The sequence below is a fragment of the Notolepis coatsorum genome (assembly GCF_963971535.1).
Source record: "Notolepis coatsorum genome assembly, chromosome: 6".
NCBI lineage: Eukaryota > Metazoa > Chordata > Actinopteri > Aulopiformes > Paralepididae > Notolepis > Notolepis coatsorum.
This window is the reverse complement of record NC_140170.1, coordinates 168,977,376-169,121,554: the sequence shown is the minus strand read 5'-3', so window position 1 is coordinate 169,121,554 and position 144,179 is coordinate 168,977,376. Positions and strand designations below refer to the sequence as shown.

General features: G+C 43.3%; 3 protein-coding genes across 6 annotated transcripts in view; all 3 read right to left on the bottom strand.

Annotated features, from left to right (window-relative positions):
• LOC311230115 (golgin subfamily A member 7-like) overlaps positions 1 to 9,574 on the bottom strand; it is a 22,654-nt gene extending 13,080 nt beyond the window's left edge. Inside the window, exons 1-4 of the mRNA XM_084316283.1 lie at positions 9,507 to 9,574; positions 6,049 to 6,171; positions 5,761 to 5,913; positions 3,445 to 3,546 (exon numbers count right to left, since the gene is read on the bottom strand). Coding sequence (XP_084172409.1) covers positions 3,445 to 3,546; positions 5,761 to 5,913; positions 6,049 to 6,171; positions 9,507 to 9,515 — 387 coding nt within the window. The 5' untranslated portion in view covers positions 9,516 to 9,574. The remainder of the gene's footprint in view (positions 1 to 3,444; positions 3,547 to 5,760; positions 5,914 to 6,048; positions 6,172 to 9,506) is intronic.
• Positions 9,575 to 10,703: 1,129 nt separating this feature from the next.
• On the bottom strand, positions 10,704 to 17,805 carry rplp0 (ribosomal protein, large, P0). The gene is made up of 8 exons (XM_084316137.1): positions 17,777 to 17,805; positions 15,956 to 16,062; positions 15,169 to 15,344; positions 14,267 to 14,354; positions 13,067 to 13,213; positions 12,304 to 12,489; positions 11,673 to 11,813; positions 10,704 to 10,930 (listed from the first exon to the last, which is right to left on the bottom strand). The coding sequence occupies exons 2-8, from the start codon at positions 16,007 to 16,009 to the stop codon at positions 10,772 to 10,774; spliced, it is 951 nt and encodes a 316-aa protein (XP_084172263.1). The 5' UTR covers positions 16,010 to 16,062; positions 17,777 to 17,805; the 3' UTR covers positions 10,704 to 10,771.
• Positions 17,806 to 25,333: 7,528 nt separating this feature from the next.
• Positions 25,334 to 143,781, bottom strand: LOC311231077 (paxillin-like). 4 transcript variants are annotated; one of them, XM_084317555.1, is made up of 11 exons: positions 143,596 to 143,781; positions 66,922 to 67,103; positions 63,102 to 63,187; positions 61,689 to 61,822; positions 55,267 to 55,462; positions 54,310 to 54,445; positions 46,852 to 46,998; positions 43,135 to 43,308; positions 33,086 to 33,167; positions 30,421 to 30,569; positions 25,334 to 29,298 (listed from the first exon to the last, which is right to left on the bottom strand). In XM_084317555.1, exons 1-11 carry the CDS (start codon positions 143,606 to 143,608, stop codon positions 29,032 to 29,034), a joined length of 1,566 nt encoding a protein of 521 aa, XP_084173681.1. In that variant the 5' UTR covers positions 143,609 to 143,781; the 3' UTR covers positions 25,334 to 29,031. The 4 variants fall into 4 exon arrangements, with proteins under 4 accessions (XP_084173681.1, XP_084173680.1, XP_084173682.1 ...); XM_084317554.1 differs by having other exon boundaries at positions 25,335 to 29,298; positions 46,852 to 47,004; XM_084317556.1 differs by lacking the exon at positions 143,596 to 143,781 and adding an exon at positions 73,438 to 73,534 and having other exon boundaries at positions 25,335 to 29,298; positions 46,852 to 47,004.
• Positions 143,782 to 144,179: the final 398 nt, after the last annotated feature.

The window sequence follows — 144,179 nt, the reverse complement described above, 5'->3', positions numbered from 1 at the left end:
AACAAAACAAAAAAATCATTCTGCAATCTGCTGATTCGCTCACTGGCACAAGCCGAACTCTGACTCCCCCCTTTATTCCTCCCATTTGCGCCTCATAATAATCCAACCATAACCAAATAAACATCATCGTTGTACAGATGCGCTCTAAGCTCCTCCAATGAACACTCATTTTCTAGAAGATGCCGCCCATCTAGGGGAAGTGGACAGATCACTGCGCGCGGACCTACAGACTCCTGCCACCGGCTTGACAATGTAGACAAACTTAGACAAAAACACATCAGTGGATGAAAATAATTGCATGTAGAGTCGTCGCTTTCGGATATCAGTGCGGTCTGACATGGGGGCGAACAACAGCATGCGACGCGTCTCCTTCGAGTCGGATGAGAATGACAAGTCAACCAGCATTAGCCGGCTAGCTACCTAGCATGTAACAAGCTACCATAACGCGCGTTCATCATAGTGGACTATACTGAGCGGCTTTGCTTAAAGGATAACTCCACTATTTTGGGAAATTCGCTTATTTAACATCTTCCCTGGAGTTAGACAAGAAGATGCATACCTTTTTTGTCTCTGTGCGTGCATTTTAGCTTTGGGAATAGATGCTCCGTTAGCATAGCTTAGCTTCATCACTGGAAGTGAGGCAGGACAGTAGCCTTACAGTGCCTTACAGTGTATTGCAAGGTCTGACATTGACCAAACTTGATATGCATGACCTTGGTGGGCTCTAGGTCAACTCCTGAAAAGGGGGTCAATGTCAGACTTTGCAATCAAAAGTTAGGGGGCTAATAACCCTTGCCATAATTTCAGTGCGCCCCTAACTTTTGATTGCAAGGTCTGACATTGACCCCCTTTTCAGGAGTTGACCTAGAGCCCACCAAGGTCATGCATATCAAGTTTGGTCAATGTCAGACCTTGCAATACACTGTAAGGCACTGTAAGGCTACTGTCCTGCCTCACTTCCAGTGATGAAGCTAAGCTATGCTAACGGAGCATCTATTCCCAAAGCTAAAATGCACGCACAGAGACAAAAAAGGTATGCATCTTCTTGTCTAACTCCAGGGAAGATGTTAAATAAGCTAATTTCCCAAAATAGTGGAGTTATCCTTTAAATGCAGCCGAGTGACATTTTATTATTACCGGGTTTCCCCCCATATCACCACTCGCCCATATGCCCTTCACAACGGTGATGTTGTCATACTTGGCATTCAGAATACACCTGCTGAACCCCTAGCGTTGTCGATTCGGTTCCAATGTATTGTCATCTTACAGCACAAGTACAGTACAACCAGAATACATTTGGCATACAACCAGAGTGCAAATGTAACAAGTCAAGTTGTTTTATTTAGCTATTACATTACAGTGAAATGCTTGGTTCTTTCACTGCCCAACTCAGTCCAACCTAGACCAGCCCAACCCAGTCCAACCTAGTCCAGCCCAGCATCTTTCACTGCCTAGTTCAGCCCAACCCAGTCCAGAATAGTTCCCTCTTTCATGTTAATATGTGATATCCTAATATTTTGAAGAGTAGAGACAGTGTGATTAATACATGTTGTATGCTAATATTGTGAAGAGTAGAGACTGTTATTAATGTTTTATGCTAATAAATATTTTAAAGAGTAGAGACACGGTGTGATTTTTACTATGATTGAAAATCAATTTAGACGAAGACATACAAAGAAGTAATTATCACAATTAGCGATTTTTTTTGGCTGGTAAAAAATCAGTTTGTCTGGTAAAAAAAATCAGATACTCGCCAGTTGGCTGGTAAGCCAAAAAGTTAGTTTCCTCCCCTGCTTACAGACTACACTGTATATTATACATACATATTAGGGCTGGGACTTTATCGCGTTCATTTCGTTTAATTAACTACAGAAAAAATGTTACGTAAAAAAAGATTACGTATTTTATCGCACGTTGCGGCACTTTGCTTTCGTCTGCGTTTTCGCCGATCAACCAATACATTGTTGGAAAGTTGAATTTGCCGCCTTTCGATCGTCAGTGACAATTCGTCACCACACTCAACCTATTGCGTGCTTCGGGTCTCGAGTTAGGTGACGAAACATCCGGCAAGCGTCATTTGACAAGCCGTTCGGACGAGGAAGTCCTTTGTTTTGACTCGAGAGGCGAAATAAAGGCAGTGGACGGCCATTTTGGATAATCACGCTGAATTATTGCGGTTTAAACCTTTGTGAAATACACAACTTTTACTTCAGTGTGTTCAAACCTCTGTTACTCTATTTCATTAGCACTCAAAGTGATTTTTCTTTATTGTGTAAGAAACTTCGGAATCTTACCTTTCAAAAGAGAAAAGGTCCTTTGCGCTATATATATATTATTCCTCAAATTGCTGCACTTTGTTAAAAATTGCATTGATCTGACTGTTGGTCTGTGCTAATAAACAAGATGTTGCTGCTTAAACGTATGTATAATGTATATTCATTGATTCACTCGTATACCAAAATCAAAAAAAAAAAAAAAAAAAAAAAGCTTTTCACATCAAATATTGATATGCGTTTAAAATGCTATACATTTTGATTAATGAACTATAAAGTCTCAAATTAATTCGATTAAATGTTTTAATCGAGTCCCACCACTAACACCGTAATTTTCAGATTATAAGGCGCTCCTGAATATAAGCCGCAGCAGCCAAATTGAATGATGTGTACATATATAAGCCGCACTGGACTATAAACCGCAGGTGTTTTAATGTTTAATTACCATATGTAAGGGTTCGTGCACAGAGGGGATTGTCGGGTTCTTCCCGCTGGCGTATCCAACGTCTCACCAACGTTAACGTTAGTAGCAAGCTGAGAGCATCAGAAGTGGCTAGCAGCACCATTAGCCAGCTAGTAAGTTAGCAATAGCCAGCATGCTAGCCAGCTAAAAGCCATGGTAAAGTGCTTATTTGCCTTAGTTGCATGAGAGAAAACGTTTAAACGGGAAAGAGATGGCTGTTTGAGGAAGCTCCCATGGGGCAATGCGCCAGCAGTGTGTGTGTGCGTGTGTCAACAAGGAGAGAAGCTGTAGGAGAGAAAACTGCGAGAACGCCAGCTGGTATCACCAAATCCATAGATTAGCCGCACCGTTATATAAGCTGCAGGGTCGAAAAATGGGGGGAAAAGGCGCAGCTTATAGTCCGAAAATTACGGTACATATATATATATATATATATATATATATATATATATATATATATATATATATATATATATATATATATATATATATATATATAATATATAAAGTATTCAACCCATTTGACTTTAAATAAATGTGTGCATGTATTTATTTAAACCTTGGATCAAAGTTCCATATTATATCAAAATGTAATATTACCGGTATAATATATATTATGTGAATTCAAACAAAATAAAAATGTAACCGACAAAGTAGCACATCACCAGAAGAAAAAAACATTTCCAGAGGTAACACAGTGAAGGATACGACCCGGAGTCCTCTCTCTATGGGGTCAGTCAGCAGCAGTCCCCGAGGAGCGTACGTCTTCTCATTCTGGTCGGCAATATAGAGAGCGATCTTCTTCAGCACCTACACACAGGACAACACAAAGACAATATACTGAGAGATATTCTACACACAAGACAACACAGACAATATACTGAGAGATCTTCTACACACAAGACAACACACAGACAATATACTGAGATATTCTACACACAGGACAACACAGACAATATACTGAGAGATATTCTACACACAAGACAACACAGACAATATACTGAGAGATCTTCTACACACAAGACAACACACAGACAATATACTGAGATATTCTACACACAGGACAACACAGACAATATACTGAGAGATATTCTACACACAAGACAACACAGACAATATACTGAGAGATCTTCTACACACAAGACAACACATAGACAATATACTGAGAGATATTCTACACACAAGACAACACACAAACAATATACTGAGAGATCTTCTACACACAAGACAACACATAGACAATATACTGAGAGATATTCTACACACAAGACAACACACAAACAATATACTGAGAGATCTTCTACACACAAGACAACACATAGACAATATACTGAGAGATCTTCTACACACAAGACAACACACAGACAATATACTGAGAGATATTCTACACACAAGACAACAGACAATATACTGAGAGATCTTCTACACACAGGACAACACATAGACAATATACTGAGAGATCTTCTACACACAGGACAACACATAGACAATATACTGAGAGATCTTCTACACACAGGACAACACATAGACAATATACTGAGATATTCTACACACAGGACAACACACAGACAATATACTGAGAGATATTCTACACACAAGACAACACACAAACAATATACTGAGAGATCTTCTACACACAAGACAACACATAGACAATATACTGAGAGATCTTCTACACACAGGACAACACAGACAATATACTGAGAGATATTCTACACACAAGACAACACAGACAATATACTGAGAGATCTTCTACACACAAGACAACACACAAACAATATACTGAGAGATCTTCTACACACAAGACAACACATAGACAATATACTGAGAGATATTCTACACACAGGACTAGGGCTGACCTTCGATTTTTTTTTTTGGAATTCGAAGCTTCGGGCCGAGATTCGATTTTAATTCGAAGCTTCGAGATAAAAAGAAAATTATAATAATTTTTTTTTATGTTGTGTGACTTGTACAGCACTTTGTTCAACTTTGTCAGTGCTGTAAAGTTTAAACCTTTTTAAATCTTAGACAAACAAAACACTTTGCTTTCATGAAATATTGTAAGCCGTCATTTGAGGCTTTATAAAAGCAGCACAATGAACACAAATCTGTCAGTGCCGAGTCCGACCTCATCTTTAAATAACAAACAGCATTGCTTGTTGTAGTTAACAAAGAGAGGCAGAGTTGATTTTGCTAAAAAAAAAAAAAAAAAATCATATATATATATTTTTTTAATAATCAAATTTTATTTTCATATTCGAATCCCATGCCCATCGAACGAGGCAAGACCCCCCGCATTTCATTGTATACTTGTATGCCGTGACAAATAAAACTCTTGACTTGACTTGATCCAGCCTGATGTTATCATTGGGAATGGGTCTGAGCTTGCAAAAGGGCAAATACCGCCGCCTACGCCTTCCAGACGGTATTGCACTCTATTAGAAATAGTGTAATTTCTTTTCAGGGCCGATCTGAGGGCGAGCGCCGCGCTACGAGGGCCATGTCATGTATGCATGAGGAAGGATAATAATGATAATCTAGCGTTGATTTCTGGAAGATTCGATAATCAGGCGAAAAATTACTGTGTTTAGTGTATTCCAATAAAGGGCTATTATCGCGTCTTTTCCTGGGATTACTAAGAATCACCAAAACTATACTCATATTCAAAACGGTATAAAACGAAAATGTACGGATGAAAAATCTGTTTTGTGCATGTTGACTGGAAGCAACTCACTGACAATCGACGGGTGTATTAGACCCATAGCTATAATATAAGATATATTTTTAAGCGCTCGCAGTCTCCCCATTGATTAAAGCGATGGCGTACTAGTGCCCTCTGGCGCATTAAGCGATGGCGCAGAATGAGTTAACAACCAATGGCTGCTAAGTCAGATTTATATAAAACATATGCAACTGCCTTATGATCTGAACTGAGAACTAGTTCTACGTTGCAGAGACCATAGGTCAGTGACGGAGGAAGCAGCTCTCTATAGATCCTTTGAGGCCCTGCATCAACACTGGTACCTTCTCATAGTGCGTCTCCATACAAAGGAAGATGGTGTAGGCTGTCACACAGGCCAGGCAGCCCTCCAGGTAAGACTTGCCCCCCAGTTTCTCTGCCTCTGCGTACAGGTTATTCAGAGTCTGAATGGTCTCCTCAAACTGCTGCTTGTCGACCTGAAACCACACAACAACAACAACAACAACAACAACAACAACAACAACAACAACAACAACAACAACAACAACGTAAGCAATCGACCTGTGCAGTCAAGTGGCAGTCAACGGTCATAAGTCTCCATGGAAACGTACCCTGGACTCCAGCTCGGAGGGGAACTTGGCCTGGAACTTGCAGATGGTCCCTGAGGTGTAGTCTCTCTGGACAAACACCTTAGAGGAGACAGCGGGCTGCTGGAGGTCCTGCAAGCTATGGGTCTGGAAGAGGGTGTATGTCAGAGTAGCTATACATGGGAGGCTCTCTCTCTCTCTCAGAGTAGCTATACATGGGAGGCTCTCTCTCTCTCTCTCTCTCTCTCTCTGAGTAGCTATACATGGGAGGCTCTCTCTCTCTCTGAGTAGCTATACATGGGAGGCTCTCTCTCTCTCTCTCTCTCTCTCTCAGAGTAGCTATACATGGGAGGCTCTCTCTCTCTCTCTCTCTCAGAGTAGCTATACATGGGAGGCTCTCTCTCTCTCTCTCTCAGAGTAGCTATACATGGGAGGCTCTCTCTCTCTCTCTCAGAGTAGCTATACATGGGAGGCTCTCTCTCTCTCTCAGAGTAGCTATACATGGGAGGCTCTCTCTCTCTCTCTGAGTAGCTATACATGGGAGGCTCTCTCTCTCTCTCTCTCTCTCTGAGTAGCTATACATGGGAGGCTCTCTCTCTCTCTCAGAGTAGCTATACATGGGATGCTCTCTCTCTCTCTCTCTCAGAGTAGCTATACATGGGAGGCTCTCTCTCTCTCTCTCTCAGAGTAGCTATACATGGGAGGCTCTCTCTCTCTCTCTCTCTCTCAGAGTAGCTATACATGGGAGGCTCTCTCTCTCTCTCTCAGAGTAGCTATACATGGGAGGCTCTCTCTCTCTCTCTCTGAGTAGCTATACATGGGAGGCTCTCTCTCTCTCTCTCAGAGTAGCTATACATGGGAGGCTCTCTCTCTCTCTCTCTCAGAGTAGCTATACATGGGAGGCTCTCTCTCTCTCTCTCAGAGTAGCTATACATGGGAGGCTCTCTCTCTCTCTCTCTCTCAGAGTAGCTATACATGGGAGGCTCTCTCTCTCTCTCTCTCTCTCTCAGAGTAGCTATACATGGGAGGCTCTCTCTCTCTCTCTCTCTCTCTCAGAGTAGCTATACATGGGAGGCTCTCTCTCTCTCTCTCTCTCAGAGTAGCTATACATGGGAGGCTCTCTCTCTCTCTCTCTCTCTCTCAGAGTAGCTATACATGGGAGGCTCTCTCTCTCTCTCTCTCTCTCTCTCTCAGAGTAGCTATACGTGGGAGGCTCTCTCTCTCTCTCTCTCAGAGTAGCTATACATGGGAGGCTCTCTCTCTCTCTCTCAGAGTAGCTATACATGGGAGGCTCTCTCTCTCTCTCTCTCTCTCAGAGTAGCTATACATGGGAGGCTCTCTCTCTCTCTCTCTCTCTCTCTCAGAGTAGCTATACATGGGAGGCTCTCTCTCTCTCTCAGAGTAGCTATACATGGGAGGCTCTCTCTCTCTCTCTCTCTGAGTAGCTATACATGGGAGGCTCTCTCTCTCTCTCTCTCAGAGTAGCTATACATGGGAGGCTCTCTCTCTCTCTCTCTGAGTAGCTATACATGGGAGGCTCTCTCTCTCTCTCTCTCTCAGAGTAGCTATACATGGGAGGCTCTCTCTCTCTCTCTCAGAGTAGCTATACATGGGAGGCTCTCTCTCTCTCAGAGTAGCTATACATGGGAGGCTCTCTCTCTCTCTCTCTCAGAGTAGCTATACATGGGAGGCTCTCTCTCTCTCTCTCAGAGTAGCTATACATGGGAGGCTCTCTCTCTCTCTCTCAGAGTAGCTATACATGGGAGGCTGTCTCTCTCTCTCAGAGTAGCTATACATGGGAGGCTCTCTCTCTCTCTCTCAGAGTAGCTATACATGGGAGGCTCTCTCTCTCTCTCTCAGAGTAGCTATACATGGGAGGCTCTCTCTCTCTCTCAGAGTAGCTATACATGGGAGGCTCTCTCTCTCTCTCTCTCTCTGAGTAGCTATACATGGGAGGCTCTCTCTCTCTCTCTCAGAGTAGCTATACATGGGAGGCTCTCTCTCTCTCTCTCTCTCTCAGAGTAGCTATACATGGGAGGCTCTCTCTCTCTCTCTCAGAGTAGCTATACATGGGAGGCTCTCTCTCTCTCTCAGAGTAGCTATACATGGGAGGCTCTCTCTCTCTCAGAGTAGCTATACATGGGAGGCTCTCTCTCTCTCTCTCTCTCTCTCTCAGAGTAGCTATACATGGGAGGCCCTCTCTCTCTCTCTCTCAGAGTAGCTATACATGGGAGGCTCTCTCTCTCTCTCTCAGAGTAGCTATACATGGGAGGCTCTCTCTCTCTCTTTTATCTCCACACTAGTTGACTAAACCATATCCATCTCTCCTCAGATGAATCCCTGAGATAGAACCTCATCAAATAAGCATCCATGGCATGTAACAGGTTGAGAACCACTAATGTAGGAACATTAGCTAACGGCCAAATAGTAGCCTTATGATACTAGTCATTTTAGAGACAAGCGAGTCTTTGGAAGAAGCAGAAACCATTTAGCAAACACTGTCAATATTAGCTGTAACATCACTACATACTAATTAGGTTCAATATTAAAGGAATATTTTAAAGTTTAACTTCAAAAGTCAGCAGTCATACCTCTATCTAAACTAAAGTAATCTACAAATAAGCTAGTGACCACTGCTGTCACACCACCATTCCTCCCAGGTGTCAGGCTCCGCATTCACTTTTCATTCATCAAGTCTAAATAAATATCATACTTAAGTATAAACAAACGGTACAGTAATATTAATTATGTGTAATATATTATCAAAGGTTCTTGTTTATTTAGCTAATGTTGCCATTTTCAAATGATGCAACAATCCATGCAAGACAAATAACAGCACACATTGACTGGATCTACTTCTAAAGGCTATATTTTTCAAACGTAATACACCTGTAAACACATACATTTGACTAAGAAATATGCTTTATTGAATTCTACACAGCAGTTTATAATTCAGAAGTATGACATTTAGACTTAAGTCTTCGAAATGAAAGTAAGTGAATGAGGAGCCTGAAACCTGGGAGTAATGGGTGTTGACAGCAGTGGTCACTAGTCTACTATACTAAGTTAGTTGATTACATTATAGGTCAGACTGATGAAACATGACAAGTTCTAAAGTGTAATAAGCCTTTAATGTTTAGTGCAAACTCGACAGATAACTTAACACTAACAGTTGGTTCGCTAATGCCTGTAAAGATGACACTGGCGACGTGAATGTCTAATATTATAGTACGTTAGCCCTTTACTGCAACGATCATTGGTTCCCCTCATTTTCCTGTTGCGATACACTATCGCCACCTTTAAACCATGAAAGATGCTGACCAACACGTTAGCTAACGCCTAACGTTACTTGTCTTTAACCATTAGCTGCTTACTGGCAACGAATATCACAACGAAAGCATCCATTGACAAAACATAACAAATCTAACAGTTATGCACATTAGGTCATATTAACCATGTCGATACAAGATAAAAACCCAAACCTCCGCCATAGTGGACGTTTCTCCCTAGTTCCTGCAGCAGCCGTTTTGCTCACAATTTCCTACTAACGTCACGTCCGGGTGATGACGTGCATGCCTTCACTCAAAAAGGAAACTGGTAAATGCCAATGGCTGCATTTATTTAAAGCTTTTATCCAAAGCGCTTTACAATTGGTTCCTCACATTTTACCCAGTCATTTCACACACACCCATGGCAGAGGCAACCATGCAAGGTGCCAACCTGCACATCAGGATAAATTAGGAGTTAAGCGCCTTGCTCAACAACACCCCCATGGCAGAGGCAACCATGCAAGGTGCCAACCTGCACATCAGGATAAATTAGGATTTAAGCACCTTGCTCAACAACACTTCGACATGCTGACTGGGAATCGAACAGGAACCTCCAGATTACCAGACAACTGCGCTACCTCCTGAGCCACTGTCACCCCGAAAAGGATCAAGTCAGAATACTAGCATTCTGGGGGCGGCTGGGTGGCGCAGCGGACTAAACGCTCGTCACCACCGCAAGACACTGGTATCGAATCCGGCTGTCAGCGGTGTCTCGGGCTTGGCCGGCCGTCATACTGACACAATTGGCAGTGTCAGCGGGAGGGAAGCCGGTGGGTGGTATTCTGGTCGTTGTCAGGTGAAAAGAGGCTGCTGGCTGTCTTATGTATCGGAGGAAGCATGCGATAGACTTCAGGGCTCCCTAGACTGACCAGTGGGGGCACATGAGCGCAATGACCAGGAGGGGGAGGGGGGAATTGGCATAACCACTAAATGGGATGAGGAAAAACTGAAAAAGGAGAAGTGGATAAAAAAAATACCGTAAGATATATATGGGTGCCATTCTATTGAAGCATGCATTAAAATCTAAATATACAAGCAGTGTATGAGGAGCTAATGAGTTGTTAGCTAGTTGACAATGACACCAATTGGAGATGATTCAGACATAACCCGTTTAAATGACTGTCAAAACGAAATGGCTGCCAAACTGAAGGTTCACACTTTGCACAAATATAAATCCACTCATGAAGCCATTACATCCTTCCTAGTTTCCTTCTCAGTAGAGTCCAAACTGACTAGAAACTAAGAATAATGGCTTATAATACTTTTAGCTTTACTTGGGCAATACATTTGTCAGCTCTGAAATAACCATATTAGGAATCAAGTGAAACACAAACGGTGAACAGAGGCAAATTGACGTTTGGATGTCGTTTATTGAAAGCAGATGATACAGCATTAACAGTCGTGTTCGCCTAGGCGTGTTAGTCGAAGAGGCCGAAGCCCATGTCATCATCTGACCCCTCCTCGGCTGACTCTTCCTTGACCTCCTCCTTAGCGGCTGGAGCCGCAACGGTCTCTGCTACGGCAGCGGGAGCAGCCACGGCCGCGAAGGCAGAGGGGTCAGCCAGGATGGCCTTAACCTGGGGAGGAGATTTAGCATTAATTTATACATTCTAAGCATTCTGTCATTTTTATATCTCTGGATTGCATGACTGATGTGTCCCGTCCGCCTATATTCGAATACCAACCGTTGTGCGTTTTGCTAATTTGATTGGCCACTGACGTTTCTGGTCATGTGACATGTGCACCAATCGTGTGACGGCAAGTTCTTTCGCCGGTTAAACTTAGGCACTCTTTCGAAGTTGGTTAAGGTTAGTTTGCCTTAGAGCATGGCGATAGAACGCCAGCCCCGATTCCAAACTCTAACCAACTTCAAAAGAGTCGCCTAAGCTTAAACAGTGATAAACTAGGCGTTAGGTAGTTTGCTGCTGGTCGGGGCGGAAATGGGCGAGTCACGCGATTGGGCGCACATGTCACATGACCAGAAACAGTGGCCAATCAGATTAGCAAAACGGTTGGTATTCGAATAGACGCGTCCCGTCCCAAGAGGAATAGACCCCGCCTGTCTAAGCTAGATTATCACCGCCTAGAAGTACAATAGTGACCGGTGTGTCGTGTTTGAGACCTGCGTCCCTGCCTGTCGTGGGATGCAGGCAGACAGGGATAGAAGGAAACAGGTTTGTTGTTTGCAGGGGGAACGACAGCACAGCACCGAACAAAGCTGCTCTGTAACTTGTCCTGCACTCTGAGGCAAACTCTTGACAAGTCTCACAATAGTTACTCAGATTCTAAATATACCACAATATAAATGTCAGGTCATACCTTGTCTGCCAGGGGGAAGGAGTAGTCAGTCTCCAGGGCGATAGCCAGGACTCGCTTATACCCATTGATGATGGAGTGTGGGATGGAGGCCAGAGTAGGGTAGCCGATCTCCAGACACACACTGGCAATGTTCCTCACACCCTGCAGGGACAAAGACAGGTCAGACACGGATCTCCACATCCTGATCACATCTTCAATAATAAAAACACTGGTCTGCACATCCTAGTGGATCACATCTTCAATAACAAACGCCTAGTTAGTTTGCAAGCTACCATTATCAATAGGCACATTAACCTGTTGGTAAGTGAAACTTGCTCTTTACGTACAGATTCAAATCTATAGCAATACGTGGGCCATTTATGGGCAAGGGTTCCAAAAATTAGAACCATCCCTTTAAATGGGTAATCTACAATGTGAGCCAATTACCAGAACAGATGTGCACATATTCTTTTAAGCCCGTGTAGTAGTGTTTGAGACCTGCGTCCCTGCCTGCCGTGGGATGCAGGCAGACAGGGATAGAAGGAAACAAGTTTGTTGTTTGCAGGGGGAACGACAGCACAGCACCACACAAGCTGCCCTGTAACTATCCTGCACTGTACTGGGGGGGGGGGGGGGGGGGTGACAGACTCACCTCGAGGAACCTGGCGTGCAGGGCAGACTCTGTAATGTCGAGCACCTCAGGGCTGTAGACACTACCGTTGTCATACACCTGCTGTATGTTCAGGCCGAAGGAGAAGGGCGAGATGTTGAGCATGTTGAGGAGCGTGGCCTCGCTGGCGCCCACCTTATCCCCCGTCCTGATCAATGCCACGTCGCTCTGGGGGAGGGGAAGGCGAGAAAGACATGAGTTATACCACCCAGATACTCAATTGCATCCTACAGAAAATTTTACCTAGTTTGTGTCACACGTTACCTTCAGACAAGTGACCCCATTTTAGGGGGGCTAAACATTTCTAAAAGGATCTGCATTTAATCAACCATTTTCCTGGCACATGTGGTCTATAGAGGGAAGCTAGATTAGCTCCATAACCGTCTAGAAAGCGTGACTGATTGTCGTGTTTGAGACCTGCGTCCCTGCCTGTCGTGGGATGCAGGCAGACAGGGATAGAAGGAAACAGGTTTGTTGTTTGCAGGGGGAACGACAGCACAGCACCGAACAAAGCTGCTCTGTAACTTATCCTGCTGGTTCAAGACTAAAAGGGGCTGGAGTTCACATCAGCAAGCATTTTACATTCATGAAAGCTGTTAAAACAAATATGCACATCCAGAGTGCAAAGAGAAACACTGACGTACATAGGCACATGTAGCACTTTCATGACAAATGGTATCTTAAACGAGGTATATCCCCTTGCAGGAAGGCAGGTACACCCAAGCCTGAGGCATTTCGAACTCACCAAGATTTCAATGGTTCCTCTGGATATCTTGGTGGTGATGCCCAGAGCCTGGAAGAAAGAAGTCTTCTCAGGACCCAGACCAGTGTTCTGGGCGGGCACAACCACCCCACAGGGGGCCATCGCTCCGGCACGGGCAGCAGCAGGCACCTGGAAAACGGAGACAGAGGAGCAGGTTCACTAGGAAGAATAAAACCAGGGATAAACCTTACATAATAGTGAACATATTACCTGTGCATAAACAATGTTTCATTCAAAGTAGTGTTGGAACTGGTACTTGTTACACGGTTCGTATTAGAATTTCCAACGTTGGGTACTTTGAATAGCTCCACGTGTGCATGAGGAAACGGGAAGCTATCCAGATACAAGCTAGCCTAGATTAGCACAAATTAAGCGGATACAGACCACTAACCTTGCAGTTTGCAATTTCTTTTGTAAGATATTTAAGCTAGGTTAGTGGTCCGTATCCACTTCCATTGATTGTGCCAAGCTAGCTGGCCGGCCTTCTACAGACAGAAGAAACTGTATCCATCTTCTTGTCTGACTATGGAGAAGACGGTAAGCACAAGTACCAGACCAACAGATTTGTGCACGCTCTTTTCAAGCAACACTTTATTCCTCCAATTGTGCAGTGAAACCTGTATAGTAGTGTTTGAGACCTGCGTCCCTGCCTGTCGTGAGATGCAGGCAGACAGGGATAGAAGGAAACAGGTTTGTTGTTTGCAGGGGGAACGACAGCACAGCACCGAACAAAGCTGCTCTGTAACTTGTCCTGCACTCTGAGGCAAACTCTTGACATGTCATTGGTTGAAAAGCAGTTATGGCATCAATTCTAAGTGCAAATGTCTCCAAGCCATGTCATTGGTCTCACCAAAGGGACTATATAATAAGTGAAGATACTAGGGTTTTAGTTCAGAACAGTTAGTGGAAGTACCCTTTTTTGTTGTGTTCGCACTGCAGGAACTGTGACCATGTTTTTCTGAAATGTCAGCCCTCATCGGAGGGCAGGGCCGATCCCAGCACAGACACGAGTGATGCAAGTGTATGGCGATTGGTCAAGACGTCAGGTTCATGGTCTCAGACTGTGTGGGGCTGGAGAGAAAAGATGCCATAAATGCCAGTGAACCTTGAATTGTAGTTGAAATACCAACTCTTTGTGCAGCTTATACAGGCAGCGAGGACTTGGCGAGTCTCTGGACTCACCTTGTTGGCCAGCAGCAGATCTCGAACCTCAGCCAGATCCTCCTTGGTGAAGACAAAGCCCACGTTTCCTTTGATGTGGGGCAGAAGCCTGGGAACACACAACAGATATTCAGCCACAGGCAACATTCAACATTATAATTCTAGCATAGAGTGACCACGTGAAGCTGTCTGAAACTAGCGTCCCTGCCTGCTGTGGGATGCAGGTAGACAGGGATAGTAAGTAACAGTTTGTTGTTTGCAGGGGGAACGACAGCACAGTACTGATCAAGCTGCTCTGTAACTTGTCCTGCTACATAAACTACTTGAACATTTTATGAACGAGGAAAGCACCAATAATGATATTTGATATGGGGTGAAAATACTTATTCAGCTTATAAACTCATTTTGACTATCGGTTCATTTAAAACGGCATATCGCTATACTATTTACGTCACAAATACGGTTTCACAACTTGTTGCCGAGCACAAGGTGCATTCGTGTTTTGTTCCAAATGATCAGACAATGAAGACTGACTAGGTCTACGAGTGAAGACCACGACGGTCTGGGATCCGTTCAGCTCTCCACAGCATCAGCTGATAGTTTGGCCACTAAAGTCCAAGATTAACAAGCAGAATCTAACACCGCAGTCTCACATTGCTAGATCCATCTCCACACTACAGCACTGTGCCAATGGAGTGAACAGGAGTGGAATTTAATTCTGAAAATAGTGACTCCGTTTTAAATATGCTACAAACAGGATTATGGTGCGTTTTGTTTCTAGAGTAAGTTCTGACATGTTGCAAAACAGGTTACTTTTCTGTAATGAGTCAGGTGCCATGGGGAGTTAGGGTGCCTTGGTCAATAAAAAGTTGAGACCCAATGGCCTTGAGGACACAACCACTGAGGAAAAGGCCACAACTCACTTCTCCAGGGCAGGGTTGTTCTCCAGGTGACCACGGATGGCTTTGCGCATCATGGTGTTCTTGCCCATCAGCACCACAGCCCGGCCACGCAGGGACAGGCGGATGGTCTGCATCTGCTTGGAGCCCACATTGTCGGCTCCCACAATGAAGCATTTTGGATAATCATCCAGAAGTTGCTGTAAACAGAACAGGAAGAGATATCAGCACATTCAAAGACGTTTAAGACAAGCATATTAAAATTATTTGAATACCAAAAAACATTTTTAGCTAGCTATTTGAGGAGTCGATTGAATCATTATCATTTTTAAATTAAGACAAGCTACAATTCAAGAGGTGCATGAGACTTCTAAAACTAAGGCGTCTCTAAATAGTGTCAAACAGATGGCCAGCAAAATGGCACACCCACTGAAAATGTAGCTCCGAATGAGAAAACGTAACCTTTGTAGACATTAGGTTGACGTATGATCAGTTTAAAGTATGGTTTCTGTTACGCTCGAGTGTGCACTCAGTACATTAAAGTGTTTGAGACCTGCGTCCCTGCCTGTCGTGAGATGCAGGCAGACAGGGATAGAAGGAAACAGGTTTGTTGTTTGCAGGGGGAACGACAGCACAGCACCGAACAAGCTGCTCTGTAACTTATCCTGCACTCTGAGGCAAACTCTTGACAAGCAATTGAAGGTCGTGAAAAAGGTTTGTTTCGAGTTAGTTGTCAAAGCAGGTATGGCATAAATTCTAAGTGCAAATTTCCCCTCAAAAGTCAGTGGGCACGTGTGTAAATTATACTTACGATAATTTTCATAAAATAGTTAGACTTCCACGTGACCCTGTCTTCCCTGGGCATCTTTGCAGTGCTTCCAAGGATCGCTTAAGTAGCTGGTTTAAAGACAAGGTTATCTGCAAGAAAGTAACACCATGACATTATAAGATTACAAAATGCACTACACAACTGACACGTCGCTTGTGATTCTACCGTAGAGACCATGTGAAGCTGTCTGAAACTAGCGTCCCTGCCTGCTGTGGGATGCAGGTAGACAGGGATAGTAAGTAACAGTTTGTTGTTTGCAGGGGGAACGACAGCACAGCACTTAACAAGCTGCTCTGTAACTTGTCCTGCTACAAGTTATTTATGAACGAGGGATATACTGGTTTTGGATATGCAACCAAACTAAACGAGGGAAGCACCAATACAGATTGCACCTCACCACTACAAGGTGGCACCACAAGCTAAGCTATACCTCAACCATTTTTGTATCAGCTGTATATATAGATACACTGAACAATTGTGTTGTTTACACTAGTCTTTTCTATTTTATTCTTATTAGGGATGTCCGATATTATCTGCATTAAAATGCGATATCGGAAAATATCGGTATCGGTTTAAAAAATAACCTTTATTTACCGAGGCAAGCAAGTAATAACAAAATTCTGATTTTATTTATTGTCAAGAGTATACATAATGTTGGGTTAATTTCACAAGAGATATGTAATGTTAATTTCCTGAAATTATTCAATTTTTTTGGGGGGGAAACTCTGCATATATCGGAAATTAAGAGTTAGACAATATCGGTATAGGTAAAACAGCCAATATCGAGCATCCCTACTTATTATATTGTTTTATACTATGAATGAAAACTTTATTTAACAGATTGCAGAATGGGTACAATACAGTACAGCTCAATACACAATTGTTAAGGGGATGCAGACCAGAGAAAGACGTTTGTCTTGTTTACATCAGGGTCCCCCATTTTAAATTCATATTGACATTTATGACAGACTCAACATAGGGACACACAGGTATTTAGTACTCAAGTAGTAAGGGTAAGGTCAAGTAGTAGTCCGACTAGTTTGTTTTGTGATGTTTGTAATCTTGTTTTTAGCGCGAGCTGCTTTGGTACCATGAGGTGCAAGCATAGTCGTAGTACCCTTGAATGAGTGCTCCTACCAGTGTTCAGTATCTTATTATCTAGCATTTAGGAGCAACAGAAACATTTAATGCAAAGTATTCTGTATGACATGACAACTAATAAAGAAACTTGAAACTTGAGATATGGGATGCCCCACGTTCATAACATAAATATCGTGAAACGAGTGTTCCATTACTACATCACATTAACCAAATACTAATTACTGCTCGGTCTTAGACGTATTCTGCCTTGCCTCCCAAGCTTTGTCAAATAAAATGCACTACAGTTCCCTTCCTGAGTGAAGCACGTTTATAAAAAAAATAACACATGGGAGATTTGACTAAACCGTACGCCTTAAGTGTATGAATCGTGACTAGTAAACGTGCAGCTCATACAATATTATAGTTAATACGTCCAACTGATAGGGTTAGTGGTAGCATGACGTGAATAGCATGCGGTCAACGTCACATGCAGAGCCACGTTAAGATGCTCCCATGGTAAGCTAACAGTAGGTAGCATGAATTCATTAGGCCGCAGTGGATATATATACACATTACACACCAACGGACATAGAAATAACAGAAAAGATCTAGCCTCTCTGTACTTTTGTAGTTCCATTACATACATACACAACACGGCATCGTAATATTGTTATAAATGTGTTTTTTTAAGAAATAGATAACAGAGCTCGAACATCCGCTTACCACGAAGTAGGGTCGCGTGAAAGAAAGAGACCGAGGAGGAAGTGAGAACTCCTTATATACCAACGCGAGTAACCAATCACAGTAGATTAAAGGGCGGTAACCCCTCGGTGATTGGAAAATGTTTCTGTCGATCATTTGCGAACGAACATCCGGCTGGAAGAGAGGAACTTCACCCAAAGTATAAGAGCTATTATTATTAGATTATATTATTATTACTATTATAATCATAAGTAAACAATCACATTTGCATGTGTAAAATAACGTTGTTTATCCTATAGAATAGATAGTTGCTTTTAATTTGAAAACATCCGAGCGGAAGTCTTGCTCTTGCTACGGTGACACTCAGCGGCGTGCCAGTGTAGAAACAGGCGTCGGCCAATCAGTGAGCGTCTCCGAGAAATGCGGCTTGGTTTCGTAATCACGCCACTCAGCGACATAACTGGGATCAAAACATAGGTTTTGAAGGTACTATAGCTCCAAGGTACAAGAAAGGGGCAAGTGTTCTCGCTAGTCGAACAGACTAATTAGTAATTAACGCATGAATGAGTTTTAATAGCTTGATACTGTAAACTATCAGTGATACTAACGTGGTATTATCACCAGTGAACGTCAGCCTCAACTTTGCAAATGGCACTGCTGTCACCTCGACTCCCCTCGGAGCTCTGGGTCCACGTCTTTGGATATCTGTCAACGGCAGACAAGTTAAACATCCGTACCTGCTGCAAGTATTTCAAGAAACTCGTTGACCACGGATCTCTTTGGAAAGACTATACAGTGGCGCTGAGTTTCGTAAATGGAAACACTTACAATCCCCAGTTCTGGGCCACTCTTCGCCGCAGGAGAATCCAAAGTGTGCGTATTGTGCAGCAGTATGTCAGAGAGAAAGCCTGGGAGCAGCTCGCCCTGTCGCTTCCAACTCTCGCCACATTAGCACTGTTCCTGGATAACGTCTCCGACAAGGGCCTCAACTTCTTAAAGAAATTCCCTAACTTAAAGCGCTTGGCTGTACAACTTGTCAGGGGGGGGCACTCTGTCACGATGAACTTTGATTCCAGTGTGTCTCTACCTCAACAACTAACTCACTTGAGTTTGTGTGGCATTTGCTTCCTCGATAAGACAAACGTGCCGTTGATCAGTGCCATCTCGCAGTTGACCAATCTGACATCTCTTGCGTATCATCCGGATGGAAAAAACTACATCCCGGTTAAGACGTTTCACTCCACGATCGCCCGCCTCCCCAAGCTGAAGCACCTTTCCTGGTTAATGCACCCCGCGCATCTGGCTGTGAGCCAGGGAGGAGGGAAGGGCTTCCAGCTCGACGGTCTGGCCTTATCCAGCTTGGAGCTTATCGACTACGGTGACCCTTCACTGTCAAAAGACGCGATGAGGAGCCTGTCCGGCCTTCAGAGTCTCACTCTGTTCTACAAGCTATCACACACGGAGGAGGATTCGGTGTTGGCTCCCCTGTGTCACCTGAAAACATGGCTGAGCGACCTCAGTTGTCTGTCGGCCCTCGTCATTGTCAAGGGCCCCCCGCTTCATATGTACGCAGACTCCATCCCGGCCACAGTGACCCGTCTGACCCTGTGTATGGAACACCGGCTGGAGGACTTGGCGGTCGTGGCGAAGCGCGTCCCGGGCCTCCTCCACCTTCACTTGGACCCGTGGCTGTGGTATGCAGGCTGGGGCAACGCGCAGATCCCCCAGTTGGTCCCTCGACTCCGGAGCCTCACGATCCGCCACCAGGGCGTCCCGGAGAAAGACTTTCTGGGTCTTCAGTCGTTGCCACACCTGGAGCGCTTGGAGATCCTGGACGTTCACCCCGAGCCCGGTCCTCGCCTGTACGAGCTGATCCGCAAGCTGCACGCTCTGACGAACCAGAGGATCCACATCGTCACCTCGGCGCGCAAGAGAGACCCCTTGGCGTGCTATTGTACTGGCAGACTGTGCTGTGTGTTTTCGTAAAGCCACCCGTGGTCACCTGGAGAACAACCCTACCCTGATGTAAACAAGACGAAAGTCTTTCTCTGGTCTGCATCCCCTTAACAATTGTATGTATTGAGCTGTACTGTACTGTACCCATTCTGCAATCTGTTAATAAACTTTTCAATCAATCAATCCCTGGAGAAGTGAGTTGTGGCCTTTTCCTCAGTGGTTGTGTCCTCCAGGCCATTGGGTCTCAAACTTTTTATTGACAGAGGCACCCTGTAACTCCCCACGGCACCCGACTCATTACAGAAAAATAACCTGTTTTGCAACATGTCAGAACTTAATCTATTAACGAAACGCACCATAATCCTGTTTGTAGCATATTTAAAAACTGATACATGAGTCACTATTTTCAGAATTAAATTCCACTCCTGTTAACTGCATTGGCACAGTGCTGTAGCGTGGATATGGGTCTAGCAATGTGAGACTGCTGTCTGCTGTGTGTTTAGCTGTCCATTTGTAGATTCTGCTTGTTAATCTTGGGCTAAACTTACAAAATTATCTCTTCCACTCTTCGACCCTGCCTCTCCTCAGCTTTCATCTGGCCCTTTCTCCCCACTGGCTGAGCGTTCTGGTGGGACTGCTTCGCCCTTATCCTCTATGCCTGTGTTCCCCCGGGCCGTGGCAGTGCCTGGGAGACGTCGCCAGGCTGGCTATGTTGCTCCACTGGGTGATTTCCCAGGACTACATTCATCCATTGACAGTGCCTGCTCTGCCTCGTGGCAGCCTGATGGGAACGGCTGCCAGGTGCCCCGCAGCAGGAAGCGGGCTCCCTCCCGGAGTCCTGCTCTCTCGCCCCACTCGCTACACTGCAGCATCCTCCTGGCTCTTGCTCTCCGGTGGCCAAGCGTGGTCGCCTGCAGGATCCTGTGCCGGAGTCTCCTACTCTGAATGGATCGGATGCAGAGTCTATGGACACACCTGCTAGCACAGGACTGCTAGCGTTGGATGGCATAGCCAACGTTAGCCTTTCCCTCCTCTCTGGTGCTGATGCTACAAGCTTAGCTATCCCTACCCCCTCCGTGGTTAATGCTGCTAGCATAGCTACTCTTTCCCCTGGTGCTAGCAACTTAGCTAAGGCTAGCACAGCTGGCCCCAGGCCCACTAGCTTTCACATCCCCCCTCCAGAGTATATCGTCCTGGGTGACTATTGTCAGATATGTTAACATCCCAAATGCTATCTCATACTCTTACTCCGGGGCTAAAATTCTGGATTTAATTCAATTCCTCCCAGGTATTGTTGAACGCAACAAGTCAGCACACACAGTGATTGTCCATGTTGGCACAAATGACATCCGAGGTAAGGGGGGGTCAATCAAGCTAGGCAATGATTACAAGACACTGGGAATGATTATAGAATGCCTGGGAAAAAACGGTATATTCTCTGGTTTACTCCCCACTCTTGACCGAGGCTCCGAAAATTTTAGCCGGACATACAGTGCTGATAGATGGTTATCTGGCATTTGCGATGCTCGTGGTTTTGGTTACGTCAGCAACTTTGATGCATTTTGGAAAAAACCTAGCCTGTACTGTGACAGATTACATCCCAACACCAAAGGAAGAAAAGTCCTAGGCTCCTAGCTAGCCATTTCCACTGCTATGTCAGGTCTGCCTCAAAGTGATGTCAGGACTATAGGTCTTCTCAGCACCACTCCCTCCACCATGACATGTCACAAGTGCAGCCCCTCCAAGCTGTAACTTACGAAGAGCCTATTACGCGGCTACCTGTAGGCCTACATACATTTCAAAGAGACAATTTGATGTACATTAATTATCATTGTGCCCTCTCCTCCCCGCCTCCCGCTCCCATTCCAACAATTGTGGGCTACAGGCCAAGTAAACTGCTGGTGGGCAGGCGATGTAGAGGGGGTCACCTGCACGCACTATCCATAGGTACTCCAGCTAACCCAGAGAATAGCTCCACTATTAAAATGGCCCTCCTCAATCCTCGATCCATAACCAACAAGTATTTTATTATAAATGACCTTTTTGTCCGGGAAGAGTTAAGCTGTCTATTTCTTGTAGAGACCTGGCAAAGAGATCTGGAACAGACTCATCTCAATGAACTCTGTCCGCCGAACTGTAGCTCCATTAACACTCCACGGCTATCTGGTTGTGGTGGTGGCCTTGCGTTCGTCCATAAAACTTGTATTGCATGTCGGACAGTGAACTCTGAGTCCTTTCAATCCTTTGAACTACAAATCACCATAGTTGGCAGAGCGCATTTATTTTTTTGCATTTTAATTTATCGCCCTCCTGGCTCCACTAGTCTTTTTTTAACCGAGTTTACTGAGTTACTTGCATCAGTGATTAAGCTGGACAACGTGCTGGTCACCGGTGATTTTAATTTTCATGTTGATGACGTCACATCAAAGGCTGCATCAGATTTTCTCGCGATTACTGACTCTTTTAATTTTGTTCAGCATATTTCGGGTCCTACTCATGTAGCCTGGCATACTTTAGATTTAGTTTTCTCACATGGGTTAAACATTAAGAATGTCAACCTCCAGGATTTCCATCTGAGTGACCATAAGTAGTGTATACTTTTTGATGTTTGTTTTAACTCTGATGTGCTCCCTCATAATCAGATGACGCATTAAGCAAAACTCTGCAGATACATTTTCAACATTATTTGACTCTGATGTTCTGTCCAATTGCAATGAGTTAGAGTCCCTTGTGTTGTTATGTTATGCCTATGCTTACTATGCCTGTGCTTACGATGTGTCAGAATTGTTTTATGTGTAGTGCGTTCATCTCTATGTAACTGTTGCTATGTTTTACTTCTGTGAAGCACTTTGTGATTTTATCTGTGAAAGGTGCTATACAAATAAAGTTGACTTACTTACTTAGTTACAACGCATTGTATATATAGACAATAAGTCTATAGCAGAGGTTCAGTAAGTACCTATAGCAGAAGATCAGTAAGTAGTCTATAGCAGAGGTTCAGTAAGTAGTCTATAGCAGAGGTTCAATAAATGGAGGTTCAGTAAGTAGTCTAAACTTTAAAGCACATCTAGATTGTTCCATTTCAAAACCATTGTGGTGTAGACAAAATTATTAGAGAAACTGCTTCATATATATTTGTGAGAGACCACTTCATGTATGTTTGTGAGACCACTTCATGTATGTTTGTGAGACCACTTCATGTATGTTTGTGAGACCACTTCATGTATGTTTGTGAGAGACCACTTCATGTATGTTTGTGAGAGAGACCACTTCATGTATGTTTGGGACAGAGAGGCCACTTCATGCATGTTTGAGAGAGAGAGAGAGAGAGAGAGAAAGAAACCACTTCATGGACAGGAAATTCAGAAATAAAGTAATTTCTTTATTTGCAGCAGTCATAGTAATCAAATGCATCAGCAATCAGGACCCACATAGGCTCACACCCTGCCTGGAGAAAGAACCTCTAACATACATGGCACATGAGAAGATTAAAGGGTAACATATAATCTCACGGGGGGGGGGGTTCTCCATTTATAGGCTACAGGAACTCACTTAAAATGTAATTAAAACATTCCAATAAAAATTGCTTAGATTTTCCAAGACATCTTGAACAGAAGCAGAAATTATAAGGCAAAGTACTGTGAATAACATAAATAAATGTAAGATGAGAGAATCACCACAACCCCCATTCACGTTCAGGGGTATACACAGTTGAACTGATGGTGCCATCGTTGAATTCCAAATGCTCACATCACCAGCCCCAAGTTACTTGAGCTCTGCAGACCTGACTAGACCCAGTTGAAGGTGCATGTCGTAGTCAAGGTTACTTAAAAATGTTTACGTATTCGACCGAGATTACTGTACCTGCCGAGAAATGTACAGTAATCGAAAACCTAATCCACTAGATTGCGGCAATTAGTGTTGTGGTCAGATTATTTTTCCACAAATAATACATAGAATACGAAGCGAAATCAGACCGTTTATTTTTATTCTTCTACGTCGACTGTAAACATTGCCTTCATCGAACGAAACCATGATATTTCAAACTATATAAAATTATATTTAGGTCTTTAATCTCACAATGAAAATGTATTTTTACTTCGTTGAATGTTTTAGTAATCGTTTTTATTTAATTTAATTTATTTTTTAATGTAATACGATTACATTTTTTTTAAAGTATCTGTAGCAGATTACAGTTACCAATTTTGGTATTACAGTTAGTTACCAATTGGATTACAGTAATCAGTTTCCTTGGATTTATTTTAGCCAGGTCTACTGGGGTCTAGGTGAAGTCTCCTCCGCGATGCTGAACTCAGGTCTGTTACAGTGTAACGTGTACCGAGGTCTAGCAGGTGAAGTCTCCTCCGCAATGCTGAACTCAGGTCTGTTACAGTGTTACTGGGGTCTAGCAGGTGAAGTTCCACAGTGTACTTAGACATCATTGCATCAAGCTGAAAAAATTGGCACAAGCACAAATATCACCTTTTCAAAGTGAAAACAAAAATAACCCAATGACTGAAGTGTGTTTACTGTATGAGCTCCGATCCCAACACACCAAGTGATCATAGTTAAAGGTGTGGATGGAAGTCTCTGAAAATAATAATATAGCACAAGATAAAACAATAAAGAAAAGTAAATCACACAATTCAGATATGTGATATTACAAAATCACACAATTCAGATATGTGACATTACATAATCACTAGTAAAATAAAACGTATGTGATGAAGATTATTATCACTTGGCTCGTCCCTGGTCTTGTGTGTATTCTGATTCCTGACCAGCTAAACATGGGAAAAGGCTAATCTCTGGTCTTGTGATATTCTGATTCCTGACCAGCTAAACATGGGGAAAAGGCTCATCTCTGGTCGTGTGATATTCTGATTCCTGACCAGCTAAACAGACATCCAAGCAGTCATCAACTGGGACCATCCTCCGTTCCACGATGCCACTAAAATAGGGACAGTAGGACCAGGGTTCATTGCTCATAATAAAAAGATAAGAGTTGGGTGTCCTTAGAATGGTCGTCAAGACACTGAAAAACCAGGCTGGCGCACAAGTTTGTGTTACGCCTCAGTTAGTTTTCCTATATGCCCATAGAGCCAGCTCTTTGCATATCAGTGGGAGCTTGAAAGAGCTCAAAAACATCTTTAAAAAACAGTGACAAAACTCAGTGATGTCACAATGCCTGGGATATTAGAATATTATAAAGTCCATATTCTGATTGTTACAGCGACAAAAACCCAGATAGGTACAACCCTGCTCCAGATAATAAGCATCATCATAATAATAATAAATGTTGTCTGCACATATCATAGTCTATTTAATTATACCAAACCAGCCTTAAAGGAACACTCCAACATTTTGGGAAATTAGCTTACAGTCTTCTCCAGAGAGAGACAAGAAGATAGATACCAGTTTCCTCTCTGTGCGTTCAGTAGAAAGCTATCTGGCTGCACGTTAGCCTAGCTTAGCACAATGAATGGAAGCGGACATGGCCGGTTAGCCTAGGCAGTGTCCAACTAACACCTCTCCCGAAGGCTAACCGGCCATGTGCGGTTCCATTTATTGTGCTAAGCTAGGCTAACGTGCAGCCAGATAGCTTTCTACTGAACGCACAGAGAGGAAACTGCTATCGATCTTCTTGTCTCTCTCTGGAGAAGACTAAGCTAATTTCCCAAAATGTTTGAGTGTTCCTTTAAGCAGTGAGGCTTTAAGCAGTGAGGCTGTGATAATGTTTAACCTACAATATACTTATTGCAGTGAAAAAACAGAAAGGGGAACAAACCAAATTAGGAATTCCATTATTGTTATTTCCATGAGCTACTCTCCCCAAACGCCAGAGGAGCAGAGGAACGGGATTCAAACGTGTGATGTCATCAGGTATAAAGTCTGGAGCCGCTCCAAAGACTATGAACGGGAGACGGATTCTGCGGACCCACAGATTGTTTTTCTTTATACCCGAATGAGCTTTATTCTATAGTAGTGGCGTCAGTAGTTCTGAAACTGTACCTGAAGCCTGGGTGCTCTGTGTCATCTTTACCATCTTTCCCAATTCATCATCTATGGAGCAGCTTCTGACTTTATATTTATTAAATGTTTTTTTCTCAGGGACACAGAATACTGAATATAAATAAGCATTACTGTAAATTACTGCCGGAATTAGCCAGGTGGTTAGTTTCTGGTTTCCTTCCGTAGTCAGAGTTGTTCATTTTCACTAATACTTTTAGACGGTCATAGACCATACGAATAACATCTTTGAATTCTTAAATTGGGCGTGGTCCCCCTCTTAACAGTAGTCAAAGGTAAACGTGCACCCAGATTCTGAACCAACTTCCTGTTTATTCTGAACCAACTTCCTGTTTATTCTGAATTCACGATTTTTTTTAAGACTTTGGCAAATGTGTGGTTAGATACAGCAGTAAAATCCAATCTAGAAACTGGAGCCAGGAACATCATTCCTGGATTTTGGCCTGTATTTCTCAAGAATTGCACCAAAAAGGTAAACACTTATAAACCATTATGCATATATAAATTTCACTCCGACTGACCCTACGCCTTGTCATTATCAATCACAAGTCAACCATTTCAATATCTGAACATGTATATAATGTAAAGAAAGTAACAGAGGGCAGTAAAGAAGGAGACAAGCTAAAGGTTGCTAAAGGAACAAGGTTCAGTCTGGGTTTGAGCCCCCCCTTCCCTGCCACTTCAAAGACAAGACTGTGGTAAAAAATATGACTAATAGTACTGTGGTATAAAATATGACTAATAGTACTGCCCAGCTGTGTGAATATTACAAATGAAACAAGAAAGAGAATCGGGTGTTTGTTTAGATAAAGCACTTTCCCAAAAGGAACAGTAGACTGTATACAGTATATGTGTACTGTAAATACATGCATCACTGTGTACTGTTTTGTTGTGAGAAAAGCATGATAACATACGGCAACAACTGAAAATGAGAATTCATCCATCTGGGTTTATAGAAAAACTGTAGAAAATTCACCTTCATATCTGGTAAATAACCTGACAATAACCTGGATAAGATCACCATGGTTACAATAACCTGGATAAGATCACCATGGTTACAATAACCTGGATAAGATCACCATGGTTACCATAACCTGGATAACATCTCAACATGGTTACCATAACCTGGATAACATCTCAACATGGTTACCATAACCTGGATAACATCTCAACATGGTTACCATAACCTGGATAACATCTCACCATGGTTAAAATAACCTGGATAACATCTCAACATGGTTACAATAACCTGGATAACATCTCAACATGGTTACAATAACCTGGATAGCATCTCAACATGGTTACCATAACCTGGATAACATCTCAACATGGTTACAATAACCTGGATAACATCTCAACATGGTTACCATAACCTGGATAACATCTCAACATGGTTACCATAACCTGGATAACATCTCAACATGGTTACAATAACCTGGATAACATCTCAACATGGTTACAATAACCCGGATAACATCTCAACATGGTTACTATAACCTGGATAACATCTCAACATGGTTACAATAACCCGGATAACATCTCAACATGGTTACCATAACCTGGATAAGATCAACATGGTTACAATAACCTGGATAACATCTCAACATGGTTACCATAACCTGGATAAGATCAACATGGTTACAATAACCTGGATAACATCTCAACATGGTTACCATAACCTGGATAACATCTCAACATGGTTACAATAACCCGGATAACATCTCAACATGGTTACTATAACCTGGATAACATCTCAACATGGTTACAATAACCTGGATAACATCTCAACATGGTTACCATAACCTGGATAACATCTCAACATGGTTACAATAACCCGGATAACATCTCAACATGATTACCATAACCTGGATAAGATCACCATGGTTAACTTACCACACACGTGGTTAAGATATCTGGTATAATGAGGCATCTAAGCACCGTTGGGTTTTGCCATCTGTTGCTCCTCGTCTGTGGGGATATAGGTGATCACAGAATATGAATCTGCATGTGAACACTTTACCACATCTAAGACCCTGACCTTGAGAACAGCAAGTATCTGAACCACAGTGTGCATGTAAACCTAACAGAGATATACGATTAGAGGCACCAGGAGTTGGAGCTGGTTTTTACAGGGAACTGAAGACAAAGAGGGAACAAAAGAAAATGGCGTTCACGTGAGTTCAAAGAGTGTGAGTGTGTGTATGTATGTGTCTTCACATATGTATGGCACCTCAGTACATATCAAAACTAGAAAAATAACATATTTTTTCCCCCCCACAGATTATTTCAACACACCTAGTCACACATGTCGTCGTATATTTTACGGTTTTCATAGTTATTTTTTTTTCTTTTCTTTTTAATGCATTTGTTTTTCTTGTCAACTCTCCGTGGTCCATGCAACTGACAGCGTGGAGCAGCTGTCTCAAACACCCCCCCCCCACCCTGTGACCTAGGTTGGTCACATGATCAAAGATCACACTTTGCGATAGGAGGGAAAAACATACCCCCCCTTCTACATAGTGTCGTCTCAGAGCCCAAAACACTGCTCACATTCAGTATGTACTGTACACGCAAACACACAGGAAGTTCTCGTCTCGTCTTCGCTGCACATCAGGGAGAAAATGATCTTTAAGTTGTAGTTCTCTTTCTGGAGGCTTTTTTTCCTTTTATTTTGTAGTTTTTTTTAAGCACATAATATAATCACTTTTGAGGTACTAACACACCACCAGGCCCCCGGCCTCCGTTTCACATCATCGTGCTCCTCGCACTCCCTCCAGTAGAACCACGAGACGACGTAGCGTGAATGGACAAGCTACTCTGGCTCTACAGTACGTACAGCAGGGCCACACAGCGCTGGGCAGCAGACAAGCTACTCTGGCTCTACGGTACGTACAGCAAGGCCACACAGCGCTGGGCAGCAGAGACGTGTCTCTGTACCCTCTTAAAAAACCCCACCATGTCCAGCGAAGACGAGAGGAGAGTTGAAAAATAACCCAAGTGAACTCTTTTAACCGCTTAAAAGGCATTTTTTTTAAAAGCTCCTGCCTGTAGAGGGGTTCAGTAGCACAGATAGAGTCAGTGTGTAGGAATCTGATCCAACCGCTCATCATCCAAAACCACCTCACCCCAATCACATGCATGTACCCACACGCTATGTGATGGCAAACAGACACACGCACACGCACACACACACACACACACTATGTATGTGCATAAACACATGCATGTGTGCACATACACACACAGACACATGCCTACACACACACACACACACAAACGCGCGGACCCGTCTAGCTGAAGAGCTTGACGAAGCAGCCCTGGCAGTAGGGCTTGTCGTTCTGCTCCTTGAAGGTGCCCTTGTTGAGCTGCTTGAGGCAGAAGGCGCAGACAAAGTGCTCCGGGTGGAACTTCTTGCCCATGGCGGTGATGCAGCGGCCGGTGATGGGCTTCTGGCAGCCGGAGCAGAGGGAGCCGCGGCGCTCGTGGTAGTGGGCCTCGCAGAACGGCGTGCCCTCGTGCTCGAAGAAGCTGCCGTTGACGAACGGCGTGAAGCACTCCTGGGAGGGGGGTGGGGTGGGGTGACACACACAGGAGGAAGGATGAGGAGGATGCAATGGGGCGTTATTTTTTTTCCTAGACGCATTTCTCAGAGACGCTCTCTGATTGGCTGACGCCTGTTTCTACACTGGTTAAGCTTAGGCACTCTTTCGAAGTTGGTTAAGGTTAGAGTTTGTCTTAGAGCATGGCGATAGAACGCCAAGTAGTTTGCAGGCTGTTCGACGCGGAAATGGGCAAAGACACAGCTCGTCACGCGATTGGGCAAACATGTCAGTGGCCAATCAGAGAGCGTCAGTCAGTGGCCAATCAGAGAGCGTCTCCGAGAAATGCGGCTAGGAAAAAAAATAACGCTGCAATGGGTAGGGGCAATCCTGAACTCACATTTCTCCTTAGTTTTGTTTTATTTGTCACGTCACGTGTAAGGTACCTGTACATTACAGTGAAATGCTTGGTTCTGTATGAGCCCCTGTATGAGGTTACGAGTAACATTCATGAGATTTATCTTAAAACTTTACGTGATTTAATTGTGTAGAAAGGCATCGTTCTCCGAAATAAAACACTTAAAAACTAAATAAAAGGTTTATCTGACAGGGCTACATTTAAAACATCAAAACTAAACAAAAAAACAGCAGTGATTCCCAACTTTCACAGAGACATTGATATTTCTCCACTATTTCATTACTTTTTGATGCAGGTCTACTCTATTCACATGAACGGACAGAGGTCAGAGGTCGTCACCCAGTCGAGGTGCCCCACGTTGAACCGGATGGTGATGTAAAAAGTGTGAAATCAATACAAAACTGATGTCCCCTAGAAAGATTTCAGATCTAATATGATGAGAACGTGTATATTATACATATGTGCTTGTTATCATTCATTTTAGATGACATTATTGTGTAGCACAATATCATAAATAAACTGCACGGACTACAGCGTATGACGTAGATCATGCCATGTATACTGTATACTTTACTTACTCATAGTATATATTCCGATTCCAAGTGTTATTGACCATATTTATTGTAACGTATAATATAACGGATAGGGCATACAGACCCTCATCTGCGCACCTTGATCACACTGCCTACTTGCCCCCCCCACACACACAGAAGGTAGCTCACCCTGCAGACAAAGCACTCCGGGTGCCACAGACAGTTGAGGGCTGAGATGTAGTTGTCTAGGATGGCACGGGCACAGCCGCCACATTTAGGGGCGAACATGTCGAAGTAGTCCTTCCTGCAGTACGCCTTCCCGTCCTTCTCGTGGAAACCTGCAGAGGGCAGCAAAAAACACGGCGGGCGTCGACTTGTTACATGCGTTCAGTTTGGCTGCGTCCAGATTCTCCATGCAGTTTTCACACAGTATGGAATTGTATTTACAAATCCGGATTGGGCCTTTAAAATTTTGAGTAATGAATAAACATTACATTTAACTTAAAAAGCGTATATTTCAGTTAGACTGCGTCATTGATAACCATTGAATTAAATCTCCTTTTTTGGTCAACTTGGCCTTCATTCCAAGACAACCCTCTGAAACCCATGATTAGCTGGTGGATCATCCGACATTAACATCACTGGTTTGGGCGGCTGTAGCGGGATCAGTCTTTAACCCTTTCACCACCACACTACAGAACGGTTAACCCTTTCACTACCACACTACAGAACGGTTAACCCTTTCACTGCGACGCCACAGAAGGTTAACCCTTTCACTGCCACAGGACAAAGGGTTAACCCTTTCACTGCCACACTACAGAAGGTTAACCCTTTCACTTAGTGTGGTAGTGAAAGGGTTAACCTTCTGTAGTGTGATAGTGAAAGGGTTAAGCTAGCGCAAAGCCAGAGATATCATAATGTATGAACCTTGAGATTGCAAAGGTTTCGTTGATACCAAACAGGTCCTATACCTTAGAAAGGGGCTAAATATTGCTCCAAAGCTGAACCTTCTTTACAGAGATACCTCCAAATCTCTGCAAATATAAGACAACCTCACTTTTTCAGGTGCAATTTTCTGCGAAGAGCATTGTCTTAATGTTTAACAATATGGCATATTTTCCTTCTGTAAAAAGATGGACATGTTTCCAATTCCTGTTCAATAAGGCGGGTTTGTTGAAGTTGGCTATGCTGTTTGGGGGCTATTATAGGCCATGTAATACAGTGTATAATTCCATAGACGTATAAGTATTTATAGGCATGTTAAGACTTTCTCTTGGCAGTGGGTTTCTTCATTGACTGCTTATCCTTATCATTAGGACACATGTATTTAAGCATTACATCACGTGCAGGAGTGTGTTATAGGAATTAGATCATGCCTAGGGGTCGTTAGACCCCCCTAGGCATGATCTAATTCCTATAACACACAACTACAAGTGGTGTAATGTCTTTTATACAATGGCCGAATTCACCCAACCTTATTGCTATAGAATAAACACACAGTAATTGAAGCATAATGGAGATTTATTCACAAAACCATCCACAGAAAAAGTAGATCCAATAGTAGATCCACTAGTAGACACCAGAGGGAGCTCCACAAACCATGTTAAACCCAGATAGACAGTACTGCTACATCTATACATTTATGACAGATTTACAAATACAGTACTGTTTTTGTAGGGTGATTATGGTTTATTTACATTGAGGTTCTGGGGTCACGTGGAGTGTGTTATACGAAATACCCCCCCCCCCCCTCCACCCCACCTACCAATCTCCTACCTACCAACCTCCTCCAATGTAGTTTCTTCGTCAAATGTATATACTCTCTTTTTTAGACTCTTCTTGTATCACAAACAGTACTGTATTTGTAAATCTGGTATGTCATAAATGTATAGATGTATGTCATATTATATGTATGTTATGATGAATTGAAAATGGGGGACCCTGATGTAAACAAGACGAAAGTCTTTCTCTGGTCTGCATCCCCTTAACAAGTGTGTGTATTGAGCCGTACTGTATTGTACCCATTCTGCAATCTGGTAATACAAATTTTAATCAATCAATCAATCAAAGCTGAAAAAAAAGTCAGCAATTTTTTTTTTTTTTTTATCGCCACGATTTTTCTTTTGTTTCACAATGAGTCATGATGACAAATTAATTACATAATCCATGTGTATGTAACGAACTAACATATTCCAGTTGAGTATCTTTTTTGGAGGATTCGTTCAAAAGCTATTCATACTTCCATTTTTCTATCTATGGCGGATTGATTCAGACAGAAAAAATTAAGTAATTCGGTTGTGGGAGGGATATGGGGTCACGTGGAGTGTGTTATACTAAATAACAACCGGCAACTTCACTGTTTCAGCCATTGCATGCCATTGTATAACTTGTTTTTCATTGTAATTTGGGACAATATGGTGCATTCTCTTTCTGTAAAAAGATGGACATGTCTCCAGTTCCTGTTCCATGACACTTGATGTTTGAGTGTATTATCCCAGACGCACGATCCCACTATGTTTCATCAACCTTCCAATCAAATCCACAGTTGAGAATGATTCCTATATCATCAGAAAATGAGTGCACTTTCTTTTCATTTACTGTGAACCAATGGAACTAACAGAGAACTGACCCCGCGGTCCATTCAGCTGCACTGTGACGTATTTGAGAGGTGTTTTGTTTGGTACCTTCAGGTCCAAAAGAGGCTCCACAGTGTAGTGTTTGAGAGGTGTTTGTTTGGTACCTTCAGGTCCAAAGAAGGCTCCACACTGTAGTGTTTGAGAGGTGTTTTGTTTGGTACCTTCAGGTCCAAAAGAGGCTCCACAGTGTAGTGTTTGAGAGGTGTTTTGTTTGGTACCTTCCGGTCCAAAGAAGGCTCCACACTGGGCGCAGAAGAAGTGCTCTGGATGCCAGGTCCGGTCCAACGCCGTCACCACTTTCTGTTTGACACAAAACAGGAGAATAAGATCAGATTTGCAGATTTGATTTGTCAAATACACATAATGTAACCAACCTTCTCTTGGCGACAACAGTGCAGAAACAACCTTCTCTTGGCGACAACAGTGCAGAAACAACCTTCTCTTGGCGACGACAGTGCAGAAACAACCTTCTCTTGGCGACAACAGTGCAGAAACAACCTTCTCTTGGTGAAAACAGTGCAGAAACAACCTTCTCTTGGTGACAACAGTGCAGAAAAACCCTTCTCTTGGCGACAACAGTGCAGAAACAACCTTCTCTTGGCGACAACAGTGCAGAAACAACCTTCTCTTGGCGACAACAGTGCAGAAACAACCTTCTCTTGGCGACGACAGTGCAGAAACAACCTTCTCTTGGTGAAAACAGTGCAGAAACAACCTTCTCTTGGCGACAACAGTGCAGAAACAACCTTCTCTTGGCGACAACAGTGCAGAAACAACCTTCTCTTGGCGACAACAGTGCAGAAACAACCTTCTCTTGGCGACAACAGTGCAGAAACAACCTTCTCTTGGTGACAACAGTGCAGAAACAACCTTCTCTTGGTGACAACAGTGCAGAAACAACCTTCTCTTGGCGACAACAGTGCAGAAACAACCTTCTCTTGGTGACAACAGTGCAGAAACAACCTTCTCTTGGCGACAACAGTGCAGAAACAACCTTCTCTTGGCGACAACAGTGCAGAAACATGGCAACCATGCTAGTGTTAGTGGTTTGCTCAAGGACACTTCGACATGCTGCTAGGAGGAGGAGCCGGAATCAAACGGGGAACCTTCCGATTACCAGACGACTGCTCTACCTCCTGAGCCACTGTACACCAGCTTTAGCAGTTGGTTGCGGCTGTGGGAGGTTAAAGGTAGACTCTGTAATGCAGTCAAACAGCGACCTCTAGAGAAAAGAGCCCTTCTTAACACATTCGGGGCCAACCACCACGTATACATACGTGTTTCGGCGCCATGCTTAAAGGGCCAACCACGTATATATACGTGGCAAGGTTGTTTTGGCTTTTATTCCATTGTAATATCCTACTCAATGTCACCGAGCGGCACTGCAGATTTACCCTACTCTTGGAAATCGGAAAAGTGCATTACCGGCCAAATCCTCGTAGGGGCGCTGTCTCGATAATGCAGTGTTCCCTGTTACAGACCGGTGTTTTTTTTATTTTTTTATTATTATGAATGGACTTTTCTGTTAGCCTAAAGCTATGCGTGTAGCCGATCGCCTAGAATAGTTTTTGGGACGCTGAATTCAGTGTGCAATAAAGGAATATAGGATCAGCCAATGGACATATGGATCTACCAAATGGCAATCGATAACTGGGAAATCCTTTTTGCAGTCCAACCGGCCACAGGTAAGAGCGATTTGACGTCAATTTCAGCTTGGTCGGGCCTTGCTTTGATAGCCATCCACCCGGTCAGCGAATGAGGCTACCGAGGCTAATGCCGTTATTGGTAATCAATAATCAGAAATGACGTCCCCCGCCCCCCCCCTTTCATGCATTCATGGTGGACCATGATACAGACAATATACATTTTGAGTTTTAACTCTAGCTTGTCTATAGCCGAAACGCCATTCGATTTAACGTTATTAGCTTAGCACCCTATATCTCGCGTTCCAGGAAATACCCAAGAATATTCTGCTATAACGTTCATATTCAAGACGCTATAAAATGGGAACTTATTGATGAAACATTTTTTTATTTAAGGCATATTGAAGGGACGGTTTATAGTGTCAATTGACAATGAGAATGGACAGATAGCAATAATATAAAGTATAGATTTAGCTCTACAAACAGCCTCACGCACAATGAAAGGTTGTTTTTCCGATATGCTGGCCGTATAGAGTTGGCCCCGTCTAATCCCAATGGCCCTGAATGTGTTAATATTGCACTTTGTTTACATGTTATGTTTTAGTCTGATGCGTAGGTTGGAGTTGAGTGGGTATAGAGGAGGGGTTGCTACTGGTGACCACACCTCAGGCTCTGCCAAGAGAGGTCTGGAGAAAGTCACAGTATAGTAAGTTACTAAACTCCAACACACTCGTCAGACCAAAACTAAAAAAGTAAACAAAATACAAAGCGGGGCTCTTTTGTCTAGGAGGTCGCTGTGTGACGGCATTACAGATTCTAGCTTTAAAGCCCCTACCTAGGAGTTCAACATCAATATATGATTTTGTCAATTCAATCCACCCCTTAGCGGCATCACCTCAGAAACATGACAAAACTGACGACAATGGATGAGAGTTGATAAATATCGCAGAGTTGAATCTTTTGCCATTTTCATTAAAAACAAACAATGTTTTAAAAAATAAAAATCATGTTTTTTGGCATGTATTGTATTGGTACATTTCTGTACAGAGCATTTAGGAACATCAGGTCAACAGGTGACACCATTTCAATGCCCAGCAACGTTTCCACGTCAAACAGGGCTTCTCAAGCTCTCTGGCCACAAGAACACACAACAGTGAACTTTGACACACAACCACAGTGAGAACCACTGAAGTAAAAACCGCATAAATATATATATTATATATATATTGTGGCCTGCAGGGGGCAGCAGAGCTCTGATAAGGCTGGGAGGTGGTGGTGGTGGAATGCTACATTGGGTTAACTCATGTTTTCCAAAGCCTGATAGTATTTCCCGACCAGCTTCAACTGTAAACACATAGTACACACACACACACACACACACACTAGAAAGGGAGGTTGTTTAAAGGACCGACTGTACGACGCAGTTGAAGTGAAACCTTTCACTGTGTTTGTATTGTAACACACTGTCCTGTTTCTATGATTACAATCTAGTTTGAACTTTAATAAAAGACAGAGGGAGCTGCAGGGAAGGAGGAGGAAGTGACATCACCACTCATGTAATCTCCCTCGCTCTCTCCACAGTGACTCACTTGGCCTTTCCCCAGGCTAAAGTCCACTTGCTCTCCACTTCCATTCAACTACCCCTGGCACTATGTGTGTCTGTGTGTCTGTGAGAGAGAGAGCCTGGCAGCAGTATCTAAGAGACTCATGGTGGAGTGTCACCAGAAGGATATGAATGAAGACCTGATATGATATATGACAGAGAGAGAGAGAGAGAGAGAGAGAGAGAGAGAGAGAGAGAGAGAGAGAGATAGAGAGAAGCACACTGTGAAGTAGGGTGTGTATAAGGCCGTGTATAAGGCCGTGTATAAGGCAGTGTATAAGGCAGTGTATAAGGCAGTGTATAAGGCAGTGTATAAGGCAGTGTATAAGGCAGTGTATAAGGCAGTGTATAAGGCCGTGTATAAGGCAGTGTATAAGGCCGTGTATAAGGCAGTGTATAAGGCAGTGTATAAGGCAGTGTATAAGGCAGTGTATAAGGCAGTGTATAAGGCAGTGTATAAGGCAGTGTATAAGGCAGTGTATAAGGCAGTGTATAAGGCGGCAGTGTATAAGGCAGTGTATAAGGCAGTGTATAAGGCAGTGTATAAGGCAGTGTATAAGGCGGCAGTGTATAAGGCAGTGTATAAGGCAGTGTATAAGGCAGTGTATAAGGCAGTGTATAAGGCAGTGTATAATGCCGTGTATAAGGCAGTGTATAAGGCCGTGTATAAGGCCGTGTATAAGGCAGTGTATAAGGCAGTGTATAAGGCAGTGTATAAGGCAGTGTATAAGGCTGTGTATAAGGCAGTGTATAAGGCGGCAGTGTATAAGGCAGTGTATAAGGCAGTGTATAAGGCTGTGTATAAGGCTGTGTATAAGGCTGTGTATAAGGCTGTGTATAAGGCAGTGTATAAGGCAGTGTATAAGGCAGTGTATAAGGCAGTGTATAAGGCAGTGTATAAGGCTGTGTATAAGGCTGTGTATAAGGCAGTGTATAAGGCAGTGTATAAGGCAGTGTATAAGGCAGTGTATAAGGCAGTGTATAAGGCTGTGTATAAGGCAGTGTATAAGGCTGTGTATAAGGCAGTGTATAAGGCTGTGTATAAGGCGGCAGTGTATAAGGCAGTGTATAAGGCTGTGTATAAGGCAGTGTATAAGGCAGTGTATAAGGCAGTGTATAAGGCAGTGTATAAGGCTGTGTATAAGGCTGTGTATAAGGCTGTGTATAAGGCCGTGTATAAGGCAGTGAATAAGGCGGCAGTGTATAAGGCAGTGTATAAGGCAGTGTATAAGGCCGTGTATAAGGCTGTGTATAAGGCTGTGTATAAGGCCGTGTATAAGGCAGTGTATAAGGCAGTGTATAAGGCAGTGTATAAGGCAGTGTATAAGGCAGTGTATAAGGCAGTGTATAAGGCCGTGTATAAGGCAGTGTATAAGGCAGTGTATAAGGCAGTGTATAAGGCAGTGTATAAGGCAGTGTATAAGGCAGTGTATAAGGCAGTGTATAAGGCAGTGTATAAGGCAGTGTATAAGGCGGCAGTGTATAAGGCAGTGTATAAGGCGGCAGTGTATAAGGCCGTGTATAAGGCAGTGTATAAGGCAGTGTATAAGGCAGTGTATAAGGCAGTGTATAAGGCAGTGTATAAGGCCGTGTATAAGGCAGTGTATAAGGCAGTGTATAAGGCAGTGTATAAGGCAGTGTATAAGGCAGTGTATAAGGCTGTGTATAAGGCCGTGTATAAGGCAGTGTATAAGGCGGCAGTGTATAAGGCAGTGTATAAGGCGGCAGTGTATAAGGCAGTGTATAAGGCAGTGTATAAGGCAGTGTATAAGGCAGTGTATAAGGCAGTGTATAAGGCAGTGTATAAGGCCGTGTATAAGGCCGTGTATAAGGCCGTGTATAAGGCCGTGTATAAGGCAGTGTATAAGGCAGTGTATAAGGCAGTGTATAAGGCTGTGTATAAGGCAGTGTATAAGGCAGTGTATAAGGCTGTGTATAAGGCAGTGTATAAGGCAGTGTATAAGGCAGTGTATAAGGCAGTGTATAAGGCGGCAGTGTATAAGGCAGTGTATAAAGCAGTGTATAAGGCAGTGTATAAGGCAGTGTATAAGGCAGTGTATAAGGCTGTGTATAAGGCAGTGTATAAGGCAGTGTATAAGGCAGTGTATAAGGCAGTGTATAAGGCTGTGTATAAGGCAGTGTATAAGGCAGTGTATAAGGCAGTGTATAAGGCAGTGTATAAGGCGGCAGTGTATAAGGCAGTGTATAAAGCAGTGTATAAGGCAGTGTATAAGGCAGTGTATAAGGCAGTGTATAAGGCAGTGTATAAGGCAGTGTATAAGGCAGTGTATAAGGCTGTGTATAAGGCAGTGTATAAGGCAGTGTATAAGGCAGTGTATAAGGCGGCAGTGTATAAGGCAGTGTATAAGGCAGTGTATAAGGCAGTGTATAAGGCTGTGTATAAGGCAGTGTATAATGCAGTGTATAAGGCAGTGTATAAGGCAGTGTATAAGGCAGTGTATAAGGCAGTGTATAAGGCAGTGTATAAGGCAGTGTATAAGGCAGTGTATAAGGCAGTGTATAAGGCAGTGTATAAGGCAGTGTATAAGGCCGTGTATAAGGCCGTGTATAAGGCCGTGTATAAGGCCGTGTATAAGGCAGTGTATAAGGCAGTGTATAAGGCAGTGTATAAGGCTGTGTATAAGGCAGTGTATAAGGCAGTGTATAAGGCTGTGTATAAGGCAGTGTATAAGGCAGTGTATAAGGCAGTGTATAAGGCAGTGTATAAGGCGGCAGTGTATAAGGCAGTGTATAAAGCAGTGTATAAGGCAGTGTATAAGGCAGTGTATAAGGCAGTGTATAAGGCTGTGTATAAGGCAGTGTATAAGGCAGTGTATAAGGCAGTGTATAAGGCAGTGTATAAGGCTGTGTATAAGGCAGTGTATAAGGCAGTGTATAAGGCAGTGTATAAGGCAGTGTATAAGGCGGCAGTGTATAAGGCAGTGTATAAAGCAGTGTATAAGGCAGTGTATAAGGCAGTGTATAAGGCAGTGTATAAGGCAGTGTATAAGGCAGTGTATAAGGCAGTGTATAAGGCTGTGTATAAGGCAGTGTATAAGGCAGTGTATAAGGCAGTGTATAAGGCGGCAGTGTATAAGGCAGTGTATAAGGCAGTGTATAAGGCAGTGTATAAGGCTGTGTATAAGGCAGTGTATAATGCAGTGTATAAGGCAGTGTATAAGGCAGTGTATAAGGCAGTGTATAAGGCAGTGTATAAGGCAGTGTATAAGGCAGTGTATAAGGCGGCAGTGTATAAGGCGGCAGTGTATAAGGCAGTGTATAAGGCAGTGTATAAGGCTGTGTATAAGGCAGTGTATAATGCAGTGTATAAGGCAGTGTATAAGGCAGTGTATAAGGCTGTGTATAAGGCAGTGTATAAGGCAGTGTATAAGGCAGTGTATAAGGCAGTGTATAAGGCAGTGTATAAGGCAGTGTATAAGACAGTGTATAAGGCTGTGTATAAGGCAGTGTATAAGGCAGTGTATAAGGCAGTGTATAAGGCCGTGAATAAGGCAGTGTATAAGGCTGTGTATAAGGCTGTGTATAAGGCCGTGTATAAGGCAGTGTATAAGGCCGTGTATAAGGCTGTGTATAAGGCAGTGTATAAGGCCATGTATAAGGCGGCAGTGTATAAGGCAGTGTATAAGGCCGTGTATAAGGCGGCAGTGTATAAGGCAGTGTATAAGGCCGTGTATAAGGCAGTGTATAAGGCCGTGTATAAGGCAGTGTATAAGGCGGCAGTGTATAAGGCAGTGTATAAGGCCGTGTATAAGGCGGCAGTGTATAAGGCAGTGTATAAGGCAGTGTATAAGGCAGTGTATAAGGCAGTGTATAAGGCCGTGTATAAGGCAGTGTATAAGGCAGTGTATAAGGCTGTGTATAAGGCAGTGTATAAGGCCGTGTATAAGGCAGTGTATAAGGCTGTGTATAAGGCAGTGTATAAGGCAGTGTATAAGGCTGTGTATAAGGTGGCAGTGTATAAGGCCGTGTATAAGGCAGTGTATAAGGCGGCAGTGTATAAGGCAGTGTATAAGGCAGTGTATAAGGCGGCAGTGTATAAGGCAGTGTATAAGGCTGTGTATAAGGCAGTGTATAAGGCCCTGTATAAGGCAGTGTATAAGGCAGTGTATAAGGCGGCAGTGTATAAGGCAGTGTATAAGGCAGTGTATAAGGCGGCAGTGTATAAGGCAGTGTATAAGGCAGTGTATAAGGCAGTGTATAAGGCGGCAGTGTATAAGGCAGTGTATAAGGCAGTGTATAAGGCAGTGTATAAGGTGGCAGTGTATAAGGCAGTGTATAAGGCAGTGTATAAGGCAGTGTATAAGGCAGTGTATAAGGCAGTGTATAAGGCAGTGTATAAGGCAGTGTATAAGGCAGTGTATAAGGCAGTGTATAAGGCAGTGTATAAGGCAGTGTATAAGGCGGCAGTGTATAAGGCAGTGTATAAGGCGGCAGTGTATAAGGCCGTGTATAAGGCAGTGTATAAGGCAGTGTATAAGGCAGTGTATAAGGCAGTGTATAAGGCAGTGTATAAGGCAGTGTATAAGGCCGTGTATAAGGCAGTGTATAAGGCAGTGTATAATGCAGTGTATAAGGCAGTGTATAAGGCTGTGTATAAGGCCGTGTATAAGGCAGTGTATAAGGCGGCAGTGTATAAGGCAGTGTATAAGGCGGCAGTGTATAAGGCAGTGTATAAGGCAGTGTATAAGGCAGTGTATAAGGCAGTGTATAAGGCAGTGTATAAGGCTGTGTATAAGGCCGTGTATAAGGCCGTGTATAAGGCAGTGTATAAGGCAGTGTATAAGGCAGTGTATAAGGCAGTGTATAAGGCAGTGTATAAGGCAGTGTATAAGGCTGTGTATAAGGCAGTGTATAAGGCAGTGTATAAGGCTGTGTATAAGGCAGTGTATAAGGCAGTGTATAAGGCAGTGTATAAGGCGGCAGTGTATAAGGCAGTGTATAAAGCAGTGTATAAGGCAGTGTATAAGGCAGTGTATAAGGCAGTGTATAAGGCTGTGTATAAGGCAGTGTATAAGGCAGTGTATAAGGCAGTGTATAAGGCAGTGTATAAGGCTGTGTATAAGGCAGTGTATAAGGCAGTGTATAAGGCAGTGTATAAGGCAGTGTATAAGGCGGCAGTGTATAAGGCAGTGTATAAAGCAGTGTATAAGGCAGTGTATAAGGCAGTGTATAAGGCAGTGTATAAGGCTGTGTATAAGGCAGTGTATAAGGCAGTGTATAAGGCAGTGTATAAGGCAGTGTATAAGGCAGTGTATAAGGCAGTGTATAAGGCTGTGTATAAGGCAGTGTATAAGGCAGTGTATAAGGCAGTGTATAAGGCAGTGTATAAGGCAGTGTATAAGGCTGTGTATAAGGCAGTGTATAATGCAGTGTATAAGGCAGTGTATAAGGCAGTGTATAAGGCAGTGTATAAGGCAGTGTATAAGGCAGTGTATAAGGCAGTGTATAAGGCAGTGTATAAGGCGGCAGTGTATAAGGCGGCAGTGTATAAGGCAGTGTATAAGGCAGTGTATAAGGCTGTGTATAAGGCAGTGTATAATGCAGTGTATAAGGCAGTGTATAAGGCAGTGTATAAGGCTGTGTATAAGGCAGTGTATAAGGCAGTGTATAAGGCAGTGTATAAGGCAGTGTATAAGGCAGTGTATAAGACAGTGTATAAGGCTGTGTATAAGGCAGTGTATAAGGCAGTGTATAAGGCAGTGTATAAGGCCGTGAATAAGGCAGTGTATAAGGCTGTGTATAAGGCTGTGTATAAGGCCGTGTATAAGGCAGTGTATAAGGCCGTGTATAAGGCTGTGTATAAGGCAGTGTATAAGGCCATGTATAAGGCGGCAGTGTATAAGGCAGTGTATAAGGCTGTGTATAAGGCGGCAGTGTATAAGGCAGTGTATAAGGCCGTGTATAAGGCAGTGTATAAGGCCGTGTATAAGGCAGTGTATAAGGCGGCAGTGTATAAGGCAGTGTATAAGGCCGTGTATAAGGCGGCAGTGTATAAGGCAGTGTATAAGGCAGTGTATAAGGCAGTGTATAAGGCAGTGTATAAGGCCGTGTATAAGGCAGTGTATAAGGCAGTGTATAAGGCTGTGTATAAGGCAGTGTATAAGGCCGTGTATAAGGCAGTGTATAAGGCTGTGTATAAGGCAGTGTATAAGGCAGTGTATAAGGCTGTGTATAAGGTGGCAGTGTATAAGGCCGTGTATAAGGCAGTGTATAAGGCGGCAGTGTATAAGGCAGTGTATAAGGCAGTGTATAAGGCGGCAGTGTATAAGGCAGTGTATAAGGCTGTGTATAAGGCAGTGTATAAGGCCCTGTATAAGGCAGTGTATAAGGCAGTGTATAAGGCGGCAGTGTATAAGGCAGTGTATAAGGCAGTGTATAAGGCGGCAGTGTATAAGGCAGTGTATAAGGCAGTGTATAAGGCAGTGTATAAGGCGGCAGTGTATAAGGCAGTGTATAAGGCAGTGTATAAGGCAGTGTATAAGGCGGCAGTGTATAAGGCAGTGTATAAGGCAGTGTATAAGGCAGTGTATAAGGCGGTGTATAAGGCCGTGTATAAGGCAGTGTATAAGGCAGTGTATAAGGCTGTGTATAAGGCAGTGTATAAGGCAGTGTATAAGGCAGTGTATAAGGCAGTGTATAAGGCAGTGTATAAGGCAGTGTATAAGGCAGTGTATAAGGCTGTGTATAAGGCAGTGTATAAGGCAGTGTATAAGGCAGTGTATAAGGCAGTGTATAAGGCAGTGTATAAGGCGGCAGTGTATAAGGCAGTGTATAAGGCAGTGTATAAGGCAGTGTATAAGGCAGTGTATAAGGCAGTGTATAAGGCAGTGTATAAGGCGGCAGTGTATAAGGCAGTGTATAAGGCAGTGTATAAGGCAGTGTATAAGGCAGTGTATAAGGCAGTGTATAAGGCGGCAGTGTATAAGGCAGTGTATAAGGCTGTGTATAAGGCCGTGTATAAGGCTGTGTATAAGGCCGTGAATAAGGCCGTGTGACTCACATCCAGGATGGGGCCGTTACAGTAATGGCAGCGTGGGGAGAACAGGTGATGGTAGTCCTTCTCACAGTACGGCTGACCGTCACGCTCAAAGAAGTTCCTGGAGCCTATCTCATCCTGACAATGGGTGCACACAAAATGCTCCGGGTGCCATGTCCTGCCCATGGCAGTCACCACCTGTTAGAGAGAGAGAGAGAAAGAGAGGGAGAGACAGAGAGATAGATAAAGAGAGAGACACACAGAGGGATAGAGAGACAGAGGGATAAACAAAGAGAGAGAGAGACAGAGTGATAGAAAAACAGACACAGCGGGATAGAGAGAGAGAGAGATAGAGAGAGAGAGATAGAGATACATTATAATTAGGATTTTAGAAGGCAACAGTTGGAAGATAAGCTTATCCAGATTTCACAGTGAAGACATAATTTAATGAGGGAACTGATTGGATCTATATGTCTACAGAAGGCCTACATTTATAAACTAGCAGTCGGAGCAGCGGTTAGCCGTAAAAGGAAGAAAATCTACATTTCAGTATTAGTGTTATTTCAGTATTATGATGCTACAGTAGTAAGTGGTGCATTAGTCTGTTATGTTGGATGGGATTTAATTATTTACACATTTACATCAACTACAAATGACTGCCAAGCCTGTTCCGTCATTAGAGGCCTTGCAGGGAATGTTTCTTTCTTCCAGTAGAGCTGCCTGTAACCATTGGTAACCACTTTCAAAAGAACACGTGTAATGTCTCGTTTCTGTGCAGCGGTAGAGCAGGTAAAACACATGCATGCCATTACTTTTCTACTGTGACCTGTTTATACACCAAACGTTTATAAGACACCAAATTGTTAGGTTTTTGTCGATATATTTCTCATATATGAACACATTGCAAGTTGGGATGCACGATAATTATCGGGCCGATATCAGCAATTATGACGTCATCCCGATAAACCCGATAACATTATTGATAGCTCCGATAATATATAATAAATTTAAGACGTTAAAAGAAATCCGGCGTGGGTGGATTGGGATGAAGGGCGTTTGTTTTTACTGTAGGCTCCTCCCGTTTTGACAGTACTGTGGTACGACTGACAGCGTGTGGTTTAGGAAGAGGGAGTTTTTCACAAATCCAGCGCTCCCTTTCTCATGCCTGGCTGTGACGTAGCCACGTAAGTTTCAGAAGCAGCGCGGATAGTAAACAAAGATGGCGTCGTCGGTAGTGTGGGACTTTTTCCAAGTTTCAGAGGAAAATAGTTTGCTTGCTATTTGTAACAAATGCAGAAGTTCCACGAGGAGGGAAAGGGGCAACAAGCTATAACACATCCAACCTAATAAGTCACCTGAAAACATCACCACCGCTACGATGGTGTATTAAAATCCGACGACGCCAAGCAGCTAAAGGCTAAGCTAATCCAAAGCCAGCTGCAAAGGAACCGGCGCGGTTTGTACCTATTGAGGCGTTTGCAAAATTAAAGACGTTTGACAGAGATGATTTGTTTGGTTTATTTAATTCTTTTTGAGGCGTGCTGTCCTATAAATGCCAAGTAATAGTTGTTTCATGGACCAAGACCACAACAGTCTCCTCTCCTATAGCGTCAAATGTTTTATCTGCTGAGTCCTGACAAAGCACAATACCTGTTGGTTTTTAGTTCACTCATTGTTCAGGGAAACACATTGTTAATGACATTGACGGATTCTGAATTTTGTGATCGACTCAAATTGTATTTATTTGGAAAAATAAATATAGTCACTCTATTTGAAGAGTCAAAACCATTTACCGGTAGATGGTTTTGCAGTTTAATGGCTTTTACCATAATTCCTCCATCAGCTAATCATATGATTGTTCATCATGGTTTTATCCATCTGCTCATGTTCCCTTTATGCCAGGTTATCCTAGGCCTCCTTAGTGATATGTGTGTTGTAAGGTCTACCCTTAAGGTCTTCCTTAGCCATCAAGCTGTTTCCCAGAGCTTTGGAAAGGTATGGGTGGTCTGAGGTAGAGGTGCCTTCTAGCATTTTACTTCCTCTAGGTCTACCCCCGGCCAAGCAGATTCCCCTCATTAGTCTGGCCGACACCCCCGCCTCTCGTTCTCACCCACAGTCTCTCATTCTCACCCACAGTCTTACAGCCTCACCCACAGTCTCATTCTCACCCACAGTCTCATTCTCACCCACAGTCTCAGTCTCTCATTCTCACCCAGTCTCTCATTCTCATCCACAGTCTCTCATTCTCACCCACACAGTCTCTCATTTTCATCTAGTCTCTCATTCTCACCCACAGTCTCTCATTCTCACCCACAGTCTCTTCTCACCCACAGTCTCTCATTCTCACCCACAGTCTCTCATTCTCACCCACACAGTCTCTCATTCTCATCCACAGTCTCTCATTCTCACCCACAGTCTCTCATTCTCACCCACAGTCTCTTCTCACCCACAGTCTCTTCTCACCCACAGTCTCTCATTCTCACCCACAGTCTCTCAGCCTCTCGTTCTCACACAGTCTCTCAGCCTCTCGTTGTCACACAGTCTCTCAGCCTCTCGTTCTCACACAGTCTCTCAGCCTCTCGTTCTCACACAGTCTCTCAGCCTCTCGTTCTCACACAGTCTCTCAGCCTCTCGTTCTCACACAGTCTCTCAGCCTCTCGTTCTCACACAGTCTCTCAGCCTCTCGTTCTCACACAGTCTCTCAGCCTCTCGTTCTCACACAGTCTCTCAGCCTCTCGTTCTCATCCACAGTGTTGGGGGCTTCGCTTTGTTTACAGTTTTTGTCTGATGTGTGGATTGCAAAAATATTTTAAAATGTTTATATCAAGGCAAGAATCACCTAATGCAAATGTCAAATAGACTGGTCTGGTCCTTTAACCTGTTAAGCCCTAGCCCATAATAAGAATGGAACTGTACATACAGTAGATTTCATTCTCGGTTCTCCCTGCACGTCTGGTGATACTAAATCCAAATTGAACTCTGGCATTGGAAAGAGTAGATTTGGCCCGATCCATAGATGTGCAAGTTGGCTATAATAAGGTCATTTATATGCCTGATATTCTATAATAATATTTAACATTGCATGTGTCCGGATGGCAGAATTCAGTACTGTATCTACAAAACCTTCCGTTTAATCATCTTCCCTTTATTCATTTCCTTAGATTATTTGTACACGTGATATCAAGAAGGTACTGAACGAGCTCAGTGGCAGTTTTTCATGTCTGGTAATTTTTAGCATGGTGTTATTCACCGTCAAAGATGCAAAGAAAAATCACAATTTATATTCTCCTTTGTTTCATCACAATTTACTCAAGCCTAGTAACAGACACAATATTCCTGACACTGGGAATACATTCACTGAGGTCCATAGATGTCCCTAGATACCAAGAACATGCAAATTGACCTTGTAGAAGTGGCGCAATCTTCCATTTACTTAGGTATGTATTTTTAGGCGGATTTTCAGAAAATAGGGCTAGGGCTTAACAGGTTAATATCGTTTATTCATGTCTTAATATTGTTTACTCATGTCTTAATATCGGCTACTCATGTCTTAATATCGTATACTCATGTCTTAATATCGTTTACTCATGCCTTAATATCGGCTACTCATGTCTTAATATTGTTTACTCATGCCTTGTCTTAATCGTATCTTAATACCTATGCACTATATATATACACGTTTTGGGAAAAAGGTAAATTCCTTTCTGCATGATGTAGGACTGCGCGGCGTGTGGGCGTCACCTGTCCGACGATGGGCTTGTTGCAGGCGCCGCACACCCCCTTGGCGACGGTCTGGACGCCCAGTCTGTTGAGGTCAGACTGCAGGCTGCCCAGCATGTTGTCCAGCTTGTTGGCGGGTCTGGGCAGGCTGGTGGGCGAGGTCTTCCCCTGTATCTGAGGGAAACAAACGCTGGTCATACCTTCATCATGACCCAGATCCAGGGAGGAGTGGACGGCTCGTTACCATTCAGATCACATGACGGAAGACACTTTTACACAAAACACACATTGATGATATACATACACACTGCCCTGTATACAGATACAGACTACCATGTAGCTTACGGCACACACACAGGGTACAGAATTGCACAGTGTATAAAAATAAATTAATTAATTAATAAAACCATTAATGTAATTATCTTTAGAGAAGCCTGATTCACACAGCGCTGATTAATAACCATTTGGGTGCCAAGGGGATTTCTCATGTGAGAGAGAGCAGAGGAGAAACAGAGCGTCTTCTGGTCTAGTTCTGGTGGAGACCATGAGGAGAAACAGAACGCCCTCTGATCTAGTTCTGGTGGAGACCATGAGGAGAAACAGAACGTCCTCTGATCTAGTTCTGGTGGAGACCATGAGGAGAAACAGAACGCCCTCTGATCTAGTTCTGGTGGAGACCATGAGGAGAAACGGAACGCCCTCTGATCTAGTTCTGGTGGAGACCATGAGAGAATAACACCCATAAGTCAAAGCCACTACATGGAGGATTTCAACATCGATGAATCAGTCATGTCAATTCAACGCCTGCACCTCGATGCACACGATTATCACAACGAGACCAATGACAACGGATGATAACGGATGAGAACTTAAGACCGTGACAAGACTTTACATTTATGGGAAATGTGGTCTTAGCACAAGAATCAGGCGACCCATTGTTTCAGCGACGGTCTTATTTGTTTGCGGTAATTATACCAAGGTATCACAACTAATGGGACAATATATTCTTGTCGAAAGTTCCCCACGCTAAGAGCTTTAAAACGACAGCGGTCTCAACTCCAGCTATGAGTGACGGACAGCGCTGCTTATAACACGGTGGAATTCGGACAATGTCTGTCATCCCAACCCTGCTGGACGGAGAGAGGCTAAGTGGAACGCTAGGCTACACACTACTCCACCTTGTACTGAGTGAGCACCGATGAAATCAAAGAACTAATCAATCTCTTGCCGCTTTAGGTCTTTGAAGATTGCTTTCTATTGTGTGCGAGTGTGTTTGTGTGTGTGTGACTGTGTGACTGTGTGTGTGTGTGTGTGTGTGTGTGTGTGTGTGTGTGTGTGTGTGTGTGTGTGTGTGTGTGTGTGTGTGTGTGCGTGCGTGTGTGTGTACAACACTTCTCAGATGGTTACTAGAGCTCGGTGACCCAGTCACATTCCACTGAGGGAGAAAATAGCATCTCTACGGTCCATATTATCTCTCCTCCTCTCTCACACACACACACACACACACACACACACACAACACACACACGGTGACTCTCATAACACACCTAACCTTTGGCGCGATGAAATAGCCTAGCTACTAATTTGCGGTATAAGGAATATGAAGTTATACAGTAATGGATCCAGTCTATACCGTGATCCATGATATATACTGTATATATATATATATATATATATATATATATATATATATATATATATAGTAAAAATATATACATACTGTATATACTGTATGTACCGATTAAAATGTTGTAATTTGACGATTGTGGAAGGAGATAAACATATCACATTGGCCATATCACATTGTAACGCGTTGTGATATTGTATTTTGACCATATCGCCGAGCCCCGTCTTCAGTTCACACGTATTCACAAGTCAAGCACCGAAGGAAGCATTTCAGTCACGTAACGTCACGGAATGAAATCATCTGCCATGTTGTGAAAGGACTTGATTATACGCCCGTCGGACGCGGTGATAACGTAGCAGGGCCTGTTGACGGAAGTCCTGCGGGGAGATGCCAGAACTGCGGTAGAGCGGCTCCCCGGTGGTAACTGTGCCGTCGAGTGCCGGATCAGGTTCCCCTCCCCCCGCCCCCATCCTATAAACTCTCAACCTCTGCCCTGGCCTGAACACACGGCCTGTGGCGCCGTCAGACGCCGGGCTCCATGGAAAAGGAGCGGCGGTCCAGGCCTCGGCCTGAATGTCACCCTCCTCGTTAACCTGGGCTGGATGGGGGTCTCACACAAAGCCTAAAAAGAGACCAGACGAGGCCAGATTCTCAGAGCACGTCGACGTATAGCATGACAGGAGGCAAGAGGGGCCGAAAATAGGGACACCTCCTCGGGCCACGAGCGAACCACGGGGACACTAACCCACGAACAACACGGGACGGAGACAAACCTATACTGGAGAGACAGGCAGATAGGAGAGCGGGGGAGATAGATAGAGATAGAGAGAGAGAGAGAGAGAGAGAGAGAGAGAGAGAGAGAGAGAGAGAGAGAGAGAGAGAGAGAGAGAGAGAGAGAGAGAGAGAGAGAGAGAGAGAGAGAGAGAAAGAGAGAATGAAAGAAAGGTGATATGAAAGGGAGAGCTGAAAGGTGTCAGGATGTGGACAGAGGAGGAGAGATGAGGACAGAGGAGAAGAGAGGAGAAGAGAGGAGGACAGAGGAGACGAGAGCAGAAGAGAGGAGGACAGAGGAGAAGAGAGGAGGACAGAGGAGAAGAGAGGAGGACAGAGGAGGACAGAGGAGAAGAGATGAGGACAGAGGAGGACAGAGGAGGACAGAGGAGGAGAGAGGAGGAGAGAGGAGAAGAGAGGAGGACAGAGGAGGACAGAGGAGAAGAGATGAGGACAGAGGAGGAGAGAGGAGGAGAGAGGAGGACAGAGGAGAAGAGATGAGGACAGAGGAGGACAGAGGAGGAGAGAGGAGGACAGAGGAGGACAGAGGAGGACAGAGGAGAAGAGATGAGGACAGAGGAGGACAGAGGAGGAGAGAGGAGGAGAGATGAGGACAGAGGAGAAGAGAGGAGGACAGAGGAGAGAGGAAAAGAGGATAGAGGAGGAGAGAGGAGGACAGAGGAGAAGAAGGTGAGAGAGACAGAGGAGAAGAGAGGACAGAGGAGGAGAGAGGAGGACAGAGGAGGACAGAGGAGGAGAGAGGACAGAGGAGAAGAGATGAGGACAGAGGAGGACAGAGGAGAAGAGATGAGGACAGAGGAGGAGAGAGGAAGACAGATGAGGAGAGAGGAAGACAGATGAGGAGAGAGGAAGACAGATGAGGACAGAGGAGAGATGAGGACAGAGGAAGAGCGAGGAGGAGAGAGGAGGTCCGTGCCTGCATCGGAGGAAAGATGGGGTCGTACTCGGTCTGACAGCCCACAGACACGAACACCTTGGGGGGAGGCGGCGGCGTGGCAGGCTTGGGAGGGGGGCTGGGCGATGGAGGGGGCTTCACAGGAGGAGGCGTAGGCTCCCTGGGGGGAGGAGGAGGAGTCGGCTCCCTGGGGGGGGGAGGAGTCGGGGGAGGGGTGGGCTCCTTGGGGGGAGGGGGGGTGGGTTCTCGAGGTGGAGGAGGGGTGGGTTCTCGAGGTGGAGGAGGGGCGGGGGGCGGCGGGGGGAGAGGGGGTGGGGTCTGCTTTTTGGGCGCCGGGGGATACTGTGGGGGGGGCAGGACTTTTCTCTGAGGGGCAGGTGACTCAGGTGGGATGAGGATCTGAAGGAGGAAGAGACAGAGACACAGCAAAGAGACAGACAAGAGGAGAAGAGAGACACAGCAAAGAGACAGACAAGAGGAGAAGAGAGACACAGCAAAGAGACAGACAAGAGGAGAAGAGAGACACAGCAGAGAGAGACAGAGACAGACAAGAGGAGAAGAGAGACACAGCAGAGAGAGACAAGAGGAGAAGAGAGACAGACAGCAGAGAGACAGACAAGGAGAAGAGAGACACAGCAGAGAGAGACAAGAGGAGAAGAGAGACAGACAGCAGAGAGACAGACAAGAAGAGAAGAGAGACAGCAGAGAGAGACAGACAAGAGGAGAAGAGAGACAGCAGAGAAAAACAGAGACAGACAAGAGAAGAGACAGCAGAGAGAAACCGACAAGAGAAGAGACAGCAGAGAGAAACGGACAAGAGAAGAGACAGCAGAGAGAAACAGACAAGAGAAGACACAACAGAGAAACAGACAAGAGAAGAGACAACAGAGAGAAACAGACAGGAGAAGAGAGACAGCAGAGAGAGACAAGAGACGGAGAAGAGAGACAAGAACATGGGTCAGAGTGAAGCAGAGAAACTGGAAACAGAAACTGATCAAAGTGACTTTTATGACGGTACAATAAAATTTCTTATTAGGAGCGCTATTGCATCCTCTGTCCACATGTGGTTAACAGATGGGCCTTCGTTGCTCAACAAGCAATCAAACATGTCAAACACGAGCTAAACTATCAAAAGATGATTATTATTATGATTATCTTTCCATCTTTAATGTGGTTCCAGAACGGCTCCTGCCGCGCGTCTCTCTCAATCTCTACCTTGTCCACAGACCCTTCTTCTCGCGTCCGCTGCGGGTTGTTCTGGACAATCACGCCCTCCGTCAGCCAATCGTCCGGCTGCTGCTTGCGTCGGCGCTCCACGCGCCCGATCCCCAGCTTGCCCTGGAGCTCCTCGATGAGGCGGTCCTGCGAGCAGCTCTTGTTGACGATGATCGGGCCCATTTTGCGCCGCAGGACCCCGTCGCGGTACATCGGGTGCACGTTGGTCGTCTCCTTGGTGCGGCGGATGACCGACTTGAGCTGGAGGGGGCGGGCGATAAGGAGGGGGGGGCGTGGGTGCCTCGGGGGGGGGGCTAAGACTGTTGTTGTAATTCACCGCAAAACAAACGCCAGGTTACGGCACAAGCAGGAAGGTCCCGGCACCAAACTCCTTGCAGTGGCTGCATAGCATGTCTTTTTGTCAAGATGCTCTGGAGGTTTTTAATCCAGTAATCTGGCTGCAGAAGCCAATCGCTGCTTTCCATTCCATTCCAAATCCATTCTCTACAACTGAAGGCTACTTCAAACCAGCCTGGTGATTGTGGCAACGCATGCTGGATAACTGAAGACGGCTCTGGTTAAAGCAAAGCCCAGGTATGCACAATATCTCGCTGGCTGACGATCATGCCAAACCAAACCAAAAGCAGCACAGTGGGGACGATTCTGCTGAGGAAACACAGCTGTGATGGTTCTAAAAACAAAACTCTGTATCGAATGCAAACATGCTCTAGTCCCTCTGGGATGTTTGTGAGTTCCATGTGCATGTATTTTTGTCAAAGAACGAATGAGTGTGTATGCCTGGTCAAAATCGGGAAGAAATAATGTCATGATTCTGTCAGACACTCTTACTGCAGGTTACATCAACCTGCCTTGTTGTGTAAAAAAAGTCAAGGCAGACCCTGACGCTGACTAACACAGCTATGTCAAGGGATTCAAGTAGGGGCGTGCAAATATCCTTTGGCAAATATTTTAAAATAAACCACAACAGGCCGTAAGCTCTTTGTTGGCACAGACTCCTGGTTTGTAGTCACCGGGCAATGGTGAAAGCACACACGTCATGCACCACACCTCAAGCATAGATGGAGGAATGTAATCTTTGTCAAGCAGCTGCTCTCCCAAAATAAGCTCGTTTTCGGCACCGACCAAACAGAGCCATCATCCAACATATAGCCCCGGTACCGTGGATATCGGCGATAATTAACTTGTATGCATCTGTGCTATGCATATTAACGGTTTATGACACCACCTGTGCCAGAGTGCATGCAGAAGATTTAGTGTGTCCCCAGCAGGGGCTAATAATGGAAAGACCTGACAGGGCGTTAAAAAGGCTCCCCGGTCCTGTACCAGCAGCTTATTTTGGGAGACCTTGGAGAAGCCTCCTACTTGACCAGAGGCAGACAACCGCTCCACGGCAGAGGGTTGCTGCAGGGGTAGATCCATGGTTCCGTCTGGGGTCCCGGGGCAGCTGGAGGGTGTCATGTAGTCGTCGAGCCAGCTGGACTCTGTCATGGGCGTCATTGTGCCCTCCCGGCTCGTGCCGGGGTAGATCCCTTCCTCGTCCTCCCAGCTCCTGTAGTCATATCCATCCATAGAGAAGGGAGCGGGCGACTGGCTCTCCGGCTGGGTGTATCTGAAGTCTAGGAGCTTATCCAAGGCATCGTCCAGTAAAGGCTCCCGGCATGGCCATGTTAAGCCCATTAGCTCGTCGTCTTCATGCTTTTCTTTAGGAAGGGTAGACAGGCTATTTGGTGGTGTAGTGGGAAGTAAATCTGGCGAGGATATGAGATTGCTGGTGGCTGGGACTGTGTATGTTCTTTTGATGACAGTGGCAGAACGTGGGCTCTTGGGCACAGTCACTGGACTTTCACACCTCTGAACCGTCAACGGGCTAGCACATTTAGGAACTGGACTAGATAGTCTAGGGACTGTCACAGGACTTGCACTCTTAGGAACTGGACTAGATAGCCTAGGGACTGTCAATGGACTTGCACTCTTGGGAACTGGACTAGATAACCTAGGGACTGTCAATGGACTTGCACTCTTGGGAACTGGACTAGATAACCTAGGGACGGTCACTGGACTTGCACTCTTTGGCACCATTTCTGGACTTTTGGGAACCGTCACTGGACTAGCACTCTTGGGAGGTGGAACTAGATCGTCATCTATGTAAACTGGACTAGGACTTCCAACCATAAGAACAGGGCTGGGGCTTCTGTGAACAGTATCGGGACCAGGGCTTGGGCTTTTGTTAACAGTTGCTGGACTTGATCTCTTGGTATTGATAAGTGGACTTGGGCTCTTGGTTCTAGTGGGCTTTACTACAGTGGAATCAGTTGAAGAGGTTGGGACTGAGCCATCTTCATCTATATGGAGTTCTAACGGGAGAGGGGTGCAGGCGGGGGTGGAGTCACAGGAGGGCAGGGGAGGATACACTGGACTAGTAGCAGGAATTATAGTCAGGGCTGTGAGTGACGGGACGACAGGTGAACCAGCCACCGGTGAGGGGTCTGCCGCTTCCAAATTCACAGACAACTGAGAGCCAGACTGAATCACAGACACAACGACCACAAAATGCATACAAAGACGATACACAATGTAGGAGAAAAGAAAGAGAAAGGAAAGAAAACAAAGGAAAGTATTTAGAGTGAAAGGAGCAAACTAAAAAGTTGTACTGAGCAAACTAATAAGCCAATGACTGTCTAAAATCAACTTCTCTCAAAGGTAATTCTATCAAAAAAGCAAATATGACTAATATGGCAATGGAAAATAAATCACAACGAGGAAATGAACTGAAAGCAAACAGTCCGACTGAAGAATGACAGCAACCTCTACGCACACCTCTACGCACTCACCCAAACCACCCAAGTTGGACCAACATTCCACGGATCAAGTTCGACAAACCAGCGTCCACCTCTTCTTTCTATTCTGGCCACTTGTGAATCATACTCACGTTGCTCTGGACCTTGAAGTCGGACAGCGAGGCCATTAACTCATCCAGCTCTCGCGTGGCAGAGGAGGCCTGCTGCTGAGCCAACGTCTCCTCTTGTCCATCCGTGAGCTCGTCTGACAGCACTAAAGGGGTGGGACTAAAAACAGACAAACGACTGGTCAACTCGAAAGTTGAGCTATCCACAGAAAAATTACATTCAGATAGATTTATTGATTTATGTTTGTAATTGTAGAGTACATGATACAAAAAGATTAGTGCTGTCAGGCGATTAAAAAAATGAATCTAATTAATTACAGGATTTGTAATTAATTAATCGAATTAATCGCATAACCATTTTAGGCCTGATATTCTATAATCATATTTCAAATGACATGTGTCCGGATGGAAGAATTCAGTACTGTATACAAAACCTTCTGTTCAATCATCTTCCCTTTATTAATTTGCTTAGATTTTTCAGGTCTGGTCAATTTGAGCATGGTGTTATTCACAGTCAAAGATAAAAAAAATTGAATTGATATTCTCATTTGGTTCATTACAATTTACTCAAGCCTAGTAACAGACACAGTATTTCTGACACTGGGAATACATTCCCTGAGATCCATAGATGTCCGTAGAATCAGATACCAAGAACATGCAAATGGACCATATTAAAAAAAAGTCTGTAAATGTTTATTATACATTCTTATGGAATGAATGAGATAAAAAGAAAATCTAAAAAAAATAAAATAAATTGTAATTAATTTTGAGTTAATTTTCATAACGCGATCATTTGCTGTTTAATTAATTAATCTAATTAACGCGATAAACTGACAGCCCTAAAAAAAAAATATGCATCTCAGACATAAAATAGACAAAAAATATTTGTTTTTAAAATACATTTTATCATTGGTTTCTAGTACAATATGTAATTTGGCATACAATATAAAATGTATCTTGGAAAGACCATCCAGTTCTTACATGGGGGAGGGCACGGAGCTTTCCAGTTCATCCAGGAGGCTCTCGACGCTGGGCCGTACATCATCTGTTACCCGGGCTGCGGTGTGGCGCTTGGGCTTCTCCATGACCGGCGGAGGGGCTCTGCCTGCAGGGGAGACTCCATTCTCCTGGACGTAGTGGAGGGTGCTGCTGGAGGGGAGCGGCGGAGCTGCCTCCTCTGGGACACAAAGGACCACAAATCAAAGCAAATGTATTTGTATCACATGGAATATCCCCCATGGGCTGTACAAGTCTTCAAGATAAAAAATACACCATAAAATCCAAATATGCATCGCTCCTAGACTTTCCTTGGCACATTTCCAGGGACATGAATAGAATATTGAATATTTTATTTGAATTAATTTCCATCATTGTCCATTGAAATAAGCCCTGCCCCCTTTCATATTTTGAACTGTTTGTCGTAAAGACTTATGGGAGGTGTCAATGAACTCAGTACAGACTACTACTTTCATTGGTCTAGGTTAACCACGCCCCCATGCTTAAGTGTGTATTACTGTGTAATACTGTAAGTGTGTATGATATGATGTACTTTATTGTCCCCATAGGAAAGTGTGTCTGCTTCACACATAGCTGCCTCCATATGTACACCGTCTTCATTTTAAGCAACTTTTAATTGATTTTAACAGTATGGTTAAGGATGCGAGAGCTGCCTATTTCACAAACTTAATCTCATCTAGCAAACTAAACCCCAGAGTCCTATTCGACACAATTAATATCATTGTCAGTCCACAAACCCCTGTCACACCTGTTTTATCTGCTGAGGACTGTCATGATTTTCTCCTATTTTTTGTAAATAAGGTTGCAAATGTCAGGGCAGGTATTACACCCTCCACCTCAATCCAACCGTTATCTCCTAACAGTCAGTCTACTCTGAATTCCTTCTCACCCATTTCCCTCCACGACCTAACAGAGCTAGTGAGAAGCACAAAAACCTCCTCTAGCCCATTAGACACCATCCCAACCTCTCTATTAAAAGGACATTTTCAGCACTATTGGTCCCAGTCTGCTTTCCATCATAAATCTCTCTTTGGTCTCTGGTCAGGTCCCCGCCTACTTCAAACAGGCAATCATTCAGCCGCTTTTAAAAAAGCCAAGTTTGGACGCCTCGTTATCAAGTAACTATCGGCCCATCTCCAAATTATCATTTATGTCAAAGATTTTAGAAAAAAAAATTGCCAACCAGCTTATATCCATTTTAAATGAACACCACATTCTCGACAAATTCCAGTCGGGTTTTCGTAAGCAACACTCCACGGAGACTGCACTTTTAAAAGTATCCAATGATCTAATGATGTCCGCCGACTCAGGTAGATGCTCCATTTTAGTGCTACTGGATCTCAGTGTTGCATTTGACACTGTGGATCACAACATTCTGCTAAATAGGCTCAGAGATTGGGTGGGTGTCACAGGGAGTGCACATGAGTGGTTCGAGTCCCATCTCTCAGGTAGATGTTTCTCAGTCGGAGTAGGCCCCCATGTGTCTGAGTCTGTTACCCTTTCCTGTGGGGTCCCCCAGGGCTCGGTACTTGGTCCGATTTTATTTTCACTATATTTGCTCCCATTAGGACACATTATTAACGCTTTTAAAGGCATCTCCTACCACCTTTATGCGGATGATATCCAGCTGTATTGCTCTTTTAACCCGGATTGCCCTGATGATTTTAATTCTAATTTTATTGTTTCAAATGAATGTCTGTCGGCCATTAAGGCCTGGTTAGCTAGCAACTTCCTCCAGCTAAATGAGGCCAAAACCGAGGTGCTCATTGTGGCCTCTGATGGCGTTGCATCTAGGGTGGCTGGTTGCCTTGGGCCCCTAGAAACTAATGTGAGCCCCAACCTCAGGAACCTTGGGGTAAACTTTGATCAGGCCATGCACCTCGACACTCGTATCAAGTCGGTGACCCGCACCTGTTTTTTCCATCTCAGGAATATTGCTAAGCTCAGGCCGATGGTTTCCCACTCTGACCTAGAGTTGATCATCCATGCTTTCGTTTCTTCTCGTCTAGACTACTGCAATTCGGTTCTCAAATGCCTCAATAAATCATCCATAGACCGCCTCCAGTTCATCCAAAATACTGCTGCAAGACTGCTAACCAGATCAAGCAGAAGGTGTCACATTACTCCAGTTCTGGCCTCCTTGCACTGGCTTCCTATACATTTTAGAATTCATTTCAAAGTCCTGGTGCTCACTTTCAAAGCTCTGCACGGCCAGGCACCAGAATATTTAACGGACCTGCTGGAACCATATGTGCCCAGCAGGACCTTGAGGACAGCTGACCAGGATCTGTTGGTCATTCCGCGCACCAGGTTGATCACCAAAGGTGACAGAGCCTTTCAGTCTGTAGCGCCTAGACTCTGGAATGCCCTTCCTCGTGGCCTAAGAGCTGTAGCGTCTGTTGAAATTGAAAAAAAATCTGCTAAAAACATTGCTGTTTAAACAGGCCTTTGGGTAATGTTTGAGCAACTCCTTCAGGTATAGAATATGTCTTTTGTTTTGTTTTGTTTTGTTTCTCTGTGATGCATTGTGTTTTGTTCTGTCTCTTATCTCTTGAATGGTTCTTGCTTTTTATTTTATTTTATTTAATTTCTGCTGTATGTAAAGCACTTTGTGAGTTGTCTCTGTGAAAAGTGCTATATAAATAAACTTTACTTACTTACTTACTTACTTACTTACTTACTTACTTACTTACTTACTTACTTACTTACTTACTTACTTACTTACTTACTTACTTACTTACTTACTTACTTACTTACTTACTTACTTACTTACTTACTTACTTACTTACTTACTTACTTACTTACATATAGTAGTAATAAAAAACAAAACACCATCAGCAAATAAACCAAGCAACACATACTGTAGCTTGTGTGTAATAGCGTAATAATGTGTAATGATGTAATAGTGTGTAATGATTAGGGATGGGTATCGTTAGGATTTTATCGATACTACTACTCTTATCGATACTGCTTAACGGTTGCTGTACTTTATCGATACTCTTATCGGTTCTTTTAGATTATTATAATTTTCTCTTTTTTATACATTTATTATTTGAACGGCTTATGGCTATATCTGTAATTGATGTTTGTTTGTCGTCTTGCATATTTGAAATAAACTTCAATCAAATCAAATCAAACCCCCCCTCTTAACACATTGGTTGCCACTTGTTAACATGGTAAAACGTGGTTGAATACCAGCACCCACTTCAATGATAGCGTTGTGAACACATAATCTCTGTCTTAAATTATGGCTATGTGTCTAATCTGCCTGTCGTTTATCAATGACTTGTTTGCAGTCAACATTGTCGAAACGGATTGTTTTTTAATCAGTTCATTTCCGTTTTATAGCATTTTGAAAAGCCCTCGTTTTTCAGGAAAATATATAGATTCCGTGATAAACGGCATTTACTGGAATATTCTGGCATACACAAAAAACGTTGTAATTTTTCGGCCTATTTATGAATTTTATTTTATATAATTATTTTAATTTTTTTTTAATAAAATATATATATTATATAATTAGACTTGTACTTGTATTATCTGTGAGACATCGCCACCACGCAACAAGCTCCACTGTCTGTGTGTACTCGAGTAGCCTCCAGCTACGGCCAGGATTCTCCGGAGCTGCAGCTGGTCCCTATACTCGAGTAGCCTCGAGCTACGGCCAGGATTCTCCTGCGCTGCAGCTGGACCCCAATTGGTATAACGTTACTGTGGTCATATCACATTCAACATGCCCTCAGCTCGAATACGCGTCGAATCAGTGTTATAAGACATTGATATCAGGAGCTATCTGTAGCTACTGCTAGCCGGATATGTAAGGGATAATGTATAGCTACGAGGTCATTGTCGCAAAATAATTGACCGACAGAGTTTAAAATACCGAGCCGCCTCGGCGAGGTGTTTTAAACGTCAGTGAAGGTCAATTATTTTGCGACAATGATCGAGTATAGCTATACATTATCCCGCTTATTACATGGCTAACTTACTAACAATATACCTAATTCATTTTACATCGACTCGCAACACTGGTTCTGGCTCCGCTCGTCGCTCCGCCCCCTGTCATCGCCGGCAGCTTCCCCGGCAGCAGAACACCGGCAGTGTCTGATTGCACTGATGTCAGTGGGCTTGATTGCGAACAGCTGCGCACAGCGGTCATTATTGTTCCACAGCGGTCATTATTGTGTGATAACGGACCTCTGACACGCGCTATTGACCAATCACAAGCAAGCATTTCGGCGAATGTGAAAACGCCATGTAATAAATAACGTTAATATTTAGTATATTTTAGTTCAATGGGACATTTCGTTTTGAACAGTGAACTAACTTGCGCTAACGTGAGCTAACAGAGCTATCATACACGTCTCTACTAGACTATTGCTGGAGCATTTGTTGATATCATGAGCTATCAGTAGCTAGCCGGCTAGATACCGTTCGGTTAGACAATGCCTCATCATGTATTAAACTAAAAGTGAATAGTTGACTGGGTCATTTTGTAACGGTAGCTAACATTAGCTCATGGAGGTCCCGTCCCACTAGACTAGACTAGACCCGTGTTTACATGCGTGCGGGAGGGGCTGGACTCGAGAGCAGACGCGCAGCACTGTGTGCAGCTCCCGGTGTGATCGGTTTTGACGATCGGCGAAAATAAAGCATTATCACCGATCACGATCGCATATTTATACTGATTATCGGCCGATAACGATCGGTGGCCGATCGATCGGGGCATCCCTAGTTAACCTTCTGTGTATTGTCGCAGTGAAAGGGTTAACCGTTTGGTAGTGCGGCAGTGAAAGGGTTAATAAGACTAAAAGACTACAATACGACTACAACGATTTCATGGTGGCTTCCTGTCCTCGCGTTTCCGGTGCAATGCACAGAGATTTTAAAATCATTGGTAAACAATCGTAGTGCTGAAAATATACACTTTAACTGCTGTTTTTATAGGGTTATGGTTATACTCTTGGCTACATTCGAAAAAGAAACACAACATTGTACTTATTTGGATTAGCAGTGTCGGAGATCAAATGCCGGTTTGGCAACATGAAGCGAGGGCGTCGGATACCTAACTTAACGTTACATTTTCAACAACAGATTCGTTACTTTACACGTATGAACTCGACATAACTTTAACGTTACTCCGTTTCCATGAAGTGTTTAATTAAGTCCATGGAGTTTCCAGTGTTACTGCCACCGTTGCGTCGCAGATGGATGGTACACTCGGCTGTGTTGTGTTATTCAACAAGTATACACGTGAGTCCTCTATATTTGTTTATTCTGTTAGCTCCGTAGCTAATCCGCTCCTAGACTACCGATAGCAGAACCGATAGTCGGATCTTATCAATACTCCGTTTCTTTCCAATTTAGAACCGGTTCCCGTTTAGAACCGGGTTTCGGGGGGCATCCCTAGTAATGATGTAATAGTGGCATAGTGTAACAGTGTGTAATGATGTAATAGTGGCAGTGTAAAGATGTAATAGTGGCATAGTGTAATAGTGTGTAATGATGTAATAGTGTAATAATGTGCAATGATGTAATAGTGGCATAGTGTAATAGTGTGTAATGATGTAATAGTGGTAGTGTAATGATGTAATAGTGGCATAGGGCAATAATGACAGTTGGGCTTTTTTCTTTCCCACAGTGGATGATCTCTGTATGTTGTGCGAGTGTGCTTGGATATGATAATAATCATAATGAACGGTAATAGATGGTGTCTGCATTTGTTAAATATTGTATACGTGTCTGTTTGCTCTGTGAGCGAGAAAGAAGAAATAATAGGAAATAACTCTGGTGGAGATTCGCCCTCTTATCGAGTGCACCTTTCTATTTTGTAATCTTGTTCCCGTTCCACTGGTCTCTGTAATGTTTGACCCGCCCTCCGCTCACTCAGTGGGTCGACAGATTGATTAAAGTATCTGCAAACCAATCAATCGCTACTCTTTGAGATTGAGAGCACGCGTCCACTGGGTCAGACCGACGGTAGCTCAGACTCCGGCCTGCTAGACGGACACCCTGCAGTGCGGGGGGCCAGGGAGGGCAGCGTAGCTCGCCAAGCCCAGGTCGGGTCGCCTAATTACCGGAAGATGTTTGATAGGATAATGGATCACCCAGCGTAGGGCTGGGCGATTTCCGATTTGAATTGATTTTTTTTCCTTTTGAAAACTAGAAACGCCTAGGAAATCATTCAAATAACCTTTGTTTTTATTTGACACAAATAAATAAATCAAATAAATCCTATTGGGATTGAAGTGCAAACCTAACTTTCACCAATCTTCACGTTTTTTTTTTTTTTTTTTTTTAATAATAGATTTGAATTTTTCAAAATAGTCCTAGATCATTCATTCGAATTAATCGAAAAATCTATTAATCGCCCAGCCCTAGCGTACCTTCTGTGGCATAGGTGGGGGTGTTGTGCTGCACGGCGTTGAGCTCCAGTAGCAGGCGGTCGAGCTCGGACAGGTTGCTGCCCAGGGAGGAGCTCATGGCGGACGCCTCACTGCTCTTCTGTTTGTTGGGGAAACTGTTGGGAGAAAGGTCATGAAAAACAACCACATTCCAGGTTTAACCAGTTTACCATCTATAAATTAAATAAACAACCACATTCCAGGTTGTAACCATCGCTTACCATCTATAGACAAAATAAACTACCACATTCAAGGTTTACCCAGGTTACCATCTATAGACGAAATAAACTACCACATTCAAGGTTTACCCAGGTTACCATCTATAGACAAAATAAACTACCACATTCAAGGTTTACCCAGGTTACCATCTATAGACGAAATAAACTACCACATTCAAGGTTTACCCAGGTTACCATCTATAGATGAAATAAACAACCACATTCCAGGTTTTAACACTCGTTTACCATCTATAGACAAAATAAACAACCACATTCCAGGTTTGAACCAGTTTACCATCTATAGACAAACTACTAAGGACTGAGATCCTACGACACTAAAGTTTAAATTAAACCAATTCTACAACTACTTAATTTCATTTTTTATTTGTCCATTCTGAGACTCGCCAGCCGCTTCTTTTCACCCGACAGAGGAGTTTTCACTGGGGGAGCGTAACGCCGCTCACGCCACAACAACATGCAGGCAAAACGTTACGTTATCCACCAGAAAAGCACGGTCCTCCAGCATTTTAAATCTCTCGTGTGCAAATTTAAGACAACCCCCGCTTTTTCAACCTGGCATGCCTCCTCAAGTGGTACCTGTAGTAGTGTTGTCAAAAATATCGAAAAATCTATACATATCGATTCTGAATATTTAAAACGGTTTCAATACTCATTTCCCGAAATATCGATATTTAATTATTCATAAAAAAATTAATCTTGTATAAGGAAGTTGCATTGTTCATTTCAATACCTGTAATAGTACAGTAGTCCACACATACACATGTGCATTCAGTTAAGTCGGAATATGAATGTAATACAAACAGTTCAGTTTTTCAGGTACATGCAACACAGATTACAGTGTTTACATCGGTCTGCTTGAGAAAATACCATGTTCTGCAATAAAAATGATTGAAGTGAGATGAACAGTTATTTTTAAATGTGTGATCTAAAGATAAACAAAGGGTTTTTAAAAGTGTTATATTTATCTTCTCTTATAGTACCAGAGAGAAGCTGAGGAGAATCAACCAGCAACAAAAGCAACATTTATAATTTTTTATTTTTTTTACATTTTAAGATTGAACCTTATCCCCCGTGGTATCGAAAATGGTATCGAATATCGATACTTTTCAAGGTATCGTATCGAAGTTCGAAATTCCAGTATCGTGACAACACTAACCTGTAGACGTGCTCTTCTTCACCGAGGAGCTGTGTTGGACTGCTGCCGTCCCCAGGCCAGGGAGTTCTCTGGGCCGAGCTGAACAACTGAAGAGAGGAACACGTGGAGAGATGAGGGTCATCATCATAACTAAAGATAGTTTGAGAGACGGTTCGATTCAAAAGTGAAATGGTTGCTTTTGGTTTTCGGTTATTTCACGTTGCCAATTGACAAAACAAACTTTTTAAAACAAAGCCATGTGACGTAAATGTACTGTTCAAAAAGCTAAGAAAGGGATTAAACGGAGGTGTATTTCTATTGTCAGGGTTAACTTGTGGAACAATGCTGATATACATTTAAGAATGAGTATGGTTTGTATAGCTATTTTTGAAGATTACAAATGTGAATACTTTTTTTGTTATTTTCTTTTAGAATACTGTTTTGAGTCTTAATTTTGTTAAGAATATAGGACAGGCATATATAAGCATTATGATTCAGTCTGTACCTTTTCAGTCACTGCCTGAATCAAAGATTGTTAAATGTATATTGTATTGTGTGATGACTGAATAAACTACTACTACTAATAGTACTATTGATCATGCAGGTCAGCCTTTGGACATACATTTTAATCCTGCGATTTAAAGGTGCTATAGATCAGGGGTTCCCAAAGTGGGGGTCGCGACCCACCTGGGGGGTCGCCAGATGATTAAAAAGAAAAGAAAAAAATAATATCCAAAAAAGATTTATATATTTTTTTGCAGTCAGGCCACTGAACTTAGAATCAGGCCAGGACGCGTGAATATTTTAGGCAACCAACTTGTGTTTAGCGTTTCTCTGATTAGCCACTACGCCCATGTGAGCTGCAGCGCGGAAATAGGCTGTCTATTGCCCCGCGCTGCAGCGCGGAAATAGGCTGTCTATTGCCATTCTCTAAGACAAACTCTAACCTTAACCAGCTCCTTAACAGCGCCTAAACTTAACCCTTCTAACCTTAAGCAACTCCGAAACTATGCCTAACCTTAACCTTAACCAACTCCGAAACAATGCTTAAAGTTAACATGCCTAAACTTAACCGGCGAAAGAATGCATGTTAAAAAATATTGCCATTCTCTAAGACAAACTCTAACCTTAACCAGCTCCTTAACAGCACCTAAACTTAACCCTTCTAACCTTAAGCAACTCCGAAACTATGCCTAACCTTAACCTTAACCAACTCCGAAACAATGCTTAAAGTTAACATGCCTAAACTTAACCGGCGAAAGAATGCACGTTAAAAAAAAAAAAAAATTTATGGGAATCGAACTTGTTACCAACAGGATCCACAGCAAGGCAGCGCTGCCAGTTGAGCTAGTTGTAGATCTTAAAAGAGGGAGGATTACTGCTACATAATGCTGCCGCGACAGAGCTCCACTCTGCTGCTGCGGGGGCGTGGCTAGACGCAAGTTGGGCGTGGCTAGACAAAAGTTGGTTGCCTTTAATATTTAGGCCTCCCGGACAGTGTTTTTAGTTGCAGCAGCGCAATAGTTAGATAACCTAGATGGGGAACAACCAGGAGATCACTGCAACTCACACAAGTTGGAGAACTATCTCCCTCTTACACACACACACACACACACACAGGGAGCCGCATGTGATTGGTGGAGGCGGGACCCTTACAAAAAACTGTTGTTGCTAATCATTGACACATGCTAGCCTGTAATAATCCCCCCCAGAAAAATCTACTTTGCATTTGATATATTGCAAATATATGCCATCACACACACTGGCATTTAAAGGGTTAGAATTATAAAATGAATATGTGGTGTTATGATCAGGGCTGAAGTTGAATAAAAGATTGTATTATTTTCAATCTGACATTACAAAAAAAACAGAAAATCCATCAAAATCAGTGTTGTTGCTAATCATACATAATGCTAGCCTGTTTTTTAACAATAATTTGTGATGCCATCACAAACACTGGCATTTAAAGGGTACAAATTAAAAAATTCCTGCACCAGAATGCAGGAAATGAAGTCTTTGTAACTAAACATTTCCTGGTGGGGGACCCCCAGACCCCCTGCTTAAAAAGTGGCCTGACTGGGGCTATATTTTGCACTATATTTCCTGGCCTGAATGATTTCCCCAGTCCGGCCCTGGTTAAAAGCCTCCAATGCTTATTAGTGTGTGTGCGTTTGAACGTGTGCATGTTTCAACCATACATTTCCATTTATAAAAAAAAAAAAAAAAAAAAAATCCTATAATAGTGGGGGTCTCTGACACCGTTATTTGGGGGTTGCGGCCTGAAAAGTTTGGGAACCCCTGCTTATAGATAACATTTAGCCGCCCACTAGATGTCACACTAGAGCACCAGCATGTAATTTATCCAATCAGGTGCATTCCACCTGGGGAAATGGGAAGTAGGGAGGGGATACATGCACGCAACATGTAAACAACAACATTCATTTTGGACCCAACAATTTTTTTTTTTTTTTTTAAACTTTATTATTTAGCGTTTATCGCTTTTCTGGTCAAGCATGACCGACAGATACAGGGTGAAACGGGATATAGAGCAGGGGAAGACATTCTGGCAAATGACGGCGGGTCCGGGAATCGAACTCGGAGTCCACCAGATCCGTGACGCAGCACGGTTTTCCCCGACGCAGAAATAGCGCCGAGATATGCGGTGAGCTACTGGAGCTCCCCTCCCAACAACCTTTTTTAACCTCATAACGTGCAGCGGCATGTATACGTCCCGTTTCGCACTCGCGCGCATGTCGCAGCACTTTGCTCTCATCTGCCGGCTCGGGGTGCATTTTTCGCCGATCATGTAATATACCGTTCGAAAGTTGAATTTGCCGCCTTTCGAACGCCACCTCACTCAACCAATTGCGTGCCTCGGTTCTGGAGTTACATGGCGATATGTCAGGCGAGCGGCTTTATGCAGACCGCACATCAAATGACCATGTCCGACTGTATACGCTCTTGAACTGACCAATTCCGCGTCCAACGATACCCCACATGGGGGGGGTGCTAGCGGGGGAAGTAGGTGAAAGTTGACAAGCGAAAATGTGTTGTGACTGAAGCTTCAGAATGCACGGAGGTGGATAGCCATTTTGGATTTTCACGCTTTTTTCTTTTGGTACACGGTTTACTAAAACCTTTTTCAAGGCCTGTACTACATAAGACTGCAGGCTATGGAACCGCTGTGTTTTCCAGCTCATACCTCTATGCTGGAACTTAAAAACAGGAATCTGGCAACCACTAAAGAGAAATGCGAGTACACAAGTTCAAGTTCAACTCAAGTTCAAACCTCTGTTACTCTCTTTCATTAGCACTAAAAGTGATTATCCTTTTTTGCTTTAGTAACTTCAGAATGTTACCTTTCAAAAGAGACGAGGCTCATGCATGTGCTATAAGTATAAAGCTAAGCTTTGCAAAAAGTCCTCAAAAACTAAAATGGCCACTTTTTGGTTAAATGATAAAAATACTTTTATTCTGCACCTTTCTAAAAGCTCTGTGGATGTGTTCTTAAAATGTTATATATAGGACCTTTACTAGGCGTCACTATAAAACCCAACTAAAAACCTTTTGGTGGTTTTTAATTGAGGAGATTAACAGGAGAAATGACCAAAAGGGAGCAAAGCAGGAGAAAGAAGAAAAAGAAAAAAAAACTGAACTGGAATCCTAACGGACATTATGTGGACAAAAAAAATCATGTGATCTCCTCCTTGGCACAAATGTAATGAAATACTATACGTTTTTAAGTATTTGTTTACTATACCAACATTATTTGGCCATTTTGGAATTCACCAGCAGCTAAAATGATAAGATTCACAAGATTCATAATAAGAAGTATATTCACCTGTGTATCATCTAGTCCATTCAGGGCCTGGTCAGACGGAGGGGGCGGGACCGGAGGCGGAGCACAGGCGTCCTGGTGGGCGTGGCCCCCAGTAGGGAAGGAGTAGGGCGTCTCGTCCGACAGGAACAGTGGACGCTTGGAGATGTGGGACGTCGTGGACTCCAGGTCCGCCAACAACGCATCTATGGAAACACAATCAACACCATATTAGGTTTCATCAAAAAGGGTTTGATTCTTATTTGATCTGCTCATCACTTGGATTAGTAAACCGTAATCGCCATTAGACCTGGGGAGTCGGGTTCCACTGGGATTCTCCGCCATGGTAGGAGTGAATATCATAGTATTACAGCCTAAACTAAGGCTGTCAAAGTTAAAGCGGTATTAACGCGTTATTGCCCGATTCTATTAACGCCACAATTTTTTTAACTCACGATTAACTAAAAAAATAAAAGATACAAAAAAAATTATTATTATTATTATTTTTTTTTTACTAGACTTCACTCAGGTGTATTATTGATGCTCTCATTGATACTATGTTTGTTTCTGAAGTGTGTGTGTGAGATATATAGAAAGAGAGGGGGTGAGAGAGATGAGGAAGGGGCAAGGGAGAAAGAGAGCTGGAAGAGTGTGTGTGTGTGTGTGTGTGTGTGTGTGTGTGTGTGTGTGTGTGTGTGTGTGTGTGTGTGTGTGTGTGTGTGTGTGTGTGTGTGTGTGTGTGTGTGTGAGATATATAGAAAGAGAGGGGGTGAGAGAGATGAGGAAGGGGCAAGGGAGAAAGAGAGCTGGGAGAGTGTGTGTGTGAGAGAGAGGGGGGGGGTGTGTGATTAATCAGCCCTTGTGTGGGTGAATGTAACAAGTTCCTAACTTTTCCCCAATTATTTCCTGCACACTTTAGTCATTGTTTAAAATTATTATTTTCTTTTAAGTTTCTTTGTGCATCACTCTGTTTTGAATTTGATGCAAATTTGCAATGCATGAGGGTCATCCTTTTGTGTTAAATGGCTGCATAAAGCAAGCATTTGTTGACTCGAATGTTGATAAGAGTATTAAAACTTGGAACTTGAAAAAGATCTGTTTAAGGTAGAAAAAATAAATTAAAATAAAATGAGATTAATTTGTGATTAATCGCGAGTTAACTATGGACAATCATGCGATTAATCGAGTTAAATATTTTAATTGATTGACAGCACTAGCCAAAACACATTGTGTGTCAGTTCATAATCTTTGATGGAGGGCGAGATTATTTAATTTTTTTATCCACTTTTTCTCCCATTTTCTATATTTTCTCCCATCCCAATTTCGTATCATCCAATTCAACCCTCCCCTGTCACGGACGCTGTTTCTTGCCTCCCACAAGCCGGCTGCAATGTGGACTAAGTCATACATAGCACAAGTCCCCTCCGTTACTTGAGGTAACAGCAGTCGCATCTTTTCACCTGCGCAGCTCGATCTCTCAGTGGCGAGGAGTAACGCGTGGGAGGCTCACGCTGCCCCCGACACTTCCTGATTCTACTGCGCAGGCGCACCAACCGACCTGTAGGAGTCGCTGTCCACAACGCCCGATCCCCACCCATCAGTTTCCCACCCCCTAATACGGCCAATGTGTATTAGTACGGACGACCAGCTAAACTGAAAGCAAATGTGGAGCGCTGGGCTCAAACTGACGAGCCCAGCGTCTCCAGCATTTCGTGGCGAGCGCCTTGCCCACTACGCCATGTAGCCGCCCTAGATTATTTAATTATTTTAGCTTTGCAACTAATAAAGTAAAATGTTTTAACTTCATGTTTTGAGAAAGTGCGTTTTATATTGTAATGTTTACTTAGTTGACACCTACAACATTACCCATAAGCCTCGGCAATCTTTGACCAATCACAAGAAGCACAACTACTCATTAGTACATTAGTATATTCCTTCATCTCGTTCGATGTCGTGCAAATTCAGTGCAGTCTTTGGTTTTCGTCGATCGATATGAACATTTACGTCCAAAGCAGGAAGTACAAGAAGTAACGCAATAGCACACTATACATTTGAGTGGAGGAGGTGTATGAAAGGAGAAAGTTTAGATATGCAGACTTGGCAGCAGTAACTGAAAGTTACTGTTTGTCTGGTGGAAGTAGGATGCAGAGGATTTACCGAAAAGAGGTAAATGAGATGTCGGAAGAAGCATTGAAAGGGAGTAAGTGGATTTGGTTGTGGAGTAATAATGTCAGCTGGGGGCCAAAGTAAACAAAGGGTAAGAGAGTATTCCTTTTCTCTGTTGTTGCCGTTTCATGTGTGATATTCGTTTCAGGAATTGTTCTATTTCTGACATAGGACAACACAAGGAAGTTTCGAGGGGGTGGTTCTAGGATGCTGGAACTAACTGTTGAGCCTTCCCGAGGTGTTGTGGGCCTAGCTTGACGAAAACCCTGGTGATATGCTGCTGCCTATCCATCTACTGTACACTTGATACGCCTGGTGATATGCTGGCTCTCACTGCCTATCTATCTACAGTACATGCTGAGTTGTGATGCCATTAGGGGCCATGTGGTAGAGTATGTAGCGTCAGCATTGTCAATACCTGGAGCTCACATCAAAGGGTCTGTTGAAGTTGGTAATGCTGTTTGGGGGCCGTTATGGGCCACGAAATACAGTTGTAGTTAGTAATTCCATAGTAAGTATTTATAGGAATATTAGACCTTCTGGCAATGGGAGTGGGTTTCTTCAATGAGCGCTTATCCACAAGTATCTTGCGTTTAATTTGAATATAATTATAATAATGTAATATCTAACCTAGCTGTAACCTAAGCCTGTCACACTGTGATAATATCCCACTGCCTCATTCTCCCTGCAGACTGATATGTTCAATGCAGGGAGATGAGAGCTGGTATGGGATAGATGGGTTTTATGAAAGTTGTTATGACTACATGTCCTCAGCGTTTCACCTACCATAGCCAGGCATTTATCATCATCATCAACGTCGTCGTTAAAAATGGCCTTTTTCTAAAGAGGGGAATTCATATATTCATCCACTAGTGGCTTCTCCATTATTTTTCTTTTAATTTTCTTTTTTATAAAATTATGTTTTTGGTAGATTCTTTTTTTTCTTCTCCCATCCCAATGTTAGTCGTTATGCCAATTCCCAATCCCCTTCCTGGTCGTTGCGCACTCTACCCCCTACCGCCGGTCTGGGAGAGTGGAGGCTATCACATGTTTCCTCCGACACATGTGTAGCCAATCAACCGCTTCTTTTCACCTGGCAGTGTGGACTCTCACTGGGAGAGTGTAACGTGTGGAAGGATCACACTACCTCTCTTAGATCCTTCCCTCGCTGTGCAGGCGCCCCGACCGAACTGTAGGAGTCGCTGTTTACAACGACCAGGACCCACCCCACCGGCTTTCCCACCCACTGACACTGCCAATTGTGTCAGTATGGACGACCGACCAAGCCGGAGGTACCGCTGACAGCCGGATTCGATCCCACTGTTTCTGCGGTGGTAGACAGACGCTTAGTCCGCTGCGCTACCCGGCCGCCCATGGCTTTCTCCATTATAACAGTACCAGTCACTTTGGTCCTTCACCAGCCATAACAGGCCCTTTGAACAGAGTGGAGTAGACAAGCCACAGCTAGTACATGCAGCATGTGGCTGGTGGCTGGTGTTCATTCCCGACCATGGGAGCTTTTTAATTTTACAAACTGATTCTGTGGGGATGTTTTTCAGCAGTTATGCAGCAATTTCTTAAACATCTGTTTAAAAAAAGACAACCTCTTATAATGTGATAATTATAAAATACTGTTACGGTATACAGTAAGCTGTAATTTTATCTGAAAAAATTATATATATTTTGCACATGTACCTCATTTCAGGGCGATATTCTGAGCTTTCAGGATCTTTTCTTTTTTTGGCCAACAGCCCCTGATAATTATATACCCTGATAAAAAAAAAACATGTCTCTGGATGAGATATGTAAAGACACTCTTCTTTAATAATTGAAATGTCTTTATTGGCTTGGCACTGTCGTGTTAAACCTATTAAAAGCAAACTCAGACACGTTTCGCCTTCATCAGAGTGTTAAAGGTAGATTTTTATAGTTGTATATAAATCACACCTGGATTCAAATCCAAGTCAGTAAAGAGAGGGATCCCCCCCCTGGCCAAGGGAGAAATTAGGCTCCCTAGACTTCAGACAGGGCTCCTTCTGCTACACTCACCTCCTACTGACTGTTTTTAAAGCACTACACGGGCTGGCTCCACTGTACTTAGCTGAGCTCCTGCATCACCACCACACCCCATCCAGAGCCCTAAGGTCTGCTGACCAGCAGCTGCTGGAGGTGCCTAGGACCAGGCTCAAAACTAGGGGAGATGGAGCCTTCGCTGCTGCTGCCCCCCGGCTCTGGAACAGCCTCCCCCCACATAAGATCTGCCCAGAGCCTAGAGGCTTTTAAATCATTGCTCAAAACACACCTCTTCTCCCTGGCCTTTGACCAGAGCTAGCCTAGCATTTATACATGACGTCCGCTGTCACCCTGGACTTTTTATCCAATTTTCTTTTTATATTGCACTTTGCCCTTGCTTTCTTAAATGTACTGTACTATACCTTTTTCTGTTATTTTAGTGCCATTGTGTGTGTGTTTTTATCATGTGAAGCACTTTGGTTTGGCTTTTAGTCATTTGTAAATAAATGTGCTATACAAATAAAACTGACTTGACTTGACCTCCTTCAGACAGGGCTACTGCTGCTACACTCACCCCCCCCCCCTTTGACCTCCCCCCTCAGGGGAGCCAGTCTGCACCCGGGTCTCCTGCATGTAAAACGGTCACAGGGGAGATATTAGGATACACTGTTGGCTTCTGCTACAGACACACTGTTCAAATAAAACTACCATCGCACACCTCTGAATCATATTATGGACAGTCAGCAGCACCTTGATCAGACAGCACCTTGATCAGACAGTAGCACCTTGATCACACAGCACCACCTTGATCACACAGCACCACCTTGATCAGACAGGAGCACCACCTTGATCACACAGCACCACCTTGATCACACAGCACCACCTTGATCACACAGCACCACATTGATCACACAGCACCACCTTGATCACACAGCACCACCTTGATCAGACAGCACCACCTTGATCAGTCAGCACCACCTTGATCAGACAGCAGCACCACCTTGATCACACAGCACCACCTTGATCACACAGCACCACCTTGATCACACAGCACCACCTTGATCAGACAGCACCACCTTGATCAGACAGCACCACCTTGATCAGACAGCACCACCTTGATCAGTCAGCACCACCTTGATCACACAGCACCACCTTGATCAGTCAGCACCACCTTGATCACACAGCACCACCTTGATCAGACAGCACCACCTTGATCAGACAGCACCACCTTGATCACACAGCACCACCTTGATCACACAGCACCACCTTGATCACACAGCAGCACCTTGATCACACAGCACCACCTTGATCACACAGCACCACCTTGATCAGACAGCACCACCTTGATCACACAGCAGCACCACCTTGATCACACAGCAGCACCTTGATCACACAGCAGCACCTTGATCACACAGCACCACCTTGATCACACAGCAGCACCACCTTGATCAGACAGGAGCCACAACCAGCTCCTTTAAAACTGCAAGAATCCTTTTGCATCAAGTGATTATGCATCATTGTGACCATGGGTTGAAGAAAACATCATCTAATTCAGCACACACACAAGTAGGAGGGGACACGAAGAGATGCATTACCGAACACTTGGGCCTATTTTAGCAGCAGCAGCCTCCACCACACCAGGGCTCAGTTTCCCATGCAGAATTTCACAAGCACCATGACTCTCAACCAAGTAACCAACTCCCTGCAACTAAAAATGTCCCAGACATGAAGCAGCCTAGTCAACCTTTACCGATGTCTTTCCCACCAGTAGAAAACAACAACCGCTAAACATTCATGTTCAACGGTGTAAAAAAAAAACACAATCACGGTTACTGGGTTATTCTCTAGACGAGCCTGAAAGTGAGGTAAAGCAGACACGCCACTCTTCTGCATAACCACCAACAAATCCACGGCAGGTGCAAAGTATAGAGGGACGACAAAACAGAACTCCCGTCTTCATCTGACAATGAAAGGTTAGCCCAACTCTAAACAAGCGAACAAACCAACTCCACGGAGTAAACAGCACACTGTAAGTGACAACTGTAGGACTCTCAAGAGAGATACGAGTACACAGAGAGAGAGAGAGAGAGAGAGAGAGAGAGAGAGAGCAACACACACACAAACACTGAACATGAGACCTACCTGTGAAAACAAAACAAAAAATAACCGACAAGACACCCAGGTACGAATGCAGGGGAAGACGAGTAAGAAGGCAACAACCCAAACAGACCGTCTGTCAGGCAGGATCTGCCTTTCTTAACTCTACCATCAGCAGAGGGGAATGAGGAGGGAAAGGGGGGGGGGGGTGGTAGTGGAGGAGGAGGGGGTTGAGAGGGTAGAAAGAGGATGGAAGGGTTTGACCTGCAGTGGGGTTAAGTTCAACTCTGTGCCTTCTGCTGTGCCAGTCTTGACCCCTGGAAACGGAGGTAAGAAGAGAGTCACAGACGTCCTCCTCACGTGTCGCGAACACAGCCAGAGAATTAATGAGCGGTTGTGGAGGAAAGCGGGACAAACAGGGCAGGCAGTCAGACAGTCGGAGGCTCTCATCAACACTGTCATGCCCACAGAGGGAGTGGTACGAAGGTGTCATCGGCTCCTCCTTCACTCCCGGGCACTCCTTCACTCTTTTATGACTCAAAAGGTCGTTCCAAGATGTCTTAACACAATATTATGATCCAAACCGATTCATCACTATAGGACTGGGCGCGATGATTCAATAGGACGGTGATGAAGTGATGATATCCATGTTGCCGTTTGTAAACAATGGCGACTGTTTTGGGACGCAACACCATGTCCATGTGTTTGCACAGCTTCAGTGCCGTCATTAGCCCCTTTCGTGACTGTGTGATGCAAGCCTTGCTTGAATACGCAGTCACTGATTCCACGGTACTAGGCTAGTTAATGTGCACCATCAAGCACTGGTTAAAAAGGAACGGATCGTTCTAAATGTATCAGATAGAAATGTCAAAGGTACTGAACGTTGCACGAGGGTTTCACACACAAAATTGGGGTGGTTTGAAAGCTCGGCGTTGCTAATTTTTTACATTTTAAATAATTTTTATAAACGAGTTAAAAAATCACTGAGCTAGCCTTGGCTAAAATGGCTTCTTCCGCATTTTGACGCCGGAGCGCTGTGATTGCTGGCTGCTTTGTCACATGCCTGGTGCGCCCAGCAATCGCAGCGCTCCTGCGTCAAAATGCGGAAGAAGCCATTTTAGCCAAGGCTAGCTCAGTGATTTTTTTTACTCGTTTATAAAGATTATTTAAAATGTTTATTAGCAACGCCTAGTTCTCAAACCACCCCGGTTTTGTGTGTGAAACCCTCGGGCAACGTTGAGTACCTTTGAAATTTCTATCTGATAAATGTAGAACGATCCGTTCGTTTTTAACCAGTGCTTGATGGCGCACATTAACTAGCCTAGTACCGTGGAATCAGTGACTGCGTATTCAAGCAAGGCTTGCATCACACAGTCACGAAAGGGGCTAATGACGTCATGTACCATGTGAGCTCAGAGATCTTCCACAGTGGGATGTGACTCATGCCGTAAACAACAGTACAAACAGCACCAGAGCAGCCAGGAACCCGTGGACCAGATAGAACCGTCTACTCAGCAGCCCGACAGCACCGTCTCCCGGATATATATTTAGCTGAGGATTACGGTGGTGCATTATAGGGCTTTACATTTGCATTTAAAGATGCAGTACAAAGACGGTTTAATTCAGTCATAAAAAGGGTATTGTGAAATGTTAAAGTATCATTTGATATGTTAGAGCCTAAATGTTTACCTGTCTGTATTATGTGATATTTCAGAGGAAGCAGATTGGATATGTGAAATGGCTTGTTTTTCTTGATATCCAGGGGGATAGAGATCAAAGGGCTTTAGTTGTCATTTATAATCTAGGTAGAGTATAAAGGTAGAGGGGAGGGAGACATAATCCATTAATGAATTGCGATTCCCTTTTAAAAAGAATTGCCAATTCTGCATCAATGAGGTCCCAGGACATAGCCACTCCCCAGACTGAGGTGAGGTTCCAGGACATAGCTACTCCCCAGACTGAGGTGAGGTCCCAGGACATAGCCACTACCCAGACTGAGGTGAGGTCCAGGACATAGCCACTCCCCAGACTGAGGTGAGGTCAAAGGACATAGCCACTCCCCAGACTGAGGTGAGCTTCCAGGACATAGCCACTACCCAGACTGAGGTGAGGTCAAAGGACATAGCCACTCCCCAGACTGAGGTGAGGACATAGCCACTCCCCAGACTGAGGTGAGGTTCCAGGACATAGCCACTCCCCAGACTGAGGTGAGGTTCCAGGACATAGCCACTCCCCAGACTGAGATGAGGTCCCAGGACATAGCCACTCCCCAGACTGAGGTGAGGTCCCATGACATAGCCACTCCCCAGACTGAGGTGAGGTCCAGGACATAGCCACTCCCCAGACTGAGGAGAGGTCCAGGACATAGCCACTCCCCAGACTGAGGTGAGCTTCCAGGACATAACCACTCCCCAGACTGAGGTGAGGTCCCATGACATAGCCACTCCCCAGACTGAGGTGAGGTCCAGGACATAGCCACTACCCAGACTGAGGTGAGGTCCAGGACATAGCCACTACCCAGACTGAGGTGAGGTCCAGGACATAGCCACTCCCCGTCTGAGCTGGCTGAACACCAGCATTAGCTGTATCATGAGCTCACATGGCTGCAGACAGGGTGTCTCCACATGGACACAGTAGCCCCGGCACATTCCAGACCTTCATTAAGGACACGGTGCAGCGCGCTGTTTATACTACTGTGGCCAGATAGCGCTGTGTGTGTGTGTGTTCTTGTACTTCTATCATTGTGAGGGCCAAATGTCCAATGTGTGCAACATCGTTTAGAAGACATTTTGGCCAGTCCACACTTAAAATAGGGTGAATTAGGGTGAAGGGGCAAGAATGTAGTCAGTGGTGGAATGCATAGTCAATAATAGTCCTCACAAGTATAGAAATGTGTGTACACGTGTATGTGTGTGTGTAAACAGAAAACATGGAAGTGAACAGAAAAGACTGAAACATCATCTTGGACCCAAATGACCCAAACAGAGAAGAGATATCTGTTGTGATTCATTGACACACCAGTATCTGTCACTGTGGAAAAACCAGTATCTGTCACTGTGGCAAAACCAGTATCTGTCACTGTGGCAAAACCAGTATCCGTCACTGTGGCAAAACCAGTATCAGTCACTGTGGAAAAACCAGTATCCGTCACTGTGGCAATGTCTCTATCATATACTATGTAATGATGGCAAACAACATGTCTATCATATACCATGTCATGTCTATACCCTAATTCCAGGGGTTCCCAAACTTTTCAGGCCGGGACCCAGAAAATAAGGCGTCAGAGAGCCGCGGCCCAATGCACATCGTCAGGTTTTTTTTTTTTTTTTTTTGTCAGGCGACCGATTTTTTAAGCCAAATATCACTTCAATCCTATTAAGTTAGTTCAAGTTAGTTATTCATTTATATGTGCTATTTATGAGAGGGCTAACTTGTTGCAAAATAATAATGATAATAATAATAGTCTCATTAAAATACTATTGTTGCTTCGGTTGTTTTCAGCGTTTTATGTGCATAATCTGTTATTTTGTTTGAAATGTTCGTTGAAATAAGTAGATTTTTCGTTTGTTTATTTATTAAGTTAATATAAAACCATTTAGTCACATTTTAGAATACAATAGAAAATAATTTTAGAATACAACTAGAAACACTGTCCTGGCCTGCTTCTAAGTTCAGTGGCCTGACAAATAAAAATTAAAAAAAAGTTTTTATTTAATTTTTTTAGGAAATCATCTCGCGGCCCACCTTTGGGTCGCGACCCCGACTTTGGTAACCACTGCCCTACCCAATACACACTGTGGTCTCTCTAAAAGACTACCCTAACCCAATACACACTGTGGTCTCTCTAAAAGACTACCCTAACCCAATACACACTGTGGTCTCTCTAAAAGACTACCCTAACCCAATACACACTGTGGTCTCTCTAAAAGACTACCCTAGTAGTAGTACTAAGTAATGACAAAGGAAAAGCTAAAGATGAAGCCCATTTGCAAGCGTTGTTACAGAGCAGTGCCAACGAAAGGTGCAAACACCACAAATTTGGTTAGCTACTGATAGCTCATAATATCAACAGCTGATAACATCATTGGAGTTCGTTGTTACAGCTATTAGCGAATGTTAGCTAGCTAGCTATCGTTCTTCCATTAGCTAACGTTAGCTACCTAGCTACTGTAGCTAGCTAATACAAACTATGCTAGCTAGCTGGCTACCTTTTAATTCACAAGAGTAGCTAGCTAACTAACTGTACAAATCGATGTGATTGGCTGAGACCATATTTTGTACAGTTAGCTAGCTGTTGTACTGTGAATTAAAAAAGGTAGCCAGCTAGCAGTTCATATGTGATCTTATGAGTTTCAGTTCATAGGAAAATACTTTGATTATAATGGTCAGAAGTTAATTAACTTAGATGCTGTTATGCTTAACACGCAGTACTATTAAATTTAGTTAATTTATAAGATTAGATTAGATAATTTAGTTATTTTAAATGTCTGATCTAAAGAGAAACAAAGGGTTTTAAAAGTGTTATATTTCTCTTCTCTTATAGTACCAGAGAGAAGCTGAGGAAAATCGACCAGCAACAAAAGCGACACTCTCACAGCCTACCCTACCAGCAGTATTTGAACATCAAAGACAGTATCATGCAAACTCAAATGAAGCCAAGAAACTGAACAGGGCTGTAGCAGAGTACATATGCATGGATCAGGTCCCTGTCTCTATACTGTTGAGAAACCTGGGTTCAGACTTCTTGGACAGTTAAATAACAAGTATTGCCTTCCTAACCATTTCATGTTAACTGAAATCCCCGCCCTATATGATTAACCCATTCTCTACCACCACTTTGATCATCCTAAACCATCCTCTGCCAGCGCTATTTGTCTATGGAGATGTTCACCTTCTTTGCAGGGCTATAACTTTGCTATATTGACATTACTATGGCCCATTCAACATCAATTATCTATCGTTCAGGATGTAGGAACGTTTTACTTTTTCATTCACACATTCATACAAAAATACCGACTAGAGTATAAATATGTTTTTATCGTTTTCTGCAGTATTTCATAGAACGTGAGATATAGGCATAAATGCATATATTAGATTATCAAATGCAGTTTGATACCGATCCATGCAATATAAAAAATGTCAACTGTACATGGTCCTAAACGTCATGACTGATCATCTGAGGGTGAACGGAGGGGGGGGTCGTTTATAATTCAATGACCGACGTTAAATGATTTATGTAGTATGGGTGATATATTGATCAGAGCAGTTTGTATCGAAAATGATAAAGAAAAACGCTGAAACTCACATCAGTCTCGTAGCGTTGGGCGATGAGAGTGGAGCAAACAGATCCCAATTATGTGATGTTGATCGATGCAATCCATTTCCGGTTTGTATATTACTAATACAGGTCCAAATCATGTTGATTATTGAGTTATGGCAAAGACCCATATCCACGGTGTCTGTATTGAGCCCCGGGACGATAAACGAGTGGCCGGACGAAATTAGGGGACGGACCGAGCTCCAACGGGCACTTCCGGTTTGGCAACTCGCCGATCGGCCACCAGGTGGCAGTATTGAAGCGTTGCAGAGTTGTGCTGGCTCAGACAGCATCAGCCAAGACTCCGTGGGTGAAATATGAATACCATGACGAAAATATGAAATATTGATCTCAAACACGCCTTACGGCGTGATTGGCAGACAACGCATGGCGGAAAAACCCGCCTTAACACGTGATTTGCGGAGAATGGGTTAAACTAGTGCTGTCAATCGATTAAAATATTTAATCTGATTAATTGTATCTACCTTAAACGGATATTTTTCAAGTTCCAAGTTTTAATACTCTTATCAACATGAGTCAACAAATGCTTGCTTTATGCAGCCATTTAACACAAAAGGATGACCCTCATGCATTGCAAATTTGCATCAAATTCAAAACAGAGTGATGCACAAAATAGCTTAAAAAAAAATAAAAATGAATATAAAGTGTGCATGAAATAATAGGGGAAAGATAACGTTAGGAACTTGTTACATTCACCCACACAAGGGCTGAGGACTCACACCCCCGCCCCCCCTCTCTCTCTCTCTCTCTCTCTCTCTCTCACACACACACACACTTTGAGTCAGAAACAAACATAGTATCAATGAGAGTATCAATAATACACCTGAGTGGAGTCTAGTAAAAAAATTTATAAAATAAAAAGTTAAGAAAAAATAATAATAGTTCTCTTCTAAAAAGTTTATTGTGAGTAAAAGAAAATAGTGGCGTTAATAGAATCGTGCGTTAACTCATTAATACCGTGATAACTTTGACAGCCTTAGATGAAAAAAGATAAAATCACGGAGAGCCGTATTGTCATGGGTTTCATTATTTTTCCCTGTGGTATCGAAAATGGTATCGAATATCGCTACTTTTCAAGGTATCGTATCGAAGTTAGAAATTCCAGTATTGTGACACTAACACTAATACACACCGTGGTCCCTCTAAAAGCAAGACCACAACAAGAGGAAGTGATCAGTCACTTTTAAAAGCTCGTCCTGTGCTCAAACCGCAGATGTTGATGCCATCTCTGTGTGAAGCTACATTTCACAACCGGCATAACTTCAATCAACCGTAGGCCGTGTCGGCCGAGGACACAGGAGGGGGCCGAGGACACAGCCCTGTGGCGCTCCGATGCCCAGGGATTGTCCACTCACCACCTGGCGGCGCTAGAAAGTCCAGTATCCGGCCACAAAGTGCTGTGTTCAGTGCAGGGTTACATGGTGCCAGTCCTTGAGCCACCTTTTGTTGTTTGGGAGCAGGGATGATGGTGGTGGATCCTAAGCAGGTGGAGAATGTCCGTGGGGGGGAGAGGGACCTGTAGAATATCTCTGTGAATACCCCCCCGCCAGCTGGTGGGCGCAGGCTGAAAATGTTTGTTTAGTCCCTCTAATGGTATTTTGGTATCATCAGGCCATCTTGAAAAAATGGCGGCCATGTTGGATTTAAGTGGCTAACATTCTTTTGCAGCAAAGTAGACCCAGGAGAACCTTCATGCCAAATGCGGTGCTTGTAGCCACATGTGAAGGATTCCGCCGAATCCTGCAGTTATCTGCCTAGTTATTCACCTAACGTGGCTCAACTCCTTGACGTAGCTCGCTGAAGAACAACAAGAGAGCAACGTTTCTTCATGAAAAATATTCCATAGCAACGGGGTCAAATTTAAGCAGAACATTCCATGGATCACGACTGTGAGATCATATCAGTACTAAATCGGTCCGCGGGCCTCAGCTCAGAGACATCTTTGCCGTTGGTGCCGAGTCAAAGTAATCCCAGAGTTGGTGACAACAATCAACAGATGTTGGGGTCAAGATGGCTCAACACCCTTTAAATCAACTCCGCTTCCACACTTCATCTTAAGCTAAAGCACAGAACAGTCCTGTGCTCTGACAGACACTATACACACTGTATAGTATATATACCAATCTACTGCCTTCACCGTCTATAACTGCCTTGCACTGTAATCATAACTACCTAACTCATCATATAGTCTACTGGTTTTTACCGTTTACATACCTGTATGACAGCCATGTACAACATACTATTACACGGTCTATATATACTGTTGGATATATCCCTGTTCACATACCTATATATTACAGATATACATCCATCTGTATATATCCCATATGGAAATCATATATTGTTAATACACTTTACTGTTACATTTCCACTCTGGTTAGATGCAAACTTATTTTCGTTGTACTGTACTTGTGCTGTGCAATTACAATACATTCTCTGAATCTAATCTAACACAACCACTGCACAAACATCGTTCCAACACAACCATTATTGCACAACTGTAGGCTCTAGGCTACGTAGAACAGGCACATATTTTGTTCCCCGCTAGCTGGTGGAAGACATGACTCTACTTGATGCTGCAAGGAAACAGATGCAAGCCAAAATGTCAAATCTTAAATTATTTTTCTTTTTCTTTATATCAGGGATAGGTGTCTGAAATTAAATCACACTCTCTTTCACTTGATTGATCTGGTTAGGAAATAAATGGCCTTAATCTGAAGTGAATTAGTCATATGGGGTTAGAGTTTGTTTTGATCACCAAACACATTGTAGTCAGGCATGTTCTGGACCATCTATATACCACCCACACACACCCACCCACACACAGAGCGTGGTGTACGTGTGTGAGAGCTTGTGAGAGGACAGTGTAGGTAGGGGAATAGCTAGAAGTACTTCTTCTAGTACCTAGTGGTAGCTTTGCTGCAGGTCAACTTCTTCCAGTGTAAAGTAATCTGTAACTGTTCAGAGTAGCTTCCCCCAACACGCCACATGTAGCTTCCCCAACACGCCACATGTAGCTTCCCCAACACGCCACATGTAGCTTCTCCAACACAGCACATGTAGCTTCCCCAACACATGTAGCTTCCCCAACACATGTAGCTTCCCCAACACATGTAGCTTCCCCAACACATGTAGCTTCCCCGTAGCTTCCCCAACACATGTAGCTTCCCCAACACATGTAGCTTCCCCAACACATGTAGCTTCCCCAACACATGTAGCTTCCCCAACACATGTAGCTTCCCCAACACGCCACATGTCATTATAGCTCAATCTGCTGCTCCAACCCGTCCTAATGCCTTTTGTAGTCAGAAAAGGGGAACTACAAGAAAAATGTATAGTATATATTAAAATGTTTACATTTAGTAATTTAGCTGACGCTTTTATCCAAAGCGACTTACAAGTTCTGTACAACAAGTCATCAGGAAGGGCACAACTCTATCAGCTGAGTAACAATGTTCATCAAAGTGTTGAGTGCTACAGTGTAGGTTAGTATATTAGGACAAGGTTAGTAAGGTTAGTTCTTATTAAAAAAAAATTATAATTTGATATTGATTGAAGAAGTGTGTCTTTAGTCGAAAGATGGGTGTGTGTGTGTGTAAGAGCGAAAGATTAGACAGGTTTCGGCTGTCCTAACTGTGGTGGGAAGAGCGTTGATATATCAAAGAGTTCAGCTGTATAATAAAAGCAGCCTGCAGGGAGGAGATAAAGTTTTAATTCAACATCCAAAATCCATCATCCCCTTTACTGAGAAGGAAGTCAGGACTCTTTGAAGAGGAGAACTTCATGGAAAAGGATTTAGAGCAAACTGGACCCTTATGAAAAATTATATGGCCGTCATTTTCGGTCACTACTATGATCGTAGTGATCAAAATAGGATGCAAATACCGTGATATTACCATTGGTATCGCAGATGGCTTCAGGCCCTTCTGGCTTATACTGTAAAATAAAACTGGATAAAAGTGTGGAACTTCTTTGTGGAACTTCTTTGGATGGAATATCACGCGGGGGAAACTTTCCTTTTGATGCGAGGATGGAGGAGAGCTTCATAAAAGCTGAGAGGGGTTAGAGGTCAAGAGGGTGAGGAGAGATCTGAGCCTGAGGGGACACCGCAAGGCCACGAGGTTCAGAGACCCCCCCAGTCTAAAATAAGAAAGCTAAACCTCTAAAATCTAAACACGCTCTCTGCCTTGCTCGCTTTAGAAAAGGAACACGCCAACATTATGGGAAATGAGCTCACCGTCTTCTCCAGAGTCAGACAAGAAGATAGATACCAATTCACTCTCGGTGTGTTCAGTAGAAAGCTATCCAGCTGCAAGCTAGCCTACTTTAGCACAAATGAAATGGAAGCGGATATGGACCACTAGCCTCGCTGATGACCAAAAACAACTCTCCCGGAGTTTTAAGCTAAGCTAGTGGTCCGTATTCCGCTTCCATTAATTTGTGCTGAGCTAGACAGTGGACACTAGAGAGGAAATTGGCATCCATCTTCTTGTCCGACTCTGGGAAATACCATACAAGCATTTCACATAATGTTGGCGACGTGTTCCTTAACAAACGACTAACCATCTTACTGTCTTTTACTATTATACACTTTGCTATTAAATAATTACCTTGCCTATATTACTACCTACTATGCTACTATGTCTATACTACCTTACCATGTACTCAAGAGTGTAGCACTCAAGTTCAACACTGTTTGACAAACAATATCAAACATTGTTTGCTATGGGTGGTCTCTCAGTGTCATCTATACCAGCATCATATACTTAGAAAATTCTCCTGGGTGCTCTCAGTGTCATCTCAGAATGCTCTCAGTGTCATCTATTATATACCATCATATACTCAGAACATTCTCCTGGGTGTCTCTCAGTGTCATCTATACCACCATATACTCAGAACATTCTCCTGGGTGTCTCTCAGTCTCATCTATACCACCATATACTCAGAACATTCTCCTGGGTGTCTCTCAGTGTCATCTATATACCACCATATACTCAGAACATTCTCCTGGGTGTCTCTCAGTGTCATCTATAGCATTCCTTTCAATTAATTGTCCATGGAGCAGTTTCAGACTTATACGTATACTTGATGGCATCACACATTGCAGTCTTATCTCTCTAGTTTTTGGATCTGGGAGAGAGTTGCTCATGTTGAATAATATTTACGGACAGTGTATCACAGGAATGTATGAATTGTGAAATTGGTCATAGTTAGTTAATACCATTAGGCAGAAGGAGTGAACAACATTCTGATCTGATCATCAAACACTATTATGTTGAGAGCCGTGGCACCGCATCACACCACACACATGCACACGCAAACACACACACACACAAGGAACGGCCAACAAGACACGGTGAGGAATGGCTGGAGTGTATGTTGAGAAAGATAGTGAGTGAAAAAGATTAGAGATTGTGTGTGGGTGAGTGAGTGAGTGAGTGAGTGAGTGCATGTGCAGCGTACGCGAGAGATTGTGTGAGTGAGAGTCTGTGTGTGTGTGTGTGAGTGAGAGTCTGTGTGTGTGTGAGTGAGTCTGTGTGTGAGAGTCTCTGTGTCTGTGTGTGTGAATGAGACGAGAGTCTGTGTGTGTGAGAGAGAGAGAGAGCGAGAGAATGTGTGTGTGTGTGTGTGTGTGTGTGTGTGTGTGTGTGTGTGTGTGTGTGTGTGTGTGTGTGTGTGATACAGGCAGGTCCTCTGGGGCTAAAACAGGGTTGGCTCTCAGACTGAGGAGACTCCCTTCCTCCCAGATGAGCCGTGTGTTTTAATTACAGCATATGAACAGCTCTCCACATGGGGCTCATTATGAGAGAGAGAGAGAGAGAGAGAGAGAGAGAGAAAGAGAGAGGGTGAGAGTGAGCGAGAGAGAGGGAGAGCGAGAACATAAAAGAGAACTGAAAAGCAAGATGAAAGAGACATAGGGAGCAAAAGGAGGGCAAAAATGAAGGATGGCAGATGAAGAGAAGGAAATTAAGTGAGAGAGAGAGAGAGAGAGAGAGAGAGAGAGAGAGAGAGAGAGACGACTGTGCTCATTTAGCCGTAGAGAGTGTAAAGACTTGATACAGGATCCTTATATCAAGCAGTGTTGTATCCCATATCATAAGACCAACACACCAAAGCTAATATTGACCTTATGACCTCTAGTATGCTGCACACTCCTATCCTCCTACTCCTATATTTCCTAAAGAAAACAGCACATGTTTATGACCAGGTCAAAATGGTCATACTCCTTTTTTGTCAAAACAGACATTACGGGATAGTTGTGAGAAAATGACACGATTAAATTATGGAAAATGCTAAATCCTGCAAAGCCTAATTTTCATGTACATTTACATTTTACTTTAGGTACACCATCCTGGACATTTACATTTCAATTTTACTGTATATTTTCGGACTGCATATTTTAGAATATAGATACATATTTTAGAATGTATATCTCTGGCTGTATTTTCTTACATTTGTATTCTTATTTTTTTTCTTTTTACTTTTGACTAACTGAATGTTCATTGTGAGTGAGTGACCAGTGGTGCTGAATTTCCCTCTGGATCAATAAAGTACTTCTATTCTATTCCATTTACTGAATTCCAATGCTTTGCTTCTTGCTTTCATTCATCCATCAGAGCCCGTCCCGTGTTGTAGTGCTGTTGAATCATAATCACTCACTGCCGGAGACTATTGTCCCAACAGCGTTGGAAACAAGGTGTAGCAGGAACGGACTGACTCAGACCAGATGTGAAACTTCCAGAGGGCACTAAATGAAAAGGATAAACAGTATCTTGTCCAGACAAAGGGAGGTGAGGATCCTATGTTACACACCTCCTTCCACCGGGGAGGTTTGGAGAACGAGGGGGGGGGGGGCTTCATTATCCCCGATAAGGATATCCTGGTAGTGCAAGACTGCATCCTGTTCAAAGTACTACACACTTCCTGAATCCCGTTGTTAAAAAGGAACACACCAACTTTTTTGGAAATTAGCTTATTTGCCGTCTTCCCCAGAGTCAGACAAGAAGATACCCTTCTCATCGCTCTGTGTGTAAGACAAGAATATAGATACCCTTCTCATCTCTCTGTGTGCAAGACAAGAAGATAGATATCCTTCTCATCTGTGTGCAAGACAAGAAGATAGATATCCTTCTCATCTCTGTGTGCAAGACAAGAAGATAGATATCCTTCTCATCTCTGTGTGCAAGACAAGAAGATAGATATCCTTCTCATCTCTGTGTGCAAGACAAGAAGATAGATACCCTTCTCATCTCTGTGTGCAAGACAAGAAGATGGATACCCTTCTCATCTCTGCGTGTGCAGTACAGAGAGAGAGACCTGCAGTATGCTAGCTAGCTTAGCACAATGACTGGAAGCGGATAGCCTACCGTCAAAAGTAACGAGCTACACTTCAAAATCGATCTTATTTACACGTTGCGATTTGTGCATTTACCACATGTAGAGCGCAGTGATCAAACGCAGCACCCCTAAAGCCCAATGGATTTAGGTAGTTCTCAACACATCTTAGTTCTCATCACATCTACTTAGTTCTCATCACATCTACTTAGTTCTCATCACATCTACTTAGTTCTAAGGCTGTCCCCGAAAGCCTGTTTTTGGGATTCGAACTTCGTCAGGGTTTTTAGAACGAATATTCGAACCTTCGTTTTTAATTTAAAAAAATAAGAATTTCAAAAAAAAATTGTAATACTTTTAAATTTTAAATTTTTTAAATATCCTCAAACTAAATCCTCAATTTGAATAAAGTGATTAATCTGATTAAATTAGTATTTTTTTTTATCAACTTTCCAGCCCCAGACCCAGCCCATGGAGAAGCCCCAGCCCAACTAAATCAATTAAATCAACTTTATTGAATGAATATAACTCATCAGTTTCTTTTAATACTATAATATTAGTGTAGCCTAATCTTTATCTGCAACTGTGACGAAAACCCCCAATTCCATCACATCTACTTAGTTCTCATCACATCTACTTAGTTCTCATCACATCTACTTAGTTCTCATCACATCTACTTAGTTCTCATTACTTAGTTCTCATCACATCTACTTAGTTCTCATCACATCTACTTAGTTCTCATCACATCTACTTAGTTCTCATTACTTAGTTCTCATCACATCTACTTAGTTCTCATCACATCTACTTAGTTCTCATTACTTAGTTCTCATCACATCTACTTAGTTCTCATCACATCTACTTAGTTCTCATCACATCTTAGTTCTCATCACATCTACTTAGTTCTCATTACTTAGTTCTCATCACATCTACTTAGTTCTCATTACTTAGTTCTCATCACATCTACTTAGTTCATCACATCTACTTAGTTCTCATCACATCTACTTAGTTCTCATCACATCTACTTAGTTCTCATCACATCTACTTAGTTCTCATCACATCTTAGTTCTCATCACATCTACTTAGTTCTCATCACATCTACTTAGTTCTCATCACATCTACTTAGTTCTCATCACATCTACTTAGTTCTCATCACATCTACTTAGTTCTCATCACATCTTAGTTCTCATCACATCTACTTAGTTCTCATTACTTAGTTCTCATCACATCTACTTAGTTCTCATCACATCTACTTAGTTCTCAACACATCTTAGATCTACATACTCATACATTACATAAATATATATATATATATATATACATTAACAAATAAATAGTCATCATATTGGTGTGATAATGTTGCCATGTGTGATGTATGAAACTGAAACATAACACAAGTATTTCAGAAATTATTGTGAGAAATTTGACTTACCATAGATTGTTATTCATTTAATACAACAAATGTGTGTATAACAACATAAAAACACCCAGAGATTATGTTCACCTGGCCCTACATCCGCTACTGCTTCTAAGATCTATTAAGATTCACAACAACTCCAATCAACTGCAGAGAAACACAAGCATCATTGATAGCTGGCCAGTGGCTGCTATAAAACAGTACAGTTTACAACCATTAGGGGGCAGTGCTAAGCTGTGTGTGTGAGAGAGGGAGAGAGGGAGAGGGAGAGAGGGAGAGGGAGAGGGAGAGGGAGAGGGAGAGGGAGAGGGAGAGGGAGAGGGAGAGGGAGAGGGAGAGGGAGAGGGAGAGGGAGAGAGGGAGAGAGACGACTGTGCTCATTTAGCCGTAGAGAGTGTAAAGACTTGATACAGGATCCTTATATCAAGCAGTGTATCCCATATCATAAGACCAACACACCAAAGCTAATATTGACCTTATGACCTCTAGTATGCTGCACACTCCTATCCTCCTACTCCTATATTTCCTAAAGAAAACAGCACATGTTCATGACCAGGTCAAAATGTTCATAGACAGAGGGAGGGGAGAGAGAGAGAGAGAGAGAGAGGATGAGCATAAACCGAGGGAGAGAGAGAGAGAGGGAAAGAGAGAAAGGAGAGAGCAAAAGAGGGACATAGTGAGAGAGAGAGGGATGATGAGCATAGACAGAGGGAGAGAGGTTGCGAGAGAGGGAGAGAAGAGAGGTAGAAAGAGAGTGAGAGAGAGCGAGAAGAGAGGGAGAAGAGAGGGAAAAAGAGAGAAGGAAAGAGCGAGAAAAGAGGACTGTGCTCATTAAGCAGTAGAGTAAAGACTTGATAATGCAGGATGAGCAGAGACAGAGAGAGAAGCACTCAAGCACTAGAATAGAGATCTGCTTTTACCTTTCCGAGCTGATATAATATCTAAACTCCAAGTCAAGCTATAATCATAGGACTTTTGTCGACTAAACAATTAGTTCATTTAATCTACAAATCTAGAAAATTGTGTTTTCCCACCTGCACTCATACAAAGAGACCTCTTTCAATCCACTACTGACCATAAATGTGACCATGTTTAAGGAAGCAACTCACTGAGCATGAAAAACAACTACAGTTCATCTTCTAACCCAGTCTTTCTTGATCAACTAAAAAACCGACCAATGGGTGAAGGGCTACATGATTAGATTCAAATGTATTGTCATTATACTACAGTACAACGAAAAGAGGTTTGGCATCCAACCAGAGTGCAAATGTAACAGTAATATGTACAGGTGATTAAACTGGGTACAAAACATACAAATGAGTACTACCGCATGTAGTGCTAATCAGATGTATGTACAGAGTTGTAGTATAATGTGTATTGTGCACAGTGATACAGGTATAAGGACAGTGGTAGTAGTCATACTGGCCAGCAGCGTAACTAGTAAGAGTAGGATATGTACAGATATAGATCTAGTAAAGGACTGTGTGCAGGTAAGTACAGACAGGTGTGGATAGGTATATGCGTTGAGAATAAATATAGATTTATATGCATACAGCATTATTGTACAAGCCATCATACAGAGCTATGGTTTATATGCAGGTATATTCAGACATACGTTTTATAGTATCCGACTATCCATAGGTCTCATAAACGTCACAGCACTTCACACTGAGACGTTATCCTCTGGGATATGTGGCATAATATCGACCACAAGGGGAGGAATGTTGACTGTAATCACCAGCGAGTTTATCTGCTTTTCTCTTTTCTTGTTCCGCCTTCCCCTCCTATTTCACTCCCCTCTCCTCGTTTCCTTCCCCTCCTATTTCACTCCCCTCTCCTCGTTTCCTTCCCCGCCTATTTCACTCCCCTCTCCTCCTTTCCTTCCCCTCCTATTTCACTCCCCTCTCCTCCTTTCCTTCCCCTCCTATTTCACTCCCCTCTCCTCCTTTCATCTCTCTTCTCCTCTCCCTCCCTCTCCTTTTCTTCCTCCCTCTCTCCCCTTCCTCCCTCTCCCTTCATCTCTCCTCTCCCCTCCCTCCCTCTCCTTTCCTTCCTCCCTCCCTCTCCTTTCCCCCTCTCCTTTCCTTTCATCTCTCCTCTCCTTCCTCCCTCCTCTCCTATCTCCTTCCTTCCTTCCTTCCTCCCTCTCCTTTCCTTTCATCTCTCCTCTCCTTCCTTCCTCCCTCTCCTTCCTTCCTTCCTCCCTCCCTCTCCTTTCCTTTCATCTCTCCTCTCCTTCCTCCTTCCTCCCTCCTCTCCTATCTCCTCTCCTCTCCTTCCTCCCTCCTCTCCTATCTCCTCTCCTCTCCTTCCTCCCTCCTCTCCTATCTCCTCTCCTCCCTCCCTCCCCCTCCTTATCCGATGGGCAGCGAAGGTGAGCTTGTGAATTCCTGACGTGCCGCTGCCTGCAGCGTCTTCTTCCTTATATGAAGGGAAGAGCGAGAGAAAGAGAAACGGGTGGCGGCGGAGGTTACGGGGCAGATCATGTTGATAAGACCCAGCTTGAGGAATTAGAAGACAAGATAGAGCCCATCAGAGACAGAGAGACCAGCCGCTCTGTCTCTCCTGTAGTCTCTTTCTCCCCCTAGCTGTCGGGCTGGGAGGGAATTTGGGTGCTGGGACCTGGGTTCAGATCACTGCTATTACCTTATTGAGGCAACAGTAATATTAGTTGAGGTAGAAATAGTACCACAAGTGTCCTACTTTTAGTCTGTTTTGGACTCGACGGGAAGGTCAGTGGAATGTGTTCTGGAATGGTTCATGCAAACAAAGATGCTGTCAACTTGTGTCAAGTAATCTATTTTATTGTAAGATTATATTTTGACATATTATTGCATAATGCAATGCATGTCTTAACTACAGCCTATAATAAGGTCCCGCCCCTCTCTGACTGGAGTGAGGTTCTGGTAACTAAATAAAGAGTTATCCTCCGTGGAGGAAACGGAAGGTGTGGATCAGAGCCGAGACTGAAGGACTGCTGCCTACTCAACACATTCACCTGACAGAACTAAGCTGTCTATAGATGTACAGTACCATACAATACAGTACCATACAATACCATATTGTTGCCTCTTCTGACGTGACAATGGAGCCAAGTAAACACTATATGCCCACAATGTTGGGACTTGTTGACCAAACTCATTTCACCACACAGTTCAAACGCCCACTAGCTGTGGGGCCTACAGTGACGATGCTTGTCGTCAATCATCCTTATTGCTCATCAACACTACTCAAGAGAATGGCAATAAAAAGCGTGCATACCATTTTGTTCATTTGTCTGAAACAGCCCACAAAAAAACAACCATGGAGCCATCGGTCTTGTTCTGCTTCATAATGTTATTCCCAGGGTCTTTCTTGGGCAGTAATATATGTCCCTTGATAATCTATGATTGACCAGCCAGTCCTTTGATAACCGCCAGTCCGTTGATTATTCTGATTTTGGCCTGCAAAGGTCCGACTTGTTTGAAAGGCTCAACAAATATGACTGTCTTTTTTACATTTCACCAGTTTTCCATTGTGTTGCCTACTTTATTTTTTTTAACTATCTTTTTCCCCCCTCCTCTTTTTCCGATTTTTCTCCCATCCCCTGTTAGTTGTTATGCCAATTCCCAACTCCCTTCCTGGTTGTTGCGCACCCCCCCTACTGTTGGTCCGGGAGGCCGGAGACTATCACATGCTATCCTCCGACACATGCGCAGCCAGCCGGCAGCCAGCCTGGTAGTTCAGATTCTCACTGGGAGAGTGTAACGTGTGGAAGGTCACACTACCTCCCTCCAGATCCTTCCTTCGCTGAGCAGGCGCCCCGACCGAACTGTAGGAGTATTTTTCTGTTTACAACGCCCAGGACCCACCCATCAGCTTTCCCACCCTCTAATACTGCCAATTGTATTAGTACGGACGACCAGCCAAACTGAAAACAATGTGGAGAGCTGGGATCGAACACGCGAACCCAGCGTCTCCAGCATTGGTGGTGAGTGCCTTGCCCACTGCACCACCTGGCCGCCCTTGTGTTGCCTACTTCACACCGTTTACAGTAGGCTACTTCACGCTGTTTACAGTACGCCACTTCACATGCACTCAATGAATCTTCCCCATTGACAGTTTAATACACAGGTACGTGCCGTTTAGAATTCAACAGGTACTCAAACTGAGGCATGTGCCGTTTAGAATTCAACAGGTACTCAAACTGAGACACGGTGCTGTTTTGAACTCAACAGGTACTCAAGCTGAGCTGTTTTGAACTCAAAAAGGTACTCAAACTGAGGTATGTGCTGTTCAGACCCTTGAGGTCTTTATTAAATCCCAGTTTAAGACTCATCTAATCTCCCTGGCCTTTGACCAGAGCTGAGCCTGCCTCCTAGGTCGTTACTTTTAGTCCTTTTATGCCTTGTTTTTGTATTCTACTGCACTTTTCTTTTTATTTCCATCTGAACCCCTGCATTTATTTGTATTTGCACTTTTTGCACGTTTATATTGATTGTATATGTATTTTTTCTTTGCTCCATGCTTTTATCTGTGAAGCACTTTGGTACAGTCTCAACTGTTGTAAATGTGCTATATAGATTTATGATTATGATTAGAACTCAACAGATACTCAAACTGAGGAGCATGCCCACCCAGTGTAGTGAAAGGTTTTGAGATATGACTTTTCAGGAGAGCTAGATGGAAATCTTTTCTGGGGCAGTCATAAAAATGCTAGTTTTACTCCGCTCTAAATCTAAGACATACAAGTCTAAACTTAGAGAACGTGCCGTCCCTGGTGTTCACTTTATTTAAAATGTTTACACATTCACCCTATAAAATGAATACAAAATATATATATATATATATATATATATATATATATATATATATATATATATATATATATATATATATATATATATATATATATATATATATATATATTCTTTTTACAATTTAACCATTAAGAATACCCGGTTAATTTAATGTGACTGGTTAACATTAAATATCATACAATACCATATCATACAATACTGCACCATACAAATGCAACTTTTAAACAGACAAACACCCCACACACACGCACAGGTGCTTAACCAGATGAAAAACAGTGCATACAGGTGGCTCTGCTGTAGAAGCTCCACATAGCGGAGAGAGGCTGAGGTATTCTAGAGGTATCTAGGCCCACTATAAATACCTCCCGACCCTGACCTGCGCAGCGCAGAAACATACAGTGATGATAAATGGCGGAGCTGGTCAACAGGTCACCCAACCGACCACACATGGCCTATATCTCATATATATATACATATATATATCTTCTATACTACTGGTGGTGACAGTATGGCTACTCTGCTATACTACCCTCTTCTATACTACTGGTGACACAGTAGGTCTCCTCTACTCTACTAGTTACTAGTACTGGTGACACAGTAGGTCTACTCTACTATACTAGTACTGGTGGTCACAGTAGGTCTACTCTACTAAACTAGCATATTCTATACTACTGGTGAAACAGTAGGCCTACTCTTCTATACTACTGGTGAAACAGTAGGCCTACTCTACTATACTAGCCTCTTCTATACTACTGGTGACACAGTAGGCCTACTCTTCTATACTACTGGTGACACAGTAGGCTTACTCTGCTATACTAGCCTCTTCTATACTACTGGTGACACACTAGGCCTACTCTGCTAAACCACTGACTACTAGCATGGTTTACTACCTTAGCTTCAGCTTAGCATATTTACTCCGTAGCTCTGTCATATATATTCACAAATAACTATGTATAGTCAAAGTCACAATAAAAAAATCTGTATAGTCAAAGTCACAAATGAAATAATCTGTATATTCAAAGTCACAATAAACAATCTGTATCGTCTAAAAATCACAAATAATCTGTATGGTCAAAATCACAAATAATCTGTATAGTCAAAGTCACAAATAACAATCTGTATAGTCAAAGTCACAAATAACAATCTGTATAGTCAAAGACACAATTTAACAATCTGTATCAAAATCACAAATAATCTGTATAGTCAAAGTCACAAATAACCAGGGTTTCCCATTAATGACCTAGACTGTGGCGGTCTAATTAGTCCCGCCACAGTTGTATAATGAACCAAAAAAAATTATTATTAGAAAAAGACTAAATGTATTTTTTTTTGTTGCTATGTTTTATATAAAGTTTGCCAATAGGGATGTATCAGTAGTATTGGCAGTGGTAGTAGTCGTAATAGTAATCCACTATATTTTTTTATTTTCAAAAAAATAAACCAGTTCAACACAGGTAACCACTTTTGCTTCATTTCTTTGATGGCTCAAGTGTATGCTCTAGTCCAGTGGCTCCCAAACCTCTCCTCGAGACACCCCAGCCGTTCCATGTATTTTTTAAATTCCACCACCAGCACACCTGATTCAACTAATAAAGGGCTAATTAGGTTGAATCAGGTGTGCTGGTGGTGGAATTTAACCAATACATTGAACGGCTGGGGTGCCTCGAGGAGAGGATTGGGAGCCACTAGTCTAGTTGATTTTGTGTTTTGAGCACAAAGTTCATCATAGATCTAGCCTCTTTATTTTGCTCTCAAAGTGCACCAGATTGATGCATTTAACTTTAAAATGTACCAAAAAAAGAAAGTTACGGGGGGCATGCCGCCGGAGCCCCTAGAGCAGTGGTGCCCAACCAGTCGATCGCGATCGACAGGTAGATCGCGGGCTGATTTCAAGTAGATCTTGATTAATAAAATTTGATTGTTAAAAAAAAAAAAAAAAAAAAAAAAAAAAAAAGGATTAACTACAACAAGCAATGCTGTTTGTTATTTAAGATGAGGTCGGACTCGGCACTGACAGATTTGTGTTCATTATGCTGCTTTTATAAAGCCTCAAATGACTGCTTACAATATACAATTTTGGCTGGTAGCTCTCGGCTAGGTGGTAAATTAAAAAGTAGATCTTGGTTCAAAAAAGGTTAGGCACCCCTGCCCTAGAGGGTTGGAGGTTCACCCCCCATAGTCTCTGAAAATCCTGTGGGAAAGACTGAATAACTATCTGTAGTCAAAGTCTCAATACACAATCTGTATCGTCAAAGTCATGCCTCCAAGAGGAGTTAACCATTCAAATAAACATGTTTTTTAGTGGAGGGGATCATTGAGATGATTTTGTGCATATTGTAAAGACAGTAGGGAGTAGGGAGTCGGGACACTGATCAAAATGATGAAAGTAATTTCCTCTTGTGATTCACTCCTCAATGACAGTGTTTCACTCCTCAATGACTGTCATTGACAGTGTGTCACTCCTCAATGACAGACAGTGTGTCACTCCTCAATGACAGACTGTGTCACTCCTCAATGACAGACAGTGTTTCACTCCTCAATGACAGACAGTGTGTCACTCCTCAATGACAGACTGTGTCACTCCTCAATGACAGTGTTTCACTCCTCAATGACAGTGTTTCACTCCTCAATGACAGACAGTGTGTCACTCCTCAATGACAGACAGTGTGTCACTCCTCAATGACAGACAGTGTGTCACTCCTCAATGACAGACAGTGTGTCACTCCTCAATGACAGATGCAGTGACAGAAACAGGTCAACTTCATAAGCCCACGCTGCAACACACTCAGTTTGACTGCATGGATTATCATTCTGACTCACTACAGCTTGGCATTTTATTTATTTATTTGCACAGTGATTTTCCATCAAACGCCTTTTTAAACAGTCATAATTTAACTGACAACTGCATGTAGCCTGCTCCTCAATTCTTTCATCAGCAAAGCAGCTTTAGCCGCCCTGCTCTGGGTGTAGTCACACACGCTGCTCAGAGACTGTCCTGCTCTGGGTGTAGTCACACACGCTGCTCAGAGACTGTCCTGCTCTGGGTGTAGTCTCACACGCTGCTCAGAGACTGTAGCTGCTCTGGGTGTAGTCACACACGCTGCTCAGAGACTGTAGCTGCTCTGGGTGTAGTCTCACACGCTGCTCAGAGACTGTAGCTGCTCTGGGTGTAGTCTCACACGCTGCTCAGAGACTGTAGCTGCTCTGGGTGTAGTCTCACACGCTGCTCAGAGACAGTAGCTGCTCTGGGTGTAGTCTCACACGCTGCTCAGAGACTGTAGCTGCTCTGGGTGTAGTCTCACACGCTGCTCAGAGACTGTAGCTGCTCTGGGTGTAGTCTCACACGCTGCTCAGAGACTGTAGCTGCTCTGGGTGTAGTCTCACACGCTGCTCAGAGACTGTAGCTGCTCTGGGTGTAGTCTCACACGCTGCTCAGAGACTGTAGCTGCTCTGGGTGTAGTCAGTCTTGTGGTTGACACCTCATTGCTTGGCCAGTTCCACCCACACAGCCACACGCACCTATTGCTCAGTAACAACACACTGGCTAGTGGCTACATCTCTCCTGTTCTCTCTTTCGGTTCAAATGTAGGGTTAGGCGTGGGGGTTTCTGAGTGGAGTGGAACTGCAATCATCAAAAAGGCCCAGCAGCGCCTGTACTTCCTCAGGCAACTGAGGAAGTACAGAGTCCAACAACGCCTGCTGGGTCCAATTCTACACCGCCATAATTCAAAGCATCATCACCTCATTCATCACAGTCTGGTACGGTTCCACTGACGAACACAAACTCCAACGCATCACCAAGACAGCCTCCAAAATGATTGGCTGCCCCCTCCCCTCTCTGGACTCCTATCTACACCTCACACACAGTCACCCGCTCTGGTAAAATAGTCAACGATCCCTCCCACCCAGCACACCACTTATTCCAGCGCATGCCCTCAGGTCGCTACAGGTCCATTTTAACCAGCAGACATGCACGCTTCAAAAACAGTTTTTTCCCCACAGCAGTCCGAACTGGAGGGGATCAGTGTGTTGTTACATTAAACACCCTGGCCCGCCCCCCTTTGCACAGACGGGCAAGCATCCGTCACTGACTGACACTGTTACCTGTATGTATATATGTATTTATTGTGGGGATTGGGAGGTGGGATGGGGGCGTTTGATGTCTGATGTTTCATGTTGATGTCCCAGTGCTTAAACTGTACCGCAAACAATTACCACCAACCATCGTTGTGTGGCATTAAAGTATCTTGTATCTTTTTGGAGGGTTAGGTGTGGGGGTTTGTTTGAGTAGAGGGTTGGGTGTGGGGGTTTGAGTAGAGGGTTAGGTGTGGGGGTTTGTTTGAGTAGAGGGTTAAGTGTGAAGGTTTGTTTGAGTAGAGGGTTAGGTGTGAAGGTTTGTTTGAGTAGAGGGTTGGGTCAGGTGTGGGGGTTTGTTTGAGTAGACTACTAGACTCAGTAGAGGGTTAGGTGTGGGGGTTTGTTTGAGTGGAGCCTGGAGGGTTAGGTGTGGGGGTTTGTTTGAGTGGAGGGTTAGGTGTGGGGGTTTGTTTGAGTGGAGTGTTAGGTGTTGGGGTTTGTTTGAGTGGAGGGTTAGGTGTGGGGGTTTGTTTGAGTAGAGGGTTAGGTGTAGGGGTTTGTTTGAGTAGAGGGTTAGGTGTGGGGGTTTGTTTGAGTGGAGGGTTAAGTGTGGGGGGTTGTTTGAGTGGAGGGTTAGGTGTTGGGGTTTGTTTGAGTGGAGGGTTAGGTGTGGGGGTTTGTTTGAGTGGAGGGTTAGGTGTAGGGGTTTGTTTGAGTGGAGGGTTAGGTGTGAAGGTTTGTTTGAGTAGAGCAGTGGTTCTCAAACTGTGGTACGCGTACCACTAGTGGTACTTGGTGGTACTGCTGGTGGTACTTGAAAACATTTCCAAAAAAGCTAAAAAAAAAAAAAAAAAAATATTGCAGTCAGGCCACTGAACTTAGAAGCAGGCCAGTGTTTCTGGTTGTGGCAGCGCGATAGTTAGATAATCTAAGTGGGGAACAACCAGGAGATCACTGTGACAGAGAGTAATGCACTAATGCAGTCTAAACAGTCATAAATCTTTAATTCAACTTCAGCCCTGATCATAACCATTTATTTTTAGATTTCTTGTAATGTCAGATAAAAAATGAAATACTCCCACTTTTCTGAAAAGAGTTGGTGTTAAATCTGACATTACAAAAAAATCCATCAAAATATGTGTTGCTGCTAATCATTGACACATGCCTAGCCTGTAATAATCCCCCCCAGAAAAATGTACTTTGCATTTGATATATTGTAAATATTTTACTTTTTTGTGTTTTATTTAACAATAATTTGTGATGCCATCACACAAACTGGCATTTAAAGGGTAAAAATTCAAAAATTCCTGCACCAGAATGCAGAAAATTAAGTTTTTGTAACAAAATAATTGTGTGTGTGTGTGTGTGTGTGTGTGTGTGTGTGTGTGTGTGTGCGTGTGTGTGAGTGTGAGAGAGAATGACGGACAATTGCTTGCTGTGTGAGAGAGAGAGAGAGAGAGAGAGAGAGAGAGAGAGAGAGAATTAAGTACATTTGCTGAAATACAGTTGTTCTTAATTTTCTCACTTGCTATGTGAGAATGTTAGTTATTATGTTCTCAATGCCCCTTGCATTGTATGAGTTGTGTGGAAGCGTTTGCTAGTTCTAGTGCTATGCCTTTGTACATTGTGGCTGTGTCTGACAAAAGTTAACAATAAATAATGGTATTAGGAATACATTTGCCTCCTGCGTGAACTGTGCATAGCTGAATAGACTGTATTTTAACTAGAGTTGTTCCGATACCGATACCAGTATCGGAAATGCCGCCGATACTGCCTAAAATGCTGGTATCGGTATCGGCGAGTACCCTCTAATGTTGCGCTCCGATACCATATGACGTAATTTATCAACAACACTGCGGACGTTGGGCTCTGTAGATATACCCTACTCGCTGAGTGAGCATTATAAAACAAACGTGCTTAATCGACCGTGAATTAAAGTGTCAATTGCCATTTGTCATTTTAACAGCAGAGCAGATACTTTCTTAAAATGCCATCGTCCCGACAGAGCGCTGTTGACTGGGAGCTCTGATGAGTTCGCTTGGTGGCTGGTGTTATTAGCAGTGAACAGCTAACCGAAAGCTAGCTTTGACGTTACCTTGGCTAAAGTTGGGGCTATTCATAACACAGCAATAATGGCTGCAGACCTGCAAGCAAAGTACAGCAAGTTGGCAAAGGAGTATTCCAAGTTAAATCACAATGTCACCAGTAACGTTACAGTCTTCTATGGTCTTTCCATATACCGGTAACTTATGCTAGCTAACCTAGCTCACGTTAACGTAGTCATTGCACAATTGCACGTCGCGTACACAATTAATGACATGTTGCGGACAGCCATATCGGCGACAATGTTTAGCTTTTAGTGCCAAATGATAAGAGTCTGAGGCGGAGTCTCAAAAGAGAATGTTGAATATTTATTGTGCAAAAATCACAACAGTTCCTCTGCTACTTCACCGGAGTCTTGACTGAGTAGGGTATATCTGCAGAGCCACTTGGTAACGAGTGCAAAGCGAGTGGATCTAGAGTAGGGTATATCTGCAGTCCTGCAGCCCCATACTCATTGATTAATGATACTAATACAAATCTATACAATCACCTGTTGAATAAATACCATTACTTTCTAGTTATTACTAAAAAACAGTATATATAAAACAGTATCTGTAAAAAAATATATATATATATATAATTTTTATACCTTTTTTTTTTTTTTTTTTATGTATGCACTGGTATCGGATACGTATCGGTATCGGCCGATACCCAAAGCTTAGGTATCGGAATCGGATCGGAAAGGAAAAAATGGTATCGGAACATCTCTAATTTTAACACCGGTCATATGGTGGTACTTGGAGAGCCAGCTACGTTCTCAGGTGGTACTTGGTGTAAAAAATTTGAGAACCACTGGAGTAGAGGGTTAGGTGTGGGGGTTTGTTTGAGTGGAGGGTTAGGTGTGGGGGTTTGTTTGAGTAGAGGGTTGGGTGTGGGGGTTTGTTTGAGTGGAGGGTTAGGTGTGGGGGTTTGTTTGAGTGGAGGGTTAGGTGTGAAGGTTTGTTTGAGTAGAGGGTTAGGTGTGGGGGTTTGTTTGAGTGGAGGGTTAGGTGTGGGGGTTTGTTTGAGTGGAGGGTTAGGTGTGGGGGTTTCCAGTAAGGTTAAATGTACACTATGGGTGGGAGGGTAGAGACTGCAATTAGGCTACTTTACAATACATGTAATTCTTAGAATGTGTTCACGTCTCTGGGCAAAATGGCCAACAGTGTCAGACTGTGGTTGTACTGGGCAGCACCCAGTGAATATGATTGTGAAGGAGGGCGTTGCTGGAAAAAAAGCATTGGTGCTCAGTGAATAGGTAAATAAAAATGTTTTGCCATAAACTAAGTCTACACTTATATTTCAAACCAATGATAGTGCCTTAAGGAATTCCCACACCCGTTTCTACTCATATACTGTAAATTTTACAGAAATAAACCTTTACATTTCTGTAATGTTGACCTTTGTGGGAAAAGCCTTTCTTTACTCAAAGTAACAGGACACAGCATTTCTTTCACATTAGTCTTGTAAATTCAGTTTGCAAGAATTATGTAGGTTGTCACAAAAAAACGGTTTATTTCATGTCACATCTAAAATGCAGATGGTTGATTGTTTGTCATTACGTATGATGACATTTGTATTTAAACAATGTTGTGGGGTGTCAAACTCACTTAGCAAGGGGTCCAAAATAAAAATTTAAATGCAGATGATATCACAGGTTGGACACATAATACCTTTAAAAAAAGGTTTCACACCTCACTTATTTTGTTTATCTATTAAATGTATGCATACCAGCTCAATATGCTGATGTTAATGCACTGTTCATTTAGCATAATGAATAGAATAATGGCTGTTTAAAAGGTGGGTAAGAAGGCATCATTATTTATGGATAATTGGCTTGTTTAATTTATGATTTAAAATATATTAGGATTCAATGAATTATTCTCCCACAAGAGTTTGTAAAATGAGCAATTGTAGGCTAAACTGGTCCTGGACTATTGGAGAAGGGTGACAGTGGAGGTAGAGCAATCGTCTCGTAATCCGGAGGTTCCCGGTTTGATTCCCACTCCTCCCAGGCAGCGTGTCCTTGAGCAATACACTTAACCCCTAATTGCTCCCGATGAGCAGGTTGCCACCTTGCATGGTTGCCTTCGCCGTCGGTGTGTGAATTTGTGAGTGAATAGGGGAATGTGAGGGACAAAAATTGCGAAGCACTTTGGATAAAAGCGCTATATAAATGCACCATTTATTTAAATGTTTTACATTATTTTAGAATACACACACACAAAACATCTCTCACCTAGCTTTCACTGGTCTAGCGCAAAACAATTATCTCCACGGAGAGTAGACATGTGAAATTAATTAAAATAATGATGCATTAGCAAGCTAATAATACCCATGAGGTTTCAAGTAATTATTCACCCACAGGAGTTTGTAAGATTAGCAATTATAGGTTAAATTGGTCCTGGACTTGGAGATGTTGAGTTACATGGCATTTAAATAAATATTTTAATATGAATAATTAATATAATATCTTCCGTACACAGACGGACGAGATAGGCTTTCTGCATCATGCCTAAACCAAGTGCAGTAATTACATGTCCGAACGGGTCCGCCCTGAGGACCCTAGCTGGAGCCCTCATCCAATGTCACTTTGACTATGCTTGCACTTCATGGTACAGCAACATATCAAAACAAATGAAGACAAAGCTCCAGACCTCCCAAAACAAACTAGTGAGACTCCTGCACAACCTTCACTTTAGGACTCACCTAACGCCAGCCCACTTTTGCAGGCTGGGATGGCTTAGGGTTGAAGAAAGGGTACACCAGCTTAAAATGCTACTGGTTTTTAAAGTACTAAAAGAAACGGTCCCCAAGTACCTAGTAAATTATTTTAATAAAGTAGGAGATGTCCACAAACACGCCACAAGAGGAAGCCCCACGGACCTGGTCCCGCCGAGAGTCAGGACATGCATGGGGAAAGATGCATTTTTTTACTCTGCTACGGTAATGTGGAATGCCCTGCCAACATTTATAAAACTCCTGAACTCCCCGCTCGGATTTAAATCCGCCCTAAAAACATGGCTCAGCAGCAACTCAAATTGGTCTTAAAATGTTTTTTTTATCTCTTTTATCATAACTTGGCTTTTATTTCTTTTATCATGAGTTGCTTTTAAGGGTTTGCGGATTTTCTTTTAACATTAGTTAACTGTATGAGTTGTCAGGTTAGGTTAGGTGTTTTTATAAAAAAAAAATAGAATGTGTCCTGTCAGTGTACATGTCCATTTGTGTTTCTGTGCCTTTTTATGTTCCATGTATGGACCACAATGGAAACAAGCCTTGGCTTTATTGTGTTTTATCCATTTTTGACCAGCGTTATTGACACTGTTATTGTCTCGTCTTTTAAAATGTTTTTTTGTCATACGATTTGTGTCAAAATAAAGTATTCAATCAATCAAAAAAACTGAATGCTGTGTGCTACATGTCCGAAAAGGCAATTCCAGGCACTGCATGCAACAGATTCTCTGCGCATTGTCCCAAGTGCATGTCCGAAAAGGGTTTAAGTGGAACACAGTCACGCACAAGCAATACACAGAAGAAATCTCTCACCACAGCATTTTTGGCCCACGGACCTCGAGTTTGACACCCTAGAAGGTTCCTGGAATATATGTATGGTGATTATGCCAACAGCAAGAAGCTAAACTAGATAGTGATTGTGCAAACAGCAGGAAGCTAAACTAGATAGTGATTGTGCTAACAGCAAGAAGCTAAACTAGATAGTGATTGTGCTAACAGCAAGAAGCTAAACTAGATAGTGATTGTGCTAAGAGCAGAAAGCTAAACTAGATAGTGATTGTGCTAAGATCAGAAAGCTAAACTAGATAGTGATTGTGCTAAAAGCAGAAAGCTAAACTAGATAGTGATTGTGCTAAGAGCAGAAAGCTAAACTAGATAGTGATTGTGCTAAGAGCAGAAAGCTAAACTAGATAGTGATTGTGCTAAGAGCAGAAAGCTAAACTAGATAGTGATTGTGCTAAGAGCAGAAAGCTAAACTAGATAGTGATTGTGCTAAGAGCAGAAAGCTAAACTAGATAGCGATTGTGCTAACAGCAAGAAGCTAAACTAGATAGTGATTGTGCTAACAGCAAGAAGCTAAACTAGAGTGATTGTGCCAACAGCAAGAAGCTAAACTAGATAGTGATTGTGCTAACAGCAGAAGGCTAAACTAGATAGTGATTGTGCTAAGAGCAAGAAGCTAAACTAGATAGTGATTGTGCTAACAGCAAGAAGCTAAACTAGATAGTGATTGTGCTAACAGCAGAAAGCTAAACTAGATAGTGATTGTGCTAAGAGCAGAAAGCCAACTTTAACTTATCCCTCAAAAAGATCCCTCTACGCGTTTGTTTGTTGATACAATACATTTAAGGCTTCCCGTCATCATCACACTAAATAAGGTATCAGGGTTAGCTTTAGAAGAAAGAACATTAACAAAATACCAGAGGGATTTATGAACGGTTCAGATAACAGACAGTGGGGTGCAGGGAAGATGAAAAACATCAATACAATAAGTAAAACATTTTGCGAAGCTCCTATTCCGTCCTGCAATCATGTAAATAAAAAAGCTGCGATCTGGCAACGTATTTTCACTGTCGAGTGTCAGCAAGCATGCTAGCAAGTATAGCCCGCTAGCTTGATACCATTAACTATGGTTCTAAACATTTGAACGCTCCTACCGCTAGACCAGAGTGGCTGGAGTGCGATTTATCTCTTGAATAAAATAACAGGAATTCACAGATACACCGTTTACCAACAGTCCAGTTTGTACCAGACTCAAGAGTGCCAAGTTACGTGGTGCAGTCTAAAATCCCAAACTTTTTTTGGTCTCATATGCCTACTACAACCGATGAGGTCATTGAAGCAGGCGTTCTTGTATCAGGATATGTGAAAGTGGCTGAAAGGCAGACTCTAATGCTAGAAGGCGTTCCGTGGGCACCTTATTAATATCAATATCATCACATGCCATGTGTCACATCGCCGCCCCCAAGTCAACCCGGCGTCGGAGGCTTCAGCCCCGACACGGGCCCTGCGGTTCTGGCCGCCTCAGTCTCTCGCCGTGGGTCGGCAAGGGTCACGGGACCGGGGACAGGCGGCTCTTTGTGCCCCTCAGACAGGACAATGAGAGATGGGAGGCGGTGCAGAGGGAGGGTGGGGCTGTTTGGAACGCAGGGAGCTCCACACAACATTCCGCCCCGGCCAGATCACCGCGCTGGAAAACAATCGGCGTTGTTTGAGCGAGAGTCGGTAGATAACTCCTACTAAGCACTAGCCTTTTAAATCAGTGGTAATCCTGACTCGGTATCATAAGCCCCTTTTGAACTAGAGATCCCGCAATATTGCCGTAAAAAAGACCCCTCGTTATGCTGGCTTTGCTTTTTTTTTTACACTGAACCAAAACAAAGCCAGCATAACGCCGGTCCCCATGGTGATTTTAGATACTAGCATGCCAGTGTTTCAGGTGTTTTCGTTAGCAGTTAGTGATGCGTCGGTCACGAACGATCCGTTCGAAATGAACGGCTCAGTTTGGTGAACAGGAACGAACGTCGTTCACTTCCTGAAACACAGACGTTCGCCGGAAGCGTAATAGACGTGATGAGTTTACGACTTAGTTCTTTACTATGAAAGTGCGTGACTAACCATATGAAACTATAATAAGAACACGTTTTCTTCAGTGTGCAACAGTTCACCAAACCTAGTATGCGAGCGGCTCTATTTAGTGACGTGAACGTGCCTGTGAAGGGAAATTCCCATCACTACTAGCAGTGCACATTTATACCACTCTTCAAACGCATGCAAAGTGTCTGTGCATCATATACAACGCGTTGATCTTCCGGTGGTGGGCCGTGCACATTACAAGTCTTCAAAACGTCACCTCTACGCCAGCCGCTTCTATACTTTAAGCAAGTGGCTTGTCCTTCCGCGTTCCCGTTTTGCGCTCTGATTGGCCACGCACGTTTCTGGTCATGTGACATGTGCGCCAATCGCGGGACGGCAAGTTTTTGGACGGTTAAGCTTAGGCGCTCTTTCGAAGTTGGTTAAGGTTAGAGTTTGTCTTAAAGCATGGCGATAGAACGCCTGCCCTGATTCCAAACTCTAACCTTAACCAACAAGAGTCGCCTAAGCTTAACCAGTGATAAACTAGGCGTTAGGTAGTTTGCAGGCTGTTAGACCCGGAAATAGGCGCAGAACTTGCCGTCCCACGATTGGCGCACATGTCACATGACCAGAAACGTGCGTGGCCAATCAGAGCGCAAAACGGGAATGCGGAAGGACAAGCCACTTGCTTAAAGCATAGACGCGTCCCGGCATGCCGGCTGTTCCTTTTACATCTGGTAATGTGACGACCTCTATTGATTGATTGATTGAAAAGTTTATTAACAGATTGCAGAATGGGTACAGTACAGTACATCTCAATACATACAATTGTTAAGGGGATGCAGACCAGAGAAAGACTTTCGTCTTGTTTCCACCAGGGTCCCCCATTTTCAATTCATCATAACATATATGACATACATGACATACAGATAGACAGTACTGCTACATCTATACATTTATGACATATCAGATTTGCAAATACAGTACTGTTTGTGATACAAAAGTGTCCAGAAAAGGAGTGTATATACATTTGGCGTAGAAACTGTACATTGGAGGAGGTTGGTGGGGTGGGGTTGGGTGGGTTGGGTGAGGGCTGTACATTGGAGGTGGGGGGGGGGGGGGGTTGGGTAGGGGACACACACACATTTTACACTGTACATTGGAATATTGACAAAGCCTTACTTGGTCATTTACTGTACAACTAGGTTAGGACATTTGTAGGGGCCAGTTTCGAATTGCAGTCTCACGTAGGTGTTTTTTGAGAGTGTTTTTGAAGGTGGGTAGTGATTCACATTCCTTTACAGCTTTAGGCAGGGCGTTCCACATTGATGTGGCATAATTGCGAAACGTGTTTAGTCCCTTGTTTGAGCCGAATCTGGGTTTTACATGATTTGTGGAGCTCCCTCTGGTGTTGTGATCGTGGTATTCACTGACCTTTGGGAAGTATTTTGACATGTACATGGGTACCTTGGTCGCGTAGTGTATCTTGTAGACCAGGCCCATTGCAAGTTGCTGTACTCTGTCGTCTACTCTAAGCCATCCTAGGTTGTCAAAGTGGGCAGGGGTGAGGTGGGTTCTAGGAGTCAGGTCAAGTAGTAGTCTGACTAGCTTGTTTTGAGATGTTTGTAATTTGTTTTTTAGTGCCTTTGAGGTGCTTTGGTACCATGAGGTGCAAGCATAGTCGTAGTACCCTTGAATGAGTGCTCCTGCTAGAGTCTTCAGGGTATTCTTGTTTACCAGAGAGGAGATCCGGTACAAGAATCGCGTTCGTTGGTTGACTTTTTTTATTACATTGGATGCCATTTTGTCACAGGAAAGATTAGCCTCTAGGATGGAACCCAGGTAGGTAATTTCATCTTTCCTTGTGACAATATTGTCACCCACTGTAACCGAGAAGCCGTCGGTCTTGCTGAGTTTGTTATTTGAACCGAAGAGAATGGACTCTGTTTTGCCCATGTGTAATGATAGTTTGTTGTCGGCGAGCCATATGCAGATTTTGCCTAGTTCCGAGCTGAGGGCTTTTTCAACCTGTAACTTGTTCTTGTCAGAGACCAGCAGGGCTGAGTCGTCCGCAAACAGGAACAAGTTGCAGTCACAAGCTGACGACATGTAATTTGCATAAATTAGGAATAGTAGCGGTCCTAGTATGCTTCCTTGTGGAACACCACAGCTCACTGTGAGGGGGGGGGATAGGGTACCGTTTACTTCCACCATCTGTTCCCTCCCCTCCAGGTAGGATTGTATCCAGCTCACTGATAAACTATCAAAACCAATTGCTTTTAGCTTGTCAATCAGAATGGTGTGATTGACAGTGTCGAAGGCCTTTTGTAGGTCCAGCATGACCATGCCGCAGTATTTGCCCGCGTCCACCTCTTGTTTGATGTGGTCGTTCAAGTAGAGAAGGCATGTGTCAGTGGAGTGGGATGTTCTGAAGCCAGATTGGAATTCGTAGATTAGATTTTTTTCCGCAAGGTACTTTTCGATCTGTTCGTATACTATTTTTTCCATGACTTTCGAGATGGATGTAACTGGATCTACTGCTGCTTAATGTCAGAACAGAATGTCAGAAACACCAACACGTTTGGGAAAACTCTGGGGTATGACGTATAATGTTTGAGCATACCCTAAGCCTAACTCTGGGGTATGTAACGGTTTGATGCTCCCATAAACAAGCTGTAATGTAACTGTTGGGATGCTCCCATAAACAAGCTGTCGTGTAACTGTTTGATGGTCCCATAAACAAACGGTCATTGTTGTGAAGGATCAGATTAAACCGAATATATATATTTATTTATGGATATATATTTAATAGTATTTGTATATCGTTTGATATCCCTTGTATATTCCTTGTACATATACACTGAATATCCCTTGGGTCTACTAACAGCCCATAATAGTTTCATTCTCTCATTGGACAAGAACTTGGCGCCAGCAGCCAAGCCCCTTGGTTCAAGTTCAATCGTGCCGACGAACATGTCGTTACTAGCCCCGGTTCCGCGTAGGAATACGTCTGCCGAAATACGAATGGTACTATTTGTTCACAGCGCATATATATATGGCGCAAGTAAAGTAGAACTTCCCTTAGCCCTTAGTTCTTTACCCTCCAACCTAGTGGCAAGACGTTAAGCCTCACCCACGATACACGTGTGGTGCAGTATGGTCAACTTGGCCTCAGAATGGCATTGAGACATCGTGTGGATTAATAGTTGAATTGTCATAGTTTGGCACTATACCGTCGAGTGGGACGTATTTCTATTAAGTTAATAATAGTCTATTATGTATGGTGCATCGTTCGGTTAGAGTTATAAAGTGAGCAGTACCCCCATCGTTTTCCTCGCGTTATCTAGAGTCTTAACCAGGCTGGGCAGACCACGTGTGGTGCTTTCATCCGAGGAGTTCTGGGCAAGGACGAGTGGACCTGCACATTGGATTACCTTACCCGGACGACGGCGAGCCCTACACGGCTTGGATTATCTACTTGCTTTGGGTGCTTTGATTATGCCATGGATAACAGCCAACACTGGTAAGTGTTGGAACTACCCCCGAGAGGAGTCCAGGTGAGACGGCGCTCTAACCCGAGTGAGGTCGCCTCACGTCTCTTCGTTGTGGACCGGCAGCTACCGTCTACAAGAGGGCCCAACTGTATTCATCTGTGGACCAAGGTTCTGTGGGCACCGTGTTCAGCACTCTGAATTCTCCCAAGAAATCGTTGGCCAGATGGGATATCGCCAGCGGCTCTCCTAACCCCCCCCCCCCCCCCTACTGACTTACAACCAGCGGGACCCCCCTTTAGTATATCCAGCTATAATCATTAAGTACCATCGCTATAGTTCCCTAAAGAACCAGGTTGTATACTTGCTTCCTGCGTAACCAGAGATTGGACATTCAATGTTGATTTGCCTACGAATACTCATTTGCCTTACAAGTGCATTCAAATCATAAATGTCATTACGTGAACGTTGTATATACCCTTTGCTATATATTAAAGATTCGACGGATACATTTGTGTGGACTTGGTTTCATCAGGTGGGAAAGTGTTCATCATATCTATATCATGTACTGTGTGGCCAGTAGTTAAAGTACATAAAGCGGTAGTGGTTTAATGATACCATACAGGGGAGGAAACTAACTTTTTGGCTTACCAGCCAACTGGCGAGTATCTGATTTTTTTTACCAGCCAAACAGATTTTTTACCAGACAAAAAAAATCGCTAATTGTGATAATTACTTCTTTGTATGTCAAGCCGCGTCAATGTTGTGTATGCATCTGGGTAGGCACACTGTGCCTTTAAGACAGCACGGTGGTCTTACGACAGTGCTGTGAAGTACCGTCAAGTGTTGTGGTAACGTCAGTTGGGTTGGTGTGCTGTTGTGCACAGTGCACTGGTTGAGCTAGCCCCTTTCGTGACTGCGATGTGCAAGCCAGGGGCTTTTGAGCATGAAATAAAATGTCTAACCTTACGTCGTAGTCCGGTGCTTTTTTGGAAACATTATAGTCATAACAGATACACCTAGCTGGCTGCTTTGAGCACACTATAGCTAAAACGCTAACTAGAAGCTAACCACTGTATACAGTTCCAGTAGACTAACATTACACCTCTGTGATTTAAATGTGTCCTTAGTAACTTATACTCGAGGGTTGTGCTAGGGTTGGATGCAGTTCCCCGTTGGTCAGTCTGTCTGTTTTCCATCTTCTGCTGTGTTTAACGTTATCTGTTTGCGAGTGCTCCTGATGGCTAGCCTAGTACCGCGGGACTTTTATTATTATATGTCCGCGGGTTGGGCAGTACTGCGCAAACGTTTATTAAACATTATATGTCCGCGGGTGGTCTTGTGCAGTGCTCTCGTGGCACTGTCAACTAAAGCGAACACTCAGAAGACGCGCACCGTTTGCCAGTGCAGTGATTGCAGAATGTTTTATTTTTTTGTATACTCGCCAGCAGGGGAGGAAACTAACTTTTTGGCTTACCAGCCAACTGGCGGGTATCTGATTTTTTTTACCAGCCAAACGTAAAAAATACTAGCATTTGGCCAGTAAAGTGGCCTAATTTCCTCCCCTGATACCATACTTATCAATACAGTCAGGGAATTGTACCCCTCAGTTACAGTCATGTTACTGTTTGATGCTTGATTGATTGAACATTTTATTAACAGATTGCAGAATGGGTACAATACAGTACAGCTCAATACACACAATTGTTAAGGAGATGCAGACCAGAGAAAGACTTTCGTCTTGTTTACATCAGGGTCCCCCATTTTCAATTCATCATAACATATATGACATACATGACATACAGGTAGACAGTACTGTTGCATCTATACATTTATGACATACCAGATCTACAAATATACAGTACTGTTTATGAGTACAAAAGGATTCTAAAAAGAGAGTACACAAGGGGGAAGAAACTGTACATTGGAGGAGGTTGGGTAGGTGGGGTGGGAAACTGTACATTGGAGTGGTTGGGTGGGTGGAGGGGGGGGGGGGTTGGGTAGGCGGGGTGGGGTGGGGGAAACTGTACATTGGAGGGGGTTGGGTTTGAACATTTACAGGGGCCAGTTTCGAATAGCAGACTCCCATAGGTGCTAGTGGTTTTGAATGTGGGTAGTGATTCACATTCCTTTATAGCTTTGGGTAGGGTGTTCCACATTGATGTGGCATAATTGCGAAACGTGTTTAGTCCCTTGTTTGAGCCGAATCTGGGTTTAACATGATTTGTGGAGCTCCCTCTGGTGTTGTGGTCGTGGTATTCACTGACCTTTGGGAAGTATTTTGACATGTACATGGGTACCTTAGTGGTGTGTAGTGTATCTTGTAGACCAGGCCCATTGCAAGTTGCTGTACTCTGTCGTCTATTCTAAGCCATCCTAGGTTGTCAAAGTGGGCAGGGGTGAGGTGGGTTCTAGGAGTAAGGTCAAGCAGTAGTCTGACCAGTTTGTTTTGTGATGTTTGTAATTTTGTTTTTAGCGCCTTTGAGGTGCTTTGGTACCATGAGGTGCAAGCATAGTCGTAGTACCCTTGAATGAGTGCTCCTGCCAGAGTCTTCAGGGTATTCTTGTTTACCAGAGAGGAGATCCGGTACAAGAATCTAGTTCGTTGGTTGACTTTTTTGATTACATTGGATGCCATTTTGTCACAGGAAAGATTTGCCTCTAGGATGGAACTCAGGTATGTAATTTAATTTCATCTTTGGGTTCAAACTATGAGTTCTCAAACTATGGGTCGTGGGTAGGTGACAGAGGGGTCGCGCATTGGCAAGTAAAAAATAATTATAATAAACACATATTTTGCCTAAATATGCCTCATTTTATAAATGTGTATTGATAACGTAGTGCTGTAATAAAAATTTCGAATAAATATGCATGATCAAAATCAACAACGTGTGCTTTTATTTTGAATGATATTCCTTAATTCCACATTGAAATGACGCGATACGCGATGTGGGGTCGCCAAAGAAATTCCTAAATAAAATGGGGTTGTGGTATAAAAAAGTTTGAGAACCCCTGGCCTAGCCCATCTGTAGCACGTGTGCAAGTTGCCTAGCGACAACAGATTCAGTTTAACCCAGTGCAGCAATCCAGGGTTTTTGCTGGCTCATAATCAGAGGGAACCTCGTAGTTTTAACACAATGTGTGCGCTTGCTTCTTCTGGCACTTGCTCAAGAGTTGTTGTAGTCAGTCAATTGTTCACTTGATAAATTAGCCTAAATACAATTTTAAAAAAAGTATTCAAAAGGATCCTCAATCCAATAAATAGTGGCTTTTATACAAATATCCATGAAAACAATATATTAATACAAATTTGTAAATGGCCTAAAATAAAAAATTTACCCTACATCATGATTTGTAGTTTTCTAGCTTCCATATTTCTAGTCACCCTTCATAGAACTTTAGATTTGAATAAAATGTATTGACATCATACAGCACAGGTACAGTACAACAAAAATAAGTTTGGCATCCAACCAGAGTGAAAATGTAACAGTAAAGTGCAATAGTAATATAACAATGTACAGGTGATTAAACTGGGTACAAAATATATAAATGTATAGTACTACTGGGTGTAGTGCTAATCAAATGTATGTAAAAACCTACAGTGATACACGTATAAAGACACTATGGTAGTAGTCATACTGGCCAGCAGCGTAACTAGTAAGAGTAGGTAAGGGATATGTACAGATAATATAGATCTACAGTTATGTAACAGGATTATATGCAGCAGTTATGTACAGGATTATATGCAGGTATGTAGACAGGTGTGGATAGATATGTGGTAAATGTAAAAAATTATAAAAATATAAATGTGCGGTAGGGCTGTACCGAATGCTTCGAAGCTTCGATCATAATGTTGACATTCGAATTCTAAATCAACATTTGAATTTAATTTTTTTTATACATTTCTTTATTTTTATTTATTTTTTTATCTTTTTTTTTATTTTTTCTATTCAATCTGTTTAAACCAATGGGGTTTTCTTCACAGTTGCAGTTAAAGATTAGGCTACACTAATATTATAATATTATACTATAAGACATCGCCATCACTTTCATACCAACCGTGCCCTTATTGGATTATTTATGTTGATGAAACTGATATTATATTCATTAAATAAAGTTGATTTAATAAAAGAAAAATGTAATCAGATTAATCACTCATTCAAATTGAGGATTATTTTTTTGTATTTCTTTTTGATAGACATTCAAAGCTTCGTTCGAATACTTCAATCGAAGCTTCGAATGTTAAAAAATGACATTCGGTACAGCCCTAATGTGCGGTATATACAGCCCTGTTGTAGATGCCATCATACAGAGTACATGGGTAGACTATAATTAGGGCTGGGCGATTATGAATAAATGATTCAGGACGATTTTCATTGCGTTTTTAGCCCTTAGTTGCACTTTTGTTGCAACCCCAGTTATCCCATTAGTTCCCCCAAACTTAGGTATGTTATGTTAAGCTAAGAAATCTGCTAAGAAGCATATATTATTTATTATTATTTTATTTCATTGGGTTTTTAGCAATAGTTGCACTTTTGTTGCACTTTTTTGTGTTTATTTCATGTTTTGAAAGATTGCGTATTACTGCAATTTTAGTTTTTTTACATAAATAGTGGTTCAAAATTGTAATGTGTAATGTAATTATTACATTATAAATGGTAACGGACCGTTTTGACCGACGATACGCATTAAGCATCGGGTAATATTGCTGTGCATTGTTACCGCTGCTGCCGCGCTCTTTAAGACGCGTTCTAAAAATAGCACTACTCTATGATTTATGCATGTACTTGATCTGGGGAAACATCACTTGTGTCCATCCCTACCAGTTGTTCTCGTTAATGCTTCGTTCATCACCATATGGATATACGGGCGACCCAAAACTAATATGGCACAAGGCTTGTCGACGGGTCAGTAAGTATCTCATGACCAACACACTGGCCTACAGAGTTCAGACCGCATGCTACTCGGCAACAACATGAATCCACCTCCTGACCAACGGATCCACCAATGGAGAAGAGAGGACAATGACAACGCTTCCCGTCTGGTGTTGTTCTCGTCTCCAGCTGGTAGAGAATCTGTTCTGCTGAAAAGGCTCCATTCAACAGGACAGAGGAACAACAGGAACTGGACAGAACAGACTGGCTACTGTATGAAACGCAGACGTACTCGGGTCGGGTACCGAACTCGGTTTTTTTTTTTTTTTTTTACTTTATTTTTTAGCGTTTATCGCTTTTCTGGTCAAGTATGACCGACAGAAACAGGTTGAAACGGGATGTAGAGCAGGGGAAGACATTCTGAGAAATGACGGCGGGTCCGGGAATCGAACTCGTGTCCCCCAGATCCGTGACGAGCACGGTTTTCCCCGACGCAGAAATAGCGCCGAGATATGCGGTGAGCTACTGGAGCTCCCCCGAACTCGGTTCTTTTAAGGGTACCGTCTGAATTATTTTGGTACTACCGAGTACCGATTCACGCTAGATCAATCGTGTTTAGTAAACATGTTTTTCAGTATGAACGAAGTATGTCCCGTCTCTTGGGTCTCTTTTAGAAAAGACCAGACGAGGTCAGAGGAGTTTGATAATATTTACAGAGGATGGCCAGATAATGTTAAACATTTAAAAACATAATACATGATCATGCGATTTATTTTGTGTGGTTTAGAGACGTTTGGACTTTTATTTTTTTCACAACTGAAAAATAATTCTTTGTCATTACCGTTGGGGACCAATACCCAATTCCAGGAACTGGCACAATGGATCAAACCTTCCCATGTCCAGGAACTGGCACAATGGATCAAACCTTCCCATGTCCAGGAACTGGCACAATGGATCAAACCTTCCCATGTCCAAATGGAGCATCAGCGCTCATAAGCCTAAATGATCATCCTTGGCATGACAGGATATCCTTTTGGTTGAGTGATTGGATGTTTTGATGTCTGACCTACAGTAAACAGCCAGGTTGAAAAACGGTCCATTATGCGAGGAGCATTGTGATGCGGCCGCCCTCCCTCTTAAGTCCATTATGTGAAGAGCATTGTGATGCAGCCGCCTTCCCTCTCAAGTCCATTAGTCAACTAATCGTATATAATGTTAGACTGTATTCATGTGTGTAGTGTGTGTGTGTGTAGTGACACAGTGCTGTGTGTTCGGCAAAGGCAGCTTAGTCAGCTGCCCTCGTTGGAGCCAACTGTCCACACCAGCAGTCTACGAGCTGTGTGTGTGCGTGCGTGCGTGTGTGAGACCCACCAGGATTCATTCCATGAGTAGGGATGCTACTACGGTGAGCAAATTTGGATTAATTCGATTGATGACAGAATACCTTCATATTCAGTAGACCTTCATATTCTGTAATAATAATATTACATTATCATCATCAGTAATAATTCATTACATTTATATTTAGCGCTTTTCTAGACACTCAAAGTGCTCCCCACAATGTAGGGTGGAAATTGCCTTCTTCACCACCACTGGTAGCACCCAACCTTGGGCTACGCAGGCTCAATGGCTGCCATACACTGGCACACATCACACTACACAATGGCTGAACGGCTCAGGAGACAGGGATTGATATCAGCCAATTAAGGGGAAGGGATGATTAGGTGGCCTTGATGTCAGAGACTGGGAATTTGGCCAGGAATGTCGGGGAACCCCCTACTCTTTGCGATAGGCGTCCTCCCAGCCCTACTGTCCAGTGCCGACATTACTTTTTCAATGTTGGGAGTTTGGCTCCATCTTCTATCCAGTGAGGACAGAGATTCTACTCTGGCATGGCTGACTGTGGATCAGTCCTGCAAGGTCATTATGTTCTGTTCTAAAAGTAGACAAGACGCAACTTGATGACAAAGCTCTGCTAAAAGCAAACACATTTCACTGGTCTGGGAACTGATACGGCTTTGTTGCACAACACAACACAACAATACTACCTCCCATACCGCGGTACTGCCAAATAAATTGCTTGGTTTGCTCTTCCAAATAGGGAGATATTTTGTGAGATTCTTGTGAATTAGTTTATATTCCTAAAATAACTCCATTACCATTTGTTTGGGCTTGGAAGCTGCGGTAGTAATTATCAGCAAACAATCAAAGCTTACATTTTCCCCACACGCAACGTTTCAATGCAGAGGGTGAATGAGAACTATGGGGTAATGCTAGTTCTCATGACTAAAAGTCCTTTATACATATCTAATGTTTATTTTGCAAGATATGACTGAATTCAAGGCTTCTAGGCTTCACCAGCACTCATTTGGCACAAGTAGCTCGTCCATCATGATCCGAGCTCCAAGAGTAATAATTGGAACGCTGCAACGAGACTCAGGACAATCACAGACTTCAGACCATGTTACTATAGTGCTGACGAGACTCAGGACAATCAGACTTCAGACCATGTTACTATAGTGCTGACGAGACTCAGTCAGGACAATCACAGACTTCAGACCATGTTACTATAGTGCTGACGAGACTCAGGACAATCAGACTTCAGACCATGTTACTATAGTGCTGACGAGACTCAGTCAGGACAATCACAGACTTCAGACCATGTTACTATAGTGCTGACGAGACTCCGGACAATCACAGACTTCAGACCATGTTACTATAGTGCTGACGAGACTCAGTCAGGACAATCACAGACTTCAGACCATGTTACTAACATGTAGGGCTAGGTTAAAAAAAAGTATTTCCCGATTCTGAATCGATCTTCATTTGAATGAGCGATTATCGATTCATAATCCCGAGATCGATTTTTTTTCATCCCCCAATTTAGTCGTTAAATGCCAATTCCCTTCCTGGTCGTCTCGTGTCCAGATCTCGCGCAACGTGTTTGAATCTAAAAACATGGATCAAGTAAAAAGCATTACTCAAGTCACCGCCAGGTGCAAAGGCAGATGTCTGGTTGCATTTTGGATTTAAAAAACATGACGACAGAGAAGAGCTGGACAAAAGCGAAGCCATATGTAAGCTGTGCAAAGTGGAGGTAAAATATTGTGGAAATATACAACAAATCTACGAAACCATTTACAGAGACATAGCCCAGACGTGACATATGCCAATGTTCCAATAAAAAGTACATTCATGTAACAGCTTGAGAGTCAATTCTTAATGTAAACATTGATATTTTTAACAATGCAACATGTTATTAGAGGGTTCCTCTAACCATTTATAGCATTGAATCGGATCGAAAATCAGAGAGAGAGAGATCCAGAGAAGTGCCACGGAGCAATGTGCAAGTGAAAGAAGAAGAGAGAAGGGGAACTTGGGAGGCTGTTTGACATTCATGTCTTGTTGGTGCAGGCCCAGGGCAGAGACTCAGGAAGAGGTACTACTTGGTAGCCCTGACTTCATATACTCGGCTGAAAAAGAGAGGTCACTGCAAGTTCGACTAAAAACCGCTAAGCTTAGCGGTATAAGGAAACTTAAAAAAAAGGCATAGTTGTGATTTCTGGAACCCTAGTTCCCGTTTCTTACTTACCAGTGATGCTATTGATCGATAGAATCCTTTCTCAGCACAATACTGTTCCTCATAATAGCCGTTTAAATTTACTCCACGGTGCACATGAAGTAGATTTCAATGAGATTCGGCCCGCTTGTAGAGACACTGAGCTTGACCCCATTGACTTTGCATTGGTTTGTGACAAATGATCTGAAGCTAGTATGAGGAACAGCATGGATTGTGCAGAGAAAGGAATCAACATCAAAACAGGTAAGTAAGCCACATAAATGGCACAATCATACTCCCTTATTCAATAACAATGCACTCTTAATTGAAAAACGACCTATAAGATTCCCTATATGGGAAGAGCAAGGCATACACTCATTAGGGGATGTTTTTAACAAACAGGGTTTTTGTAGTGATAAAGAAATACGCAAAAATTTTAATCTCACCAAGTCCACATGGCTTTTTTACATACAGTTACAGCTATGTTTGAAGTCTCACGGTGTTCCATTAGACATACCAATTGAACACCACAGATACCACAAATTCTTCTATGAAAGAGAGACATCGAGAGGTTTTGTTTCAGATTTTTATCATCAATTACTAACGTCCTCGTATGAAACCCTCCAACTAGACTCTGTCTGGAGGAGGGATATACCAGACCTGGAAAATGACTTTGATTGGCAAGGAGCCTGGGCAAATGTCCGACTTACATCAAGGAACCCGGATCATCAACAAATCAATCTTAACTATATTCACAGGACATACTTGACTCCTATAAGACTGTGCAGAATGGGGCTTAAACAAGACTCCAAATGCTCCCAATGTACAAATGGGGACGAAGGGACATTTATGCACATGTATTGGGACTGCCCACCAGTTAAGGCATTCTGGAAAGATGTGACCCAACAACTATCAAAACTTGTATCTTGGAATATACCTGTACACCCCTCGGTATTACTATTGAATGATGTTTTTGAGTTTGCAGTAAATCCACAGCTAAAGAGATTGGTTTTATCGGGTATCACAGTAGCTAAAAAGCTGATCGCATCACGCTGGTTTCAACCGGAAAAAATGTGCCGGAAAGTTTGGTTTCTTACATATCTCGATGTGATTTATCAAGAAATATCTACAGCAAGAATTCTGGGTCTCAATGAATCCAAAATGTCAATGTGGTTAAGTGGTGGAGAGAATAAAAGCTAGCTTATAATGGTAGTGTCTGGTTAGGTGCGAGGGATAGTGGAGGTACTACCCAAGGTGGGGTCCGGGAGGGGGGGGTTCGAGCTGGAGCATATGTGTGTAGGTTTTTAGATAACAGGTATTAGGGGTATATCTTATATAAGACAATTAACTAAAATGTGATCTCATTGGATGTGCTCTGACAATTAATGCTTGTATATCTTATCATGTGTTGTCATGTTTGTTTATGTGTTTGTTTAAAAAATAATAAAAAAATAAAATACAAACAAAAAAAAACAGGTAAGTAAGGAATAGAGGTCCAGAAATCCGAAACACCCCTTTAAAAAAAGAACAATCCAACAATTCGTATGTGGAAGCGGACATGGCCGGTTAGCCTAGGCATTGTCCAACTAACACCTCTCCCGAAGGCTAACCGGCCATGTCCGCTTCCATTCATTGTGCTAAGCTAGGCTAACATGCAGCCAGATAACTTTCTACTGAACGCACAGAGAGGAAACTGGTATCGATCTTATCGTCTCTCTCTGGAGAACACGGTAAGCTAATTTCCCCAAATGTTGCCGTGTTCCTTTTAAGAGGGAAAAAAACTATTTACAATTATAGGCATATCTGGGATGTGCAATGTGGCCTGTAGCCAATCTACTCTTCCATACTAACGCAGTCAAATTTCAACTGTCAATACATCATGGCCTCCAGCTTCCTATGTGGTGAGCCACAGGAATGGCAGAGTGGGGAGAGGGGGAGAGAGAGAGAGAGAGAGAGAGAGGGTGGGGCAGTGGGTAAGAAGAAGGATAACATTTGGCTGAGGCCCAAGTTGTACATGTGGGCCTTAAAGCTTCCCTGTGCCGTGCCTGCAAGCTGCGCTCTGCTCTGCTGCGTGCTGCTGGAGGAAGCATAGGCTTCAAGATCTGACATGTGGAGATGTCTACTGAAGTGTCTTTGTATGTATGTGTGTGTGCTGCGTACATGCGTGCATGTATGTGTATGCATAAGTGTGTGTGTGTGCGTGTGTGAGTCACCGTCTACGGTGTCCATGCAGTGTTGAAAGCCGTTAACAGCAGAACTTCGCACACTTCAGTCAGACAACCCCACCTTCCCTCCCTGCTCCTCTAAGCAGTGTGCTCTCCTCAACCCCACCTTCCCTCCCTGCTCCTCTAAGCAGTGTGCTCTCCTCAACCCCACCTTCCCTCCCTGCTCCTCTAAGCAGTGTGCTCTCCGCACGCAACCTGGGGCTCGCACTGCCCATAAGATTCTGTTGTTCTCCGACAATAATGTTGAATCTAATTTAATCTAATATTTGTGTGATGTTCTGACTAGAACAAAATCAGCTTCATATAGAGCAAAAGAAGTCTAACCGTGATGCTTATTATTATGCTTAAAAAACGTTAAAGTTAAAATTGGACCATGTTCAAGATTTCGTTTCTAAAGTCTATTGTCTAACGGATTCCTCATCATTTCAATAAATATTAAATTAGTGGGCAATTTTGCACAAGTGAGGAATGAGTGGTTTCCCCCATGTCTGATGGTTAAAATGGACACGACCATCATGTCCGCCATCAAAAGAGGTCTATAGTCTTAAGCCATGTCCAGACTAAACCGATTTCGGTCGTATCAGGCAAAGTATTTGATCGTTTGCAGTTTGCACCTTTCATCCACAGCCTGAAGACGCTACTTTCTGAGACCGGCTTCCAGAGTGCGCAATTCTGAAGACGCCCCCCTTGCATCACCATCTTTACAAGCAAAACGCGTCTTCTCCTGAACCAATGACGCGATAGCCCACCTCTCCCTTACCCCGCGTGTGAAAACATCACAACAACAAGGCATGTACAGAATAGTTGCGTTCGTGTTACAGAAGCTATTGAGCTTGATCAGGCTTTACAGCTAAATGTACTGTGCCTGTACAACAGATTGACATCTCCCTTAATCCGCATGCAAAACCCAGCCAACAAAAAAAGAAACATGATACATATATGTCTTATATGTCCAGATATGTCCTGGCTAGAAGTGTTTATTAAACACCAGGAGTTATTATTAAACAACAATGGCATGTACAGAGTAGTTGCGTTCGTGTTACAGAAGCTATTGAGCTTGATCGGGATGATGCAACTGTGTGTGATGCAATACACGATACTAGCGTCACATAGCTGGCCTTTTTCTGAAAACCCAAGTAGTAGCAAAGCACATATTGTTCCATAGCATAACCCTTCAGTTGATCATGACAAATCCTGTCTTACCTTGACGATTAAAAAGCCTCCATAATTTAGTAAATAGTATCTCCATGGCTGGTTTTGAGCTGTAGCCAGCTAGCGTTGATGCTATCCAATGCTATCAACATTAGCTAAATAGCTAACTAAATACAATAGACAGTGGTATCCTGAGGTAATGTTAAAGGGGACATGTACTATAAATGTCATTTTTCAGTCTCTAGCATTGTATTATAGTAATAGGAGTTAGTATCAATGTTGGCGGATTGCTCTGATTCAGCTCAGATAATTTCCTGCTCCAGTAAATTAGTCCATCCTGATTTGAAGGCCTGAGTCACGTCATTCAGGCTCTGGGTAGAAGACAGTGATGTGATTGGCTCTGTGGTTGTAGCTAATGCCCGCCCACAAGCTACCTAGACTAGACAGCGAGTGGAAAACCACTTCCTCATACTGCGAGGCAGTGAAACCCGACACCTCTGCATACTCTGGAGGGAGAGAGAGAGAGAGATAGAGAGGGAGATAGAGAGAGAGAGAGAGGGAGAGAGGGAGAGACAGAGAGAGGGAGACAGAGAGAGAGAGAGAGGGAGGGAGCACTTGGGGGGGGGGGGGGACCTGCCGCACCACACGGGAGAGGGGAGGAAGGGAGGCCCCCCCCCCCCCCACAAGCTGCCGCAGGGAGAGAAAAAACGAAAGGAAGAGACGGCCTGTCTTTTTTTTCTCTCTCTCTCTCTCTCTCTCCGTCTACCAGTCGCAGACTGTGTGGACTGACTGTCACTCAAAGTGCGGAGCCAGGCCATAACACAGGGGTGTACAGTGCGACATATATCTCGCACGTGCTACAGCAACAGCTGTCTGTGCGATGGATGGATTTACTTCAGTAGCACTGGTGCGATAGGGATTCGGTTCATATAGATACTCTTATTTTGAAAAAACTCTTGTGACAACTCGACGAGTCGTATCCGCCCTATCCGTGCTTCTGCTAGAAGAGCAGCGCGTTGGTCGGTTGGTGCACGTTAACACAGCAGTGCGCCTACACGTCCCGAAATAAGTCCGTGGTGTTTTTTCTTTCTCGCAACGGGTCAAATGCATCTACATGCTTTGCACCATCGCCATTCCTTTATGCGCACATCGCCCGAAATTAACGTTTATGTACCATTACAATCACTACAACGTTAGCAAGCTAACAAGCTAATCCTGATCAGAGGGCGCAGAGCCAGCAGACACAGTGTGGAAAGGGAAATGGGGGGCACTCTCTCCCCTTCCCTGTGTGTGTGTGTGCGTGCGTGCGTTTGGAAAGACGATGAAGTCACTAGTCAAGACTCAGGACAGGAGTATATTATAGTAAACTGAGGATGGACAGATAATGATGATATTCAAATACAAGTTTCGAGAGGAGTGGAAGTTTGAAGACAGACTAGACTACAATATGATGCGGGGGTGGTGAGTTGAAACAGTGTGTGTGAATGAATGAAAACTTTATTTAACAGATTGCAGAATGGGTACAGTACGGCTCAATACACACAATTGTTAAGGGGATGCAGACCAGAGAAAGACTTGTCTTGTTTACATCAGGGTCCCCCATTGTGTGTGTGTCCCAACCGACCCCACTTCTATGTTTCAATAAATTATTTGCATTTAAAACTATTAACACTGACTCATTCCTTCAGTCCACTCAAAATTATGCTAATATTCCTTATGTTGTTTATGATATTAATTTAAAATAGCATATGAGAGTATCATAGTAATAATAACACATGGCGATATACTAAATGACAGCCAAACATGGCACTGCAACTAAATAACACAAATACAATAGGCACATTTGTGACTTGATGGACACGTTTTATACTTGTGCTACAAGATTTTGGCCTGTGCTACAAAACTATCAACCTCTGTAGCACCAGTGCTATGTGCAAAAAAAGTTAACGTACAGCCCTGCATAACAGCCTGAAATCTTGAAGCTGGAAAATGATGGTTTTGAGTACTTGATTAGAAGTAGCAGTACATGTCCCCTTTAAATACAGACAACGTTTGCTAGTCGAAATGACTGGACACACACAGGGACAAGTTAAACATCAATCAATTAATTTATTCCAACAGGTAGTTTGAGCTGCGTGTGAGCTGCGGTCTTTCTCTCCTCTCCTTTGGAAAACTAATGTTACGTTAGCTCAAAAAGCACAGAACCGGCCGACACAAGTTAAGCTGCTAGCAAGTAACAGACACTATAACACTTCTGGTCGGGGTTTTCAAAATAAAAGAGCGACATCTAAAACAGGAAAGACATTTATTTTGTAAATTTGTGGCACACACTTATCTTGAGACGTTTTCGTTTTTGTGGAAACCTTTTTTTTAAATGAAAACTAAACGAAAACGAAAAAGTTTTCAAATACATTTTTGGAATGGTGGGCGTCTGGATTGAAGAAAGGTGAGATAGAGTGGGGGGTACTGCGTTTCGGCCACATGGGGTTGCCGAACAAAAATGTAAGCGTCATGCGGCAAGAAGGTTGAACCAGATTCATATGACCGGCCCAGCAGCTCTATTGTATATAACATTGATTGAGCTTCAAATGAAACTACCTTGTGTAGAAACACCTCAGTTAGAGCTGGTGACAGTGGCTCAGGAGGTAAAGCGGTCTAAAGGTTCCCGGTTAGATTCCCGCTCCTCCCGGGCAGCGTGTCGACGTGTCCTTGAGCAAGCCACTTCACCCCTAATGTGCAGGTTGGCACCTTGCATGGTTGCCTCCGCCATCGGTGTGAATGTGTGAGGGAATGGGTGAATGTGAAGAATGTCGTGGCAATTTCCATAACAAGAACAAACTAAAATTGTAAAGGGCTTTGGATAAAATACAAATGCACAATTTACCATTTATAAGTCCATCTGGTTGAACGACCTTTTGAAAGATCCCTTCAAGAGAGAGGATTTCAGTCAGACAGCTCTGTGTAAAGGCCAGTTGACCACATTAGGCAAGTCTATTTCATTCATTTCATCCAGACCTTCTAAAAGAAGAAGAGCCTTCACCTCCAGACACACAAGGTGGCCAGCAGCACCGCCGTAAAAAAAAAGCATTTGCTAGTACTAGTACTTTCTAGTACCTACTGCAAACAGGGAGGCTTTCTGTAGGCCCGACTGTGCATGTCGCAAAACAGAATATATTCACACTAGAAGAACTCTGCCAGGCGTAGCAATGTCCCCCATGTTGACGGAAAACAGAAAATGCGGGGCAGGCTATCTTCACGCTACCGACAACCCCAGCTACCATCACCACTACGTGTGATCGGAAAAAATTGGTACAGCAATATATTGTGATATTTTGCATGTCGATATTATATTGATAGAGTGACGATACAAAAAAAATAGAAAGGGGAAAAAATAAAAGCCTCCCATGCCCAACGAGTAGGTGTGAGGGCGTGTTAAAACCTTCTCAGGACCTCCCCTGCCCAACAAGTGGGTGTGAGGGCATGTTAAAACCTTCTCAGGACCTCCCATACCCAACGAGTAGGTGTGAGGGCATGTTAAAACCTTCTCAGGACCTCCCATACCCAACGAGTAGGTGTGAGGGCGTGTTAAAGCTTCTCAGGACCTCCCATGCCCAACGAGTAGGTGTGAGGGGGGCGTTTTAAAACCTTCTCAGGACCTCCCCCACCCAACCAATGTGTGATATGATTGGCTGAGACATCAGAGCGCGGCGGCCCAAAGGGGCAGTGTCTGTGGGGGGCGAGAAGAAGTGAAGGCTGCCAGAAATAGACAACAGAACTCAGTGAGAGAGCGAGAGCGAGAGAGAGAGAGAGAGAGAGATTTCGTTGGTTGGATACGATGGGGGGTACATAGGTGCTGCTACTCTAAAAATAAGTTCTCTGCTCCAGAGGCCTGAGGCATAAGACTCAACTACCTCACCAGTGTTTAAGTTGACTGCTCTGTGGGGGGGGGGGGAAGAACAGGCCGTGGGGGGGGGGGGTATTACATTACATCACCCCCCAGTCCTACCTCCTCAAAGCCCCCAGGACTAAGCTGCACACCATGGGCGATCGAACCTTCTGCTCTGCCGCACCCAGACTATGGAATGCTCTCCCCATCCACCTGAGAGCACCACAATCCGCCGAGGCTTTTAAAAGGGGCCTAAAAACATTTCTTTTTAACAAGGCTTTTGCCTGAATTTGTTTACATATATATTTTTTTTTTTTACTTCTATTCATTTTATTATTATTTTATTTTACTTTTATGTTCTTCCATTTCATTGGTTGTTTTATTCATTTTAATCGTTTTATTCATTTAACTTTTTATCTTTATCTCCTTTAGCACTTTGAGATTCTCACAAATATAAAGTGCGGTACAAATTGAATCTATTATTATTATTACATTAGCCTATTATAGCAATAACGTTAACTGTGAGAAGAATTGTTTGATTGCTTGGAAGGTTTTAGCGACAGTCTCTCCCCCTCCCTCTCCAGTCTGCCAGCTGAGCTGCGTCGTTATCCATGTTAGCTTGTTTGCTAACTACTTTTAGCTTGTTTGCCAACTACTTTAGCTAACAAACTATCTAGCTAACCAAGGCAAGTTTGATTGATTGATTGAAAACTTTATTAACACATTCGGGGCCATTCGATTTTCCCCATCTAGCTATAGCTGGGCCAGCTTTCCATTACATAGTTTCACTGTGCGTCACGTTGTTCGTAGAGCTAAATCTATATTTTATATTATAGCTATGGATACAATACCATGGTCATTTGACAGTAACTATCTTCCGTTCAAGATGCAAAAAAGAATACATTTTTTTCATGAATACGTTCACGCGTTATCCCGTGGTGAATAAGAGTATAATTTCAGAATGATCCGGGCTAATTCCTGGGAGGCCGGCTACAGGGCGCAACGTGAATTCTACTAAAACCATTGGCGTTTCGTCCCTGGACACGCTACTATTTTCAAATCAAATCTATATCATAGGTATTATGTTTCATCATGAATGCATAGTAGTATATATATAAATATATACATTTTTTAACAACAGATTTATGTTTATTTTGCAGCAATTCTTTGTCATCTTTAGTGTTACATCCCCTCACACTCCAGTTCTCAGGCTGCAGCTGGTTTGAAAGCTAAAGTAAACCGGCTTCTCTGCTGGCTGTGTCTCCAGGGGAGTTGAACAGTTCTGGCTCTGCTAGTTTCTTTTCTATCTTTTGGCGCTTTTTTGGTGGACAAACCACTGCACATGTGCACCGTGACTCGTGACTAGCTCTGCTAGCACACATAGCCTACTGTGTACAGACGGTTTCAAACTGTATTTTAAATTAGAAAGCAAACAAAATAAATGAGAAACATTTATCTCAATTTGGTCAGTATTGTCATTATTTTGGACAAGCAAAGCCATTACTTTAAGTTGCAGGCAAGAAAGACAAGTCTGTCCACTGTCTCTGGTTTTAAAACTGCCCTGTTGCAGGTCACCAAAAAATAATAATAAATAAAAAATTCGTATATATATTTTTTTTTGTATCGACTATTAAAATATATCGCGATAATGATCGTTATCAGATATTATTTTTATTTATTTTTTATATAGTCCCACAATTTACTTCTGCAACCCTCAGCCATCTGTAAAGAAATAATAATAAACAAAGTATATTATATATGAATTATATTTTACCTGGAACCAAACTAGTTTGCATTGCATGTTCTATTCTATATTCTAAATAGCTTAATATTCACTAATGATGAATTGATCTTTATATTTAGGTAATGGGTATGTATATATTAAAAAAACTACTTAATGAGTGAAGTCACAGGCAAAATGTTAACTAACTTTAAACCACGTATTCTCTACTCTATCAAGCTAGCTCATGCAGACAGTATTATATAGTATTATGATTGACGAGTTATATGTAAACAATGGAGTCAGAGCACACTCTGTTGGAGTTTTTTTTTTTTATATATCGGCTAACCGCTGAATTAATTTGGCCGACCAATTAATCGGTCGGGCTCTAATTTATACATTGGTTGTCACGTATAACACTAATCCATAAACCACCACAAAAGGAAGTTAGTGAGGCAGATAGAGTTTTAGTTTTACTGCTGAAGACAGGAAACCACTCTTAAAGGTGTGATCCACAATGTATTCTGACCCTGTGTGCACATAAGGTGTTTGTACAAAGAAAAAACCACAAGAGTTGGTGGAACAAGATGTTTAAGGTCATTCGTCAAACTAAACTGGACAGCATGTGTAGCACAAAAGCTGTAAAAGGTGCATTACACAGGATTATAGTATAATTCTGAAAATGACAGGTGAGAAAGGTGAGGAAGTAGCAGAGTTTTCCTTTTTGTTTCAGCTTGAAATTATCCCAAACTTTGGACGCTTTCTGACGTTTTCTCTCATCTCATTCTCATCTCACGTAAAACGGTTCACTAAAATATGTTTCAGACAACATTTTAGGCATGAAATAGGATATTCAAAAGCTGGATCTTAATTCATACTTGATCTGTAACAACTAGTTTGACAATTTTATCTGAATTTCGTGAGCCAGGCATCAAATACCTGTAACATCAAATACAATACAAAACCAAATTTAGATGCGGTGTATACATACATACCAGCTCTTGCAAAATAGTGTCAAGAGCTCAGTCAGTGTGAAAATGTGTCTCCATTAGGGCTGCAACTAATGATTATTTTGTTATCAATTAATCTGTCGATTATTTTATTGATTAGTAGATTCATCTAAATGATTCATTTACCAGAAAAAAACTTACATTTATTACATTTACAATTGAACATTTCAAAATTATTGACATGTTTTTCAAGTGCGGTAATACTATCTTTCACATGGGTAGTTGCCTCTCTGACAACACCTACTGAATACCCAGAGTAGGAGATGAGCCATGACGTTTATTTATATCTGTAAATGCTGTGTAGTGTCTGTCTAGTGTGATGCCTACTCTAGGGCGAGTATTACGAGTAACCTACATGCCATTACTGCTTTTTATCCATGGACTCATAGCTACTTTATTATATTGAAATAATATAACACCCACCAGTTCTGTTTCATTAGGGGCTCTGCTTGGCATCACTACTGCACTATCTCGCGTACGTGCACGCGTACTGAATAAACCACAAATGTACCTCTAATACCAGTATTAGTCTGACCACACCCCTCATCAGCTTACCTTCATAAGCAGGTGTGTGGTCACCTGCTCTCCTCCTTCTCGCTTTCACCACAAGGAAGAAGTGCCTCGGTAGATCCCCACACTTGACACCATGATGGAAGAAAGGTTTAGGAGCAGCTTTGGGAAACAAGGATACGTTGACATCATATCTTTATTTTCTCTCTCACTATTTGAGAAAATACGGCGATATTGTCTTCGTACTGGAGTGTCTGGAAGATGATGATCATTCTAAAAACCCTCCACCGGTTTTCGTATTGGGAGCACGCCGCTGCATGCTTCTCAACTGCAGTTCCTTGCTGTGTTTGTTGGGGTGAAACCTGTCAGGCCACAGCTGAACTGTCGGACATGCCGCTGTTGTGAGAAGCGGTGCGTACCAGGTTGGGTGAGTAGTGTTTGCTGGCGGGCTCCACTTGTCTGTTAGTGCTATGGGGGCTACTTGACAAAGTTTATGGAAACCGGCCCCAGGCTAGGGTCCTTTGTTCAGCCACCTAGGCGACAGAAGGCCTTGGTCTGGAGACCATTATAGTTTTAACTAGTGGGCCGCGACCATTGACACTGGTGATCCCTGTGTGTTCTGGACGAGTGGATTCTCTCTGTCACCGTGTTAAGGCCCCATCTTTCATATCCAAATGAGAGTATTCCTTCACGAGGGGATATGTGCATGTAATGTGCGATAGCGGCAGATTCATGTTCAAAGTCAGCTACACAGGCCAGTTGGTACTGTGCTGATTCCGTCGGATGTGGTAAAGTCACCGTTGTGAAGCGGTGTTGACATCTTGTTTTCTCTTTTCTCTTAAAAAGTGAGGAGAGGTTCAGAACGGCGGCCTGTCTGGGTGAGTGTTATGTCATTGTTTACATGTTCATAGCTTACGGTTAGCCAGTCAGCTGTTAACTGCTGCGTTAGTCTGCTGGATCGCTGCATGGCCTGCTTAGGGCCTACTATTAGCCAGTCAGCTGTTAGCTGCGGGGCTAGCATGTCGTGGTCGCTAGGTAACGTTAGCTTGCTGCTATGGCCATGGCCTGGCGCGGGGTAGCTTAGCTTCTCGCGCGCCGCCGTGAGCTCGCTTCTGATCGCGTGCGTCGTTAGATCGGCGTCTCGCGAGCAGAAGCGGTAGCACCCGAACGGTTGGAGCGGCCGTTAGCTTGAGCTATTCTGTTGAACGTGCTTTGATTTTAACATGTTTTACACTCTTGACCACGACGTCATCCTTGACAGGGGATGTTCGTCGACCCTGCCCTGAGCCTGGACGGGGATTGCGTCAACAAAGAGGACTGTAGCGACTGGTTGGAGCGACGACGCTGCCCAGTTCGAGCAACACAGGATCGGCTGTGTTGTCTATGGGGTCTTTCTTGAGTCTGCACTTCGCTGATCTACGTTCCGGGTAGGAACGGGGTTGACCAGACCTCATAACACGTCTTCTGGTTTTACTTTGCTAAATGTATTGTGAATAACGGTGTTTTTCCCAAAACGTGTGTTGCTACAATGCATTTAGGATACGTTGCGGGTTATGTGTGAGCTGTTTTGTCACTGGCAGTTAGCTTCTCCGTGCAAACGGGATGTAATGATCTGGTTGTTGTGTGAGAAACACGGCCGTGTACTCACAACTAAGGTAACTAACCTATGAAGCTATGTTTGGTGACAAGTGAGTAAAAGAATGTTCTTTCTCAGACTGTAATGACAATGAACAGTGTGTTCACACATTAACAGGTTTTCCTGTTTTAACTGGCCGTATTGAGGGTAAAATAGGAGGATTGTGTTTTTCCCCCCCGGTTCCCTGGGGACTTTTTCATCCTCCTGTCAGACATGTTGTGCATTAATTGTGTCTTTTGTGTGGTAGGGATACGATGTAACTCTTAGCTTGATTGCTGAGGTTGTGCTGAATCTGCTGGAGAAACTTATTTCCTAAAGGGAAATTGGTTTGGTTGCTGTCATGTGTGCTTAGCAAGGCCTGTGGTCGATACTAATCAAGAATGATGTATTCTCTCATTGTGAAAAAAACGGCGTTCCTCTGTTGAGTGTTTTTGCCATTTTTTGTAGGTGATGATGGGTTGTGTGTGTCATGTGACCTACAACTGGGTTGTACTGGCCACAGAAGCACATGTGTATGTTGGACCGGGGTTCTTAGAGCCCTCTCTATTCTGTGTTTTTCCTTAGTAAAAATCAGATAGCAGGTTAGCTCATGCGCTGTGTGGAGCTGTGAAACGCTTCATAGAGCTGACTATGACTGTGTCATATTCTCTTTTTGTCATTACATCGTATCATGGGTGTGGGGTCGTAAAGGGGTGAACTGGTAACCTTTCCTCTCCCCATTGTTCTGTCGGTCAGGGGTACACCCCCTGTCCTTCAAGGTTCCCGTCACGTGGCGGTTCGGCACGTTACGGGGGGGGGGGGGGGGGGGGGGAGTTCCTGGTCCCACGGCCTGGTATATTGGGCGTGTGCACCGCAGGAATTCCCCCGCCATAGAGTACGTCACCGTGCGCGTCTCTGTTGGTAGGACTTCCGTGTGCTGTTCAGGTCCATGTGATGGATCTGTTTTCAGGGGGGGTGGTCAGGGCTCCTCCTCACCAAGCGCCTATTCAGGCCTTCTGTGAGTTCGGACTCCTTCTTCCATGTGAGGAAGCCTCCATCAGAGTACAGAGCCTTCCTCCTCAGATTGTCAAAGTGAGTGGACCCTCTAGAAGGGTCCTTTTTCTATTGTATGTATATTCGATTCAATTCGTTTATTGAGTGTGTATGGGTTCAGTGCCTCTTCCCCGGAGGCCCTAAAACCAGTTTTTTACATGGCTCAAGGTGCAATATATTCTTTTCAATCTGTACAGCTCGCGTGGGAAGTCTCTCTGGGGATCCCCGTCTCTTTCCTATGGGAGGGTGGTGGGATGTAAAAATGTGAAAATTTTTTACCCCGGCTGTGTAGACTGGGATACATACTGTTGATGCTTCCTTCTTTCTATTCCAGAAGTGTTGGAGTTAGGGAGTGTCACACCCCTCTTGTCGTTCCCCTGGGCGCCTTGGGGATTCAATGACAGGTCTAAATAGCCTGTTCATTGATGGGGGTGTGTCCCGACGCACGTATAGTGCTAGCTCGCTGTAAACAGGCGATTGACTGGCACGCCTTGGTTGCTTGTGGTTGAAACAGCGTTTTTATAAAGCAACTGAGATGGGGGTTTTTCCTCTTCCGACGACCACATCCCATGACCTGGGTGGGTTGTCGACGGATTCTCGTTCATGTCTGGGGGATGATGACGGGATGGATCTGAACATATGTGGTGGGGTCTCACGCCCTTGGGGTGGGCCACCAGGCGCGGTTCGTCCGAACGTCTGGGTGGCGCCTTCTTTTCATGTTAAGATCAACACGCATATCTGCCCTTCTCCTGGAGTAGGCATGTCGGCGTGGTTAGGGCACGGGACTGGTTCTGGTCACGCTGGTCCAGATCAGTTGAACCCGTTGTCCGCCGGGGATGCAGATCTGCTGTTCTGGTACCCTGAGGGACTTGGGCTTTTTTCAGGGGGAAAAATGCCAGGTCGGTCTGGGTGTCACAGGGTTAAGCGCTATGGAGACCCTGGTTGGGTATGTTTTTACTCAGCACTGTCGTCATGGCTTACAGCCATGCCATTCTGTACGCGCTCGATCTCGTCGGATCTCGGCCGCTACACAGGTTGGTCCTGGTTAGTACTTGGTTGGGAGACCGCCGGGGAATACCAGGTACGGTGTGCTTAGGGGCTGGTTCTCCATTATTTTTCGCTCCTCTCTCACGCATGGCGAAGAGGGGCCTGTGGGGGTGGTTTTTTGACCTCCTCTGGTGACCCTGTGCTTCCCGTACCGCCAGGCCCGGTCCGAAGTGATGTTTGCGACCCGTAGGCCTGGGTTAACCCTTTTTGGAAACTGAAACACTTGTACTGCGGTATAGCCGGTGTATACCCGCAGGTGTGTTTGAGTTTTTTCTTGAGGGGTTATAGGAACAACCACCGCATTGGGTAACACCGAGGTGGTTGATTCCCTGGTGTGTTGGAGCAGTGTCAACTAGGGATGGGAATCGAGAATCGGAATCGATTGGGAACCGGTTCCTAATTGTCCGATTCCTGGAATCGCATGCCTCCGTGACTATCGATTCCTCTTATCGATGCCATGTTTTTCCGAAGTGTATAGTTGATTTATTTTTTACAGTTTTTGCATTTTTCTGACATGGGGGCTCAACAATAAATGATAAATGACAATCAGAAATGTCAAGTTGCATGTTGTTATTCTAACCAGCTTAGTTCTGTTGCATTTCCAATTTATTTTGTGAAATTATAAATGTATCAGGAAGCGATAAGGGAATCGATAAAGAATCGGATCGATAAGCAGAATCGATAATGGAATCGTATCGATAAAATCGTATCAATTCCCATCCCTAGTGTCAACTCCCGGGTTCACCGTTTGAGGGTGCCCCTGCACGTTCATGACGTCTGCCAATCGTGTCAGCCTTCTCTGCCTCGACCCCTCTGGGTGGGGGTTTTTAAATGGAGGCTTGGTCATGCAACACCGCCAGCTTACGCTCCTTCCGCCGGGGCGGCTGTGTTCAGCTGTCCCCTCTGGCGCCTGTCTCGTCCGCAGTCTCCAGGCTAGGGTTAACAGCCTGTTGCCTGGTTTTTCCCCGGTGCGCTGCCTGCTTCCGTTGGTTAACCTTTTTTGTGTGCTTACGGCCATGCTGACTGCCTGTTCTGCAGGGTCAGTGTGCCAGGCGGTGTACTATTGGGGGGACAGGGCCCGCTCGGCCCTCCCTGTTCTGATGGTTTTGGGGGGCTGTCAGCGGGGTGTATTTGTCAGCCAGCGGCTCCGCTTGGCCTCCCTTTGTGCAGTAGTGATGCCAAGCAGAGCCCCTAATGAAACAGAACGTTAGGTTATGACTATAACCAAGTTCTGTTAATTAGGGGTGACGCTTGGCATCAGACGGCCGCTGCAGCCCTTGACCTCACCTTGTGGTGAAAGCTTGGGAAGGAGGAGAGCAGGTGACCACACACCTGCTTATGAAGGTAAGCTGATGAGGGGTGTGGTCAGACTAATACTGGTATTAGAGGTACATTTGTGGTTTATTCAGTACGCGTGCACGTACGCGAGATAGTGCAGTAGTGATGCCAAGCGTCACCCCTAATTAACAGAACTTGGTTATAGTCATAACCTAACGTTAATATGACATTGTTTATCTGCATCATCGTTTACCTGTAAAACCCCTGCAGCTGGAGTGGACGTCAAAAACTAAAATCGGTCCAATGTGAGTGAAACGTGCACCGTCTAATCCAGGCTTTATCACCAACAGTGGTTTAACCCTTTGGGTGCCGTTAATGTAGAACTACGTTTCTGTTGCTCGACGGTTGAGTGCCGGAAACGTAGATCTACGTTTTTCTCACAGTATTTCTTTTATTCGCTATTGCCATTCATAATTCAGTGGGGCACCTTGTGCATGCTGTACTGAATGTGTCTGAGCTGGCAGACGGTCTTATACCACCCTCTAACACATTTGGCCGCTATTGCACTCCATTAGAAACTATGTAGTTTCTTTTTCCTGGAATTACTCAGAAGCACCCAAACTATATTCATATTCAAAACGGTATAAAACGGAAATGTACGGATGAAAAAAGTATCTGTTTTTTGCACGTTGACCAGAAGCAACTCACTGACAATCGACAGTGTTATTAGATCCATAGCTATAATATAAAATATAGGTTTAGCTCTACAAACAAGGTGATCGCTTACATGGGGTTAATGGACGGCAAGGCCAGATGCACTTCCCGGAAGGGGCGTGGCACCCAATGTAGAAGTTATTTACATTTTGAACAGGATTCATTCATTCATTGCGAATGAGTTAGGTGACATGTTGCACATGTTATGACTTTCCACTGCAAAGACCATACGGCGCGTCGGTCATGAATATGCAAATTGATGACATTTCATGGTCGATGTCTACTCATCGTTGCAGCCCTAATCTCCATTCTTATTTCGTATTGTTGGTGGGTTGGGCAGGGCTAACCATTTGTTTACGTTTGGGTCATTGATTGAGTCTTTAACCTATGAGGACATTGTACTGAAGTATTTCAACAGCCTATAGTCCACCACACAGGTCTGGTCTATTCCAAAATCAGGAGAATTTACAACCCCCATGGCGATGGTGTGGTAATTACACCGGGTTGTGTAACCTCTCATTTTTAGGTGGGCACTTTAAGGAAAGCCCTTCACCCATGTAAGTCGAGAGGGTGTCCATAAATATTGACTGGGTATAGGGTGACAAATATTCTTGGCACAGTCTCTTTGCACTCCCAGCAATACGATTTAAACCAAAGAACATGGCTTAGACGTGTTTGTGCCAAGTAGGATAGCATCACACACTAGGGCTGCTTAATTATTTTGATTGATATCGAAATCACGATTACTCATTGATTCAAGAACATTGTATGATGATAAGAGCTGTGAATCTCCACTGGCCTCACGATTCGATTAGTAGTAGTTTATTTTTTTCAGTCATCATCTCACACAATACTATACACCATCATTTATCAATATTTGATTTTTACAGTGACTGAAAAGGTACAGACTGAAGCATAGTGCTTATATGTGCCTGTCCTATATTCTTACCAAAAAAAATACAAAGATTTAGACTCCAAAACAGTATTCTAAAGAAAAAAAAGCAAGCAAAACAGTATTATTCACCCTTGTAGTTTACAAAATTAGCTTTACAAAAAGAAATACAAAAATGTAGATTCCAATATAGTATTCTAAAAGAAAAAACAAAACAAAACAGTGTTATCACCCTTGTCGTTTAAAAAAATAGCTTTACAAACCTTTTTCTTAAAAACCAAAATCAAATACATTCTTAACTGTATATCAGCATTGTTCCACAAGTTAACCCCAATAATATAAATACACCTCCTTGTAATCCCTTTCTTAGCTTTTTGAACAGTACATTTACAAATCTGTATAATGTATTGAAAAAAACCTTTGCACCCCATCTGGGAGTAACTTTGCTTTAGCTCTGTACATTATTTGCATAGTTTTATAGTAAACCAAATCATTAAATTTCATAATATGAGACTTTATAAACAATGGATTTGTGTGTTCATAGTAACCAGCCTTGAAAAGGTTCCGAATGGCCCGCTTTTGCAGTACGACTATTGGATTTACTGTATTTTTAAATGTCGACCCCCATACTTCCACACAGTAAGAAATGTAAGGAAGTATAAGTGAGCAGTAAATGATTACGATTCAGCTGTCCACGATTCGATGCATCTCAATAATATATTACATCCTCAATTTTATAATCTATATTACTGCACAATTTTTCATCAATTAATACAAGCAGTCAGATAAATTTACTCTTATTTAGAAAGTTATTAAATCAGAATGTCACAATAAATGTCTTTATTAGTGTTGCATGATACACCGATACTAGAAAGGTATTAGTGAGCGAAATATAAAAAAATCTTGGAATAAATTCCTTACCAAGCAATTTCTTCACCAATGGGTTTGTTTGTAAATGTGTAGTCTGGAGAAGACTCAGACCTTGACATTCTGTGACCTTGACACAGAAGCATTTGACCTTGTGAATCAGTATTGTTTTCTAACTTAACCCATTCTGCGCCAAAGACGAGTATACTCATTATTGCCGTCCAACCGTGGAGGGCCAACAACGAGTAAACTCGTTTTTATGATCTTTATTTCTTTTATTCGCTATATGTAGGGATGCCCCGATCGATCGGCCACCGATCGTTATCGGCCAATAATCAGTATAAATATGCGATCTGTGAATTCCGATAATGAGTCATATTCGCCGATCGCGGAAACCGATCAAGCGGAGATCTCACTTGCTGTCTGTCTCAGACACACAGGACCTGCAAACTGCCGCTGCTCCTCCTCCCTAGCCCCGCTCGCACCCGTGTACAGTTTGTAAACACAGAGGAGGAGGCTCCTCTGCTCAGTCTATAGTGCATTCGACCTGAGCTAACGTTAGCTACCTAGCTATCGTTACTGTTTAAACAAAATTACCCAGTCAACTATTCACTTTTAGTAGGCATTGTCTAACGGTATTTAGCCGGCTAGCTACTGATAGCTCCTGATATCAACAAATGCTCCAGCAAGTCTTGTAGTGCATGTTGATACCTCCGTTAGCTCGCGTTAGCTGACGTTAGTTCACTGTTCAAAACTAAATGTCCCATTCAACTAAATAGTTCACTGAGGCGTCGTCTTAACGTTATATATCCGGCTAGCAGTAGCTACAGATAGCTCCTGATATCAATGTCTTATAACATTGACTCGATGCGTATTCGAGCTGAGGGCTTGCTGAATGTGATTTAACGTTATACCAATACCAGGGGCCAGCTGCAGCGCCGGAGGGTCCAGCTGCAGCGCTGGAGAATCCTGGCCGTAGCTGGAGGCTACTAGTACACACAGACAGTGGAGCTGTTTGCAGATAGCGAGCATTTGACTTGTTGCGTGGTGGCGATGTCTCGCAGATAATACAAGTACAAGTCTAAATATATAATATATATATTTTATAAAAAAGAAGATTATAAAATAATTTAAAAAAAAATCAAAAATGATCGGTATCGGATCGGTATCGGCCGATATGGCTCACGACGATCGGTGTCGGTGGCAAAAAACGTGATCGGGGCATCCCTAGCTATATGCATTCATAATTCATGGCTGCAGCCTCTGCAGACCCTTCAGACCCCGTCAACACGGTCAACACCGCCCTCTACTGCCTTGCGGAGCTATTGCACTTCATTGGAAATGGTCTGGTGTGTTTTCTGAGCCGATCTGAGCCGTGGGGGTGGCGTTTTTAAATACTCAGGCGAGGCAGGCCTTTACAACGATGGCATGGAACACTAACCCAGCCCGCCCGTTCATGTGTAACGCTCTGTAATGTCTGGGACAGGATCGCTGTGGATAACTGGAATGGCGATCAGATAATTGGATTATTATAAATTTTTGCATTACATCAGAGACAAGGTAAGAACACTATATATAAAATCTTGCATTGATCTGATATTTCTTTCTCCCACGATCAAAGCTATCTGTGTGGACCGTGTTGGCTGCGGTGGGGGGGGGGGGGGGCGTCCCGCTACGAGGGTAATTTCATGTATGCACGAGGAGATATAATAATGATAATCTAGCGTTGATTTCAGGAAGATTCGATAATCAGGCGAAAAATTACAACGTGATAAGTGTATTCCACTAAAACGCTATTATCGCGTCTTTTCCTGGGATTACTAAGAATCACCAAAACTATACTCATATTCAAAACGGTATAAAACGGAAATGTACGGATGAAAAAACAATCCGTTTTGTGCATGTTGACTGGAAGCAACTCACTGACAATCGACGGGTGTATTAGACCCATAGCTATAATATAAGATATATTTTAAGCACTCGCAAATTTGGCATTCTAAAACTATATCCATTGAATAAAGACCTGGCGCTAAAGGGGGATCAGCACCCCCTGCTGCTGGCGGTCAATGTGTTAATATTCGAGATATTGAAATAAACAAATAAAGCTACTTTTGTAAAAATGGGTGTGGCTGTTTTTCCACCAAGGAGTGCTTTTAGTGCAAAGTAAATGTTTTCAATCAATTCAGAATCATGAAAAAACCCTAGTTTGACACCTCACAAGGTGCTTGCTTAAGGCAAAAATAAACATTTAACATGTTTCACAGATACGGTTCCGAGTACTCCAACTTTCAACAACTGTCACAGGTTTTCCTATGGGAGTCAAATTAAAATATTTGTATATGCGTTATTAGACACCTTTACAAACACATTGGTGAAGAAATGTCTTGGTATAGAATTTATTTGGCCAAATATCTGATAATATTATTCCCCGACTATATCTCAATAACCAGCTTTTAAAAACGGTTCAATACTCCATTTTATTAGTATTGATACTTTTAGAATAGCCTGCCTGATGCTGTATTTTCTATGAGTGAAGTGGATGCGTGACCGGAGCACTAGCTTTGCGTAGATGGCGTGTCAACAGTGTCAGCTGAAACACACACTAAGAAGGGAAAATAGTCACAGACATAGTGCTGTCAATCGATTAAAATATTTAATCGCATGATTGTCCATAGTTAACTCACGATTAATCGCAAATTAATCGTATTTAAAATATTTTTTTTCCACCTTAAACAGATCTTTTTCTAGTTCCAAGTTTTAATACTCATCAACATGAGTCAACAAATGCTTGCTTTATGCAGCCATTTAACACAAAAGGATGACCCTCATTCATGCATTGCAAATTTGCATCAAATTCAAAACAGTCAGTGATGCACAAAATAACTTAAGAAAATAATTTAAAACAATGAATAAAGTGTGCATGAAATAATAGGGGAAAGAAAACGTTAGGAACTTGTTACATTCACCCACACAAGGGCTGAGTAATCACACACCCCCCTCTCTCTCTCTCACACACTCTCCCAACTCTCTTTCTCTCTTGCCCCTTCCTCATCTCTCTCACCCCCTCTCTCTCTATATATCTCACACACACACACTTCAGAAACAATCATAGTATCAATGAGAGCATCAATAATACACCCGAGTGAAGTCTAGTAAAAGAAAAAAAGTAAAAAAGAAAATAATTATAATTTTTTTTAAGTTAATCGTGAGTTTAAAAAAAAGTGGCGTTAATAGAATCGGGCGATAACGTGTTATTACTGCGTTAACTTTGACAGCCTTACTTATTTCATAATACGACGTTTCTGAATGGACGTTTGGATTATGTAAACCAAGTTGTAGGGCTGGGCGATTCTTGATAAAATGTGAATCACGATTTTTCTCTCTAAGAATTGAGATCACGATTCTCTCACGATTCTTATTTTTTTCAATAAAATCATTTAAAAAGTAAAGTAAAAATATATATATATATATATATAATTTTTTTTAATAAGAACAAAATTGTCATAACTTAGAAATGAGATTGCATAGGTGTATGAATCGAGATCGCGATTTCTTTTTCGATTAATTGCCCAGCCCTACCAAGTTGTATGCAATAATGAATGGTCTTTCCAGAGGAACACAAGTTACTTAACGTTACACAGAATATATATATATATATATATATATATATATATATATATATATATATATATGTTTTTTTTTTTTTTTTTTTAACACATCACCGTTAGTAGGCTATAATAATCGATTATGTTCCGTCACTGCATCGATGCAGAATCGTCCACGTCCGCATCGTGATGCATCTTAGAATCAAGAAATGTCCACACCCCCCTATATGATGATGACTGAATTAGTTTAAGGTTTTCTTCTGGACCAAAGCTACCTTTCTGTCCTCTTCTACAAGTTACCAAAGACGTTTAAAAATAACTGGAGAAACGCGGCGTGGCTCCCTCCTCCCTCTCAACACCAGCTGAATCTACTGCTTGGTGAAGGAAGGGTGCGCTGTGTTTACAACCCAAGACAAAATTAAAGCAACGCGGCATGTGGCACAATAATATTAGTTATTATTGCGATTATCTTGTTTTCATGATCGTGGGAAGACAACATCGTGATTGAAACTTGATTAATCACCACGGCCCTGATTTACATACATCCTTCAAGAGTTTGATCTGTAGATAGAAAATGGTGTTGGACCAGGGGCAGAATGGTGTTGGACCAGGGGCAGAATGGTGTTGGACCAGGCAGAATGGTGTTGGACCAGGGGCAGAATGGTGTTGGACCAGGGGCAGAATGGTGTTGGACCAGGGGCAGAATGGTGTTGGACCAGGGGCAGAATGGTGTTGGACCAGGGGCAGAATGGTGTTGGACCAGGGGCAGAATGGTGTTGGACCAGGGGCAGAATGGGACCAGGGGCAGAATGGTGTTGGACCAGGGGCAGAATGGTGTTGGACCAGGGGCAGAATGGTGTTGGACCAGGGGCAGAATGGTGTTGGACCAGGGGCAGAATGGTGTTGGACCAGGGGCAGAATGGTGTTGGACCAGGGGCAGAATGGTGTTGGACCAGGGGCAGAATGGGACCAGGGGCAGAATGGTGTTGGACCAGGGGCAGAATGGGACCAGGGGCAGAATGGTGTTGGACCAGGGGCAGAATGGGACCAGGGGCAGAATGGTGTTGGACCAGGGGCAGAATGGGACCAGGGGCAGAATGGTGTTGGACCAGGGGCAGAATGGTGTTGGACCAGGGGCAGAATGGTGTTGGACCAGGGGCAGAATGGTGTTGGACCAGGGGCAGAATGGGACCAGGGGCAGAATGTCAACATGCAAGACAGTCACATTTAAGCCCCAGTGGGACTCTAAATGCCCGAGATGGGCTTCATCTAGTATGAGCAGAGGGAGTGGTGGAGCACCCATCACTACTGTGCTCATCCTCTGTGACCTTTAACATCATGATCCTGTACAAAACCCTCTGAAACAAGGACGTCTAGATTAGCGTGTGCACTTTGAACAGGCATCCCCAGATTTCAAGTCAAGTCAGATTATTTTTTTGCAGCCCAAAGTCACATTCCATGTCTCAAATGGGCTTCACGGGCCCACAGCGGGACAAGACCGTCTGGCTTAAGCCCCAAAGAAGATGAGCAAAAGCTCCTTAATTAATAGGAGAAAGGAAAAGGGGAAGAAACGTCAGGAAGACATTTCAATAAGACCCCCCCCCCCCCCCAACAAGGATGGCCAGGCGTGCAGCAGATAGGCACCGGCCCGCACGTGCCATGGAATGGCAAGGTAATGCTAACAGAGAGCTAACTGGTCCCACTGCAGATCGCCTTGCCACCACCACCAGCAGCCTTTGCTTTGGTTCAACGTTTGCAAGACATTTGTCATCGTTGACGTTTAGCATCCAATGACTCCTTCAATCTCTTTCACGTATGTCAGACTATACATAACCTCACAGTTGCCAGGGTGAAGCTCAAGAATTTCCTACACATGAACGGGCCTGATAAAACAAAAACCCGCCCGGGGCACATTGCATAATGCGGTACATATGGACATATTCCTTTACATCATTAAGGACTCTATAGCTTATATACAAGACCACTCAGATGAATAGGCCAAGTGATACGAGAGAACCGATCCCACTATGGCCAAACTCCTTTAATATACAACACCTAAAGCTGAATTAGTTCCAAGGAGATAATATAATAATACTTGGCTTAAGCTATATGGATCCTGGCTTTCTGATATTAAAAGGATTATAAAGTTTTAGGAAAGGCAAACAAGGTATACTACTTCCTTTGCATTGGATCAGGCAAGCCAAGGAAATCCAGTAGCCTTGGGCTACATTCGGAGGTGTGCTGAGCTGTAGACACTTACCGGGCGGTCACCAAAACGTACTGCCTCAGGCAACACTACATTTTCGACTGTCACTCACTCCCACGGAGCGAGGAGTGCTTCTTATTTAGTGTCACTACCACAGAGCAGGATTGCTTCTTATCTACGGTTAGGGCTGTACCGAATGTAATTTTTTAACATTCGAAGCTTCGATTGAAGTATTCGAACGAAGTTTCGAATGTCTATAAAAAAAATTAAAATTGTTTTTTTTTATATTTTTAATATTTTTTTAACCTGAATTCTCAATTTGAATAAAGTGATTAATCTGATTAAATTAGTATTTTTCTTTTATTAAATCAACTTTCTTTAATGAATCAGTTTCGTCAACATACCAATAATCCAATAAGGGCACGGTTGGTATGAAAGTGATGGTGACGTCTTATAGTATAATATTATAATATTAGTGTAGCCTAATCTTTAACTGCAACTGTGAAGAAAACCCCCATTGGTTTAAACAGATTGAATAGACACAAAAAGAAAAAAGATTAAAAAAAATTAATAATAATTTGTATTAAAAATTAAAAATTCGAATGTTGATTTAGAATTCGAATGTCAACATTATGATCGAAGCTTCGAAGCATTCGGTACAGCCCTATCTACTGTCACTACAACAGAGCAGGAGTGCTTCTTATCTACTGTCACTACCAGAGAGCAGGAGTGCTTCTTATCTACTGTCACTACCAGAGAGAGGAGTGCTTCTTATCTACTGTCACTACCAGAGAGCAGGAGTGCTTCTTATCTACTGTCACTACCACAGAGCAGGAGAGCTTCTTATCTACTGTCACTACCAGAGTGAGGAGTGCTTCTTATCTACTGTCACTACCAGAGAGCAGGAGTGCTTCTTATCTACTGTCACTACCAGAGTGAGGAGAGCTTCTTATCTACTGTCACTACCAGAGCAGGAGTGCTTCTTATCTACTGTCACTACCAGAGTGAGGAGAGCTTCTTATCTACTGTCACTACCACAGAGCAGCAGAGCTTCTTATCTACTGTCACTACCAGAGTGAGGAGTGCTTCTTATCTACTGTCACTACCAGAGAGCAGGAGTGCTTCTTATCTACTGTCACTACCAGAGAGCAGGAGAGCTTCTTATCTACTGTCACTACCAGAGAGCAGGAGAGCTTCTTATCTACTGTCACTACCAGAGCAGGAGAGCTTCTTATCTACTGTCACTACCAGAGAGCAGGAGCTTCTTATCTACTGTCACTACCAGAGTGAGGAGAGCTTCTTATCTACTGTCACTACCAGAGAGCAGGAGAGCTTCTTATCTACTGTCACTACCAGAGCAGGAGAGCTTCTTATCTACTGTCACTACCAGAGAGCAGGAGCTTCTTATCTACTGTCACTACCAGAGTGAGGAGAGCTTCTTATCTACTGTCACTACCAGAGAGCAGGAGTGCTTCTTATCTACTGTCACTACCAGAGAGCAGGAGAGCTTCTTATCTACTGTCACTACCAGAGCAGGAGAGCTTCTTATCTACTGTCACTACCAGAGAGCAGGAGCTTCTTATCTACTGTCACTACCAGAGTGAGGAGAGCTTCTTATCTACTGTCACTACCAGAGCAGGAGAGCTTCTTATCTACTGTCACTACCAGAGTGAGGAGTGCTTCTTATCTACTGTCACTACCAGAGAGCAGGAGTGCTTCTTATCTACTGTCACTACCAGAGAGCAGGAGTGCTTCTTATCTACTGTCACTACCAGAGCAGGAGTGCTTCTTATCTACTGTCACCACCACAGAGCAGGAGAGCTTCTTATCTACTGTCACTACCAGAGCAGGAGAGCTTCTTATCTACTGTCACTACCAGAGAGCAGGAGCTTCTTATCTACTGTCACTACCAGAGTGAGGAGAGCTTCTTATCTACTGTCACTACCAGAGCAGGAGAGCTTCTTATCTACTGTCACTACCAGAGAGCAGGAGCTTCTTATCTACTGTCACTACCAGAGTGAGGAGTGCTTCTTATCTACTGTCACTACCAGAGAGCAGGAGCTTCTTATCTACTGTCACTACCAGAGAGCAGGAGTGCTTCTTATCTACTGTCACTACCAGAGTGAGGAGTGCTTCTTATCTACTGTCACTACCAGAGAGCAGGAGTGCTTCTTATCTACTGTCACTACCAGAGAGCAGGAGTGCTTCTTATCTACGGTTAGGGCTGTACCGAATGTAATTTTTTAACATTCGAAGCTTCGATTGAAGTATTCGAACGAAGCTTCGAATGTCTATAAAAAAAATTACAAAAAAAAAAAAAAAAAAAAAAAAAAAAATAATATTTTTTTAAACCTGAATCCTCAATTTGAATAAAGTGATTAATCTGATTAAATTAGTCTTTTTCTTTTATTAAATCAACTTTCTTTAATGAATCAGTTTCGTCAACATAAATAATCCAATAAGGGCACGATTGGTATGAAAGTGATGGTGACGTCTTATAGTATAATATTATAATATTAGTGTAGCCTAATCTTTAACTGCAACTGTGAAGAAACCCCCCATTGGTTTAAACAGATTGAATAGACACAAAAAGAAAAAAGATTAAAAAAATAATAATAATAATTTGTATTAAAAATTAAAATTTCGAATGTTGATTTAGAATTTGAATGTCAACATTATGATCGAAGCTTCGAAGCATTCGGTACAGCCCTATCTACTGTCACTACCAGAGCAGGAGTGCTTCTTATCTACTGTCACTACCACAGAGCAGGAGAGCTTCTTATCTACTGTCACTACCAGAGCAGGAGAGCTTCTTATCTACTGTCACTACCAGAGAGCAGGAGAGCTTCTTATCTACTGTCACTACCACAGAGCAGGAGAGCTTCTTATCTACTGTCACTACCAGAGAGCAGGAGCTTCTTATCTACTGTCACTACCAGAGAGCAGGAGTGCTTCTTATCTACTGTCACTACCAGAGAGCAGGAGTGCTTCTTATCTACTGTCACTACCAGAGTGAGGAGTGCTTCTTATCTACTGTCACTACCAGAGAGCAGGAGAGCTTCTTATCTACTGTCACTACCAGAGTGAGGAGTGCTTCTTATCTACTGTCACTACCACAGAGCAGGAGAGCTTCTTATCTACTGTCACTACCAGAGCAGGAGTGCTTCTTATCTACTGTCACTACCACAGAGCAGGAGAGCTTCTTATCTACTGTCACTACCAGAGCAGGAGTGCTTCTTATCTACTGTCACTACCAGAGAGCAGGAGTGCTTCTTATCTACTGTCACTGCCAGGGTGAGGAGTGCTTCTTATCTACTGTCACTACCAGAGTGAGGAGTGCTTCTTATCTACTGTCACTACCAGAGTGAGGAGTGCTTCTTATCTACTGTAACTACCAGAGAGCAGGAGTGCTTCTTATCTACTGTCACTACCAGAGAGCAGGAGTGCTTCTTATCTACTGTCACTGCCACAGAGCAGGAGGAGTGCTTCTTGTTCCCCCAGGCAGCAGAAGGACCGACGACACGACACAACACGCTCCACCAATGTGCAGCAGATCAGTAGAGTTCAAAATGCGGCTATAAGGCAGAATAATGTCACTGACTGATCTCCGCGGCTTCGGAGCTCAATAACTTTCGCCTCAATCAACGAGCATCACACAAGAAGAAGCATGTTCTCTACATGACCGCTGGCCCGAGTTACACACAAACAGAAAATACGCGCTGGGTTACGAAAGACACGTAGAAAACACATGCGATATGATGATGATGAACACAAGGTTTTTTCAGTGTCTTTGATTTGATAGTGGAAAGACGCCAAGCGAACCATCACAATGAGCTTTGTCCCTCCTGGTTCGCTATGCTGGGGCCTCTGTCTGTCGTGGAGCAGGATCCCACATTAGTGATCATGATCATCCGACGACCTGGATACCTGCTGGACGTCGAGCCAAACAAACAGCTGTCTGCACCCTGGCTGCTGCTGCTGGCTGAACGGGGCTCGTTCGGTTCACCGTTCATTAACATCGAATCCGTTGAGGTCGAAAACATTTCGCAAAAACCATCGATATCACGTCAAGCGAACTTACCTAAATCATCCATGGTACCGGAAATCGGTTCTTTCTAGGCTGCGAACCGGGCCAGTCTTCTTTCGGTCGCGGCGGGACGATGACTACCTATATAAGGGGTTTGGCTCCTCGCTGACCTAGAACCAAATCACAGATTTCTCCACTGAATGCAGTTCCAAGTTTTCAAGTTCCCTGCTGCTCGGCGAGCTCCACCGAACACATCCGCGACACAGACGCACAGTTCGCCCCCATCTGGAGCCTCCAACAAGTTTACAGTTACTGCTCAGTGGTGATATCTAGGGGCGAGGCGACATCTAGTGGCCGTTTGTAAACATTGTACCGCTGTAAAGTACAGCAATATAATGATACATGGCTATAGGGTAGGTTATATTGGAGAGGCAGTACAGGAGGTCTCTGCTGCAGGACATCAGGGTAATGAAACTGGAATCCCTGACCGAAAAAACATGAATTGGCACTGGCAGAGACCAGAGAGAGAGAGAGAGATGTGTCACTCCTCAACACAGATCATTCAGAGCAAATTGCATTAGCATGGTACAGAGAGAACACACATATTACTATAATGACTGGGGTTGAGGACATTATAG

Bases quoted from the DNA above. Each gene is read 5' to 3' on its own strand.
- rplp0 (XM_084316137.1), bottom strand. From the start codon at position 16,009: ATGCCCAGGGAAGACAGGGTCACGTGGAAGTCTAACTATTTTATGAAA. The intron at 14,355-15,168 runs GTGAGTTGTGGC...GTGTGTTCCCAG, and splicing joins AACAACCCTGCCCTGGAGAA to GCTTCTGCCCCACATCAAAG. The intron at 11,814-12,303 runs GTGAGTCTGTCA...TTGTCCCTGCAG, and splicing joins TGCACGCCAGGTTCCTCGAG to GGTGTGAGGAACATTGCCAG.
- LOC311231077 (XM_084317554.1), bottom strand. The intron at 54,446-55,266 runs GTAAGAACTGGA...GTCTGTTTTTAG, and splicing joins AGCTCCGTGCCCTCCCCCAT to TCCCACCCCTTTAGTGCTGT. The intron at 29,299-30,420 runs GTGAGCTACCTT...CCCCCCTCCCAG, and splicing joins CGGAGTGCTTTGTCTGCAGG to GAGTGCTTCACGCCGTTCGT.